This window comes from Tasmannia lanceolata, unplaced genomic scaffold (assembly GCF_043159265.1).
Source record: "Tasmannia lanceolata isolate RefF3 unplaced genomic scaffold, GAP_Taslan_0.1 ptg000002l, whole genome shotgun sequence".
Taxonomy (NCBI): Eukaryota; Viridiplantae; Streptophyta; class Magnoliopsida; order Canellales; family Winteraceae; genus Tasmannia; species Tasmannia lanceolata.
This window is the reverse complement of record NW_027518679.1, coordinates 28,976,203-29,100,070: the sequence shown is the minus strand read 5'-3', so window position 1 is coordinate 29,100,070 and position 123,868 is coordinate 28,976,203. Positions and strand designations below refer to the sequence as shown.

The 123,868-nt window shown below is 37.8% G+C and overlaps 6 protein-coding genes and 1 pseudogene across 8 annotated transcripts; 5 read left to right on the top strand and 2 right to left on the bottom strand.

The window, feature by feature from the left end:
- The first annotated feature begins 11,802 nt into the window (after window positions 1-11,802).
- On the top strand, window positions 11,803-13,925 carry LOC143856467 (uncharacterized). The gene is made up of 2 exons (XM_077366725.1): window positions 11,803-12,514; window positions 13,622-13,925. Exons 1-2 carry the CDS (start codon window positions 11,872-11,874, stop codon window positions 13,705-13,707), a joined length of 729 nt encoding a protein of 242 aa, XP_077222840.1. The 5' UTR covers window positions 11,803-11,871; the 3' UTR covers window positions 13,708-13,925.
- Window positions 13,926-15,557: 1,632 nt separating this feature from the next.
- Window positions 15,558-32,442, bottom strand: LOC143856388 (pectin acetylesterase 12-like). Its single transcript, XM_077366618.1, has 12 exons — window positions 32,106-32,442; window positions 28,829-28,911; window positions 28,598-28,727; window positions 28,375-28,448; window positions 25,003-25,089; window positions 24,797-24,921; window positions 24,653-24,713; window positions 22,872-22,925; window positions 22,697-22,774; window positions 22,472-22,577; window positions 21,293-21,438; window positions 15,558-15,968 (listed from the first exon to the last, which is right to left on the bottom strand). Exons 1-12 carry the CDS (start codon window positions 32,272-32,274, stop codon window positions 15,861-15,863), a joined length of 1,221 nt encoding a protein of 406 aa, XP_077222733.1. The 5' UTR covers window positions 32,275-32,442; the 3' UTR covers window positions 15,558-15,860.
- An 11,312-nt stretch (window positions 32,443-43,754) lies between these two features.
- Window positions 43,755-48,948, bottom strand: LOC143890342 (protein NRT1/ PTR FAMILY 4.5-like). Its single transcript, XM_077394990.1, has 5 exons — window positions 48,864-48,948; window positions 46,914-47,131; window positions 46,342-46,767; window positions 45,045-45,166; window positions 43,755-44,966 (listed from the first exon to the last, which is right to left on the bottom strand). Exons 1-5 carry the CDS (start codon window positions 48,946-48,948, stop codon window positions 43,910-43,912), a joined length of 1,908 nt encoding a protein of 635 aa, XP_077251105.1. The 3' UTR covers window positions 43,755-43,909.
- Window positions 48,949-54,732: 5,784 nt separating this feature from the next.
- Window positions 54,733-58,146, top strand: LOC143883734 (Pentatricopeptide repeat (PPR) superfamily protein). The gene is made up of 2 exons (XM_077387056.1): window positions 54,733-55,151; window positions 55,598-58,146. Exons 1-2 carry the CDS (start codon window positions 54,742-54,744, stop codon window positions 56,940-56,942), a joined length of 1,755 nt encoding a protein of 584 aa, XP_077243171.1. The 5' UTR covers window positions 54,733-54,741; the 3' UTR covers window positions 56,943-58,146.
- Window positions 58,147-61,847: 3,701 nt separating this feature from the next.
- LOC143856250 (uncharacterized) lies at window positions 61,848-98,642 on the top strand. Of its 2 annotated transcripts, none has more exons than XM_077366523.1 (4): window positions 61,848-63,112; window positions 94,182-94,397; window positions 96,523-96,690; window positions 98,303-98,642. In XM_077366523.1, exons 2-4 carry the CDS (start codon window positions 94,362-94,364, stop codon window positions 98,498-98,500), a joined length of 402 nt encoding a protein of 133 aa, XP_077222638.1. In that variant the 5' UTR covers window positions 61,848-63,112; window positions 94,182-94,361; the 3' UTR covers window positions 98,501-98,642. The 2 variants fall into 2 exon arrangements, with proteins under 2 accessions (XP_077222638.1, XP_077222565.1); XM_077366450.1 differs by having other exon boundaries at window positions 94,094-94,397.
- An 11,810-nt stretch (window positions 98,643-110,452) lies between these two features.
- LOC143890331 (cytochrome P450 709B1-like) lies at window positions 110,453-111,869 on the top strand (annotated as a pseudogene).
- A 6,592-nt stretch (window positions 111,870-118,461) lies between these two features.
- On the top strand, window positions 118,462-121,597 carry LOC143883717 (cytochrome P450 709B1-like). Of its 2 annotated transcripts, XM_077387047.1 has the most exons (6): window positions 118,462-118,763; window position 118,905; window positions 119,250-119,464; window positions 120,035-120,285; window positions 120,413-120,788; window positions 120,947-121,597. In XM_077387047.1, exons 1-6 carry the CDS (start codon window positions 118,485-118,487, stop codon window positions 121,376-121,378), a joined length of 1,554 nt encoding a protein of 517 aa, XP_077243162.1. In that variant the 5' UTR covers window positions 118,462-118,484; the 3' UTR covers window positions 121,379-121,597. The 2 variants fall into 2 exon arrangements, with proteins under 2 accessions (XP_077243162.1, XP_077243155.1); XM_077387040.1 differs by lacking the exon at window position 118,905 and having other exon boundaries at window positions 118,601-118,758; window positions 119,242-119,464.
- Window positions 121,598-123,868: the final 2,271 nt, after the last annotated feature.

The following is a 123,868-nucleotide window of genomic DNA, read 5'->3' as shown; positions in this document are numbered from 1 at the left end:
AGCAACCATTAGACTTCCCATTCTCCTACATGCCAGTTAGGGCTGATTTGTTTCCATTATTCTACATGCCAATTAGATGGATTTATTTATATTTTGTTCCATGCCAGTAAGGACAGATTTATTTATATTTCCATGCATGGCAAAATAAGGAATATGTCCATTCCATGTACAGCTAAATAAGGTCATTTAGGATTCGGTTTACATTTTAGGTTGCCTTTAATATAAAGGTGTCAATTTTAGATGTTTCTTTTTTCTTATATGAGATTCTTTTTTTAGAATTCCTCCTAATCTATAGAAGGGGGTGGATGAGACATGTAATGGGACTTCTGATTTTGATTATGAAATTAATGAATTGAAGAGAAACATCCATTCTTGGAGTTTTCTTCTTTTTCTCTCTATTTTGCTATCGTAGGACAACGATTTCTAATTCTTGTGATTTATTTTCGCACTTCCGCTGTATCGGATTGCATTAGTTTTCCACTAGTATTTTTTCCTTGTGGGTCAAGTTCCTAGAATATTGTATGTTGTTGCTAGAGTTTGTCGTTGGTAGAGTCGGTTTTCCACTGGTTTGTTTTTTCGCTCTGGGTTATGATATTTAGAACTCTGAATGTGTCATAGACACAAAAATTTCAAAATGATAAACATCTCAAAGAAAGAGCAGTGAGCCATGTGATGAAGCGTGTGAAGGTAAAAATAATCTGGATATGGACCAAAAATAGATGTATATATAAACTCAAGTAATGGAAGAACAACTCCGCCGCCACCGACGCCCTCCATGGCAACCTATTTCTCTCCGTACCATACAGAAAGCGATAAGCATCCCCAGCCGGATTTTCTTTCGATGAGAGAGACCCTTCTAGTGTGAAAAAAAACACATAGGCCTATTCTCAATATATCCAATCTCTTTATCCCAATAGTTCACAGAATGTCAAAAAAATTTCATATGTTATATTCTCGAAGCACAACCCAATGAAACATTTAGAAATATCATTTTCTATACCTTGCCAGTAATGCCTGCATATTCTTTTCCTCCCATTCCTAATAAGTCCATACTTCACAACTTCAGCAATCCCTGAGGCTAATTCCCTGTCTGGCAATGTATTTAACTTGTCTGTGTCAATATTGTGATTGATAGAACGCACCAATCATGTTTTTACCTAGTGGGTGGTTTATTTCTGTTTTCCCCCCAACAGAAGAATCCACCTGAAGCAAACATATGCTATGTTACATGTGTAATGATTTCAAAGAAGAAAGAACATCAAAAGAAAAATCCAATGTACACAGAATGTGAGCCATCGCGGGCCAGCTGTTGCATGAGAGAGTAGCCACATTGGCTCACTTTTTGTCTTTATTCATTTCTTTATCCTAGGTGCCTGCTGGGTCCACACAATGCCTTGCGATGGTCCCTGGCAAATCCCATCTTAATTTACTATTATTAAGCTATATTGTATTAGTACTTCCTCTTTTCGAAGGGTCAGATTACTTCTATTGCATGTGCCTAAAGAATTCTTGACCATATGAGTCCTGTATAATCTAATTCTGGGTAGAGCTTTAGAATTGTAAGAAAGGAAATCTCACGACCTCTGAGTTCCTCAATAAGCTTAAGAGGCTTTTTTATTAGTTTACTGCCATATAACAACCCTTGGATGAACCATTCAAAAAAAAAAAAAAATCCTTCCATGAAAAAGACAAGGTTTCGTCTACTCCCACTGTCCTTGGTGTTGTGTATGTTATGCTTAATACTTCTGGATTTGCTAGGGACCATCATAGAAAGGCATTTCAAGGCTGGCTGTTGCTTGTGAAAGCAACCACCACAGATGAACTAAATGAATAAGCCAAAATCTTCTGAAAAATGAGTCTGTGTGGCTGCTCTCACACGCAACAACCCAGCCACGAAATGCCTTTCTGCGATGGTCCCTAGCAAATCCCAATACTCCTATTCTCGCACGCTTATTCCCTCCTTTGAATTCTGGGAGTCATCTCAACTACCAAGGCCTCTGCCAAACCTCCCTTGCCTCAACATTCTTCCACGTAGAATTTCGAGACATGATCGATATGTAGCTAGCTCTTCTAGTCATGGACTTAGAAGAGGCCAGGGTCATAGTCATGGTTGTAGTCGATGCTATCAATATTATCATCCACAATGTAACTAACCATTATTTTGGACCTGCATTTGGGATCTATAATGCTCAAATTGGGCAAGATAGTCCTCAACACAATCCATTTATTACACCACATGTTTCTGTTTATCATAGACAATACTATATGTTGTGCAGATGTGACAGTGATACAATACCCTAAAGGACTAATACGCGCTGCGGACACACAGGGTTGAGATGGGCGTGCAGGGAGCAGCGTTCCCTTACCGGGGTATCTGGAGCAGCACCCCGGAATGAAATTTTAATTTTTAGTTTTACCTTAAAGGGTATTTCAGTAATTTTTTTGATGTAGTGGCATTGATACATATAAGTCACATATTAGGACTCTTCTCCGGACCTAGGCACACTACCGAACCACATAAATCTTGTGTTCTTGCTTTGTGTGATTGTCTTTCTCGCATTTTTTTTCTTGACGTTTGCTGCACATCTTGTTTGATCCTATTTGAGAAGGTAGTTCTCAGTTTTTATCAATCCTCATCCTCCCGAGGTTCACGACTTACTACTATGTTGGGCGTCAGAGCCATTTTTTTTAATTGTTTATTTCGCTTCAATGCCATGGTGCCATCCATATTCTCCTATGGCTCTTACACATCACAAGAAGACGTTTCTAATATCATACCATCCAATGCTTCATCAGGTGATTCAATGTGGTTCCATCTAACTATATGTCTGATGACTCAAGTTATTTATCTTCCTTAAGTTCATCTAGAATTATCATGGGTGGCGTTTCTTCTTCTTATCACCCCTTTCAGTGTTGTGGCTCCACTTCTATTTATTCTTTATCAAGACAGTTGCATATTTTTATATTTATCTAATCTATGATATTTAGAATAAATTTATTATATGTATCACGAATTACTTCTAAATTATGTTGTTCCTATATTTTTAATCCATCATTTCTGCTTAGGCCTAAGACTACGAACATGGAAGTTCCTTATTCGTTGAGGGAACATTTATCTTCTATTTGCATCATCAACATTGTCCATTTCATAGAGGCAGGTCTTCTATGTTCATGTTGCTTAGATGATGTATAGGCATATCATTGGAGAAGGTCTTTCTATGCCATTTCACTTTGGCACAACAAAATACTCATAGATCAAAGCCTTCCACACTACGGCTATGTGATTATCCTGCTTCCATCATCGATCCTTCTTCGGTAGTTACCTTTCCCTCTACAAGCACTACCCAGATTATCCTGTGCTTCGGACGCAGTAGTGTATCTTCTAAGTTCATGTTCACTCATTTACTAGCAAGAAAATGTCTCTTAATTAGCATAAGTGATACAAATGCTGCTCCTCACCACCACTCCAAGTTTTAATCTCACACCACATTTCATTTGAAGAATCTAAATTTTATGATTCTGTTAACACCGGGCGTGAATTAAACAGGAAGACTGCTCTGTAATGGACTTGCATATTATATGTTTTGGCTTTTGTAAAAATCAAGAGAATGTTTGATTATAGTAATTAAAGAGGAATCCAAGATGGTTCAGAGACGATTAGTGATAATAAGGTTTTGGGCCAAAAACACCTTACCATTTGTGTTCACGTTAGAGGGGGTATGGTAATGGGTTAATTAACAATGTATACCTTGGCCCGGTGTAGTCCCAATGGGGCAAAAACAAGAGTCCGTAATGGGTGGACTTTAGGATTTCATGTATTATTATGTATAAATGATTGATCCCTACTCTCACACACAATGTTCCTGATTTTCCCGTGCTGATACTCCCCATTGGAATCAACATAAGGTGACTCTGAAAGTGAAGAGAGTAGAAGACTACACTAAACTGTTCTTCGTTTTGCAACAAAGTGGTATCATCTTGGGATCGAACGTTGCGTTTCTGCTAACGATCAAAAGCCATGGACGGGGGTATTTATGCCTAATCACTTCTTGCATTTAATTTGTTCAGTCACATGCTTATGGTTTGATCACACAATCTTCCTTTTACATACTAGATCTAGTTCATGTTCATTAAACATTGGTGGTGTTAGGTATCCATTTGAGAGGCTTCACTAAACAAAGCAAAGGAAAAATACTACCCTACTCACTAAAACAGTGAAGACAGCTAAGTCATCTGCATTTTTTTAGTGATAAGTAGATTAAAACTTGGAAGAAATTACACATTTGAGGCTGTCACAAAGCCATAAGATAAAAACTGCTGATGGGTGCTACTAGGTGAACAAATTAAGGCATACACTCGGCAGCATGGTGGACAGGTATGTGAAAACTACGAATCACTCCAAAAGCTTAAGCTGTTGGAGATGCTGTTATAATATATCTTTTATTCTTTAACACTCCCCCTCACGTGTGGCCCCTCTTTTTAGGTTTGGCCTACACGTGGCACATGTGGATTGGACCCTCTTTTTGGGGTTTGGCCATTGCATTTGGATTTTCACTATCAAGGAGGATTGAACCGAGATGACCTTAGCTCTGATACCATGTGAAAACTACCAATCACTCCAAAACCTTAAGCTGTTAGAGAAGGTGTTATTAAATCTTTTATACTTTTAACAAGGTATAATGCCAAACAACTAGTCAAGCACTACAACTAGATATAATCCTAACTGGTAGACAAGATTTTCTTATCATGTTAGGAGGTTTGCTTGTGAGCGGTCGAAATGGGGAGGATAGAATTCAAATTAGCAACTCCACTTCATTTCAGAAAATCCAATTATTAGCCGTATTTGTTTAGTGATTTAAAGAAAAGGACAAAGCGGGTTGGTGGCAAAAGAAAACCATTCCCCATTTTTTTTTCATTTTGGATTCTCCTAGATGAAAAAAAAAGAAGCCAAAATTAAAAAAAAAGTGCAAAAAAGATGTTGAGAAGGGTTAAAGAAGGTACAATTAGCCACTTGGGGCATGGATGTGAGGCACAATTTTGGAAAGACAAGGAGGGAAGCTTAAATATTTTGACTAAGAGGCAAGGGTGGCATGATAATTTAGGTGGGCATGGCCTAGTTTGAGACACCCTTACCAAGTGCTACTTCCACAAGAAACAAAGAGTGGGGTGAATTAACTTTGAAGCATGAAAACAAAGAGAAAGAAGGAAACATGAATAGAAAGGAAGCAAAGAGGAGCATACGTACTCATCCACACCATCTCCAAACCTTGTCATCCATCTCAATAAATACAAAACCTGTGGGACCCACTCAACACAGATTTCTTAGACTCAACTTCCTTCACATCCTCTACATGGCCCACCACCTCATGCCATTTGTCAAATTCTCTCATATCATCCTTTATCATTAGCCACTAAAAATATTGGCAAAGAATACATTAAGAAAGAAGAAAGAAAAACCTCAATGAAATAGATGGTCAAGCTACACCAGAACAGAAAATATAAGTAAAGAACAAAACAAGAACATTAAGGAGACCTCCACCAAATAATAGATGGTCAAGCTACACCAAAACAAATAAGAGAAAGAACAAAAGAAAAACATTAAGGAGGAAGACGATGAAACAACTGAAAAGACACCCTGCTTAAATTTTGCTTTAACTTAAGCAATAATAACATTATATCAAATCACATGTTACACGTATCACGCGTTCACCGACCATAACATAGATGATATATTATATTTCTCCACACATAACATAGATATTATTTTGTATTGTATTGGGTATATGTTTTTTAAGGTAAGCAGAATTGAACCTATGATTGTTTAATTTTTTAGGGTACTGATATTGGCAGTACTATGTTTTGATAATTGCACTAACTCAGCTTGTTTATCTCTCCTTTTTGAGTTTTTATATGGTGTAAGTCCTTACGGTCACGTATTTTACGGACAACACTATAGGATGATCCAAACCGTCCATGTGATGGGCCAAAACGTAAATAGGTTGTGCCCAAAAAATCATTTTTATAGGATGATCGCAACCCTCCGATCTATAGAGGAACCACATAGTATGGAAACCTCTAGATATCGGAGATCTAGGATCATTATATGTAAATGATTTTTGGGGAACAACCTATTTAGGTCGTGTTCCATCGCATGGACTGTTTGGATCATCCTATAGTGTGGACCGTACAGTACTTTTTGAAAAATAAGGGACTATAAGGGCTTACACTATATAAAATTTCCTTCTTTTTAATTGGCTTTGTGAGCTTTCTGGAAAGTGTAGTTGCCCATTTTGAGGGGATTGTAGGAGTTTTAAATGCTTGAGATCTTCCAAAGATCTCCCAAAAGCATGTTTGGTTGCCATTTATAACTTTGACCACTAGACAACTTCTAGACATCATTATTACATTTTATCCTAGGTGGCGCATATGTCACCTCCACACCCCCCCCCCCCCCCCCCAAGATCTCAAGAAGTTCTTCTCTTATTATCTTTGCTCTCTTTCTCTCTCTGCCACGCTCCATTTTGGTAATGGCACCCGTACATCTTCCACTAATCTTCTCATGTATTGCCACGCAACCAAACACACCCTGTCAATCTTCCACTATATATATATATATATATATATATATATAGAGGAAAAGGATTGTACGCTCGACCGTACCTAAAGTTAGGTACGGTAGAGTGCCAAATCACATGGGTCCCCCATTTTTGGTGGGCATCTAAACCATTCATTTGCAAGGCCCCATCATAGATAGGATGCATACCAAAAATCAGCACCATTGAATCATCCTAACCCCTCCAAAACTGGAGGCCAAAATGGGCAGATTTGTGGACAAACACTGTCTGTCCATTTTGGCCTCCACAAATGGATGGGTTAGGATGATCCTATGGAGCTGATTTTTGGTATGCACCCTATCTATGATGGGGCCTTGCAAATGAATGGTTTAGATGCCCACCAAAAATGTGGGACCCATGTGATTTGGCACTCTACCGTACCTAACTTTAGGTACGGTCGAGCGTACAATCATATACCTCATATATATATATATATATATATATATGAGTCATTTTCAATGGCAGATTAGATATTTAGAGTAGATCTGCAAGGGTAATTTTGTCTTTTCACTATATGTGGAATGACCAGTACAACGGTCCACAGACGGTGCTTTCTTTTTAGCTTATTGACGACACGTGTTCAACTCGCAATCAAAGCTTTCGCCACGTAGCAGAGTCCGATCAACAGCACGTGAACTTTACTGAAAACAATCAACGGTGGAAAAGCGGTTGAATTTTTTAATAAACTGATAATGCAAAAGGGTTGATGGAAGTTTATTTTATTGTGATTAATACAGTTTGGAATGAAGCAAAGTAAGTGGGCCCCATTTGGATAACTGGATAAGGGATCCAAATGTAACGTGGCAGTTCTGAATTCTCAAGATTTGCCACGTGTATTTATGGAAAGGGATGGTGTGGGCCCATTTACCTTGAGCTGTCAATATCGGTGATGGTCTTTGCCTTTTTTTTTTTTGTTTCTTTTTGGGAGATAGTAAATTCGCACCCCCGATAAGATGATTCGCCCCACTTTTAACTTAAATTGGGGTAGACTTTTACTCTTTTTAACGTGTACCAGTGGCGCGAATCATCCTACTGTGTGTGCGAATTTATTATTACCCCTTTCTTTTTTGGCATTTGCTTTTTGTAAGAGTGGCAAACATTTTCTCCGCGTGATGACGTGGACATCTGGCACTGTGGCTAGTTTGGAGGTTGGGGTAATTGTTAGCTGATGTAAGTGCTCGCATTACCATTTTTTAATAATAGCACTCCACTCTTTTAATAAAGTGTGAGTGCCATTATAAAAGGAGGAGGTGGGATATCATTTCATTTAGAAGAGAGATTATCTTATGGGTGGCCGTAAAAACCCCATAATTTTCAATAAGTACGGTACGGACCCACTTCATAGGATGATCCAAACCGTCCATCTGTTGGGCTACAACAAAAATAGGTTGTGCCCCTACAATCATTTCCATAGGAAGACCCTAACCTTCCGATCTGAACCTTGGATTGGAGAGAATGGAAGAAAGGTTCAATGTAGACGAACCCAACTACTGTTAGGGTTAGACTTAGTCAATCTGAGCCGGGATGATCCTTTCACTTTGTTCATGAAAATTTTCTAAATGATTCATTAGCCGACCCCAACTAGTTTGAGACAAAGGCTTAGTTGAGTTGAGTTGATTTGTGTATCCTTACCCTCCGATCTATAGAGGGACTGCACATTATGAAAACTTTTATTGATTGGAGGGTTAGAATCATCTAATGGGGACGATTTTTTGGGGCATAACCTATTTTCGTTGTCGCCCAACAAATAGACGGTTTGGATCGTCCTATGGAGTAGGGCTGTAGCGTATTTTTTAAAAAAACTACGGGTTTATACAGCCACCCATCATATAATTTCTCCATTTCGAAAATGAGAAATGATATTTCCACATTCCCTTTTCCAGCATTTCCACTCCCTTTTGTTTGTGTTTCATTAGGCTCTGTTTGGATTGCTAGAAAAATATTTCTAATGGAAATTTTTTTGTGGGAAAATTTGTTCTTTCTATGATTTAGAGGGAAATAATATGATTCTGGTTAATTTAAAGAGATATTATCACTAATTGAAGTTCCCTCAAAGTAATAATTTGATATGGTGTATTAAACTTATCTTTTTACATGTATAAAAAGGTAGGAAATTTTAAAAAAAATTTCCTTTCCAAACTTTTCCAGAAAAATCCTGCAATCCAAACATGACTAGAAAAATTGTTGGGGAAAATAAGGACCTTATAAGAAGGTTTAATATTGTAAGAGCATGAAAAGTAGATTAGGCTTCAGGCTCACATTAGCAGGATCTGGACCCTTCATTTTGTAGGCCATATTACATGATCAAAAGTAAAAGTTTTCAATCAATTGCTTGTAATTGATGGGAAAGGAAATATAAGCAAAATTTCAAGTTAAAATACTTGGGTTGTTAAAATAATTCGATCATCATCTTCTATTGGTTACACAAAATCAAGGGGACCCACTGTTTCAAAGGTTGTGATTGATCGAAATTGGGCCCACCTATCTGTCATTCATTCCATAACTAGGTTTTAGAGTTTTTACATGGTGTCGGCAAGTAGATGCAAGCATAGAAACAAAATAGTGGGTTTTTCAAAGAAGCCTAATACTTGACTTTATTTGCAAAGTGAGTCTTCTAGTTTGACAATATGCAAATAGGGTCATCACTTTTTATCAAATCAGGTCTTCCCATCGATTTGTAGCCAAAATACTCATGATAGATTTTTTTTTTTTTTTTTACTCATTAAAAGACCAAAATGTCCTAGTGAAAAGGTTAAAACTAACATGATAAAAAATAAAGTGAAAAATACAGTTACACCCCTCAAGTTTCCGACATTTTCAACTATATTCCTGATTTTTAAAAGTCACCAACTACACCCCGTGAGGTTTTAATTTATATTAGGTAGACCCCCTTTTTTGAATAGGGGTGCAACTTGGGTCTGGCTCAACCCGTTCAACCCGATTTTGGCTCGGGTTGGGTTGGCATTTTCTCGGGTTGGGTTAGGGTTGAGGCCTTAGCAACCCGACCCAACCCGCACCCGACCTCCGCCTTCTAATTTTATCAAGATTTTCTCAGGATTATGTTTTTGTTTGTTGTATTTTTCTGTTTGGCCGTAGAAGATCCGATCCCAACCCAACTCAAACCAGAACCCAACCTGATCCAACCCGACCCGAGTTGCACCCCTACTTTTGAAATACTAACAATGCTAATGAAGACCCCATACCCCGCTCCAAAACCCATACCCGAATTCAAACACTACAAAAAACACAGTGGGCCCACATTGTTTGGATGATCCAAAGCATTTATTTGATGGGCCCTGACATAGATAGGGTGTGCTAAAAAAATCAGTTCCATAAGCTCATCTTAACCCTTCGATCTGTGGACGGACTGTCTACTGAGGTGGTTTACCTTATACAAATTGAAACCTCAAGGGGTGTAGTTGGTGACTTTTAAAAGTTTGGGTTAGAGTTGAAAATATCAGAAAGTTGAAGGGAGTAACTGTATTTTTCCCAAAAATTAAAAAAAAAACCCATGAGGCTTGATAATGTGTTGTGGTAGGGTGGGTCCCACCAACTCAATTTAGGCCCACTTCATAGCAATTCCCATATAAATTATATTCCCACCCCATTGATAAAACTTATAATTTATCGTCATGGGTATTTTGGCCTTATGAGTAAAAAAAATCTACCATGGGTATTTTGGTCAAATTGTTGGCATGACCTCATTTGAAAAACTCACTAAAACATGAAGACTCTATTTGCAAATTGTCAAACTAGAAGACTATCTTTGCAGATAAAGCAAAGTAGAAGACTGCTTTTGCAAAAACAACAAGAACCAACATGCCCCATATCAAAATTCGTAGTGGCACTCGCTACCATACTTCTCCCCACAAAAAAATACAATACGAGTTCCAACAAATGCCTTCTTTCTAATAAATACAAGTCTCTCTTTGTCTTTCTAGCTGATATTTACACCACCCTTTTTTTCGGTAAATCCACCCTTCCACTCACATGACTTTATCAAGATCTAGACCCCTTCATTTATCAGCGTTTCAGATAACCCCAATATTTTATCAATGGCTTGTAAAGGAGCAAAAATGATAGAAATTAAGAGCTTCAATATCATCCCTAGAATGGAAACTTAACAGACTAAGTTCTACTTTCTGAAAAGAAGCCATTCCTGAAAAAATCAAAGCAAAGATATTGGGAGAAAAGTAAAAGAATAGACACAAAACAGCTTTTAGGGGACTACATATCTGTTTAAGTGAAGATCAGTTACTATTTTCTCAGTGGGTTTATTGCATTTTGCCATAAAAAAGGCTATAAATGAAAGGGATGCATACCCAAAGTCTTTGATGACTACAGCCATTGAGACTAATGGTTTTAAAGACAAGGCTGTCCGGATTAAAGTTAGTGAGCAAATTCAGGGTCCCACTCAGTGACATAGTATGTGCAATCGAGGCCATTGATCTTAATAGACCATCATGAGGGTGACCCACATGCTGATGTGTTAAAGGGTTTGGTTGCCAATATTGCATTGAAATTCCCAGAGCCTACCCTAAATGTTTCATGGTTAATCATTGGATGTGTGTTGACCTGGCACCCTTGTCTCCTCCCTATGAAATCCAAGCCAAAACCCGGAAAAGTAGAATTTTGCTTGGATTTATAGGGAATGATGCTATCTTTTAAACTCTCTTCCCTCTTTCTCTTCTCTTCCTACATTGGTAATGACACCCCTGTCCACTACTCTACAGGTTTAATAGATTGACATCATATACTACTTAATTACCACTATTCTACAAGGTAAGTTCCAGGTAAATCCAATGCTTGTCACTACTTAACGCCGCTAATTTTGATCAAATCTTATCACATACAAAGAACACAATCTGGCTCAAGAAGTGTCTGTTAAGAAAGAGCCAAACCACTTTCTCTTTTTTAGCATTTTTTCTAACCATTAGGAAAGCAAATAACCACCTACTAAATTAGACGGTGGCAGGTAAAGACACCCTTAAAATTAGTGACAACACCAGTTTCAGTTTGTCCTATTAATAAAGGGTAAAAACAAATTTCATTCATCAAACTGAAATAGTGAAAAATGCCTTGTATTTACATAATATGTCAATAGCAATGTCTAATTAGATCAATGAAATGAGAGGGTATTTAGGTAATTTTGTCCCTTCCAGTGCTTATATATATCTTCGTCTTTAACCCCTTTCAACTTCCTCATCACAAATACTCTAAGATTCAGACCTCCCCTTATTTCTCTTCTTCTTATCTCATGGCTTCTGATGATACCATGTCCATCCATTCATCCATACATGAAGATGATGATTATTTGGATGATGATGGTCATCCACATCATAGCTACACCGTGTCTAGGCTATCCATGTGCAGTATGAACACCAATCATTCCTCATATGATGGTGATGGTGATGGTGATGGTGATGGTGATGATGATGATGATGATGAAGATGAACATGATATGATGATACCCATGTCATGTTTGTCGGTCGACGACGAAAAAGAGCGGAAAGAGGAGTTTTCCGGCAGCCGGAAAATGGGGTGGTTTTCTCTACCGACGACGCCAAGCCGGAGAATTGGAAGTGGGTTTGGTGGGGCCCACTTGGAGATGAAAGAGTATGGGAGTGAGAATGAAGGGAAAGGTTGTGATGGGTGGAGGAGATTGAAGGAGAGAAGGTTAGAGAAAGCTTGGGAGATTAGGAAATATAAGGCTTTGGATGATGAAAGTGAGAGTAATAAGAGCTTATGTATGGACATGGAGGAAGTTAAAGGGTGTATGGATCTTGGGTTTGAGTTGCAACACTTATGGACGGTTGAGATTCCAAGCAGGATGGGATCCACAATTGAGACCGATAGTGGGGGTAACTCTCCAATTGCCAATTGGAGAATCTCTAGCCCTGGTCAGTCTCCCTGTAATTCCTTGATTTTCTTAGGATTTCTTTCTTTCTTTCTACAATTTAGAGGGAAATGATATGATTATGGTTAATTTAGTGGGATATTATCATAAATTAGTTCCCTCTAAGTAATTATGTAAGAGGGTTGGTTCAAGACATCTTTTTGTGTGTATGTGTGTGTGTAAATAGGTAAGAAAATTTAGAAATATTTTTGCTTTTCAAACTTTTCCAGAAAATTCTTTGAATCCAAACAGGTTCTTAATTTCAGCAAATGAGAAATGATTTCCCTGAAATTTTAGACATTACTTGTGGATTTATTTGAAGACAAAGGCTTAGTTGAGTTGGGTTGAGTTGAGTTTTACTTGTGGATTTATTTCTAGGGTTTTTGAGATACAAGGGCTACATAGTCTATTAGGAAGACAACCCAAAACCTGTAATTCCTTGATTTTCTTTCAATCTTTCATACCAGTTTGGATTGCTAGAAAAATATGTCTGATGGATAAAAATTTCTTGGGAATATTTTTTCTTATTACAATTTAGAGGGAAATGATATGATTCTGGTTAATTTAGTGGGATATTATCATGAATTATCTCCCTCTACCTCTAAGTAATGATGGAATAGGGTTGGTTCTAAGTCATCTTTTATTATTGTGTCTAAAAAAGTAAGAAAATTTAGAGATATTTTTCCTTTCCAAACTTTTCCAGGAAATTCTTGGAATCCAAACAGGCTCTAAATGGGGGAAAATAGTCCTTTTTAAATGGAAGAATTCTCTATAAAGAAACATCTTCTTTTGGAGTGGCCTGCATTGATTGAGACCTTGCCTCTGAACACACATTTAACAAAAAAGATGGGTGGTTAGGATCATGGTTTCAAATTTCAGTTTCAGAATGCGTTTCGGTCCTCACCAAAACCGAAATTTCGGCCGAAATCCAACAAAATCAATTAAAATATTAAATAATGAACAAAATTGTGATTCCCGGTGTACTCGATTTCGATCTCGGTCGCTACCAAAACCCGAAATTTTGGTCGAAATTTAAAACCATGGTTAGGATTGTACCATCTTGGTAATCCAAGGGAGACCCACTTAACAGAGTATTGTTTTGTTAATGCAGGTGATGACCCGAGAGATGTTAAGGCGAGACTCAAAGTATGGGCACAAGCAGTGGCACTGGCCTCTACTTCTCGCTTTAATGGCTGACTGTTTTTATGTTACTTTTTTTTATACTTCAGTTTTGATTTTTTGTGGGTGGGTCTTTTCTTTCTAATTTTCATCTCTGTATATCCCCCTTTTTTTGTTGTTGTTGTTGTAAATGAGCTTCCTATGCTACCTTATTACTGTAAGTATTGTGATGGAAAATAGAGGATAACTAACTGGTGGAATGAAATTGGAATCTCATGCATGAACTTTGTATTTGATTTGGATGTCTTGTATTCTAGCATTGTACAAGACCCTAACAGATTAATGTGTGAGACAGACTGCCACATTAGCGAAATTTTATTTTATGTTTTTTCACTAAACCGAAATAGTGAAAATCTTGCCCCTTGGAAGTAGGCATTGCCGAACCACGAAATATCCTGTGTTTCTTGTGTGATTGTGTTCCTTGCTTCATTTCTTGATGTTTTTTGCCGCACATCGTGTTTGATCATGTTGAGAAGGTATTTTTCAGTTTCTTCTACCGATTTTTTTTTTTTTTTTGGCTAGTTATTGGAGTTTAGCTAGGACTGTCCACCGATCCAAGATTGGATCCGTTCCACTTGTTTCTTACTCGCGATCCATTCAAATCCCTTATCAGTTGGATTGGATTCATAGGGTCACTACCCATTTCAAATCAGACTGTCCATCGAAGTGTTCTAGTAGGTCCTATGTACATTGTGCACTGCTAAAATCCTCAAAAAAGAGTGTTCTAATAGGTTCTACTTACATTGGACACTACTAAAATTCTCAAAAAAGGGTGAGTAGTGAGTAACTCTGTCTTCACCTTCATGTTTGAGGGATCCAATCTCCTAGACTCTGTTCATTGGAGCTCGAAAGAAGGATCCACTTCTCATCTCCCACGACCCATCTATTAGATTTTTCTTATTCTTCATATTTTCGCGTATAAATCTCTAATTTGAAAGATCCATAGAGAATGTTTGGATTGTCAAAATCTGAAATCAGCATCTTATTTGAAATCTCTATAAACAGAATGAAATCTCATAATGAAAATTTAACTAGAAAAATCTAAAAAATATTTCATTTCAATCGGAGCGGAATAATAATACCACCTCTTGGAGTGGGAAACCGATTCTTTGCATTTTTTTTTTTCCCCCCATTAAATCCCCCTGGTGTAAAAAACGCAGTCCGAAGAACTTGAAATTATAATGATTTCCACCCATTTGATTAGTCAAGGCAGAATTGATTTAATAATTTTTTTCCAATACTCTCCTACTACCTTTCCTATCAGGCCCTGTTCGTTCTAGATTTTGAGAAGTGATTTATCATGATTTTGTAACAAATCTGAATAGTGTTATTAAATTAAAGGATATAGTAGACCCATAATAAACTGAAATAATCTCCACATCTAGACGTTAGTGTAATTCAAAAAATGATAGAAGATGTAGGGCCTGTTTGTATTCCAACAAAATCAGATTGGATTTTGTTGCAAATAAAATTATTTTACATTAATCCTATGTGACAGTAAGACCTCTAAATCTTTCTATTCTTTTTTGAGGTAAATAACACAGATTGGATTTACCATGACTTTGTAACTAGTATGCATCTATGTGACAAATATCTGTCATTTTAAAAATAAAATGATTTTATCATGACATTCTGATAAAGCGACAAAATCCCAAAATAGTCCTGAGATTTAAAAAAATAAAAAATAGAGACATTTTAATTTTCATGTGAAACTACACAATATTTTCATTTTATTTTTTTTCTTAAATTCCATATTTTTTTATATAAATCCAAAAAAAATTTATATATCTTGAAATTTTCCCTTGCCTAGAAATTCCCGAGAACGATATTTGTGACTTAGGTATGGATATAGTGTTATTGGATTAAAGTACATAACAATCCCACTAATATTTCTTAAATTCATATAAGTAATAGTTCATCACACAATGTGCATGCTTACAAACGATAACTTCCATAAACCCTTCATGGAATGGAAGAATTATATCAAGAGATGAAGAAGAATTGGCCTGTAAATCGCACGTGCAGGACACTGTAATAACTTACAAAGAAGCTTTCTGGGTGTCAATTGCCCTTTCATGTAGTTTCCAGCTTTATTAACTGATTCAGCTTATCCCTGAATATAGGAATTCATGCAATGAAAAATATAGGAGATTGAATAAATAATAAACATATCACTTGAAGACCAGATTGTGACAGGTTCTGTCACAAGGGTATGCACAGTCGATTAGCTTCACTTCCCATCGATCAAAGAACCAATTTCCAACAGACTGCGCGATCCCCTGTATTTGCCAACCAATTCATAGATGGAATCAAAATAATGAAAGCATTTTAGTTTCAAAGAAGAAAAAGGAAGCAAAAATGAAAGAAACCCAGAACAGTAATGTGCTGAGAATAGAACATGACCCAAAGATGAAGTTTCTTCTTTTGGTAGAAAGATCACTACAATACAAAATCTGTAACGCTGTCTAACCACATTTGCAGAATGTATTTATTATATGATAGTGAAAACTTTTCTAAAAGTTCTGGTAGAGAGAACTGCCAATTTTAAAGGTGTTGTACATCATCCTTTTGGGAGCTACTACTGTGATGCAAACAAAGCACAGAATCCACTTTGTTTTTTTTCACTACTGTAAAATGCAGCAGTTAAAATCACCTGTTTTGTCTATTCTATGGAGAAGTGGAATATGATGCCTACCATTCAAAAAAAAAAAAAAAAGTGGAATATGATGCCTGTAACAAAAAATTGCCACTGGCATTCTTATGACCAAGTTTTGTCCATGATTGGGAGGTGTGGGTTGTGAAGCTTGTTACAGACAATCACCCGTTTTGTGATTTTTCTTATTGGTGAGTTAGGATACCATTTCAATTGTTTTAGTATGATTATTTAATATTTTATAAGTTCTTATTTCTTACATAGTATTGTAATTTTCCAGTTCACGTTTGAATTCTGATATATAGCTTGTTATATATGACTTCTATAGCAACTTAATGAAAAGTGACAAATTAATGAAAGATAAGAACTTAGCTGCGCAAAACCTTTGGATTATTCTACATCCAAATATCACTATGCAAATTTTAGTTAATCCTGTTTGTCATTTTATTAAGGTCACAGTAGTCTTTGCCTATTTTTTAAACTACTGTTAAGCTATAGCTCAATTGGCTCAATCGAGTATTCAACTACATTTTATTAATAATTTGGAAAAAATTATTAATTTCTATTTTATTAATAATTTAGAAATTAGCTGATTTGGTGATGCGTCTAAAAAAATATCGATTGAGTTTAAAGGATATCTTGGTGGAATCAGGGTCGCAGGAGGGAAAGATAAGACTTAGAAGTAGGTCCAAGAATAAGAGTGACACCTCCGGTATTTCCTGCCACTAAGTGAAGGACTGATATGAAGGCAAATCGTTACAATTTTCACACCAGCTGTTCAAATCAATAGTGCAAGGTTAAATAGTTAATCTCTGTGGAACTGATCAGAAGTACCTATCGTTGCCTGTTGTCACCTTGTCTCATAAGAAACTATCAAAACTGCTCTGTAATTTACTGTAATTTGTTCGGAAGCAAAAAATTTCACTCGAAAGCTGTTGTTTAAAACTAAAAAAAGGAAAAAAACATTTAAAACGGTCTTAGCAAGCTGAGGGTGAAAAGTAAGGAGCTTATCCAGTGGACCCACCGGTCCCACAAACACCCAAATAAAGTTTCGCAGTTTTCTTGGGAAGGAAGTGGAAAACAGGATGAAACACCTGCGCAAATAATGTCACTGATTGACTTCAGCAGAGGACCCACCTGCAGTCCATCTCCGACCAAATTCAGAAAACATGTCATTTCTTATTTTGGGCATTTCAGTTGTTTTTCAGGATTGCTTAAAGATTATAGGGGGGGTGATGTAGTACATTCCGCTCTCGTAAAGCACCGAAGGCCCAAGGGAAGAATCTGGGTGTGAGAGAGAAGGGAGGACATATCAAAGCAAGTGCAAGAGGAAAGAAATCTCTTTCTCACGAAATTGGGGCCTGCAGCTTATTTCAATTTCTTTACTTAAATTGGGGCCCACTTTCTTTTATGTCGATTAGTTAAGTTAATTTGATATGGCCCAAATGTCATATATTAGTGTTTTTTACTTCACAAGTCATAGGTGGAGGACTCACTTCATCATGCTTAAGTATTTCCTTTATGCTTAAGTGTTATTTTCGTAGGGTTAGGGGTTTCGAAAGGGCATCAAGGTGGAAAGAGTATATATATTCATTAGGCAACAAGGGGAGTTGAAGACGACAAGAATAATTTATTCAACAACCAGAAGAAGAATATGACAGAGAGATCAGGGAGCTATTTGCACACTTTGGGTCTTCTTTTACCCAATTTATGCATAACCGAGAACTGAAGCAAACTCTTGATGTATAAGAACAAGTTGAGGTTAACGTTGGAGAGTTTGAAAAAGTAAATCCTCGGGATCATGCCCCATCTTCCATGCTAGAACCACGCACATTAAGATCTGCTATCACTTCATTACAGAGAAAGTAGAGAATGATGAAGTGTTTCCATTACATGTGTTCAGCTAAGTTCATCTAGCCAATGGGACCACCTGGATTACCTTATCAGGAAGAATTGAACTTTGTCTCCGTGGGCTTGGTTCTCGATCCTAGTGAACGGTTCCTCTAAAGGATTCTTCAAGCCAACCCGAGGTTTAAGGAAGGGTGATCTCTCTCTCTCTCTCTCTCTCTCTCTCTCTCTCTCTCTCTCTCTCTCTCATATTTGTTATAGTAGCAGAGACCCTTTGTAGGATGATTGATAAGGGAAAATCTCAAGGGCTAATAGAAGGTTTCATGATAGACGATCAACGTTTGGGCGCCTCTCATCTTCAGTTCATTGACAATACATTGGTTTTCAGTGCCCCAGCATTGGAGAAAGTGATTAAGCTCAAGGCCATTCTCCGATGTTAAGAAATTGTGATAGGTCAAAGGTCAAATTCCTGCAAATCAAGAATCCTCATGGGTATTCATATATCGGATGAATAGACCGATGGGCTGGATGGTTTACTGGGATGTAGAGTGGATCTGTTCCCAACATTGTATCCAGGTCTTCCTTTGGAAGTGGGATGACTGACAAAGAGATGCCTTAAGAAGAGGGCATGAGATCCGATGGTACAGCAAGTGGAAAAAAGACTAGATATATGGAAGCCGACTTTGGGTCCTTTAGGAGGAAGAATTGCTCTCATAAAAGCAGTACTTTAGGAGGAAGAATTGCTCTCATAAAAGCAGTACTAGAAAACATACCTATCTACTAGCTGTTGATTTTAAAATGCCCCAAGAGTGTGGTAAAAAGAATTGAACAAATCTAAAGGGTATTTCTACAGTGCAGGAGGTTCAAAAGACAAAGGTAAAATGCATCTCGTGAGTTGGGAAGAGGTGTGCAAGCCGACTTCACCTGGGGACCTAGGGATCAAGAGATTAAAAAGTGTAAACAATGCTCTCTACTTGGAACATGGCTATGGAGGTTTGGAGAGGAAAGTCATCAATTATGGACTAAGGTTATTGAAGGTAAGTATGTGGTGCTTCCTGGGCATCAGATATCTCATGATAGACTCATATATAGTAGTTTGACAGTTTGGAGAGAGATCCTGAGGCAAAAACAGAAGTTTATGGAAGGGATTGTATTCAAAGTCTACAAGGAAGAAAAGATCAAGTTTTGGCATGACAAGTGGTGCCAAGAGGTCCCACTCATGGACATGCTCTCAGATTTGTTTGCAGTGGTCGCAAACAAGGATGTATTTGTTAAGGATTGTTTTGAGTGTACAGAGAACATGATATCATGGAAAATAAATTTCAGAAGGAACTTTGACAGAGAACCGGATAGGGTAGCTAGATAAGTGGAGGTGTTGGAGGCCTGCTACATCAATAAGGCTAGTGAGGACAAAAGTGTTTGGATTTGGAGGTCCTCGGGGGTATTCAGTGTCAAATCATTTTATCATCAAATGACACCTTGCCTCACTAGAGTGTGGAGCATCCTAGCTCCGTCCAGAGTTTGCATCTTGGATGGACAACTTTCCTCAACTAAATTCTTATAGTGGACCATTTGTGTAACCGGTATATGTTGATCATTGATCACTGCACATCATGCGTGGAGGCAGGAGTCAGTGGATCATATGTTCAAATGAAGCGGAGATCAGGGAGATCCATATGTTCAAATGAAGCGGAGATCAGAGCGATTCTCCAGAGGATCAGGATAATTGATAGCAGCCTCTTTGATTGCATGATAGCAGAGGGAGATTCCCTCAATATCATCAGGTGGTTGAAGGGAAGTCATCCTCATCAATGGAGATTTTCTAACTGGATATACGAGACTCAGGAGTAGTTTGGGACAAAGGTTTAGTTTAGTTTAGTTTAGTTGAGTTGATATACGAGATTCAGGAGTTAGTATTGACCATCTCTCAGCATGTTAGGTCAGCTAATTCAGAAGCCGACACATTAGGTAGGGAAGACGTAGCTAGAGCGCGCCTACAGCTTTTTTATTTTCTTCCACCTTGAGGGCTATGTTTTACTGATCCCTTTCTTTTCATTTGTCATTTCCTTGTATTGACCATCTCGGTAGCAAGGATTCCCCTTTCTTCTTTCTTAATAAAACCCTGTACCATTAAAAAAAACGATCAACTTGCCAATGTATTTACCAAAGGACCCACATAGATCAACATTATAACTTATCAACAAGCTGAGAATGTTCATGTAGGTTATTTTAGACATTTCATAAAATTGTATTTACAAGTCATTGTGATACTCATCTTCGAATTTAATAAAGACTTCCTCCTTCAAATGAATTTGTCTCTCCTCTTTTTCTCTTCTCTTCTCTTCTTAACATGATAGTATAATAACTGATTTGACACTGATGGCCATTCTTTAAAAAAAAATAAAAAATTATTTGATACTGATGATACCATCATTATGATAGCAGAAGCCCCATCCTGTTGTCAATATGGTAACGGGATATTGAACAAAAACTGATATGACCAAATTCAAGAAAATATTGCATTTCTTGTTTTGAATATTTTAGTTGAGTTTTCATTTGATTTTGAGGATATCTTAAAGGGGAGTTAGTAAGGGGGTCATTTCATGTAACTTTCTGTCTAAGTTTATTGTGTTCAGAGTAATGGTTTTCTTTCATTACAGAATTCTTGTAGCTGTGTTCCAATAAGGAAAATATAACAAATAGCTACAATGAGTTTAAATAGAGAAAGACTTTATATGGAGTTGTATGTATGAACTTTTAGATATTTTGAGGAATGTGAAAATAGAAGTTTGGGTCATATTTTTCTCTACTTATTTCTTCTCATTTCACCAAAAAGCTAACCCATTTCCAATTTCTTTTATTTCAGTTCCTCTTAACCTTCCCTCCAAATCAAGATTTCTATCCTTTAGTATTTTACTGTTCATCCTTGCTCTATTCAAACAGAGTTGATATTATTGTTCAGTGAATTTATTCTATTTTCTGCTATATTTATGTTGGGGGTTCCTTTCGCTATTAAAGTTGCAACAAATACCTGGAAATCATACAAAAAAGAACACGATGGCGCTTATTTTAAAAACCAAATACAATTAACTAAGAGCGTACCTTGTTTCCAATAAGGGGGGCATTATCTGAAAACCATGTGTCCTGCCTCTCTGTTTGGCAATGTGCGAAACATGAATTTATAAATAAACCATTTTCCCTTTTCATGGAGAAACCTTTTACAGCATTAAGCATTTGATTCCTGAAGCCTGTTTGACCAAAAAAAGATAAACTTGTTCAAATTACATTCTGACGCCAATAACTTCATAAATAACTACGTCACAAATATCGGCGAGAAATTCAATTTCTTGCGAGAAAAAAACAATTTTTTTTATTAAACCATAAAAATCATATTTTAATGATTTTTATCGTGAGAAATTGAATTTGCTTGCGAGAAATTGAATTTCTCAATTTCTCGTGATTTTATCACAAATTTATCATGAATTATCACGATAAATTGGGGAGATGACTTTAAAAAATATCTTGATCTTCTCATTCACTCTAAAAATGTTCATTATTCGGTTGTAACCGAATAACTGAACCGAACCGAACCGAACCGAATTGGTTTGGTCGGTTTGGTTTCGGTTATTTTTTTTGGAAATTTGGTTATTCGGTTTCGGTTATCTCCAAAAAAACTTCGGTTAACCGAATAACCGAAATTATGATAAAAACCATTATTTTTTCAAAAAAAAAGTGCTATATGGGCACTCCATAGGATGATCAAAACCGTCCATTTGATTGATCACAACTTAATTAGGTTGTGCTCAAAAAATCATTTCGATAGTATGATCCTAGCCCTCCGATCCAAACCGAGATTTTGCTCTTTTTTCCTCTTTTTCTCCCACTATTCGGTTATAACCGAATAACCGAATTTTTAATCAGTTCGGTTCGGTTCGGTTCGGTTTTTAGAAATTTCAGTTTGGTTTCGGTTATCGAAATTTGATAACCGAAATTATTTCGGTTATCAAATTTTGCTCTATTCGGTTTGGTTATAACCGAACGAACACCCCTACTCAAACATACTAAAACCTTCAACCTAACCCTAATTCCAAATTAAAAAGTGTATATATTTGATATTTATATTTTTAAATTAATTTATTTTTACCATTTTTCCCAGTATCACGAGAAAATAATTAAAATGTTTAAAATATCCCGAGATTTCCCTTGCCGAGAAATTCCCGCGAACAAAATTTGAGACATAGAAGATAAGTCAGAGCCCAAACACAATAAACAGACAAATACCTTGAAGAAAATTGATCTGTGCTCCACTGCAATCCGCATGATTTAACTTACATGCCTGCCAATATCCATGAGGATCAGCCGATGGTGGAGCTAAACTAGCTTGGAGCTGGAAGAGGGAAAAGAGAAATTTAATCCATTAGAGTGATAACAGGTTGTTAATTCAGTTAGTGGTGTGGATTGAAAAAAGATGAGTGTATTATTAGTTGACTCGGAAACAATTTTTACCTGCCACGCGTCATATGCAGCATTCAAAAGAAAAAGTGGGGTCTTAACATTAGCCAACACGTTCTGTGGAAAAAAGCACTGTAGAAAATAGAACTCATAGTTTAGTTTAGTTTCTTTTTATTTCCTTCTGATCATGAATTTTGGTGATAAAATATGAAAGAGCAAAAAGAGTTACCAAAGCCGGATTCATACGGGACGTACAAGTACGTGGCAAGTTCTTTTGAACTCCCTGTGATAACCATATGAATTTCATGAGGATGAAAATCATGGAAGGAGAATAAACAAAAGAGGTAAAAATCCTTGCAAATCATAAGTATTGGGCATCATAAGAGACAAAAGAACTTGCGCAATATGATAAACTTACAAATAAGAGAAAAAATAGGGTAAGACTGAGGAAAGAACAATTTTACCTTTCAAAAACCTCTCCTAAATTTTTTTGCCTTCATTAAGGAAACCTTTTAACTTGAAAATTCCAATGGGAAAAAAAAGCAAACCAATTAACTGCTAACTCTTTGAGAAATATCGCATTGGGAAGAGTTTTGTGTAGAAGAACAAAGTCACAAGGAAATTTGACAAAAAAATCCATAGGGCTATGCCAAGAAAATTCCACATAAAGCAATAAAATCCACACAAAAGAAAAATTAACTCTGAAAGAATAATGAAAAGTTCATGACAAAAGAAGTGGGATAGATATTTCATAGCAAAATAAAACAAACCTACAGATGATTACATATTTTATAGAAATAACAAAATAAAACAAAACTACAACTGATTACATATTTATCTTTTACAAGATATACTTTTCAGGAATGTTAGGAAATAAAATAATTCAACAAAGTACTATGCAATCTGGGAATTTTAAAACTATAATGAGAAAACATCAATTGAACCGCAGGTTTTACTTCTAAAAATTTCATAGGATAAAATATGAAAGAAAGTACTAAAAAGAAAATTCTTAGAAAAGAAATAACTTATTTTAAAAATTGTAATCCCCAAAAATAAGAAAAATACTAAAAAGAAATTCCACGACAGCGTATTTAACAAGAAGAGGACACCTCACAAAAAAACTATTGCATGGAAACTACACAAAACAACAAGTCAATAACAACTGGTAGGGAATTTTTAGGTAATTTTCAAAATTTAACGGGCTATTGATATTCACTCTACCATGTTTTGAACCTTTAATTAGTGGGGTGAACTTACTTTTGTCAGTGTATTAAAAATATACTGACAAAGTGAGTTCACCCCATTATCATAAAATGGTAGTGCAAATCTCAGTAGCCTGTACCAACAATAATGTATTAGTAGAAATTCACAAAATAGGCTCAAAACTTTAAAAGACTGTAGCGTAAATCACTGAATTTTAGTCCCCAAAATATTTCACAATGAAGACAAACCAAAGGGCTAAAATTTTCACATCTTGAATTTCCCCTAAAAGAAAACATAACTCTAAGCAAGTTAGTCATTTAAAACATTTACAAAATGTAAGTTACCAGGTTTTCCTTCTATTGATGGTAAAAATGACAAATGAGATTTCTCTGTTGGAAAAATGATGAGAACTTCTAGAAGAATTAAGATCTTTTCCAGCTTCTTCCTCAGATTTTCTAAAGATCGTTTGAGGGCCAATAATCTTTTATTTTATTTTGGTATTTATAAAATGAATTATGAATGTCTCTTTGAGATCTTTTTAAGACAAAGTCTTTCCTAAACTCTGCACTCTTTGTAACTATTTTACAAAGAGATCCAAAGTTTGAAAGCTTCCATTATTTACAGAACACTTCCCCTTTTTGGTAGATCCAAAATGAGTAATATTTTCTTGTTATCTTCCTAATAGGCTACCAAAAATAATTATCTAATCAGGCATGAGAAGACTAATTGAATGGATATCACTACAAAAATTTAAATTTGATATAATTACCTGAAAGCTGCCTACACCACTAAAGAAGCTATAATTACCTGAAATCTAACTAAACCACTATAAAGAGTTCTTAGGGTGCGCCCTCCAGATACATCAATCCTACAATTCCATGCAGAATCAAATAAAAAAAGACACATGTAATGATTATATTTGCCATGAGTAATTCATAGAGAGGATCATACGCATCGAGGAATAATCCGGCATCACTGAGGCACTTGACTTTAGTATTCCTAGGGAAAAGTTCTCGAAACTCGTCACAATGTAGTATAGCTGCTAAACCTCCAGCAGAGCATCCAGAAAGAAGAGCCTGCAATACCAACCACATATCATCACTACAATATCAAATGTGGTGACAAAAAAAAAATCTGCACATGGAGAAAGGAAAAACCTGATTGGCATAATGCATTCCCTTCGACATCAGATCTTGCATGGCAGCTGACCAAATACGTTGTCCTCGGAAAATAAGTTGTGCAGCCTAGAAACAGAATCACTATGTTACCGTGAATCGGCATATACATATCAAATGACGTCACCATCTAAAGCTTTAGCAAATCATTGCTTTTAAAAAGAAGGTGAAAATCCAAAGTGTTAACTATTAGCTCCATTTGATGAAATAAATATTATTAGTGGTGAATATTGTGATTATTTTTCCAACATGAATTCACACACCAATGCTGCTTATTAAAACGTATATACACAGAACAATAAGACTCATTTACTGATGAAATCCCAGTTATACCAATAGGCCCAAATCTCACCACATGTTGGGTTATTACCAAAGTTACTAAGCTTGCACACCTCGAACAAAATTTTGCACATATGCAATGTAGGAAAGATAAATGAATTCCCTATGTGACTATGCCCGAAAAAGGAGCATTGTCTATATCAATGGAAAAACTCACCTAGAACTCGTACGTGTTACACGCAAAATCAGTACACCCCAATCACTTCGTAGACTACCTTATATCATATAGTTTGTCAATGTAATTCAATTATTTCTTTCCATTTCAATTAGATTACAGAATCAGATCTATGAAGAAGCTAATGGTGACATGAATGGAATAAAGCCTTGAAGATTACACAAGACTGGAGCTTGAGAACTTGCTCCTATAAGAGAGCATATAATCACTTTGGGGTGCAAATCAGATCAAGTACGATACTGATGGAGGTGTACAGTACAAGGCTTAGTTAGAGGGCAAAAGGATGATATGTTCAATCATGTAGTGATATCAAGCACCATTTGTAAATCAGAAAATGTACTTTTAAGAATATTATGTTTCATGGCCTCAACAAAGCTGTCATCATGGATCATCCATCAGGATTCTAACGACTTAAAACACCATTACAATGTAACAAAACTGAAGAAAGAATTTTAGGAAAACACAATAGTAAGAAAAGAAAGTAAGAAGTTTGATAAACTACACTTAATTTGTCAAAAGGATTGGCTGAGTGTAAGGCGTATAATGGTGATGCAAGTAAAACGACCAGGAGTCCACCAAAAAGTAGAAAATTTGCTAGAGAGATGAAGAATCACACAGACAATGCTCGAGAGAGAGAATGAATTTTATCAACATACGTAGGTAAAACCTAAAACCCAAATAGGAAATTTTGTAACTATTCATTAACCTCTGGAAAAGTATAACAGAATTTCATATGTAAAGGCCACAAACACCTCTTAACCCTAGTTTCATCCTAACCATTGTATCATGGTTGATTCAATCATTGGATCAACCTAAATAAATCTTAAATTCAATTTTCGAGGCATAGTTTTTAACTGCTTTCTTGAAAACACTATAGAAGTTTTCATTGCATAGGGCCCACCTAAACCTACATAAACTTTGCTCAAAAATTTAATAAGATCACAATAAATCATCATAAATTGTCAAAACTAAGGTTTCCAAATGTCGCAAAAAGAGCTATGTAGGGCCCATTATTGATATTAGCATGAATGCATAATGTTATTGTTCCATTCCAACCTACTTTTGGATCTTGGTCAAATCTTCTTCTGCTCTTGAATCATATTTGCTGAATTATGTGATTATTCATGAACTTTTCTTGAATCGGTTTCCCTTAGGTTGGAGAAAAGTTGCACTTGAGTTTGCATCTTTTAGTGTCAACATCTTATGATAGTTCAACTTTTACAAGTTCTTTTCGAAACCATGGACCTTAATTGCAGAGTTGTTATTCCATGTTTCATGATAATCAATCATCTTCAAAAAAAATTAACTGATGACTTTGAGAGTCGCTCAAGGATGCATCGACCAAGCATAACTATTAGTTAATAATGTTGAATTTTCCTTCTGGCATTACTTTGCTGCCCAGCAATAATTTAAAAATAAAATCTCTTGTTCACTTCTTTCCAACCATATGAAATGTCTCATTATTCTTGAGAAGAAGCTCAAAATTTTCAAATCTTATATATCAATTTTTGAGATCGTATCAAACTCCACTACTCTTGAAAAATCAAAATTCATGAAAGCCATGAAATTACCTATCTCAAGTAACACATAAACTTAGAAAGGAGTGTTGAACGAACTTCATCCTTACTATCTTTTTCTTTTTTTGAAAAGTAGCAGATACTACACTTGATCATACATCCTTACTATCTAATACTCAATTCCCTATTCATTGTTATCTTCTATGATCTTTTGCAAATTAAGATAAAAAACTTCCTCTTTCCAAAGCTTGGGTTTAAAATCTTCATAGGCAAAAGAGTTACTGTTTCCCTATCCTTCACAAAAAATGTATTTTTCCCCTATGAATTATATCCTGGTCATATCGCCATGGTCTCTCAAGCAATATGTGACATGCATCCATTGATACTACATCACACCACACTTCCTATTTGTACTAAGGTCGAATAGAAAATAAAGCAATACCACGAGTAGTAACAAGTACTTCATCTTCAAGATGTTTTTCTTCTTTGAATTGTAATTTGTCCGTCATATCCTTTGAAATAATATTTTCACTAGAGTACTAAAATTAATAACTATCCACATTTTGTTGCATATGCCCACCAAAAACTACTTAAACTTCGCCAAAGAAATAAATAAAGGTCACTATAAATCATCGTAAATTATCATAACTACAGCTGCATTTGGATACCGTTATCCAATGCTTTTGCGCTCTTTCTATGCAGGAAACGAAAAATAAACAAAACAATCCGCTTTCGTCATACCCGACCCACTCCTCCAGTTTCGCTGATTTCCCATTCTAGAAACTAACAAGATATCACTATACCTAAAATCAAAGAGGAAATCTATGAAATTTTCTTGCTTAAAGTGCATGGGCTTTCTTGATTATTCAATGCATAGCTTGCATTAGAATTAGAACAATTAAACCACAATATAGTTCAGTTCCATTCATATATGAAAAACATGGAGGCTAAGTCATGATTAACTTGCAAGAGAAGATTTTTTGAATTTTCAATGGTATCTAAAATAACAAGTATACAGGGTTGGGCCACAGCTTTGAAATGAATAATTCAAAATATATCCTCAGCTCTCATTGTCTGCTCCAGGCAGCAGGCCATGCTAACAGTAAGAGTTGGGAAAGAGACAGGTCAGCCTTAACTTTATATACACAATAAATGAAGGCATCCCTTTGAAAATAAAAGAAATTGCAATTGAAACCCAACCATATTGAGACTGAGATTGTGTTCAATACGGATTTGTGAAATATCATCATTTTTACTCATGCTTACTTGTGGTTGAAGACAAAAATAAAAAAATAAAAAAAATAGCGGAATACTCCTACGAACCTCATTCTGACCTTCACCACTAAAAGATGCACCATCACAGTAGCGGAGCTTGACTCTATTCCAATTGAAAAAATCTGCGAACATTATAACCCCATCTAAAATTAGCATTAAGTTCAAAATTATCACCCAAAACTCACTCATTCCAAAACAAGAATAGAGTTACATTTAATTTTATATAAAAAAGAGAAAAAGCAAGGATTGAGATTTAATGATTTGAGGAAACCTGGATTTTCTTCAGGTTTATTGCTCAGTATTCCAGTAAAGGGTATCTGCTTTTCCATGTAAGTTGAGGAACCACGACGAGTCTTCTTGCGGTAAACACAAGTTCTGATGTCATTACACCAACCTCCTCCCTATCACATCACACGTAATATCCACAAGCTTTCAAACTTTCCATGAGATATAACAAAAACTCATTAGATTTTACGATCTATCGAATTTGAAGTTATCTCACCTCTAATTGGATGAGCCAGCTGTTCGCCCCTGACCCATACCCTCTGTGTAAGTGGTATCCAGGTAGTGTTCCATCCAAACAGACTGCCAGAATTGAAAGATACAAAAGCAAGGGCTTATGATCACATCTCCTAAAGAAGCTCAAATGTAATTCTCTAATATCATACAGAAGTACAACATTAGACCACTGTAAACTATATAAACTCAACCAGCAAGATTCACAACACGGGAAAAGGCAGTTAATGCAGTTAATGCAGTCAATGAGAAATATTGAAAAATAAAAAGTAATATGTGCCTTTGCCCGTGGAGTGTAATGTCAAGGTACCAAATAATACAACTCATGGAAACAATACAAACACAAATTCTAGCGTGACCGGCTAATATTTCGGCAACTCTTATCAGTGTAAAATGTGTCATTATTTCACATATTGTTCACAGAATTTAACATCCAATGCAGACAGCTTCTTTACCGAACATCTTGGAAACTTAATGAATACAGCACCCAAATTCAGCCACTCAGCATTATCCAAATCCATCGCTCTGAACAGTCTCTGATGTTGGTTTAAATTTTTACAATTGGGTAGTGTGATCAATTTGAGGTTCTTCTAACTAACAGCTCTGTCTCATAATGTGAAACAACCACTTACTCCAAAAGCTTAAGCTGTTGGAGATGGCGTTATTTAATCTTTTATACTTTAACACTCCCCTTCACGTGTCACACCTCTTTTTTAGGGTTGGCCTTCACGTGGCATCTCTTTTGGGTTGGCCATTACATGTGGATTTTTAATATGAAGGATTTTTGAACCCAAGACCTTTGTTCTGATACCATGTGAAAAAACCAATTACTCCAAAAGCTTAAGATTTTGGAGTTATTGGTTGTTTCACAGTATACATCGCATCAAGAAAAGAAAAGACAAAGCAAACTAAGAAAGGCAAGAACTTGCAGGAAACAACAAACATGTCATTAGAACCGATGAAGTCAAAATAATCGTGTACTTTCTTAGAAACGCATATTATTTACTGGTAGCTGAAAACAGAGAGAATAAAATCTAGGCATGGAGGGAAACAAAAAGCAATTAATAGAGAACAAAACCAACCAACGTAGAAGGAATTAAAGGGAACACATCTGTTAAGAAAAAGAAAAAAATGATGAGGAATTGCAGAAAATAATGAACTTCTTTGAATGAGCAATTCAGTATGACCCCTATGACTGTTTTGCAAATGAGGGTACAATGAACTGTAAAAATGTGAACATGGAAAGAAACAGAAAAGAGTGCATCCAATAACATAAAAAACAAATGCACTATCAGAAGATCGTGGGACAAGATTCGATTATGCAAAATCTATCAGAGCAGGGTGAACCCCAAATCGATGCCTACTCTACCAGGTTTCCAAAAGTTCAACTTTGATGGATCCGGCTTGGGGAATCTTGGACTGGGTTATGTCAGAGGCCTTCTTCAAGAGCACAATGGGATTACGAGATGGGCTTACTCGGGACCACTGGGGAGACTGACGCTACTATAGCGGAGTTACAAGCCCTCCTAGTAGGCATCCATTTGCTGGAGGCAAGTGATTTGGACCATGTCATTGTTGAAGGAGACTTCAATGAACACTATTAATTCGCTGAATCAAGGTAAGGACTAGGGACTACCCCATGGAGATGCACAGATTATATTGATGAAGACCTGGACGAAATGTCAGTACGTTTGGAGGTCAGCAAATAATGAAACTTATCGGTTGGCTCAGTGAGGATCCAATAGGCCTGTGTGTGTGTGTGTGTTCTATCTTGTTACGTGCCTAGATGGGTCCCACTTAGGGTAGAATAACTTAGTTTATATTTTGTGGAATTTTCTCTCTAGTTGTTTGGTATGGATAGGAGTCTTAGAAATAAGGGTTATCTAGACTGACTTAGATAGGAATTTTAGAGAAAGCGGTCCTGTAGCTTTTCAATAAATAACATTCACCAAGGAATTATTCATCTTCGAAGTGAAGACTAAAATAGGGTGGTGGTAGAAGGGGATTCACTCAACGTCATCAGGTGGCTAAGAGACCCAAATTCGGTCCCTTGGAGGTTTGCTGTTGTTTTTGATGAGATACAAGATAGGATTGGATCTTATTCCATAGCCTTTATCCCCATAAGGTGGTCAGCAAATGGAGATGCTGATAAGCTCGATAGAGAGGGTGTACAAAGGGAGAGTGTGGAGCTATTTGACTTTCTTCTTCCATAGCTGTTGTAACCTTTGCTTTTATTAGCTTTTCTCATTTTCCAATTTCTCTTTATAACTCTCGGGATCTCCTCGGTCTCCTTTTTTCAATGAATCCAATTTCACCATTCAGAAAAAAAAACATGTAATTAGTGTTTTTCAAAGGAATGAAGAAATTTATCTTGAAATTTGTGTCTTTGCACAAGGAGGAGGACTGACCCTTCCCTCGAGGTGGGTCAAGAGGCCGATCTTCCCTCTATGAAGATCAATCACATGGCGAACTGATTTGGGTTCGTAATAATTGGTCTCGGAGCAGCACGATCCTGCGGCCTAGGTAGAAGCAAATCAGAGGAACAATGGATCATTGGAAGAGACAAGGAGAGAGATCAAAAGGCATCTACCTTCACTAAATACTAGTTGTGATCGAATGGCATCAGCATTCGACCAAAAGCTAGAGGAACCTCCACCTCTGAAAAAGTCGAGCGAAGAGTCTAATTTGTGCAGCAAGAGCAGTGTCGAGAAGGCTTCCATGAAGAAAAAAAAGAAGAAACAAAATAAGGAAAGAAAAAGAGAGAGAAAGAAATCTGATAGAAGAAAAAGAGAAAAAGTCACAAAACAAAGGCATCAATGATTATCAGCGTTATCAATTCCAACAAGGTTGTCGCCGAAAAATCTATCCTTTTGCTCAAATTGGTCAATGCCATAGAAAAGATCCTCACTCACATGATCATGCTGCTACCACCAGAAAAGATCCTATTTTGAGCAGAGTTTTTTGCTTCCTGATTTTTAGCCACTTCACAAGCCCTACCCCTCCCTCACCACTTACAGACACTAGTTTATCATGAAAAAAAAAATGCAAGGTAGCCAAACATGCCCTTAGATACCACCAGAAACAATGTCTAATAATAGTTAATACAGTAGCAAGCTATGCCATGGAAATAAAAAACACAAATTTAAACAAAAAAGTACAAATAATAAAACCCCAATGTAGAAAAGTTCAAATATGTATAAATATGATGAATCTATACAAAATAATAATAATAATAAACTCAGAAAAATTTGCCTTCAATATACCTGCTCCTTTTGCACCAGCTCCATGAATAAGAGTCAGACCCACCATCAAAGGATTGCTAGAAACTCCATAGCTCACCAAGGGTAAAACCTCAGTCACATTCAAATCTTCAAAACAGTCTACCCATCTGCTTAAACCAACAACAAAAACAAAAACCCACAAAAATTTCATGGCTATCTTCCTCTCACCTCTTTTCCTCACCAGATTCTATTATTTATAAAGAGAAAACAATGGGGTAAAACCAAAAGACATAAGAGAGAGAGGGCTTGGAATGTAGCAAAGATTTGCAAATCTTAATAAAATTCCAAAACACTTGTTTTTAGATACCCTTTAGATAAATAGAAATGATTATTTAAAGTAATTTATAAAAAAGTGAAGCTAAGAAGAACAAAGCAAAGAGTGGCTGTGGGGAGAGATGTTTTGTAGAGAGGACTGTTGTCGTGTATCGAGATTTTTTTTTATTCCCAAAACGTTTTTTTCTTTTTAATGGGACTGAAACGTTTCTGAGGACACTTACAGCTGTCTTCACAACTGCCCATTTGCAGAATTTCGCTTTCAACTGCTTTAAATTAGGAAATCTGAAAGAGCTTTTCAACTTGTTCTCATTAAAGGGGGAAAATCTACATCTTCAATAAGTTGCTGTTTTATTGTATATTAGAGACTTCACTTTTCTGCTTTCTTTTTATTCTATTTAGATGGGAACGTTTGGCAACCATAAAAAAAATATTTCATGGAACGTTTGTTTACTTAGGTCACGTTTGATTACCATGGATTTTTTTTTCCCTATATTAGCTTATCTGATGGTTGGGGTGCAACTTGGGTCGGACTCAAGCCGAGCCCGATGGGTTCAACCCAATTTTGGCTTGGGTTGGGTTGGGTTGGCATTTCCTTAGGTGAGGTTTGGTTAGGGTTGAGGCCTTGGCAACCTGACCCAGCCCGAGCCCGACCTCTATCTTCTAATTTTATATTGATTTTCTCTGGGTTATTGTATTTTTCGATTTTGGCCCAAGGTGAACCCAACTCAACTTGACCTAATTTCAGGTTAGATGGGTTGGGTTAGGGTTGAGGGAATGATATCTCGGGTTGGGGTTAGGGTTGGCCTCAACCCGATCCAACCCGAGCTGAGTTGCACACTTGCACCCCTACCTAATGGCGAGGGATAGTGGGAAAGGAGAGATAGATAGTGATGTTGCCCAAATCATAGAGTATAAATTCTAGGAAAACAGGTCCATCCAAAAACTGTACAACGGTTAGAGAGGGCCAAGGCCAAAGGCACTCAAGTGGGTCCAAAGGAGTAGCCTTAGATTGCATGTCTGCCTTCTTTCATTCGTTGGATCACCTTCCATTCCCATGCATGACTATATATGGAAAACTTGGCATAGAATTTATCTTTAGGCATGATTTGCTTTTGACTTAATTGCTGCTTTTATTAGCTCTTTTTTAGGCTTGTTTTTAGTATGAATTGCTTTAATTAATTGTTGTAGTAGAATTTTGGCTTTTATTAGCTCTTTCTTTTAGGCTTGTCTTTCAATTTCAAATTATTTGATGCAGGAATAGATTTTCCTATTTAGATGCTCTCCTTATTTATGTTATTGCTATCTTATATTAGCTTTTCTTGTTTTCTATTCTGCTTTCCATATTTTGCTTTCCCTAATTTCTATATAATGTAGATGCCATATGGCTTTTGAGGGAGGAATAATCAAATTAAGTGCAATTTGCATCTTGGAGGTCGAGTTTACTCGAATTAACTCATTGGAGGCCTGAGTTTCCTCGAATTAACTCATTATTTTCCCTTTCCCTTTCACATCATCTTCTTCCCTAATTTCCCTTTTGATAGAACGGTGTTCTATCACTGTATCATGTATCACAGAAATGAGAAATGAGATAAGGGAACAATTCTCTCTCCCGGCCCTCTCTACCCTTCTGTCACCTTGGGTAAACGTATTTTTAAACATGCTTGATCAAAGGTGTGGAATCATCTGATCAGAGTGGGACCAAGGGCGATAGCTAGGCTGGCAACATTTTCATCCCAAAAGATTTAAGTCATGTAAAGATTAGTTGGTACATTAATTTTGGTTTCCTCAAACAAGTGCGACTAAAAACCTCTATTTTCCTAATTTTCTCTCAAAGTCTAGGCCTTCACAGTTGGGGGAAAGAATAATTTTTTTTAAATAAAGGCTTTGATAGTGTTCCCAAAAGAAAAAAAAACTACCAAAAAACCTTCTCAACTAAAATCCTTGTAGGGCATGTTTGGCAACCACAATTTTTTTTATGATGAATTTAGTTTCTCAAGCGGTGAGAGAGGCGTAGAGGCAATTGAGAGAAGGAGAGATTTGAGAGCGCACGCATCAGTAGAGGGTGAGAAGTGGCTAACAAACAAGGAAAAATCAATCATATTTTGAGTGGAGTCTTTTGTTTCATTGTTTTTCAGGCTTTCTCACCCTCTACTCATTTATGCCCTCTCAAATCACTCCTCCCACCTACCCGGCCCCTCTCTCACCACTTGAGAAACTAAATTTATTAGGAAAAAAAATCATGGTTACCAAATGTGACCTTAACCTTTATAATTGAAATCCTAAGGGCAACTGGCGCATTGGGGGGGGGGGGGGGGGGGAGTTGTGTTGAATTGGGTTTATAAAAACTTTTCAAACAGCTTACTTTTCAAGAACAAATCGTACCCTTGTTGATTCAGTTGAAATGAAAAGAGCAAAGGGAAGATGTTACCGTTCACCAATGAAGAGTTGAGAAGTAGAGGAAGAGTAAAGCAAGAGAACACACGGCGATTTATAGTGGTTCGGTCCCTTAACCTCAATGGCCTACTCCCCTCCCTAAGTTTTGTACAATCTCCACTAATGTCCAACACCATACTAAGCCTGGATCGGAGGGCCTCTTACAATCTTCAAGAGAACAAACCCTTCTCACTACAATTTTGAACAAGAAATGAGAAAACACCCTTAGCCTCTTAATATGCTTGAAGTACAATGTAGCTCTCAAATTCTCTCCAAGTAGTAAATACAATTGATCCAAAAGAGATCTTCTTCTCAAATTGAATACACAAATCAATGCTCTTTGAAGAAATTAGTTGGAAAAGCTTGAAAACCTTAAATGCAAGAGTAATGGTGTTTTCCAATCTTTCAAAAAGTTGATAATGCACTAATATGTATATCCTTCAGCAAGATATAGCCGTTGAATGGTATTTTGGGTTTAATTAGATACAAAATATATGCAAAAATAAAACTAGCTGTTATAGCCCGTAACGACTATAATTTTTGAAGGCCCCGTCAACCGAACCCTCTCGATCGACTGCCTGAAGCTTGCTGTTTATTGTTTTTATTTTGATCACAATAGCCGCCTGGTCGATCGGCAATGTCTCGGTCGACCGGCCATGTCTGAACTGTTGGGTATATGATATAACCCATATATGTTCTAATATAAGCCCAATAAGATAATGGACCGGTGTAGTGGGCCTACATGGGCTAGAGTCCATTAACCAGTCATTAACCCTAGTGTATCTCTATATATAGGGGCTGGAGGCAACAAACTTGGTATTCTAAACTAGATACCTTGGGTGTAATACTTCAAGCAATCTCTTGCTTGACCTAATTACTCTAACAATCTTGAAGCATTACAATTATTTGCTTGTATGTAGATGACATGTTGATTCTTGGTTCCGATCTCTCCGTAGTGAGTAACGTGACACTAACCTTGGGTAAAGAATTCGACATGAAAGATCTGGGTGTTGTTGACACCATTCTTGGTATGAAAGTAAGTTTTGATAGGCAAATGATTTCCCTCTACTTTTGATATGGGGATACAGTGAGTGCAAACCGATTGAGACACCATTTGATTATACCAAGAAGTTGATCTCTAATGAAGGAGACAATGTGACTCAGTTAGATTATTCTAGCCTGATTGGTAGTTTCATGTATGCTATGAGTTGCACTAGGGCAAACATAGCCTTTACAGTTGGCATGCTGAGTCGTTTCACTAGTAATCTTGGCCATGAGCACTGGGATGCCTTTATGAGGCTGATGAGATACCTTAAGGGTACTCAAGATTATGCTCTTTGTTATGGTAGCTATCCTCCTATCTTGTAAGGATATTTTGATGCATCATGGGGCTCAGAATTAGGAGACAGTAAATCTACCGGTGGTTATGTATTTACACTGGGTGGAGCCGCTGTTGCATGGAGTCAAAGAGACAGACTTGTATTGCTCTGTCATATATGGAATCATAACTTTATGCTCTAGCTTCTGCAGGAAATGAAGCAGAGTGGATAAGAGATCTGATCCTAGACATTCCATTGACCCATTTCAAGATTAATTCTTTAATTATGTTATGTGATAATCAAGCTACAATTACGATTGTAAAGAACTCACTCTTTAATGGTAAGATGAGACATGTTAGGCTGAAATATGCCACGCTGAATTATCTTATAGAATAAGGAATTATCACTTTGGTTGATGTGCGATCGAAGGATAATATGGCCGATGCTCTCACGAATGGACTGACCAAAGATTGAATATTCAAAACTATAGGGGAGATGGGGTTAAAGTCTGTATAGACAGGACTTAACCTACATCCATGTTATTTTGAATCTTCGAATCTCCCTTTTGGCCAAGATAGGCACTTGATATGTTTCGATGATGTTTACAGTTGTTGTGTGTTATTCCACATTTGATGACATGTCCTTTTTGGGAAAGGTTGTGTACATTCCAAACTTGATGATACAACTTAACTCAAATATGGATTAGATGACTGTAACATTCCAAAAAGAAACATGAAATGGTTTTTTGTAAAAGAAACTATTTGGTCTTGTTCTTTATTGAAACTTGATAATTAGGAATAACTCTTTCCAAAAGAAACTATTAAGGTCTTGTTCTTAAATGAAACTTGGCATTGATGTTTATTGATATTTATTTTTCAGCCATTATGAAATTGTACTAAGTTCTTCTGGTAGAACTAGATACTTTTGTATTTTACACAAATGATTGGATTCATTTTCATGAAATCCATATCTGGTAATTTATAGGAATTAGCGAAAATGGAGAAGCTTGCCTCGATCTGAATTTTGATGAGAATGACTTACTTGATGAGTGAATCCTTATAGAGCAGTGGGGACTATTATTTTCTTTTCAGTTGAAAAATAGTTCACTTATGAAACTACTTTTGTTTGGGTTTAAATTGTTTCTAAAACTCTTGGTTAGTCTTAAAAGTATTATTGTTTTCAGTTGGATTACAAATCTTTTTTGATATGGTGATATGTATGATTCAATATTTTGTTTGAACATCACATTATCTATCTATTGGATTGTGCTATATGTAGAACATAGGAGGAGATTGTTGGGTATATGATATAACCTATATATGTTCTAATATAAGCCCAATAAGATAATGAACTGGTGTAGTGGGCCTACATGAGCTAGAGTCCATTAACCAGTCATTAACCTTAGTGTATCTCAATATATAGGGGTTGGAGGCAACAAACTTAGTATTCTAAACTAGATACCCTGGGTGTAATGCTTCAAGCAATCTCTTGCTTGACCTAATTACTCTAACATGAACGACCCCCCTGTTGGAAATTTCATTTTAATTGTTTAAAACCTGGGCAGAGATTTGGGCCTTGGTCTATGCATTTATCCCATATAATAAAACATGTTGTTTGACCACTTTTGCCAATCTTTGAATGCATCTTGAGTTCAAAATGGTTTTGAAAAAGTATGATTAAAAAACTTTGAAATATGCAAAATCATTAGAAATGTGCAAATCATTGAAAAGAGGTCTCCAATAGATTCAATCTATTGATAAAAGAAAATGTCTTCCCTTGATTGCATTGGCTTCACTTGTCTTCTCTTGAATATTGGCTTGTGCTTATGAACTCCTTGGCTTGACTTGTACTTGTGACTCCACTAACTCTTGAATGACTTCACTTTGGTTCATGAGTGTATCACCGACATGAATATATCTCCAAGCATTGGACTCTTGGGCTATGGGTACTCATGCAAGTTGTGATGTCCAATTGAATTACCTAACCAAAACACATCACTTTCAAAGTACATTAGTATACTTAATCAATTTGGGTTTGAGGATCATCAAAACATAAACATGGTTGAACCCTTGGGGCAATAAGAATAACTAAAAATTACTTTTGATCCATCAAAACATTCTCATATGTTGCATTAACCTTTTATTTTGATTCACCCCTTTTAAATATTTTAGTGAAATTAATAATTTTTAATTAGAAGATGCTCAGTATAAGTATTAAGCAAGAGGAATGCCTTCCACACAATATTATGTGAATGATATTTGATCTTTCATCTCCCCCATGCATCAAGTGGTCCTGCTGCCACCGCATATGAATGATCATAAACATCATATGATGTTGATGCGGTGACCCTAATCATTGTTCCATGGCTTTCAATGTCCATTGTGCGTCCCCGCCTGATGGCTACTCTAGATTGATCTAGACATGCAAATTTAAACCATTAGATTCTTAAAACACCCCTTTCTAAATGAAGGGTTAGGATTGTCCGATTGGGACATGTTTGGCAACCATGAATTTTTTTTTCATGGAATATTAGCTCACAAAATGTTGAGAGAGTTCCGGGGAAAGTGGGAGACATAGAGAATTGAGAGTGCACGAGTGAAGCGAAGATGCAAAGTGGCTAGCTGAAAAATAAGGCAAACAAAAACTCTATTTTGAGTAGAGTTTTTCTTTTACGTATTTTTAAGTGACTTCTCACCCTCTCCTCGCTCATGCCCTCTTAACCCGCCTTTTTTTTTTGTCCCTCTTTCACCACTTGATAAACTAATATTCCATGGAAAAAACTTCATGGTTGCCGAACATGGCCTTGGTGTGAGGCTTGTCTTGATGATAAGGTCTAACAGGGGCACATTACATCAGTAGCCTTGATAAACATACATCATGTGAGTAAGTAGGCTTTTGAATTCTCAAAATTGTAGATTAAATAAGTATTTTTGAAATAAATTAGCTAGAAAAATTTGTTGATTTTTTCAATAAGATTAGAAAATTAACTGCTATTGATGTTTTTGGTAAATGAACACGTGAAGCCCAAAAATACAGTGGGGCCCATATTATTTGGTTGGCCAGAACCATTCATCTGTTGGGCCCTGATGAACATAGGGCGTGTCCAGAAAATTTTCTCCGTAGGATGAAAGATCCAAATCAAGGACTATAAAATGAACGGCACGATCAATTTAGGTGAGACCCACTGTATTACAATAAGCTCACATTGAGCAAAAAATGAAAAAGAAGAGGAAGAAAAAGATGGATATGAGTTTACGTGAAAAATCCTGGAATAGTTCTCTCCTTTTTCCATCAATCGACTGACAGAGAGGCCCGGAATGAAATCCACAAGCCTCTTGTAATCCGTCAAGATCTTCCATATTGTTTCGAGGCTCACACCGATCCCGGTATGAGACCGGATCCTCCTCGAATTCGTCCCAATCTTCTCCATCTCGACCTTCAATAACGCTGTCTCTGGAATCAGTTTCCGATTCTGGAGCGCATGGGAAACACCCATGTCATGATCTCAACATTTAAATTATCATCTAAAACTTAGGAGTCACATGATAACTCATCTAGCCGAGTCAGCATCGAAACAGTGAATTCTTGATCTTTGACATGAAAGATTCATATTAAAAACTCGAAAACTTCGGCTCAACTTGAAAGTGAGTCGAGTCAACTCGACCGAGTCCGTAAAAAAATCAATGGGATATTTCCTATATACTTTCATTTGAAAATTACCTATCAAGTTTTCCCATAACTCATCTTGGTTTTTTCCGAGTCGAGTTGACTCGGCCGAGTTTAAACTTGAGTCATCATGTTTAGCACTTTGGAAATTTTATTCAAATAAATGGCCTATGTTTTTAGTTTCTCTTTTCTTTTGGACTATTGAAGGCTGAAAGACAGCTTTGTGTCACCTTCAATGGAATTATTGTTTTATAAGTAGGGTATAAAGGAAACCAAACAATGCAAGCATACACATATTCCACATTTAAATGAATATAAAAGGAAGGGGGGAAATGATATTTGCACCCCCTTAAAGTGGAGCAAAAGAGAATGAAATTGCTATCATTTTCAGGAGAAAAAACAAGTAAAAGAGGGTGGAAATATCATTCCCAAGGATGACATAGGTTATATATTAGCAAAATCGCATGTGCGTTGTTTCTCTGCCGACAAAGAGCTTTGGGTTGTTTGAGAATGAGAAATTATATCGAGGTCGGCCGTGCAAGCACGTGCAGACCCAAATTACTGTGGGGCTCACATTGTTTGGGCGATCCAAACAATTCATTTATCTTCTCTTCAGTGTTCTGACACTTTCCATGTGGATTTCTTCCTACTTATGTAAGTGGGACCTACCTAGAAAACAAATGAACGGTTTGGATCAGCCTAAGATGCGGGCCCAACTGTACTTTTCAAAAAATAATACTGGACTTCACGTGCACACAGCAGGTAAATTCTAGAGAAATTATATGACTGGTGGCTGTGCAAACACGTGATTTTTAAAAAGTTCGGTACGGCCCACTCCATATGATGATCCAAACCGTCCATTTGTTGTGCCACAACGTAAATAGGTTGTGCCCCAAAAATCATTTCCATAGGATGATCCTAACCCTCCAATCTATAGAAGATTCCGTAAGAGCCGGTTTGGATGCAGAGAAGATTTTGATTTGGATTTCTCACAATTGCTGCCCTTTTTGGGTTGTGATTTGGATCCGGATCAAATCATCGGATTTCAAAATCAGTGACTGTCAGTGGGAAAAAAAAAAAAAACAGATTTTCTAATATGCTGTGGAAATAAGTAATTGGAAATCTACAGATTTGGCAGTTTCCCTCACCCTCTTTACTCCTCAACCTCTCTCCTCCAGTAGGAAGTACCCCCTTCCCTCTCTGTCTTCCTCAACATGAGCTGGCGGATCTATTCATTTTGTATTTCAAAACTCAATTCCAAATCCAAATACAAAATATGAAGTATCCAGACGGGCCCTAAATGATTTTTCGGGCAGTACCCTATGTAAATGATTTTTGGGGCACAACCTATTTACGTTGTGGCCCAACAAATAGACGGTTTGGATCATCGTACGGAGTGGGCCATACCGTACCTTTTAAAATCACGTGTTTGCATGGCCACTCATCATATAATTTCTCGTGAGTTCTCCCCTTTCATAAAATAAATTAAAATAGACACTAGAGATAAATCTCCCAACAATGCTGCTAATCATTTCTCTAAATCCTCTCTTTCACGTGCATGAAGGCATCATTAACACACAAATTATTACATGCCCAAATTCTAGTTAATTAAAGTATAGACCCACGTGAGAACCATCAAATTGAAATGGCATAAAATATTAAACCAGACGGTCCAATGATCCTAACCGTCGGATTAGTAGACTATTACTAATTGAATGTGGATTGCTGCCTAATTTTCCAATCTAATCATCCATTTTAGGAAACTCATCGGATGGTTAGAATCAGCCGATCCGGGTCCATGAGTGTGTGTAACAATTGTGATAGTGATGATCGGGACCATGATAAAACAATAGTCCCCACTTGCATTACACCAGAAAGGGGTGGCCTAGGGAAGAAAAGGGGGCAAATACATCAAAAAATTGTGTTGTTTTGGGACATCTTGATTGATTTCTTGAGAAGTTTATCATGGTTTTTCTATTAAGAGAAAAATTGACAAAAAATAAGAAAAACGAAAAAATAATTTTCATGTGTCTTCATTCCACTCTCTTTTGAGCTGGAATCCTAAATAAGAAAGAAATATGTCATTCTCAATCGTAAATCATGCTATCAGTGTTCTTCCGACATCAATGATAGTGCAAGGAATGGAAGACTTCTGGTGGTGGCCAGTGCGATAATGCCACCGGAAAGGGAACCTTTTCAAGCTTTGAGATATGTGTAAAAATAATGTGTTATGATCAATGGAATGACCCCATCAAGGAGAGCTCTAGAAAGGAGGAAATGTATCCCAACTCATTTATAAGAGCTGTGGTTGTGAAACAATTGATTACTCCAAAAGCTTAAGCTGGTACAGATGGTGTTATTTAATCATCTTTACTTCAACAGCCCCTCATATGTGGCCCCTCTATTTTGCGTTCGCCGTACATGTGGATTTTTAATATCAAGGAGTTATTGGGTTTTGAACCCTGATCTACTGTGAGTTTTAATGTCTAGGAGTTATTAGGTTTAGAACCCTGGATTTGCCGTGAGCATGGTTTTAAATTTCGACAGAAATCTGAAGTTTCGGTCAAGACCAAAACCGAAACATTCCAAAACTGAAATTTGTGAAACATATCAAGTTTAGGCCAAAATTTCGGAAATTTCATCAATTTTGGTGAAATTTGAAAAAAAATCCTTTCCCAAATTTCAGCCGAAATTACCGAAACTTTGGCCCAAAAAATTGACATTTCGTGTGTTTTGCCAAATTTCGGCCAAAATTTCAGTTTCGGCTAGGTCCAAAATTTATGCCGAAACTGAAATTTCAAACCATGGCCGTGAGTCGATACCTCTATACTATGTGAAACAACCAATTACTCCAAAAGTTTAAGCTGTTAGAGTTGGTGTTATCGAATCATTTATACTTCAACAGCGCTTAGAGTAAGGAAGAGATTCTGTGTTAAGAGTATATCATATCGAGATTTTATGTGATGAGTGGGCGTGCATGCACTGTCAGGGGCAGCCACCCTTGATATTTGATCCAACGGCAGCCCACTTTTTCGACTTTTGAAGAGACTGCTGTTAGGTCAAATATCAAGGGCTGCTGCCCCTTACACTTGCATGGACGCCCACTCATCATATAATTTCTCATATCATATCTAATAGATTTGACCATTGGATCTAAGGTGTTCGATTTAGTGATAGGGTACACAGTTTAGACTATAATTAGGGAGATGATTTTCCTTTTTAATGTGAATTTTTTCACCCCTCAGGATAATGCGCCCCACTTTTAATGTGAATTGTCGGCGGACTTTCACTCTTTTTGACGTCAAATCACTTTAAAAGGGGGGCTCATTATCCTAAAGGGGGTTGAAAAAATTATTGCCCTTTTTTTTTTCTTCTTTCATGTTTCTATTTTTTTTGTTTTTGTTCTCTGTGTTGCCCCTTCTCGGGTGCTCCCTTTTCATTTAATACAAATCGCTATTTCAAAAAAAAATAAAATTTATCGCCCTTACTTCTACTATTGGCATCCTTATCTCTTACCATGTGTATCCTTTAAGTGCTTTAGATAAGCACTGTTTATTGTTTATCAAAATCAACCAAGATTAGTAAAATCATCTAACTTTACATGGTATATCAGAGCAATCAATCTTGACCTAACACTGACCACAGCATCGGCAGTTTTATTCTCCAGACGGCTGACCGAGCCTGCTAGCTTTTTAAGCTAAAATAAAGAAGATTTTTTTTACCAACTCTCCCACCACTAATTATAAAACAACATCCTTTTTAACTAACTCTCCTACTACTTTTTAAGCTAAAATAAAAATGACTACAAGAATGTCTAAAAATAAGAATCAAAGGTAGAATATAAATGAAAATCACATAACAATAACATTGAATCCAATGTTTGACAAACATAAACAAGAGATAATTACCTACTAATGGATAGTGGTCATGGGTTTAATTGAGTCCCTTAGGCTTCAATTAACCAGCATTCCCCTACCATATTTTATCAAAAAAGAAAAAAGAATAAAGAAAACAAAAGACAAACAGAAACCCATCATCTAGTTCTTTAATCTCATGCATAGAACCAATGGCTGATTTTAAAAAGAAACCCTATCACCTCACTTCAAGTTCTTGAGACTCAGTGAGTTGTTTCTCCATTGGATCTTTATCGCCGTTTTCCTCTTTCATGTCACCTTTGGAATCAAGAGAGTGACTGATATTTTGGTCAAAAATAGCCTCTTCATTGGTTTCTTCCTTATGAAGAGGCGATCCATTCAAAGCCTTGGTTTCTTCCTTATGAGGAGGAGATCCATTCAAAGCCTTGGTTTCTTTCTTATGAGGAGGTGATCCATCCAAATCCTTTTCTTCTTTCTCAGGAACTTCTACCTTGTATTTGTACCATGAGGCCCAATAGAGATAGTTTGCAAAGTTGATGCAACTGAGGACAGCCAAGAACCAATAAAAGAGGTTCAAATTGTTCTGGTTTAGGTCTGCTCCATGTAACCACCCTTGTTTACTCTTAGTCAATTTACTGGTTACTGAGTTTATGAGTTCCACAAAGATACTACTTAGATAGCACCCAAATGAAAGTGATAGCCAAGAGAAGGAAGTGGAGAGGGATTTCATTCCGGCGGGCGCCTCGCTGTAGAAGAATTCCATTAGTCCGACGAGAGTAAACATGTCGGCGATTCCGAATATACCATATTGGAATGAGAGCCAAAAGAGACTAATTTGTTTTCCATCATGGTTAAAGGCATTCCTCCTCTTAGCTTCTATGATTCCTGCCACACCCATGGAAATGGATGAGAGAACGAGCCCCACACCGACCCGTTGGAGTTGTGTTATACCAGTGGGGTGGTGTGTGAATTTTCTAATGAAAGGGACGAAAATAAATTCGTAGATGGGTATGAGAATGGCCATGAATAGGAGGGGAATTACTGGGATAGATGAAGGGGGAACCTTGAATTTGCCAAGGTGGAGATTCATGGCATTGCCTTGCTGGATTGAGAATGTTTGTAATTGGGCTAAGCATGTGTTCATTATTATAGTACTTGCGATGATGGGCATCATTCTTGTTAGGATTTTCACTTCTTCAACTTGGGTGACAGTGCACAATTTCCATGGATTTGGTGCTAAGCCTTCTTGCTTAATGGCAGCTTTGTCAAATAATCTGGTAGAAAAATAAATTGTTTAGTCTAATTGCTCTTGAAATCTATAGCCACTCTAATGTTAAGGGAAAACATATCACCTAAATTGGTTTGTGCGAGAAAGTTTTTCTTCTTCAAAATCTTCTTTATCATAAATTTCATACAATTCTTCAGAGTTCTCTGGTATTGGCAAACTGTGATTCCGGATTGTTGCCACTAAAACCTGCAAAAACATAAAAAATAGATGCTTTATAAGTCATATATGCATATGTGCATACACCATTTCATTTTCAAAAGCTTTGATCCAAACTATTACATCCACAATTGATCCAATAGTTTTAGGTGTAATATAAGAAATATATGAATAGTGCAATATGTAAATAGAGATTATGGTAGCATATTAATGCCCTCATATTCCAATTTAGATGGCTTTATAATCTGACTGACAATAAATATGGTGACATTGATTTGATATTGTTTTTCTTTTCAAATTTATATGTGTGTATGTATGTATGTATGTATGTATGCATGCATGCATGTATCATACAAATATGTTATTTGCAAAAAAAAGATTTCATAAATTGTTTTTGGAGGCCCATCACATTTGAAATGCAATATGTAAAAGTTGTTGGCCCTATGACAAGATGGTCCATAGGGGCACTTACATGATTGTTGTATGTAGGAGGAATAAACTTATTAATTTTTCAAGAATTTGGAGTTGCCTAATACTTGATAAGTGATTTGTATGGTCAAATTCCCCACATCCAACATGTGAAATTAAACCCTAGATATCCTACACGCCATTAATATTTTTAACCCTGTGTACATATATCATGTGGAGAATGATTTTTTCATGTTTTGAGGGTCATCTTAAGAAAAATTTGTGGAAGAGCTTACGGAGGAGTTTTTGAGAGCAAGATGTGAATCGAATGGATTAGTGCATCATGTTTTGAGGGTCATCTTAAGAAAATGTGTGGAAGAGCTTAGAGAGGATTTTTCGAGAGCAAGATGTAAATCTTGTATTTTTAATTAATCATAATAATAACTATATAAGAATTATCAGATTTGATCTATGAGATTATATTTAAATGGATTAAGTAAAATAAAATTTAAATTATCCAAAAAATGTTACAGATTAGTCTCTTACGTACTGCGATAATTATTCATCCTTCATATAATATAAATAATTTTTTTAGTCCTAATCAAGGGCTAATATAGTTGCCTTTTTCCATTTCAAAAAAAATATAGTTGCCTTTTCAACATATTTTTCTTAGTTTTGTGCATCTGCTCTAATAATCCTCGGCACATCTTCTTTATTTCGGTTCTCTAATTCAAGATACTCTTTTTGATTATCACGGTCAAGGTTTTGTCTTTCATAAGAGAGGGAGAGATATGTACCTGTATAACCCTAGTGAGGGGACTGTAACCTGGGACTCGATCGCGATAAAACGGCTTCCCAAGGATGAGTATGCAGTAACCCACAATGGTAGACAGCATAGAAATCAAGAAGCCCAAGGCCCAACCTTTGTTGATGCTAACCCACACGATTATCGTCACACCGATCATCGCCCCGAAGGTTATACTAAGTAACATATAGTTAAAATAGCTTGCTTGATGTTTCTTTTCCTTTGGATCCTTCCCGTTAAATTGATCGGCGCCAAGCGCCGGGAGACATCCTTTCACCCCACCTGAACCCAGTGCTAATAAGTATAGGGACCCATAGAACATAATTGCCTTACCACCTTTTACACAATCCGGACCGGGTACACAAAATGAGGGCCGTAGACTTGGAAAGTGAGCTTGAATTGTGAGCATCATCAAACCCTAACAATAGAAAAAAAAATTCTCTTGTAAGAATTAATGAACTTTGTTATAATAGGCTTTTGAAGATTTAATCATTCTTGGTTTATTTGCTTCCAACTTTAACTAGCATACATGTGATAAGAAAGGTAGGTTAGTGGTGAATTTACCAATACTTCGATGACTCCAAAAATCAGACTTGTATTGAATCTGCTCAAGTATGTATCTGAGATGAAACCTCCAAGGATTGTAAGCAAGAAAGTTGTACCCATGAAGTTTGTAAGAGTGGTGGCAGCAGTAGACAAATCTAAGAACATTTTATATAAGAAATACAAAACCATGCTTGCCATGTTTGCCACGAAACCCATGCTCTCCAGTGATTGCATGACTGTTGTAAAGAAAAAGATTAGAAGAGAAAAAGAAGAAGCAGATCAGTAATCATATCAATTATCTTTAAGTATCTATAGTGATATATTTTCAGCATTGAGGCAAATCTTCAACAGACCCATAAATCTGTCTCTCAACATCCTTTAATTTCTTCTCAGACAAATGAAATTTCCTTGCCTCATGAACTAAGGAATTCTGTATTTTCTTCATTAGTCTCTTTTGTGCTAGAGTTTGGTACTAGTACTCTGTATCTTTCATGAACTAATGGAGGAACTTTTTATTTTCTTCATCAGTTGTTTTTTTCTTCTTGAGTTTGGTACTCTTTATCCTCATAGTTACATAATTATCCAAATAATAAAATTTTGTTGAAATCCTAACTTTTATGCCCCATAGATTGGAGGGTTAAGATCAACCTATGGAAATGATTTTTGAGGCACAATCTATTTAGGCTGTGGCCCATCTAATGGACGGTTTGGATCATCCTATGGTGCATGCCATACTGTACCTTTTAATAAACTGAGGAGTGCGATCATCAAAATATGGCCTGGCCTCTCTCTCTCTGCCGATCACTTGATTTCTCCATCATGATCTCTCTCTCTCTTTATTCACTTCATCATTGGATCTAGATTTTCTCCTCTCTTTATTCGCTCCATGTATGTATCTAGATTTATTCTTCTTTTTTTCTGATGATTCATTAATATCTTCTTCGTATCTTTTTCCCCTTTTTGACTTTAATCTGTATGTTTGGTCTGTCTTTTTTATTTCTTTTGAGGTACAGACAATTCTTTCTCTGAAATTTATATTTATACGAGTCATGTTTCCAATGAAAAAAAATAAAATTCATCAGAGGGTCAAAACTAATGACCTTATTCATTTCTATGAATAAGTAGTTGTTTATTTTTAACGTGATGATTCTGTTTGATGGGTCAAGGAATTCTTTCATGGGTTTAGTTCCATAGAAATTCTAAATTCTTCATAGGTTCTTAGTGCCATTTACCTATTTCTCTTTCGGCCTTTAGTTTGAGATTTTAGTGAAGTTCTGTATATTGGCACCCTTCATCAGGTATTCTTGAGAATATTTTGGAATATTGCCTCACATACTGGCAATTGGTCTAATATTGCGAATATATCTGGACATTCAAACCTTGGTTAGAGCTTCATTCATTTAGATCCCCATCTCCTTTTGTTTTGTTCCAGATATTGACTATTATTTAGAGGTAAAAAGAGCCTTTGGTATTTTGTACATTGGATAATTTGAACTCTAATTTCTACATTGGTAAAAAGAGCCTTTGCATTTATCTTTATTCGGGGTAAGTTAGAGGACACCATTTTCAATCTCCTTTTTTTGGAGATTTGTAGATTTAAAAATTATGATTTAATGATCTTTATTTCTTTGGCTGCCCGTGCATCTCACGGGGTTTTCTACTAGTGTGTGTGTATATGTTGTCAATATAAAAACATAGAGATTTTATATGGTGAATGTGCATGTAGATTGGTACTGATGGTACCGCCCTTGATATTTGATCCAACAACAGAGTAGTTTTTAAGGTGCTGCTGTTGGATCAAATATCAAGGGTGCTACTTCTGCCGTACCCCCAATACCGATCTAAGTGGGCATACATCATATAAATTCTCTAAAATCACATGCATTTTGGCCAAGTTTTCCCAAATATTTTCCTATTTTTCGGAACCATTGTGTCATGTCCCGGTCTGAACTTTGTAACTATGCTTACCGAAAATAAACGAGCAAGCTCTAAATCCACCTCGCCGTTGGTTCCATATGGAGTGGGCTTTGAAGCCTGCTTCAGAAGCTTCCATGTCGCCCCCCTGAGAGTATAACAAAGAAGGCAAAAATTATTATGGGTTTTTGAAGAAAAGAGAATTCATGGGTTCTGGCCATGATAGATTGAGAATTACCATGGTTGAGAAGTTTTTGGAGAGAGAGAGAGAGAACAGTGTGTGTGAAGAGGGTGGTGGGGAACATAAAGTAGGCAGGAGAGGTGATTGAAACATAGAGAAGGCTTAGTGTACACCGTCTGAGTACATGAGATATAACGCCATATCTTGTCTTAGTATGAGTGCATTAAATAACAAGGAAATAGTTACTAAGCATCTCATGTTCAATTTCCTGGAATTCCATGCTTAAGATAAAGACATCCCCAGTATATGCTCCCGGAAAAATGATATATCCACCCTATTTTACTTGTCTTTTTTCTAAAAGTGACTTTATTTCCAGAGAACACACAAACAAAAGGAGGTGGAAATGTTGGGTGTGGAGCATGGTTTTAAATTTTGGTTTCGGTACCTGTTTCGGACCCCACTGAAATCGAAATTTCGGCCGAAATCTGGTGAAACCAAAACAACACTATTTTATTCAGTATAAAATTTCTGCCAATCGGTAATTTCGGTCGAAATTTCCGTAAGATATTAATTTAATTTTAAAAACAGGTTTTTGGGTGAAATTTCGGGGACAAACGAAATTTCGGACCAATTAAAATACCATTTCGGGTATTATTGATTTTGGTGTCGGTCTCCACTGAAATCCGAAATTTCGGATTTCGGTCGAAATTTAAAACCATGTTGTGGAGACATTATTTCCTTATGGTCAGGCTTACACTGAAACTCGAACGAGTTGAGTGTGAGCCTGCTTGACTCAATAGAAAATCGAGTCGAGTTATCGAACTACTTATGCCATGTTTGGCAACCATGAAAAATCATTATAATATTTGTGGCCCAACTGTGTGGGGCTTAGAAGGAAGGAGAGGGAGAGAATTGAGTCGGCTGGAGTAGAGATACCATAGAAAAATCCCAAAAAGGTAGTGAAGAAAATCTCTATTTATACTTAGTTTTTTGTTTTCCTAGTTTTAAGGAGCTTTTGATGCTCCCCTCACTCCCACTGGTCCTACAAATATTCCACCATAGTTTTTCATGGTTGCCATGCATGGCCTTAATGTGTAATTTTTTTAACAAGAAAGAACATGAATTAGAGTTGTTATATGGTGCATCTGCATATTTTTCATACAAGTAAGCATTAGGTGCTTTCAGCTTTCATTTTAGGCTTGAGATTGGTTGACCTATTTGGTTGACAAGCCATTTATGCAATGGGAAATATCATAGTTTTCTCCTTTTCTTCCCCAGGTCATTCCCTTTTAGTGCAAAAAGTCTAAGTCATAAATATAGTAAAGGTGTGGCCAGGGAAGAAATATCACTTCTCTTATGCAATAATCGAAATCATTTTTTTTTAGGCCATTCTATGGATGGGCTACACCCCAAAATTCACCTTCATTGGATGATTCTAACCCTCCAATGTGTATTCATTAAGGAGGGTGAGAATTAAAAAACAATGGTCTAGAGTCATCAGGAAAGCCTCCATAAATTGAGCACGCATCATATAACAATTCATGAATTATATACAATTTTAAGAAAAATATAAGCATTTTAAGCGACCACGGTTAGTTGAATTGACTCAGCTCTCTTCTGAGTTGACTCGAGTTTTTTAGTTTTCAAACTATTTTAATTTGATATTGGATGTGTTCCATCCAGAGTCCGGACATGCACACGGCTAAGGACAACTACAACTATAGATGGTTAACAAGGAATCAGAGAGTATAGGAATCCCACTGGGTTAACTGTTTTCCATGGGGTTAAAACCCCTCAATAAGTTCTAATCTTAAATAAACCCTTGGGATTTGTTACCCTGCTTTTGTTTATAGGTACCCTATCCGTTGGAGATGTTATCGATAGTTGTGCAGTTTGGGTAGGGTCAGGTGAGCTTTTGCTAAAAAATGAATTGGAATCAACCCGAACCTGACCCAATTTTATGATAAAAGCTCAACAAAAATTCTCAAATATTGACCCAAGTTGCACCTCTAGTTATCCACGTGAATGGAGGATAACAAGCCTATCCAAGGATATAATAAACCCCGGTTTTCTGTCCTCGTGGAGAATAACTCCCAATGGGAATAAGTGCTCTCTCTCTCTCTCACACACACACACACACCCTTACAACAAGGATATCATAAGAAATGACCACTAGTTATTGATTTGTTATAAGGTGTTGGCTACCTTGTATCATTAACCAAGTATAATAGGATTTTCTTTCTCCTTCCAATTATTGGGTATTGGGTATCTCCAAAACACAATGTTCTCTTAACTTGTCTATAAAGAAACAACTCAATACAACACATCTAGACAGAGATTGTGGGTGTTCCAATAAATTGCTTTGAAATCTTTTGAAGAGTTAAAAATTTTGTATGACGGATGAAGCAAGGCTCTCTTTCTAGCTATACTCCATTTTGTATATCGCACTAGATTCTTTTTATCGTATTAAGGACTTCGGTTTTTAAAAGGATTTGGAATTTCTATCCTTGTCCCGGATGCAAACTGCTCCTTACAGGCATCCAATTAAAGGAATGGAGCTTGATCCGAAGAGAAACCCCTTTGTCTTATAAGACCACTCTATTTTTGATAATTTTATACTTTTGATAGTGACAACTATATATGAGCAAGTTATTTGTCCTTGCCCATGAGTTGTCACGACGCACAAAGGCTAATGTTTATGCTCATGCTTGGTGGTGGGACATGGAGTGATCTCTCATATTCATGAGGGATGGGAATCAAATTGCTCACATCTCTTTTTATAAATCTGCTTAAAACATGAAAATTCTAATGTTTTCCTAAGTATTCGAAAGATCTCATAATCACGAATATACATCATTTATTTACTAGTATGTGTCATGAAAACAAACTAATTATGTGGAATTAAAGCTTTTGAGTGTAATGTTTTTCACTCACGCGCGGTCCATTCCAATCAACATATATAAAACTCGCGTAAAACAAATTTTTACTGCCCAGCTAATTGCATTAGCGTTCCAATTGTACCCAATTAAATGTCAGCTTAATTTTATGTAGTAAAGCTATTTCCAACAAGCTACTGATTTACTGAATCTCGTTATTCCGAATATACATCGAGAATAGTATTGGGAGGAGATGAAGGAGATGTTGGTGGAGCGGTGGGAACAATAGTGAGAGGCGTTTGTGTACTGATGAGAGGGGAAGTTGTGGCAGACGACCACAGTGAAGAGTTAACACCTTCAAGATAATTAGTGACATGAATGGGTAAAACATGAGTGGTGAAAGGGTGCATGGGAACATATAGAAAATGACATTAAGAGAAGTGTAAATAGTCTTGGTAGCAATGTCATAAAAATTTCAGCCCTTCTGGTCATAAGCGTAACCAACAAGAATACCTTGTATAGCACGAGCATCAAATAGTAAGCAAATTAGAGACACCCTAAAATAAGACGAAAATAAGATGATGAGAATAGAGAGCCTAAGTAGTACTTGAGTGAGGTGAATGGGTGTGAGTAATTCATTACTGTGATAGCTAGCTAGCAGTTAAGACACATTCTCCCAAAATAGATAATGAAAGATTTTGATTTGCAAATGTAGGGGGCGTGCGACTTGCAAGCATGGTTTAAAATTTCGATTTCGGTACCGGTTTCGGACTTCCGAAAAACCAAAATTTCGGTCGAAATTTGGTAATAATTTTAAAAGATTCCGAAATTTCAGACTGAAATTTTGGAACATATTTAAAAGAAAAAAAGATCTCAATTTCTCGAAATTTAAAACCATGCTTGTAAGAGATGCAAATATTTTCGTTCAACAACTTTGCTCTGACTGATGGATCTTTGCAACACAGTTACATTAGTAGCCTACACTATTTAATTTGGAAGAAGGAAATCATATTCTCAAAAGAAACTTACTTCTATTGTCACTTTGAATTTTTTGAACTTCACAAAATAAGTGGGGATTTGCTAGGGACTATCATAGAAAGGCATTTCACTGTTAGCTGTTGCATGAGAGAGCAGCCACACAAGCTCACTTTGCAGCAGATTTGTCTTATTCATTTAACTAAAAATAATAAGTGTCTTAGGGCATGTTTGGCTGCGATGAATTATTTTTTCCCCTGGAATATTAGCATACCCAATGGTAAAGGACGTTGGGGACTACAGGGACTGATTTTAGCAAGAAAAGCCCGAAAAATCAGGAAACAAAAAACTCTTCAAAATATGATAGACACATTTTCCTGATTTTACCCACTTCTCACCCCATCTCAGTCGTTCCCTTTCAAATCTCTTTCCTTCTCTCACCTGCCCCAACCCCTCACTCACCACTTGGAGACACTGATTTATCATGGAAAAAAAATAATCCTGGTGATCAGTGTTGGGGGTTCCACATGAAAGCAAAGATTCCACATCAGAAAGGTTGAGAGGACGTGGATGGGCTTATATAAGGATTCGGGCACCCTCCCTTTGACAGGTACCTTTTGAGGGTGAGTTCTACCCGGATCCCAACAAGTGGTATAAAAGCTGGGGGATGGAAACATCCCTTGGGGAAGATCTCAGTAATCCCGGCATGCCTCTGAGGACAGAAAAATCCATCGGGGAAGATCTTGTAGTTCCCACGTTGCACCCATGTAGAGGGGCGAGATTGTTCACGTTGCTTCCATGTGGAGGGGGAGATTGCTCGGGGTTCCACGTGAAAGCAAAGATCTCACATCGGAAAGGTTGATAGGATGTGGATGGGCATATAAGGATTCGGGCACCCTCCCCTTAACGGCTAGCTTTTGATGTTGAGTTCTACCCGGGTCCCAAGTTCCAACAAGTGGTATCAAGTTTCTAGAAATCGGGAAAAGATCGATCCAATTTTCAGTGGACTTTTTTGTTTTCGGATTTTTAGCCACATCTATCACCTGAGATACTAGTTTCCTGAATTATGTTTCTTGAGTTTTAGCAACTTCATCCTCATCTCCACTTGGAGACACTGGTTTATCATGAAAGAAAAATCATGGTAGACAAATGTGCCCTTAGTGAGACTAATCATTAGGGGTTTCCTAGGGACTTTTGCATAGAGGCACAGCCACACATGCTCACACATATCTTGTCTTATTCATTTAATTTTTGGGCATCGCATATAATCTACCTCTAGCCCTCTCTTACTTTGGGTAAACAAATATTTCATGAATATATTTCTTGGTTGCCAAACATGTCCTTATGTCCTTATGAGGAGGAGTTGAATGGTTTTCATAAATACAACCAAAGATACTACAAACCAGAGATTTTATATGGTGTAAGCCCTTATAGTCCCTTATTAAAAAAAAAAAAGGTATTGTACTGGCTACACCATAGGATGATCCAAACCATCCATATGCTGGGCCATAACGTAAATATGTTGTGCCCAAAAAATGCCATCAAAATCATCTCTGAACAAGGTTCTACCCCCATGCCAAATGTGTCCGAAAAAGAAGAACATAGCAAACGTAACATGTCCAAAAGTGAACCGACACCTTGGACAGCTAGGAAATATGGAAACGTCTATTGATCGGAGGGCTTGATCATCCTATAGAAATGATCCGTAATATCGACGGTTTGGATCATCCTATAGCGTGGTCCGTACAGTACTTTTTGAAAAATAAGGGGCTCTGAGGGTTTACACCTTATAAAATCTAAAACACAGACTTTTCAAAAAGTACTGTATGGATCAGAAAATCTGATACAAAACGTGCCAAATTACCAAAGACACTATCAGCTTCTCCTAGAATTACATACCATGCAAATGTCCAAAATCCACACCCTCCTTTCTCTCTTGCAAGGTTGCAACAGCATGGAAAGGTTTAAAAAAATCCACACTCAAATCCTTATCAACGGCTATCAAGAAAACCCATCTCTCTCCCACAAGCTCATCACCTTCTGTGCAATCTCCGTAGCTGGAAGTCTCACTTACGCTTCCCTTCTCTTCAACCAAATGAAAAACCCACAAACCTCAGCTTATAATTCAATGATCAGAGGCTACTCTCAGGGCTTTTTTCCTTTGAATGCCATATTCATATACAATAGAATGGTTAAGGAAGGCCATTCTCGTGTAAATAGTTTCACTTTCTCGTTCCTCCTTAAGGCCTGTGAGAAAGCTAAGGAGGAGAAAAAGTGTAGAGAAGCTCATGGGTCGATAATCCGAAATGGGTAATGTGAAACAATCAATTAGTCCAAAAGCTTAAACTGTTAGAGTTGGTGTTATTTAGTCATGGGTTTTGCTAAGGAAGGACACTTTGTCAAGGTGCATTGGAAACATAATTTTACACATGTTTTTTCGAGATTTTTTGCAAATGTTTTTAGGCTTTTTCATTGGAAATATGTGTAAAGTTATGTTTCCTAACACTTTAGTCATTTATACTTCAACACCCCCTCTGAGATGTTACACCTCTTTGTTGGCTTAGTGCACACATGGCACATGTGGCCCCTCTTTTGGGTTGGCCATATATATGGATTTTTTTTAATATCAAGGAGCTATTGGGTTTTGAACCCAAGACTTGCTGTGAGGCGGTAGCTCATACCATGTGAAACAAACAATTACTCCAAAACCTTAAGCTGTTAGAGTTGGTGTTATTTAATCATTTATACTTGAACAGGTACATGTCGAGTGTCATGGTGTGTACGAATCTTGTGAGAGCTTATTCGGGAAATGGGTCGATGGAAACTGCGAGAAGGGTGTTCGATGAAATGGCTGTGAGAGATTTGGTTGCATGGAATGCGATGATTTCTTGCTACTCTCAAGCAGGCTTGCACGACGAGGCACTGAAGATATATGATTGGATGAGGATTTTAGATGTGGGTCTGGATGAATTCACTGTCGTTGGCTTGCTTTCGTCGTGCGCCCATGTGGGGGGATTGGATATTGGTGTTTGGATGCATAGATTTGCTGATAAAAATGGCTTCTCCCACAATGTGTTTGTGGGCAATGCTCTTATAGATATGTATGCAAAGTGTGGGGTTTTGGATGGGGCTTGTCTGGTTTTTGATAAGATGGAGAGGAGAGATGTTTTTACGTGGAATTCGATGATCATGGGATTAGGTGTTCATGGTCGTGGCGATCAAGCAATTAGATTTTTCAGGCGGATGTTAATGGCTGGAATTCGGCCGAACTCCATCACTTTCCTTGGTTTGCTCTGTGGGTGTAGCCATCAAGGCCTAATTGAGGAAGGTGTTGAGTATTTTCGCATGATGAGCTCCGAATTTGATCTTAAGCCCGGCGTTAAGCATTATGGGTGTATGGTGGATCTGTTTGGGCGTGCTGGTAAACTTGAAGATGCTCTTGGAATTATAGAAAATTCGAATTCTAGTGATGATCCAGTCCTATGGAGGACCTTGCTAAGTGCCTGTAAGATACATGGAAATGTCGAAATGGGTGAAGTTGCTATGAGAAATCTAGTTCGCATTGAGGGTGGTAATGCAGGGGACTGTGTTCTTCTCTCTAGGATATATGCTGAATTAGGAGATGGACAAGGTGTGTCAAGGATGAGAAAAATGATAAAGTATAAGGGAATCAAAACTACACCAGGTTGGAGCTGGATTGAGGTGGATGGCAATATTCGTAAATTCATTGTTGGTGATAAATCACACTGTGATTCAAAAGAAATTTACCTGAAATTAAAGGAAATGATCCATCAAGCGGCACTGATTGGTTACAAGGAAGAGAAATCTCTTATGTCATTACTTGAGTCAACCGAAGAATGGTCAGAATCGTCTGGAACCTCTGATCATTATCATAGTGAGAAGCTAGCAATTGCTTTTGGCTTGGCGAGAACGCCAAAAGGGACACGGCTTCGGATTGTGAAGAATTTGAGGGTCTGTAGAGATTGTCATTCTCTGACAAAGTTTGTCTCGAAAGCATTTGATCGGGAGATAGTTGTGAGGGATCGAGTTCGATTCCATCACTTCAAGGACGGATCATGTTCTTGCAAGGATTATTGGTGAAATTGGCATTAGTGATAATTCCTTTCGTCTTTTCTTTTTATGAAGGCATCAGAAGTTTGAAATTTGAGTATGAGAAGGTGGTTTTTCATACAATAGCCACAGAGAACATATTTCCCTACTATCTCAACTCGGACTCTGAACTGAAATTTGAAGTGATCATGCTCTCAGATGCACATTCCATACTCTCAGCAATGAAATTCAGCTTGGCTTTGATGGATTCTGGTTTTTTGAGTGAGTAAGAAGATTTATTGAAAAAGAGAAGAAAAAAATACAAGCAAATTACAAGAGGGCAGTGGTTGGCCGTGTAAATGATATTCCTTTGGACTCCTCTCTTCACAAGAGAGTCTGCTAGCCAAAGAAGGAACATTTGAAGAGTCCCCATCAATTTATTCACTTCCCATCTTCTTGGAAAAGATAAGAAGCTCATAAGAAGAGCTCAAACTTCTGCTTCATTTGAGTCTGTTACTCCAATGGGATCAGAATCAGAAAAGACAATCTCCCCTAGAGAATCCCAAAAAATTACCTCCAATGTTGGATTCCCAAGAAAACAATGGTCAAAGACTAATGTGATGAGGCTAATTGGAGGAGGTTTCCATTTCTTTTTTCTCCTCTTTGTGCTTAGTAGTTATGATGATCACTTCTCATTTAGTTATTGGAAGGTGTACTTTGAACTCCTTCATTACCAGTGACCAATTTAAAACTGTTCATATCATGTTGGATTGTTGTGTCTTGTTTCTCTAACATGGTTTCCAGGTTGGACTAGAAAATGGTTGTAAGTTTTGGTATTGTAAGAGATTTGGAATCCTAGTTTATCTAGAAATGTGCCTCTTATCTCATCTATAAATACATACGTGAGATGAGAGAAATAAAATAACACAACACAACACAAGGGAATCTTGAAAATGATCATGAGAAGGTTGAGAAGCAAGAAAAAGGTGCAAGAGGCTTTCCATGTGAAGTGTTTGCGAAGAAAGTGAAGACTGGATTTTTTAACAAGAAGCGGATTTTTTTCCACAATTAAGAGAGGTAAGAGTATACAATTTTGTGAGTATTGTTATCAAGTCTTTTTTTTTCTTTTTATCTCAGTTATTTCTACTTCTAATCCTTGTAATTTCTCATATATTCGAAATCGGTTCTCTCCCCGTGGACAGCTTTTGTGCCAAATCATGTATATCTTATATGCTTGTGTTTCATCTCTCTATTGTTTTGCCACCATTTAGATTGTATTTGACCTTAAATTTTCTCAAAAAATTGCTATCATAGTTGTATTGATTGAATCGGCTAAGGATGAAAAGGCTTTGAAAGCATGGGTGGTGGATTCTATTTGGATTTGAAGTTTCACGACAAGCTTGCGGGGTGATCTAGGAGATTGCAAAAGGTTCAAAATTCAAATACAAAGTTTGAGATTGAAATATCTGATAAAAATGATAGCTTTACTCTTTGGCTGAAAAGGGTGAAGGACATTCTAGTTCACCATGTGTTGGTGATGCGGATTGTAGGCCCAATAAGATGTATATTTGCCTATTAGGACCTTTCATGATTTATTTCCATGTTATTTAGTTTCTAGGATTTTTATTTCCATGGTATTTAGTGATGTAGGACCGGGAAGAGAAACAAAAGAACGAGGAGAAGAAGAGAAGGAGAATAGGGGAAGAAGAGAATAGGAGGAAGAAGAGATCTTTAGAGGGGGAAAATCTGTATTCAATCTTTATTTTTCAAAACTGAGAATCTCTACTACATAAGGCCTATATATAGGCAATGGAAGAATTCCATAGAAATATATAAAAGCCCTAAAAATGAAAAAAATGAAAAAAAAATCCTATAAACTAAATAGCATGGAAATAAAATCCTAGAAAGTAAATACCATGCAAATAAATCCCAATGGGCAAATATCCCTCTTAGTGGGCATACAATCTGCATAAGTATCATAGGAATCTGAATCAAAAGAGTCGACCTGTTTGATCAAAATGTTCCCCAAGAGGTTGCCAATGAAAATTCTCAAGAAAGGAATGGCATTTGATCCGTTAGAAATATAACACTCACCTTGCCACTTTGTTACAGAATATCTCAAAAATCTTCCAATCAACATGACCATCTTACGATACATACTTAGCCCTGTTCGTTTTACATTTTGAGGATTGATTTTGAGTCCAAAATTGATTATTGGACTCATAATTGCGTTTGATTTTGAGTCCCATAATCAGTTTTGAACTCAAAATTGATTCTCAAAATCCAAAACTAACAGGGCCTTAGTATACCTAACCATGATTCTCAATAGAACTTGATTTGTTTTATCCTTGAAGGAGAAAGGGATTCATGGATGATCTACAAACACATACCTGTCAGATCCTCAACTTACTACTTGCAAGAACACTAATCAGCATATAAAAAAAAGATATCTTGAAAGGCATGAAAGTAATTTAACAAATGTGTTCTTTCAGCACTACATGACTCAAAAGAGATAGGATAATACACATTCTTATCTCAAGGGAACAGAGAAAAACATAATTATTATGTCTTCCATGAATTCTACAAGCTAATAGCCATGTCTTTTGGCAGCCATGGAAGCGCGAGTCGAATATTATGAAATAAACCAAACAAAACAAGATGGGTCGAAGATCAGATGGGTCGAACATGAGAAAGCCAAACATGACATTACACTTATCCAGACTTGGTGTCTACTTCACAGGAATGAAATAATGCAGATAAACAATGTTATTATTCTTGCTCAGCTCAGTGGTGAATGGAATTTCAGTGGAAATGCTATTTCTGCACTCATCAAGGTTTTTTAGATTTCTATTTTGCTCCTTTGAGATATGAAAATACACAATATATAAAACTCCATTTCTGAATCCAAAATATCATGACATGATTCATTTGTTAATGGAAATACTATTTCTGTACTGAAAAAGGTTTTCTAGATATCCATTTTGATAGTTAAAATGTAGAAACTAACAACCGACAATGTCAAAAGCTACCCTTTTAAAACCAAAAGCCCGTTGAACACCGTGGTGTGTTCCAAAAGATTCCCGCCTTCCTGCATCTTCAGCCCTTACAACTGTCGCTTCAGATACAACTAGTTGGCGAAGCTTTTTGACATGTAAAGCTTTTCCAACTTCTCCCATAACTTAGGTGCTTCTTCTTCTTCCATAATGTTATCCGCCAGAAATTGAGTCGAAGGTGGTCAACAGACATAGTCGAATTGTGCTGACTGCCTTCGACTCAATGTCTTCCAACCCGGCATTGATTATCTTCTCCGACTTCCCATCCTTTCCCTTCAATTCCTTTTCCTAGGGCTGGTTATTCGGTTATAACCGAACCGAAATACCCATTTTTTGTTAACCGAAATAATTTCGGTTAGTGAAAATCACTAACCGAAACAGTAATCGAATTTTGTCTGGACCTAAAGTAACCGAACCGTAATAATTTTCCGATTAGTTCAGTTATAACCGAACAACCAACAGAGTTTGATTTTGGGAGTTTTTATATGAAAAAAAATGAAAAATGAAGCCATGATATTTTGATCCAACAGAAGAAGCTCCATAATATCAAATTTTCAACAGCACCTCCATGACCATCATATCCATTTTGAATTTTTGATCAAACAAGGAGGAGTGAGTGAGCTGCTGTTGGATGATCGGTCTCCAAAATTACGGTTTCTGATTTTTTATTACTGGAAAAATAAAAAATGGGCTCCACATCCAACATCAGCTCCTCAATGGCTCAATCTGAAACCCAAAATTAGGGTTTCAGATTCCCTTAAGATGTTGATGCCCTATCTTAAGAACCATCATTCTATGAAAAAAAAAATCAAATAAAACCCCCTTCTATTTTCTTTATGAAATGGCAAAAATGTAAAATAAAATCAGATTCCTGTAGACACCCCATTTTGACCTGACCCCCAAATTCCCAAATTTGAATAAAATCCCCAAAGTCGAGTAAAATCCTAAAATCAAGTGAGATTTCGAAGCCAATTTCTAATGTCCAAAGCCGAGCTCTTAAATTGGAAAACCTAAAGTTGAACCCCGAGTATTCCAAGATTGAGCCATAATTCCGAGCCGGCCTCTTCAATCATCTTTTCAAAATTTACAAAAGATCCCAAAGTTTTGGCAATGACTCCCCTGTTCGAGTTCCCGAATTCTGAGGCTTAATTGTACAACCTTATTTTGATATTTCCACTAACCCACCTTGTCTGCTTGAGCACAGAGTGTTACCCAAAATATTGTTAGTGTTCCCCAGAATCCCCTCGCAAAATTACACAAGAAATGGGCGAGAAATGAACAAAAAAGATAAGCCGAGTTGGTGCCATTATCAAAACTGGCTGTGCTCATATAATTTTCCTTTTTTGATACAAAAGGAGGGGTGCATTATAGAGGCTAGAGAGTGCCCGTGTCAACCCACAGGTCAATCAGTGTAGAGAAAGCAAAACAAGTTAGTGCAACTATCAAGGCATGGTAGTGTTGATGCTATCTCTCTTTATTGCAGAAGGGAGGGTGAACTAGCATAGCAAGGGTGCCCATTGATGAGAAGAAAAGACAAGTTGAGTTTGTGTGATTATCAAAGCAAGGTAAGGTAATATCATTTGCAAATGGAAGGGGGGTTGATTTAAAGAAGGGAGGTGTGCCAATATCAATACCTTCTATTAGAAGAGAATGATATGTTTGCCCTTTCTCCCTACCTAGACCACCCCGGTAGAGTGGAAGAGTAGTGATCAATACCCTTGAGAGGGCTGTCCAAAGAAAAGAGAGGAATTGAATACATCATTTTAGGGGTCCTTTGCTAACTTGGACCACCACCCCTTTGTATAAAAAGAGTGCGCACAGAATACACTAAATGGGGCTGTCCAGGGAAAGAAATAGGGGTGTGAGTTTATCATTCCTCTTTTAATTCCACTTGAATTAGGGCATTAGGGGAGATCCCTATTTTTTCGTTGGAGAGGGGGGTGCAAACAGAGAGAAAGAGAGCTGAGAGAGAAAGGTAGAGAGGTGGAGACCGAATCACCATCTCTGACCACCTTGTTGCCGCCGGCCGAACCACTATTTCTTCTTCTCCGACCACCATCTTCATTAATTCCAACCGGACTAATAGCAAATCTCCATTTTCTGTTGAAACCTACATCTGCTCCCCATGGCTGACATCTCCATCACTTCCCCGGCAAGCTCCATTATATCTGGCCCCATTTCCACCTCTATTCCATCCCTTTTACCTCATCAGACCTTCTTCTCCATCTCCACTGAAACAAACCCATGTTGTTTAAGCCCTAAACCCCTAGCAACAACCCGATTTCCCCCCCAAACCAGTCCCAAATCCATTTCATTTTTTACACCCATTTGCAGCCACCACTAAATCCAACCACCGGAATCCGGCATCGCCACCATCAAAACCTTCTTACCCATCTCCATCTTCAAACCCTTCAACATCTCCTACCTTCAAGACCTATCCCAAACCCATTTGATTTTTCCTATTCCAAGTTGCAAAGAGAGATGAAGGTTTGGGGGTCGTCTTCTCCGGCTAGCTCGCCGGAGCTCCGGCCATCAACCACCAAGATGTAACCCCTCATCATCTTCAACCTTCCCTCCATTTTCGCCCACCGTCACTTTCCAAAACCCATTCCCAACAAATCAGACCTTATCCCTAACCCATACATAAACCCATTTCCTCTGTTCTTTTAGATCCTAAATCTATTCCCCTTCTGTTGACATTCACTGATTTGAAACCCATTTTTCTTGGTTCCCATCCCTTGGTTTCATTTTTATAGCTCATTTACCTTCTCCCTTAAACCCCATTTAATTAGACCCCATTTTACCTCCATCTCTACATCGGACCACTCCTCCCATTTTCGTCACCATTGCAGCCCCACTTCCTCATTCATCATCACCCCAACAGCAGCCCCTAAGCCCATTTTCAACCCCTGTCAATACTCACAGAAACATCATTCACCATTAACCTTGCTTCTCAAAACCCCACCACCACCAATTTCATTGGCTTGGGTGAAAATTAGGATAGAGGAGATCAATTGGGGTTGATTTGTAGAGGAGGAGAAGAAGAAGGATTCGCGAGTTGTCCCTTTCTGAGCTTCATCACCTCGACTTCACTAAATAGCAACTCCGGCGAAGAGGTGACCTTGGTTCCAATTCTCTTTGTTGGTAAAGAAGCTCACTGAATTTCAGGTAATGTTTCGCTTCTCTGCTGCTTAAATTTGATTAGAATGAAAAATCTTTTAATCGAGCATGATGGATGTGAATTAGTTGTCTTTATTCGTTAGGTCTGTGGTTATTTTGAGAGTTGTGTGGTTTGAATTGGAATTCCTTTTTTGAATGGAATCAGAAGTGTTAATCAGTGCTTGGTTTAGAAGTTATCTATGAGCTTAAATTTCTGTAAGGCAATAGTAGAAATGCTAGATCTGTGGCTACTTGGAAATTACATGTGTCTTATATAAAATTCTTGTTTTAAATGGGAGTAGTAGTGTTAGATTTTTGACTATCTGGAATTGTATTTGCGGAATATGAAATGGTGGTCTCAATTGAGGGTGGAAAGAATGGTCTGTGTTGTTTTCTTTTATTCCAATAGTTCTACCCAGCCCATAGTGTTAAAGTGAACATCCTATTACTTTGACTGGTTTGTGATGTTGGAGATGTGGGTTTTAGTTTATGTTTGATTAACATGTTTGCTGCTGTAGACACCCCATTTTGACCGAACCCTAAACCATTGTTTTTGTTAAAAAAATCCTTTAAATAGGTGAATTTAATGTCCCAAAATCAGTCCTAGCATAGGTCAGGGTCCCATTTAGGTCCCTCTAAAATTTCAGAAAAATCCGTCGCGGTTTGCATAGCAAACGAGAGGGGTAGGTAGTGTTGTGTGAATTTAAGTTGCAGAAGGGGTGTGCATTATCCTGACCAGGAGGTGGTCTGGTGGGAATAAAACGTGGGTAATTTGCTGCAGGAGGGTGTCCCTAGGTAACTAGAGAAGCACGAATTTATTTATTTTTTTATCTCATTAAAAATTTTACTTGGGAACCACCCAACCCATCCAAAATCAAATGAAAATATACTAAAGGAGGTGTCCATTGGAAACTTTAGGGGGAAGAAAATTAATGCAAAAATCTATAAAAGAGGATCTTAGCTTCATTTGGAATGCGATCTAAGGTTTTTTGGAAGACCCTAGCGGAGCCATTTCGGAGAGGATTTTCCCCAATTCCAAACCCTAACTGCATCTTCTCCTGTGAGATCTCGCCGGAGGTTTGACCGCCGGAGTTCTTCCAAAACCTCCACCATTATATCCTCTTCACTCCTATACACATCAAAACCATAGATCTATGCCCTAGGATCCTTGATCTACATCCTAAACCTTAAATCCAAAACCCGAACTTTTCATCTTTTTCGGTTACTTCGCCGGAATCCGGCGATTATCCATGAAATCTGGTGGATCTCTATTATTTCTGGTCGATTGCTCCATGACTTCATCATCGATTATCACGATTTCATCTTCTTACCTGTTATTCACTCAAATCCCCTTTGTCTCGATCCTTAAGTCTCAAGTAAAAATTAGAGAGAGACAGATCTCTATGAAGTTGAGAACAAAGAGAGCTAAGATCAGAGATATCTAAAGGAAACTATAAAAAAATGAGAAGAAGAAATCCACAGAGCCTTGTGATCAGGATCCAAAATTCTCTAAAGCATTCGGTTTGTTGAAGTTCTTTTGAAAAGAAAATCTTCGATTTTGATTTCTGAACATGAACCTGTTGCTTGTTTGAAACAATTTGAGGCGAAATGGAATTCTTCATAGTACGTTAGAATCATCAGGAGCAAGGCGTTTAGCATCTTTGATTAAATTTGGTTACTTAGATAAGTGAAGATGACAGATCGTTTCCAAGCTGCGGCCTTCTGGTTTTTACTGAAAAGCTGGATTACAAAGATGCAACCATTTTTTCCAGGTAAGTATTTCTTATAACTTTTTTTAAAAATGATGCTGTAGTTTCCATATTATAAGCTAGAGGCTTGCTACTTTAATTTAATATGCTAAGATTGTCTCGAGTAAGTTTACAATCAGCTCACTGAGTTGAGGTCATTCAAGAATTAGTGTAGAATGTTATTGTATAAATTCACTCTAACATCTAATAGGGCATATGTTGTCTGAGGGGTCTAAGCGGTTCATTTCCTAGCCACAGGGCAAGAAAGAATATGCTCAGGTAAGTTTTCTCTAAAGATAATTTTGTCATTATGATTTCTTGGAGTCTAAAATTGTACAACCATATAAAGAAGTGCATTGAACCATCTTGTCCGTTGTGGGCTTTATCACATATATTATATGAGCTCAACAATTTAGATTTTCAAGCAAAAAGAAGATATGGAAATGCTGATAGCAGCCCTAACTCCTTTTCACATTTCAGCCCCTGTTATTACCCCAATTCAGTCCCATTTTTAAGCACGAATAGGCCCTCGTTTTGTGCAGATTCCGTCCACCAAATCTGTCCCATTTTCTTCATAAGTTTAACCCGCAACTCTGCCCTGTTTTTGGCACAGTTCAGTTCAATGATTCAGCCCTATTTTGGCATGATTTAATTCATTAATGCAGCCTCCGCTTCATTTGATAGTAGCAGCCCTTCATCTCATTTGATAGCAGCAGCCCTTATACCCTTGATTTTGAAAGTCTAAACCTTGATAATGGCGATGCTCATAGCAGCCCTACGCTATTTTCTTTCAAATTTTTGCTTATGAGTTGGTGATGTTTCTATTAATTCTAGATGAATTTTGTGAGAATCTTTTTTTTAGGAGTGGTAAGGACCCTGGATTATTAATGTTGGCATTGTTTCTTATAATGGCACAAGTTTAGCTTATCTAATCGTTTGTCCCTAACAATTTTTAACCAAAAATCGTTTGAACATTGGGTTAAAATGCATGCCTCAACATGTGGCTATGATATTAGCATCATCCCTGTTTCCATGTTTGCTTGAGTGTCATTTTGTTCATACAATGAAAGTGGATGTTTCTTTTATTTTACACTTTGTATGCTTAGAAAATACCGTTAAATGCTTGCTGTCCGCCCTTTGTTTTCTATTTTCGGATTTCTAAAGCTTGAAATCACCAAAAACAAACTTCTCAATCTTGTAGATCTCGTCGAGCCGGTCAGTTCGACATATGGCGGCCCAAATTTGGCCAAAAGATGAGAGAGTTATGCCCGTTTAAAATTTTCAGTCCACAACGCTGTTTTTCTAAGTTTTTTTTGGAAATTATCGTGTTGAGTAACTTTTAGGCTGCTTCTGCTCGGAATTGTTCGAAACTGTCAACTGGAAAAGTGTTCTCTATAATATTTCCTAAAACTGTCTTATTGAGAAAATGTTTCCATAAAGGCTTTTTAATATGTCAAAAACGACTTGCAAGCTTCAGTTTTTCTGAAACAACTGTCATTTCTGCAACAGCAGCTTGTTGGCCATTTTTAGGCTATTCCAGGTCTGTTTCGTCCAAATCCATACAAAGAAAAAATGTTCTTCACAAGATTTTCTATTACTTTGTCCTTGAGCGAATTTTTCCAGAAGCGATGTTTTGAGTGTCAAAACTGAGCCCGAACATTCAGTTAAAACACTAATATGTCTTTTAATGGCGATGGATCGGAAGAGGCCATTTTCCAGCCACTTCTGGCCAGATCCAAACAAAGTGGTCAACTGAGAGAATGTTTCTTATGCTGAGATCTACAATTTTGATTAGTAGAGTTTTTGATGGTTTTGATGTTTGAAGGGTCCAAAAGTCAGTGTAAAGTTGCATTTTTCACACTATATGTCATAATTGTGCTATTTCTTGAAAATCATGGACAATATGAGCTCTATTCAGTTTTAATGATTGTTTGGGATGTTTTGAGCTTGGTAGCAAGTTTCAAATCATATATTGAATCATTCCCATGATTTGTTTGGCATTTTTGACCATTTTTGGTAAAAATTACATGTTGGGTGGAAATTTCACCTTTTCTTTTTTTTTTTTAGATTGTTTTGAGCCTATATTGATTCTAATGCTTGTATTGGGATATGATGAGCATGCTAGCAAGTCACAAATCATATATTGATCAATTTTCATGATTTACTTTATATTTTAAAGCCTTATTTGCGAAAATTGCATGTTGTGCAGAGTGATTTCAATGTTTTTTTTTTTTTTTTTGGAGTGGAACCCGTGCTATATGTCAACCTAGACATCTAAACTTCTAGAATCACTTCTAAATCATGTCTAGACTTTCTAAATTCCATTGAGTCTCATTTTAAGGGGACACACTTTGTCTCATTATGATGTTTTCCTCTTTTTAGGAGACATGCTCTGTCTCAATAGAAGAGTTTTCTTTTTAAGAGACCACCTTGGTCTCATCAGAGGGTTAACCCATAGGAGACATGCCCAGTCTCATTTACACCTCCTCATAGAGTGTTAGATGTGCTTTGACTTACTTGTATTTTTTTTTTTTTTTTTTATTTTTTATTTTTTAGTATTGATTTGTTCAGGAGTCTATTTCGTAGACTGTTGGTTTGTCCTATAGCTTAAGAGTTAGTCCTTTAGAGTCGTTGTCTTCTTCTTTGTTATTAGAGCATTGCTTATTTGGGATCTTAGATCATTTTCAATGTTCTTGAGACGTTTGTGTACTTGTTTGTGGATTGTTGCATCTTGTTTTGAGATACTAGTTTGTTGGTTTGGGGTTTCCCCTTTACCCTAAGGGTTTTACCCTAGGGTGTTGCATTGTGTGTTCCCTTTGGCCTTTGACCAAAAGGGTGAAAGTGTTTGAAATTTTAAAATCCATAAACATTGAAATCATTTACAATAGAGGAGCATTGGAAAAGCTTTAAAATCCAAAAACATTAGAAATTTGAAACTAAAAAACATTTGAAGACTTTAAAAATATCAAAAACATTAAAAAACCTTAAATCAGCTAAAGTGTTGAGTTTTATAGCGTATTAGGAGAGTTCGTTTCGAACTACGTTGGCTTGATCCTCTTTCAAGAGGTACGTAGTGCAGCTTGGGATCCACATCCCAGGTCCAGCCAAACCTTTAAAAGTAAATTTGTCAAACCTTTCAAAAATATGAAAACTTCTTCAAAACCTTTTCAAAAGATCTTCCCCTAGGGTTAGGAGTTTGTCCTAGATATTTGGGGTGTTTTAGAGTTAGGGGGCTGTCTTGATTTGTATTGATATGGTGTATCCTGTCGTGTGAGTGTCCTTAGAGTTAGGAGGCCTCGAGTCGATCGGTTAGACATTTAGTCGAACCGATGGCTAGACTAGGAAGCATATAGTCGGCCCGTGGTTTTCTTTAGGATGCACAGCTTAGTTACACATAGGATGTAGGGCCCACCCGCATTAGTTTAAGGCTAACCAACTTGCATTAGTTAGGGCATATAGAGAGTCCTAAAAATTACAATTCACCTGAATTTAAACAATCATTCAAAAAGCTTTAAAAATCAATCGAGTCTAGTGGATCGAGTCTAGGATAGCGGTTCTAGATGGTTAGGCATCGCAGTTTAGAATAAGTCATTCGAACTACGTTGACTCCGATTCTTCCCGAGGCCGGGATACGTAGAGCAGCTGGGATGGACGGCCATCTTGGTCCGAGTCAAGTCGCATTAGAGTTAGGACTTGTCTTGTCCTGTCATATATAGGTTTGACTTGTGTTTTATGTTTTGATGTGTTTTCTTACTTTCTTGTACTGATACTATACCTTTAGCTGTAGCTTGCATGTGTATGTCTACCAGAACTTAGACACCCCTTAGACATGTCACTCATAACTTAGCTTTGCTTAGGTGACACATTTTTCATTTCATTTTGTATGCTTATTTCTTTATCCTCAGGAAATGCATGCTTAGGTAGACGATTCCTGAGGATTGTTCCCATTTCACATGATTTTTGCCCGAAACTCTTTAAATTTAATAATAAATGGCATAAGAGACCAAGTGCTTGCACTCGGACGAATTGGGGGTGCTCTCAGACCTTCTCCATTCGTAATCAGGCACGAACCCATATATATTTCTGGTTATCCATGGTATACAGAGCATATTTTTGTTTAAAGGATCCATGGCCGTATACCGTGGATGGCGACTCTGAGTTTGTTTAGGTACGTTTCGAATCCGGACTTGTTCCCGAATCGAAAGGTATCTCTCTTATATCGCCACTCGTGCTATGCTATGAGGGTGGCATCCGTTTCGAGAGTTCCTTGGTAGAGCTCTCCTTCATCGTGGATGATCCAGATGGTGTTAGGGACCCGTTCCCTCGCCGCCTCTCCCGGATCGGGGTCCACAGTTGCTCCAATAATATGTGGTAATGTTCACATTAGTATGTGTGTGAATGCGTGTATTTGTGTGTGCGTGTACGTGTGTATGTGTGCCCTTGTATGAGTGTGTATATGTGTATGTGTGTGTATGTGTCTCTATTTTCCTAGGTATAGTGATCCTTAGTTCTGAATTTTTCATTTTTTAACCTTAAATGCTCAAAACTTTTAAAAACAAACATCTCAATCTTGTAGATCTGGCCGAGCCGGTCAGTTCGACATACGGTGGCCTAAATTTGGCCAAAAGATGAAAGAGTAATGCTCTTTTAAGTTTCAGTCATTCAAAGTGTTAATTTTCATAGTTTTTAAAAATTTATCTCGTCGAGTAACTTTTGGGCCGCTTCTGGCCTAATTTGATCTGAGCCGTAGAAGACAAAGTTGTTCGTTATGAGATTTCTTAAAACTTTGTCAATGTGTGTATTTTTCCAGAAATAATGTTGTAGACACCCCCATTTTGCTCCGCCTTAATCAACAAAGGAGTTAGTGTTTTTCTATCGGTCTTTTCCACTATCTTCCCTTTCTGTGTTCATTTCGTGCATTTTCTCGTTCTATTCGGTCATTTCCGCCATGTTTTGCATTTTTCCACCAGGTGTTGAGAAGGGTTATTAACAAGAATCTAAACAAGAGAGAATTTGAACTTATTTGGTGGGCCCGCATCAAACATTTTGATTAAATTTGGATCAAGTCAGTGTACCCTGCATCGTTGATTTTTGAACTTATTTTGATCCAATGAATAAGATCGTTTTTTATGGAGGACTTATATATGCTTTGGTCATATATGCAATGGGGTTCGCCGAGGGTCGGTTTGGATTATTCCGTGAAAAAATGATTTGGGGGAGCACAACCCGTTTATGTCGTGGCTAATAAAGCGGATCGTTCAGATCATTTTATGGAGGAAATGTGCAAGGCATGCCAAATTCAAGTAGTAACTCATCATTTGGACGGTTCAAGATTGTCCAATAGAGGGGATTTAGAGGTACAACTTGGTTGTGCCGCGGCCCCATCAATTTGATAGCTCGAATCAGTCCATGGAAATGTTCTAAAGAGCACAACCAATCTACAATGTGGTCTACCTATTGGATGGCTAGGATCATCTCAAGGAAATAATTAGGAAGGCGCGGCCAATTCGGACCATGGCACATTCAAATTTAAACGGTACGGATCACCCTATAGAAATGATTTAGGAGTGCGCTACTAAATCGCATTAAACCATAAATTGGACAGTTAGGATCATCCCATCGGGTTGATTCGGGTATAATTTATTTATATTGTGAAGGCCTCTAACAAATGAACGGATAGGATCTTCCATATGTGACGTTGGATAAGGTCTGTTGTACGATAATACGAGGGGTAAATTCGTTATTTCCTTGAGAAGAATGGAAGGGCATTGTGAAGAAAGATTAAGGCTCACATAAGAGGAAGGACGAGGTTGTCATTTTGGGCTTCTAAATTGAAATCCAAACACTGGTGGGAAACTTGCTTATTTGTTAGATTTTTCTCTTAAAAATATGGAAGCATCCTATTCGGTGGTCTACAAAGCATAAAAAAAGAAGATAGCATATTGTTGCTTAAAGACAAAAGGGATATACTTCTTTAATGTTGAAGAACAATTATGGAATGTTTCCAAGACTCCCTATTTCGGTGTTATTAAAATAACCAAGGAAGGTTTGGTAAGAAAAACTTTTGATTGTGCAAAAGATTTCTATGAAAAGGAAAGTGCTGTGACTATCTCTCTCTCATTCTCACAAAGTGCAACCAAATATCCTCTTTGCCAAAAGAAGGGTCGATTATGCTAAAAAGGGTGAGAATTGTGGTGTGCAACATTGGAGTTTTTCTCATGTAATAGAAGGTTTCTCAAGAGATGAAGGATTTCAATAGTAGAATGCCATTCAAGAGGGGTAAGAAGTTAGAAACTTGCCCAAACCATTCAAGACATAAGCTATTAAAAAAAAAGAGAGACAATTCTCGTGCTTTTTTCCTTGGTGAGTCAGAGTGCAACTTTATCTCTCTATTTCTCCTCCTCTCTATGCGTTGATCAAATCCCCTACTTTTTCGTCAATTTCTCTCCTTCGGTTGGAATCAAGCGCATCGGATTTCTCTCATCCCTACAATATAACGATCAAGTTTTCCATCAGCAAGTAGGTCCCTTTATTTTAAATTCTAGTTCATGTTTCTAAGCTATATGGCATGGTTTAACTTTTTAGTTTTTAAGACTCAAATGCATGTTGCTGTTTCGAGTTCCAAATTGCATGTTATGGTTTAGCTAAATTTCATGTTTAATCCAAAGATTAACTAGGAATTAAAAGTTTTGAATTTCATTAGGATGATTTGATTAAACCTGTAGAACGTTTAGGGAATTCCGGATTCATTGGTCCTTTTAGGAATCTCGAATTTTCTTTGGGAAAAATTAATTAAACATTTTAAACCGGAAAACATAAAATTTCTATTTCATTTAAAATCCAGTCCCAAACACCCTCTTTGGAAAAGAAAATCCAATCCCAAACACCCTCTTTGGAAAGGAAAATCCAGTCCCAAACACCCTCTTTGGAAAGGAAAATCCAGTCCCAAACACCCTGTTTCGAAAGTAAAATCCAGTCCCAAACACCCTGTTTGGAAAGCAAAATCCAGTCCCGAACACCCTGTTTGGAAAGTAAAATCCAGTCCCAAACACCTTGTTTGGAGAGCAAAATCAATTCCCAAACAGCCCGTTTGGAATCCAAAATCCATTCCCAAACAGCTCATTAGAATGAAATAATCACAGCCCATTAATCATTAAAAGACAAAAAGTAATAAGACAAAACGTGGTAGTGCCAATATCATTCTAGTCATAGCGCAAGCTGTTTGTCTTTAAATAGATTTTTCAACCTCTAAACAGTAGAATCGTAGAAAATGGTCAACTACAAAGTTGTAGATATTTTCGTGCCGTTTCCAACGAGTATTCTTACTTGATCAGAGGACGAGCGGTTAAAAAGTTATGGCTAAAATGATTGCAGCACACCTTTAGGCATTTCTAGTTTAATGTGGCTGTCCTTTTGCTTGCAGCACAATTTCGAACTACTAAGCCGCAAATTCACAGAAAATGGTAAACTACAAAGTTGAAGCCCTTTGAAATATCTTTCCAATGCATATTTGTATGTTAAATTTGGCTGAGTGGTTAAAGAGTTATGACAGTTTTAGTGGGCTGCATTTGCTAAATCTTTAAATGGTTAAGGTTTTGTCGAATTTGTGCAATTGTCAAAACATGGTTGTGTTAATATCATTCTCTAAAGCAAAATTAAAACACACTAATTTAAAATACACCCAACCTAAAAGTCACAAATCTAAGATTTACCTATTTAAAAACCACTAATCTAAATCCGTTAAAAGTCATTAACCAAAAGACCATTAAAAGTTGCAAGTGAAACTAAAGCCTTATAAATAAACAACCTAAAAGAAACTAAACACATATAAAAACTCCCAAATAATTAAAAGCTTCAAGAAAACTCTAAAAGACTCAGCCAACCCAAAAAGAACTCAAAATTCCTGAGAGCTTTGGATTCGAAATCCCTTAGTTGCCCTTAGAAACCTTAGAAATCATTGATTTTCTTTGTAAATTCGCTATACTGCGATAGTTTAACCGCTGAGATCGCATTCATAATCGTATACTATTTGTGATTGATTCTATATAATTTGAACGTGTAAATTATAGTATGTTGTTGGCTCCGAGGTCCACTGTCCACGAAAATCCTGAGAAACATGCTAGGCAATAATATACTATAATTTACGTGTTAAATTATACAAGGGTTGAGAGCACGATGCCCTTCCATGGATGCAACTCAAGGCCAAACTTGCCAGAATTAGAGCCATTGGTATTCCTTAGATCTTAGGAATCGAAAGCTTTTAAAGAATTGCAAATCATCAATTCCAGCGAGTTGATGTCTTTGGAACCGTTGGATTACGGTTTCCATCGTAGGAACCCTCAGGGCCCCTTTAGGAACACTTACATCACGTCGTGTCCTATATTTTAGGGTGTCCTAGAGTTAAGAGTCCAGCCTCATCACGGCCGTTTGCTATGGATAGCAACCGTGCCATAGATCTAGTTACACTAGTTACCCCACTTTTCCCATAGGACTGGCCTAGTTACCTAGGATGTAGGTTAACCTACATTAGTCTAAGGGACGTCTTGCACTTAGCTAGGGCCATATAGCATCTTAGATGAAGTCCTAGGATGATAAAAGCTATTCTACTTGAACTAAATAATCTCTTTTAAACTGTTGAAACAGTCCATCCAATCTAGATCGGTGTCCTAGATGAGTTAGGCATAAGTAGCTTAGTTCAGGTGCACCGAACTACGATCGACTCTAATTCTAGTGAGGCTGGGATACGTACGCAACTTGGATACTTGAGTGGCATACCAAGCCCGAGTCGGCTCCACACATAAATGGTGGAGTTTTGTATATTACTTTTTCTAAATTTCTAACTAAATTAATTAAAATATATAAGATTTCCCCCAAATTAGAATTTTAGGAGAACTTTCACCTAGATTGAATTCAAACAAATTAAGAAAATCAAGATACTGTAGACACCCCATTTTGACCGAACCCTAAACCCTTGCTTTTGTTAAAAAATCATTTAAATAGGTGAATATGATGTCCCAAAATCAGTCCTAGCATAGGTCAGGGTCCCATTTAGGTCCCTCTAAAATTTCAGAAAAATCCGTCTCGGTTTGCATAGCAAACGAGAGGGGTAGGAAGTGTTGTATGAATTTAGAGTCGCAGAAGGGGTGTGCATTATCCTGACCAGGAGGTGACCTGGTGGGAATAAAGCGTGGGTAATTTGCTGCAGGAGGGTGTCCCTGGGTAACCAGAGAAGCACAAAATTTTTTTATTATCTCATTAAATTTTTTACATGGGCCACCCTTTGCTCTATCAAAACGAAGTCAAAAATATATAAAGGGAGTTGTCCAAGCAAGTAGAGGGGGTAAAAATTAAATGTTTTTTTTATAAATAAGAGGTTTGGGTCTCATTCACGGTGGATTCAAAATTTTTTTTTTAGCAAAGTTTTTAGAGAGAGAAGCTGCGAGAATACTAGAGAGAGAAGCTAGATCTGATCGTCTTCTCCGGCAAAATCGCCGGAAAATCTGAGTTTTCCGATCGGATTTACCCTCCGATCCCCTTATTTTCCTCCCTTATTATTAGTTGCTCTTATTTTTCTTTTTCTTCCATTATTTCAGCTATAAACCCTATTTTACCTTATACTTCATCCGATCTTTATTTTCTCAGTCATCATCAAGCTCTTGATCTAGCAGATTCTTCTTCTTAGCATTTCAGAAACCATAGATCCGAATTCCGTTATCAAAAATTCAAGCCAAAAACCCTAAGATCCGGAGGAAAATTCTTTTCTCTAAACACTTTCTCCAATTATTTCCCCTAACTTCACCTTCCATCTCGTTTTAGATGGAATTTCTTTGGAACTCAAGATCCGAGCCATATACCTTAGTCTGGAAGACTTTGAGCGCTGGTAGTCTTTATAATCATGAAAATATTTCTGAGATCCTAAGTTCTACTATTCAGATCTGAAGAATAAGAGCATATAATTAGAAAGAGCAAGAAAAGAAGACGAAATTAGTAGTTCTAGTAGCAGATAAGGTGTGATCCATCTCTAAAATTGGTAGTTCTTCTCAAACGGCAAATCAGGTAGGCTTTTTATATTATCTCTTGAATAAAGTATATCTGTTTGATTTCTTGTGTGGAGATGATTTTTACTTCCTGAAGAATAGATAATCTGTTGTTATGAAGAGAAGATTTACTTGATTTTGTGCAGTAAGATGATATGGATTTTCTAAGGAGTAAATATCTGATGCTCGAACTTATTCTATTTTATGTGTGGAGATGATTTTTACTTCCTTGATGAGTGATGATCAGATTTTTGGTTCTTCTATTGATATATTTGTGGGCAGTTGAAATTCACTCCCAACCCATGAATCAAGTACAATGCATATTAAGGGTTGAAATTCATTGCCAATTCCTGTGTTTAGGACATTAATTGTGGGCTGATTTGATGCATCCAGACCTCATATCGGAGTTTCGTGTTTCCGATAGAGTTACCATCATGTTGTGTTTATTACATGTACTGATGTGGCCTGCCTTTCAAAGATTAAACCAGCCACTGTCTTTGAGCTTATACTCAATGTTGGAATCTAGCTGTAAGTACATGTGGTGATGGTAAATGTGTATCCTATTTTCATATATGATTCTTTAATGCTGAGGTAATATACCTGTTCATGGAGAATAGAGAAATAAGGTTTCATCTTAAAATTCAGTTCATGCATAAATCTGCCCTGTTTTGGCACAGGTTTGGTCAATTTTCTGTACAGATTTCACCTATAAATCTGTCCTCTGTTTGAGCACAATTTTCCCCTATTTTAGCCTCTTTGCTTGGACACATTTTTTCACCCATTGTTGCCCCTGCTAAACATAGTGCACGCACACAATTTTGTCCATCAACTTCAGCCCCTGGTTGAGCACAGATTTCACCCATGATTCAGCCTCATTTTAGCCCTCTGTTTCAGCACAGATCCAGCCCCATTTCTGCCCATGTTTTAGTACAGTACCAGTTTATGTTGCCGCCCAGTGTCGCACGCAGATTCATCCATATTGCAGCCTTCTCACCACCTTGTTGCTACCCTTTGTTTTAGCACAATTATGTCCATAAGTCAGCCTTGTTTTATGCATTTTTAAGAGCGAATCTGTCCATGATCAACCCCTGTTTTGGCTTATTTTTGTCCATGCATTCAGCCCTTATTTTGGTGCACATTATGTCCACATTTCAACACAATTGATGCATAAAATCTGTCTTCTGTTTGGCACAATTCTGTCCACCAATTCAGCCCTCATTTTGTTGGCTGAGCATGATGATGTCCATGGCAGCCCCACCTTGTTTTGGCATGCGCAGCCCCACATTGTTTTAATATGTGCTGCCCCGCCTTGTTTAGCATGTGCAGTCGCCGCCTTGTTTTGGCATGTGCTGCCCCGCCTTGTTTAGCATGTGCAGCCCCCACCTTGTTTTAACATGTGCAGCCCCCGCCTTGTTGTAACAAGTTTAGCCCTCATTTCAGCCCTATTTTACATAGGTTCAGCCCCCGTTTTAGCCCCTACTTTGGAATATCTGTATAACCACATTCATTTTGATGATTCGTGCCCTCCTCTTTCCCTTCCATTCTTTTGATTGTCATGTGAGAATGAAAGAGATGTTTGAGTTTCAACTAATGGAAGCCCTTGTACACCTTGATGTTGTTTCTCATCATTATGTTTTAAATACAATTTGATCAATGTTTTTCACTCAAATATATGTTCACTATTTCGTTTTTATGGAATCAGTAGCTCATGGAAGCCTTGGATGATATGTTTTTATAAAAAAAAAAAAAAAAAAAAAAAAAAAAACTGTATATGCTTGCTGTCCTGTTTTGAATTTGCTCATTTTCAACCTCAAATGCTGAAAACTTTTAAAAACAAACATCATCAATCTTGTAGATCTCGTCGAGCCGGTCAGTTCGACATATGGCGGCCCAAATTCGGCCAAAAGACGAGAGAGTTATGCCCGTTTAAAGTTTTCAGTCCATAATGATGTTTTTTAAGTTTTTTACAAATTATCGTGTCGAGTAAATTTTTGGCTGCTACTGCTCGGAATTGTTCGAAACTGTCAACTGGAAAAGTGTTTGCTATAATATTTCCTAAAACTGTCTTCTTTAGCAAATTTTTCCATAAAGGATTTTTAATATGTCAGAAACTACTAACAAGCTTCAGTTTTTCTGAAAAAACTGTCATTTCTGCAACAGCAGCTTGTTGGCAATTTTTAGGCTATTCTAAGTCTGTTTCGTCCAAAGCCATACAAAGAAAAAATGTTCTTCACAAGATTTTCTAATACTTTGTCCTTGAGTGAATTTTTCCAGAAGCGATGTTTTAAGTGTCAAAACTGAGCCCGAACTTTCAGTTAAAACACTAATATGTCTTTTAATGGCGATGGATCGGAAGAGGCCATTTTCCGGCCACTTCTGGCCAGATCCAAACAAAGTGGTCAACTGAGAGAATGTTTCTTATGCTGAGATCTACAATTTTGATTAGTAGAGTTTTTGATGGTTTTGATGTTTGAGAGGTCCAAAAGTCAGTGCAAAGTTGTATTTTTCACACTATATGTCATAATTGTGCTATTTCTTGAAAATCATGGACAATATGAGCTCTATTCAATTTTAATGATTGTTTGGGATGTTTTGAGCTTGGTAGCAAGTTACAAATCATATATTGAATCATTCCCATGATTTGTTTGGCATTTTTGACCATTTTTTGTGAAAATTACATATTGGGTGGAAATTTCACCTTTTCTTTTTTTTTAAAGATTGTTTTGAGCCTATATTTATTCTAATGCTTGCATTGGGATATGATGAGCATGCTAGCAAATCAAAAATCATATATTGAATCATTCCCATGATTTGTTTGGCATTTTTGACCATTTTTTGTGAAAATTACATGTTGGGTGAAAATTTCACCTTTTCTTTTTTTTTAGATTGTTTTGAGCCTATATTGATTCTAATGCTTGTATTGGGATATGATGAGCATGCTAGCAAGTCGCAAATCATATATTGATCAATTTTCATGATTTACTTTATATTTTAGAGCCTTATTTGCGAAAATTGCATGTTGTGCAGAGTGCTTTCAATGTTTTTTTTTATCCTAAGTGAGTGGAACTCGTGCTATATGTCAACCTAGACATCTAAACTTCTAGGATCACTTCCAAATCATGTCCAGACCTTTCAAATTCCATGAGTCTCATTTTAGGGGACATACTTTGTCTCATTAGAATTTTTCTTTTTTTTGGAGACAAGTCTTGTCTCATTTAGAGAGATTTCCCTTTAGAAGGCTTACCTAGCCTCATGTTAGAGCCCTCTTTTCTAGAGCGAGTCTTTGACTCATTTGACCTCCCTTATAGAACAATAGAGAGTCTTGGACTCATTTACTTCCCATTTAGAGTTGGTTATCCTATATGTTAGGAGTTTGCCCCGTAGCCTTTTGGTTCGTCTGTTAGATAGGAGTTTATCCTTTAAGATTCTTTTACCTGCTAGGGATCTTAGATCATTTTCATTGTTCTTGGGACACCAGTTATTTGTTGTGGATCGTCTCTTTGAGGCGTTAGTTGCTTGTTCGGGATTTTCCCCTTTGGATTTAGGGCTTTGCCCTAGTTTGTGGTTGTGCTTGCGTGTTCCCTTTAAGATTGAAAGCATTTAAAGGTCCAGAGCATTGGAAGAGCTTTAAAATCCAAAAACATTATAAATTTGAAACTCAAAAACATTTGAAAACTTTAAAATTATCAAAAACATTTGAAAAACATTAAAAACCTTAAATCTTTTGGATTATTAAGTTTTAATTAGGAGAGTTCGTTTCGAACTACGTTAGCTTGATCCTCTTCCACGAGGTACGTAGTGCAGCTTGGGATTTACATCCCAAGTCCAGCCAAATTTTGTAAAATAAATCTTTCAAACCTTTAAAAAAAATACAAAAATCTTTTATACAACATGTTTTCGAAAAGCTCTTCTTCTAGAGTTAAGAGTTTCTCCTAGATAGAAAGTTTTAGAGTTAGGAGTTTCTTTTGATAGGTTGTTTGGTTGTTTGTTTGTTGTGTGTTTGTTTTAGAGTTAGGGGTTTGTCCTAGAGTTATAGGAGCGCCTGCATCCGATCAGCTGGCGATCCACATCGCCGACTGATGACTAGAATAGGATGCGTTAGTCAACCGTTTGTTTTTCTTAGGAAATACAGCCTAGTTACACATAGGTTGTAGGAACCACCTGCATTAGCTTAGGGCTAACCTGCATTTATTTAGGGCATATAGGGTGTCCTAAAATCTACAATTCACTGAAATCTAAATAATCGCTCAAGAAGTTTTAATAACTAGTCTGGTCTTTTAGATCGAGTCTAGGATAGAGGTCTAGGTGTCTTAGGCATCATAGCTTAGAATAGGTGCGAAGAACTACGTTGCCTTGATTCTCGTGGAGGCGGGGATACGTAGGCTTCTTTGGATGAATATCAGATCATCTAAAGACTCGGGCTGAAGCATTAGAGTCTTAGGTTTTGTTGATAGTATTTTAGGGCTTGTGTTTGCATTTTGTTGATGATTTTCGCGTAAGATCATGGCAGCGTGTGTGCATTTCCTTGCTTACTTACGTACTTAGCTGTAACCTTTACCTGCTTATATGTTTTACCTAGTTGCTTAGTTGTAGTTCTTACCTGCTTAGCTGTAGTTTTTACCTGCTTAGCTGTAGTTCTCGCATGTTTAGCTGTAATTCTTTATTTTTTTAGGTTACTGATTATTATCCTTTACTATGGTCTACTGATGTTTGCTCATTGCGCAGGTTTATCTTCTTAGCTGTAACACTTTACGGTATTTCTGTATTTTCTATCTGTCATTTACTGCTTTCTAGATGAGATGTGTTAGGATTTTATATTAGGCGCTATGTATTCGCCCCATTGTAGATAGGCGCTATGTGCACGCCGTAGGTTTTTATTTATGCATTTTCTATCTGTCATTTACTGCTTTCTAGATGAGATGTGTTAGGATTTTATATTAGGCGCTATGTATTCGCCCAATTGTAGATAGGCGCTATGTGCACGCCGTAGGTTTTTATTTATCCATTTTCTATCTGTCATTTACTGCTTTCTAGATGAGATGTGTTAGGATTTTATATTAGGCGCTATGTATTCGCCCAATTGTAGATAGGCGCTATGTATTCGCCCAATTGTAGATAGGCGCTATGTGCACGCCGTAGGTTTTTATTACTGCAATTGCTATCTGTTATTTACTGCTTTCTAGATGATATGTGTTAGGATTTTATATTAGGCACTATGTATTCGCCCCATTGTAGATAGGCGCTATGTGCACGCCGTAGGTTTTTATTTCTTTATTTGCCTGGTATTTTGTTCCTTATTTCATTTACTATTCATGATTAACTGCTAATTTTAGATTTCCTTTCCTGTACAGACCTATACCTTTAGCTGTAGCTTGTATGTGCGAGTCCACCAGAACTTAGACACCCATTAGGTATGTCACTCATAACATAACTTTGCTTAGGTGACACATTGTTTTCATTTTATTTTGTGTATGTTTATTTCTTTTTCCTCAGGAAATGCATGCTTAGGTAGACGATTCCTGAGAATTGTTCATATTTCATATGATTTTCGCCCGAAACTCTTTAAATTTAATAATAAATGGCATAAGAGACCAAGTGCTTGCACTCGGACGAATTGGGGGTGCTCTCAGACCTTCTCCATTCGTAATCAGGCACGAACCCATATATATTTCTGGTTATCCATGGTATACAGAGCATATTTTTGTTTAAAGGATCCATGGCCGTATACCATGAATGGCGACTCTGAGTTTGTTTAGGTACGTTTCGAATCCGGACTTGTTCCCGAATCGAAAGGTATCTCTTATATATCGCCACTCGTGCTATGCTATGAGGGTGGCATCCGTTTCGAGAGTTCCTTGGTAGAGCTCTCATTCACATGGATGATCCAGAGGGTGCTAGGGATTCGTTCCCTCGCCTATCTCGGATCGGGGTCCACAGATACGCATTTAGGAATTACATTGAAATTAGATCTTAGGATGTATGTCACGTAGTTCGCACATTAATATAGAGTTAAATGAGCCATTTAAAAGAAATTCGAAAGAGTTAACTTTTGGAATTGAAGACCGATTATCGAGCAGGAATGGTGCATGTGGTGGTAACTCCCCATACCTTCCATTCTCGTAACCAGGTAACGAGTCTAGATTTCTGGTCAATTATGGGTCCTAGATCCCTCATCTAGGTGGCGACTTTGACACCCTCTTTTGTGTGGAATTCGGATTACCTTAGTGATCCCAAGTTCACGAAAAAAATGAATTAAATCACACATTGCTAGGCTCGGCGGCTTACCCCTGCCCTTATGAGTACTGGGTTGCACGTTTGTTTGCACCCTATGGCTTGGTTGCTGCCTGCTTGGTTGGGTAATTAAAATCAATAATAAAAAGCACACGCCATTCGCGTGGGTACGAGAGACCAAGAGAGAGGGAGGTGGGTCGCGTCTCACCCCTCTAGCGGGATCGGGTCCCACAAATGTTTGGTGTGTCAAAAATCATTTTTAAAATTTCAGTTTTTGGGAAAAATTGTGTTTGCTGCAACAGCAGATTGTCGGCTATATCTGGGGCTCTTTTGGCATGATTTGGCCGGAGCCGTAGAAGACAAAGTTGTTCCTTGAATAATTTTCTAAAACTTTGTCCTGAAGCAAAATCTCCATAAACGATGTTTTGAGTGTCAAAATTGAGGAACAAAAGAAAACCAAATGCAAATGGAAGAGAGAGAGAGAGAGAGAGAGAGAGAGAGAGAGAGAGAGAGTTGAAGAAATCACAAAACATACACTGAAATATTTGTGAATCAATATAAAAAAGAGTGGTGATTATATATATCAGATTCTTATAAATAATAAAATAAAAAATAACAAGAAAGGGGTCGAGAGCATCTATGGGCTCGATTAAAGTAGGAATGTAATGGAAGGAAAAAAAATGAAGGAGGTGTGGGGCAGAAGAAATGAACTTACGTTGATAATTCAAGAGTTGCAAAATCATTTCGCCCATACCAAAATAGATTTGGTTAAAGAAAAATGTATACCTCGTCCTTAATTTCTGCATGTTTTGCTGTCCAAGTAATTCCAATCAGAAAAATGTGCCAAACGAAAGAGATAAATGCCCGAGGAGAAGTAGATGTGAAAAGAAAAAGAAATGAACTTCCAGCAAAAAAAAAAAAGGAAAGAAAATGAACACTCCAGCAAAAGTTACCAGAAGAAAGGTTTTGGCTCAGGGAGAGAAGACGGGAAGAGGTTTTCGCCTGAAAAACAGGAGAGGATTTGGCTGAAAATGACGCGTGGGTTATCTATGGTGACACATGCGGGATGAAATTTTGTTTGAGGGACAGGCGGTGGGAGAAGCTAATCCAACTCGGGCGGAGTTAACAAGGGGCCAAAATTCGTCTCATTCCGACGCGTGGGTTCTCTGCTGGTTTTGGGGGAACATATTCTAAAGCGTAGGCAAGATACAGATGGTATTATCAAGGGTCAAACCGAAAACTGAGACTGATTACCTGCCCTTTATAATTCCTGAGATTAATTTCAACGCCAGACTCGAGCAAGAGAGAGGCTATCTAAACATAAATAACAGAATACCTATTAACCAATAAAATAGCTTTAAGAAAGCTAATAAGAAACATGAATTCAAAAATTAGCCGAGTTTAATTGATTCAAAAGGGGAAAGCAATTGGTATGAATGAATTGACATGGATTACCTCATGGTGGCCTTGAGCTGCAGAGTAATGGAGTAGGGAATTACTAACGTCAAATGTCGAATACTTGGCTAGGTGAGGATTATATTATAGAGCTTTGGCTTCCTGAAGATCCCCATCTCTTGCGGCGGATACCAGGCGCTCCCCAGATGCAGAGCATCCAAAGAATTGCCCATAATGCTTAGAAATCCCATGATCTCTATATTGTGCAAAAAGGGGGGAATAAAAGATGAAATAAATGAAAACCCTAGTTTCTAAACTGCAGAAATTCCTTACTCATCACCCAAATAACAACAACCCAGATTACCTCTCCTACATACATCCAAATGAATTTACCCATCTTGCTCAGAAATCTCATGATCTTCATAATTTATAAGAAAATTAAAAGAGAAAAGAGAAAGGACAACCCTCATCAAAATCTCCCAATGTACAACCAGAGTTCAAAAGGGAGAGAAGAAAAAAAAACCTAGTTTCAATTTTACTTCCACCGCGGAATGGTGCGGACTCCTTGCTACTTTCCTCCTTCCTATCCATATTATGAGTTATGACTCTAAAAGTGTATATTTGACTAAAATGCCTATTGTGTCCTGCTGCCTTCTCAAAACGCTTTACCTGTAAATCCTTTCCTGTGAGGGTATTTGGGACAGTAAATGCCCCCTTACTCTTAAAGCCTGAAGTTTGAAAAAATCGTCAGCTGGTTTGACCCTTGATAATACCATCTGTATCTTGCCTACGCTTTAGAATATGTTCCCTCTATACCCTATTGTTACAGGGTATGTTGGTCATTTCACTTGATTTGTTTTTTGCCACCACCTGTCCCCCAAACCCAGCAGAGAACCCACGCGTCGGAATGAGACGAATTTTGGCCCCTTGTTAACTCCGCCCGAGTTGGATTAGCTTCTCCCACCACCTGTCCCTCAAACAAAATTTCATCTCGCATGTGTCACCATAGATAACCCACGCGTCATTTTCAGCCAAATCCTCTCCTGTTTTTCAGGCAAAAACCTCTTCCCGTCTTCTCTTCCTGAGCCAAAACCTTTCTTCTGGTAACTTTTGCTGGAGTGTTCATTTTCTTTCATTTTTTTTTGCTGGAAGTTCATTTCTTTTTGTTTTCACATCTACTTCTCCTCGGGCATTTATCTCTTTCGTTTGGCACATTTTTCTGATTGGGATTACTTGGACAACAAAACATGCAGAAATTAAGGACGAGGTATACATTTTTCTTTAACCAAATCTATTTTGGTATGGGCGAAATGATTTTGCAACTCTTGAATTATCAACGTAAGTTCATTTCTTTTGCCCCACACCTTCTTCATTTTTTTTCCTTCCATTACATTCCTACTTTAATTTTTGGCATTTTTACCCATTTTGGTGAAAATTGCATGTTGGGTGGAAATTTCAAATTTTTTTTTTTTTTAAGATTGTTTTGAGCCTATATTGATTCTAATGCTTATATTGTGATATGATGAGCATGCTAGCAAGTCACATATCATATATTAATCAATTTTCATGATTTGTTTTGTATTTTACAACCTTGTGAAAATTGTATGTTGTGTAGAGTGCTTTCAATATTTTTTTATACTAAATGAATGGAACCCGTGCTACATGTCAACCTAGACATCTAAACTTCTAGAATCACTTCCAAATCATGTCTAGACCTTCCAAATTCCATGAGTCTCATTTTAGGGGACACATTTTGTCTCATTATGATGTTTTCCTTTTTAAGAGACATGTTGTCTCAATAGAAGAGTTTTCTTTTTAGGAGACCACCTTGGTCTCATCAGAGGGTTAACCCATAGGAGACTACCTCAAGTTTCATAAGTTTCACCCATACTTTAGAAGACTAACTAAGTCTCCCCTATTCCTATTTATCATTGCAAGGGCAATGAAAGAGTTATCTACAACCCCCATTAGGAGGCATACTCTGTCTCATTGAGGTAGTTCTCTTTTGGAGACAAGCCTCATTTAGGACCTACCCTTAGGGAGGTTACCTTAGTTTCGTAGGGAGTTTTCTCGTAAGAGGCATGCCTTGCCTCATTTATAGAGTCCCTGTTTGGAGACAAGCCTTGTCTTGTATAGAGAGTTTTTCCTTTAGGAGGCTTACCGAGCCTCATGTTAGAGCAACCCCTTCTTCTATAGCGAGTCTTTGACTTATTTGCCCCATCTTTCGGTAGGGTTATTAAAGAGTCCCTGACTCATTTGCGCCCCTTCTTTAGTATTGTTAGTAAGGAGTCTATTCTTTACTATTGTTGTCACCCCTCTTTATTAGAGACTAACTCAGTCTTATTATAGCGTTGCTTACTTGGGATCTTAGATTGTTTTCTCTGTTCTTGGGACGCTAGTTTACTTGTTGTGGATCGTCTCTTGGAGACACTAGTTGCTTGTTCGTGCTTTCCCCTTTAGATTTAGGGCTTTGCCCTAATTTATGGTTGTGCTTGCGTGTTCCCTTTAAGAGTGAAAACATTTAAAGGTCAAAAAATATTGAAGAATTTTTAAAATCCAAAAATATTGAAATCATTTAAAATCACAAAAATATTGGAATATTTGAAAACTCAAAAATATCAGAAATTTAGAACATAAAAAATATTTGAAAGCTTTAAAACCATCTAGAGTGTTGAGTGTCTTTAGGAGCGTAGTTTAGGAAAGTTTGTTCCGAACTACGTTGGCTTGATACTTTTTCACGAGGTACGTAGTGCAGCTTGGGATCTTTATCCCAAGTCCAGTCAAACTTTGTAAATAGACTTTGTAAATCTTTAAAAAATCATTCAAACAACTTTTAAAACTTTATTTTCAAAAAGATCTTCCTCTAGAGTTAGGAGTTTGTCCTAGATAGAGAGTTTTGGAGTTAGGAGTTTCTCCTTAATATGTTGTTTGATTGTTGTGGTTGTTGTGTGTTTGTGTTAGAGTTAGGAGTTTGTTACACCTCCGTCCGGTCAGTTGGCGATTTACATTGCCGACTGATGACTAGGTCTAGAATGCATTAGTGATCCCATTGTTTTCCTTAGGACACACAGCCTAGTTACACATAGATTGTAAGAACCACCTGCATTAGCTTAGGGGTAACCTGCATTTAGTTAGGGCATATAGGGTGTCCTAAAAATCCACAATCCACTGGAATTTAGATAATCGCAAGAAGCTTTAATAACTAGTCTGGTCTCTTAGGTCGAGTCTAGGATAGAGGTCTAGATGTCTTAGGCATCATAGCTTAGAATAGGTGCGAAGAACTAGGTTTCTTTGATTCTCCTAGAGGTGGGGATACGTAGGCAGCTTTGGATGAATACCAGACCATCCAAAGAATCGGGCGAAATCGTTTAGAGTTTAGGATTTGTTGTGTTGCGTCGTGTGTGGTATCGAGTCATATTGTATGTTTTATTGTGTTTTCTTACTTTATTGTACAGATCTTATACCTTTAGCTGTAGCATGCATGTGTTTGCCCACCAGAACTTAGACACCAATTAGGCATGTCACTCATAGCCTAGCTGTGATTAGGCGACCCTTATTCTATTTATTTTGTGCATGCTTATTATTTTATCCCCGGGTCATGTATGTTTAGGCAGACGCCCACTCGGGTATATTTGTTCCTATTTTACATGATTTTCACCCAAGACTCTTCAATGTTAATAATAAATGGCATAAGAGACCAAGTGCTTGCACTCGGACGAATTGGGGGTGCTCTTCAGACCTTCTCCGTTCGTAATTAGGCACAAGCCCATATATATTTCTGGTTATCCATGGTATACAGAGCATATTTATTTTTGGGGTTCTATGGCCTATCCATGGATGACGACTCTGAGTTTGTTTTAGGTACGTCTTGGTTTGAGGATTTATCCTTGGATCAAGAGGTATCTCATTTATCGCCACTCGTGCTATGCTATGAGGGTGGCATCTGTTTCGAGAGTTCCTTGGTAGAGCTCCCCTTCACACGTGGATGATCCAGAGGCCGCTGGGGGCTCGTCCCCCACCTCTTTCTCGGATTGGGGTCCACAATTCCCTTCTTCATAGTTCATACAAATAAAACCCCCTTCAACTTACATCACCAGATTGTTGTGCCTGAAAGTTTCTATGACTTTACCTGAAAGTGAAAGTTTCTATTCCCTTCTTCAGACAAATAAAATCCCTTTGAAGGTTTGATGGATCGCCGGATTCTCGCAAGGTTTAATGGATCCCGGAGTCGAGAGGCGGAAACGGCAGAGTCGGAGAGGCGGTGAGTTGGTGACGGTGAGTAGAGACAGACTAGAGAAGAAAACCTCAAAACTGAAAACCCTACACTCTCACGGTCTCACTCTCTATTCTCTAATCTCTTATTCTCGATTTTAGATTTTCAAGTCTTTCATTTACAAACAAAATTTCATCGTTTTTTTGCTCGATACAACACCCATAAACTGCATAAAGTGAATCTGTGAATAAGTGGGGGCTGTCCCGGGTAAAAAAATGGGGTTAAAAGTTAAAACATATTTGTTACATAGTTTAATAGTTAATGACGTATCAGGTTCGTTCGGTTAACCCGAATTATTTTCACAACTAACCGGTACCGAAACCGAAAACCGAATTCCAATCTTTCCCAACACCGAATCTGAACCGAACAAGGGAAAAACCAAACCGAACCGACCAAAATATTTTGGTTCGGTTCGGTTATTCGGTTAAATCCGAATAATGCACACCCCTACCTTTTCCAATCCTTGTTGAACTAGAATGTTCTTCACCCTCATTGCAATAGGGTGAAATTGCCCTTTCCGTCAAATTTGTCCATGTTGAACTAGGTAGAAATTGATTTTATCACCATCTTAGACTACCCGGTACTTCTCGATGTAGCGCTCCACCTCGAAAAAGAATCTTCCAGACAATCTTTCTACCTTCAAAGATCACTTTAACCACGATCCAACCACAACGCCCACAATCACTCCACCCAACCTTGATAATCGCTCCAAGCACAACTCTGATACTACTTGTTGAGAAAATCTGTTCGACAAATCCTACCCGATCGTGCACAAATTAAACGGAAAAGTAAGATAAACGCAAGGCACACGATGAATTCCAAGATTTAACATGGTTCGACCAAGCCTACGTCCACGGGTGAGAAACACAATCTTCCATTATGAGAAAAAAAAACAATATACAAAGATTACAATGGATTAAACCCAAAACCCACAAACCCGCAACCCTTTCGTTGCTTCTCTCAACCAAGACCGTACACAAGAGTAACTCAAGAGTAAATCCTGAGAAGAAACCCCGAAAGGAACCTAAGAAACCCTCTTTCCCTCACTTTCTCTCTCCCTTCCTTTCTCTCTCCCTTCCTTTCTCTCTCTCTCTCTCTAGCTTTGTGGCAGCCGACACACCTCACGCCCAAGCTCTTCTCCTGCCGTACTCCTTTTTTCTCGTTGAACGGGTATTTGTACTTAGGTTCGTTTGTCAAAAACCTAAAAAGTAAGGTTTCTATTTTGCTTTCCCACCACACCACACCACGGTGGGGAGGCAACTTTGCCAAAGACATGGCTAATGTTGTGTTCGCTGATTGTAAATTTGTAATACCTTTCACATTTTAATAAACCCGTAGGGTCCCTGTCCCTGCCAAACCCCTGCTTACCTACACAAAAAAAATAAATTATGTCAGACCTACAAATAAAAATCTAATTAATGCTCATAAATTTTACATATGAATAAAAGAGATTGTGAAGTTCAGCATACCAACTAGGTAGGTTTGAGGCATAGTCTTCTTAAATAATATTAATCATTTAGTTTTTGTTTGTTACCCCGGTACCCCGTACATTGCACATGTTGCCATGAGGTGTCTGGTCCCTTGAAAACGAAAGGCCGTGAATTGGCTAATGTGAACCTGCCTAGAGACTCCTTAATAAATTTGTAGGCCCTCTTGATCTTTTTGGGTAAGTTACTTTCATTAAATCTGCAATCTCATGGTTGCAGAACAAAGCCTTGACCCTCTTAATCCCTATCTTACTTATATAACAGAAAAATATAAAAAATAAAAACTATGTAAGAAATGATGAGTAAATATCCACCCCCCCTCCTCTAGATTTTTTTTTTTTTTTCATTTTAATACTTTAACCCTTCAACCTGTGGCTTGTGAAACAAATGATCAAGGAAAAAAACAAAAACAATCCCTCAAAAGTTTCTAAGATCCAATGGTTTTGATGTGGATATTTTTATGATAAGATCCGACGATTGTAGAACTTGACAAATGAATGGTTTAGATTACCAAACTGCTGGACCTATTTTTTTTTTTTTTTTCTGCCATATGTTTTTCCTTGGTAAATATTCTGGGAAACTGTATAATTTCTCTCATAATTGATAAGGGCCCAGGCGAACCGCCTTAATATATTGCATAAGAAAACCATAGAGTGAGACATTATTAACTTTGCCTCTTCAGAGGACAGACCCTAATAACTTGATAGCTAGGCAACGACATTGGGGGTGGATTTTGCTTCGTGGTCCTCCCTCGACAAGGCCTAGCAAATAAATGGTTTCAATAATTGAGCAACGACCCAAGCTTCTATTATTGACAGCTCATATTTTTCCTCGTGGCTCTGTTTCTTTCGACGTATGATGGGCTTGAAAACGAATTTTTACACTTACAAATGAGCATAAAATTGGAAAGAGTTATATCCACCCTGTTGGAAAGTTGCGTTATTTCCCACCTACCGTAAGTGGCTTGGGTGGAAAGGCGGTAAAGGCAAAATTAGAAACCCTGTTTTAGGTTTTGGAAAAAGCCTACATCTAAAAGAGAGTTGGAATTCTCTCTTGTGAGTGTGAGAACAACAACTTGAGGAGAGAAGTAAGAGAGAGAAGAAGAAGAAAGTGGGTTTTTTCTTGGGTCTCTCTTGGTTCACTCTCTTGTACGGTCTTGGGTTGAGAAGCAAGGAACGGGTTGTGGGTTTGAGATTGATCCATTATAATCGTTGTATTTTGTTTTTCTCATAGTGGAAGATTGTGTTTCTCTCTCATGGACTAGGCTTGGCCGAACCACCTAAAATCTTGTTGTTCATCTTGTGGCTTGCTTGGTTTATTTTACTTTTCCGTTAAATTTGTGCACGGTCGGATTGTTTTGCCCTGCGGATTTTCTCAACATGTGGTATCAGAGTTGTGGTTTGAGCGATCGTTGAGGTCGGGTAGAGTGATCGTGGGTGTTTTGGCTGGATCGTAGTTAGAGCGATCGTTGGGAGTACAAAGATTATCCAAGAAAGATTCTCGTTCGAGGTGGAGCGCTGCACCGTGAAGTGCGGAGTACAAGAGATGGCGGTAAAATGAAGTTCTACTCAGTTCAACATCGACAGATTTGACGGAAATGACAGTTTCACTCTATAACAGAAGAGGGTGAGAGACATCCTAGTTCAACAGGGCTTGGGTAAAGCGTTGAAGGGAAATGATGGACAGCTAGAGAAGATGATGGATGCCGAATGTGAAGACATTGAGTCGAAGGCGATCAGCAAGATTCGACTATGTTTGGCAGATAGTGTTCTGTTTAACGTTATGTAAGAAGAAGATGCGCTTAAATTATGGGAGAAGTTAGAAAAGCTTTATATGTCAAAAAGCTTGGCCAACCAGTTGTATTTGAAGCGGCAATTATACGGGCTGAAGATGCAAGAAGGCGGGGATCTTCTGAAAAACATTACGGTGTTCAACGAGATTATGGATCTGCTCCAGTAGGTTGACGAAAAGTTTAAGGAAGAAGACAAGGCCCTTTTGATTCTTACTTCGCTTTCTGATTCGTATGACAACTTGGTGACGACTTTATTGTATGGTAATGATACGATAAAGTTAGAGGAAGTCACGGCATCACTCTTATCAAATGAGATGTGAAAGAAACTTGTTCTTGGTGCAAGTGAAGAGCACGGGTTGGTTGTTTATGGTGGGAAGGTCGTCTGACAAAGGATCTGGAAAAGGCAGGTTAAGATCCAAGGTCGGCGGAAAGGGTGTGCAATGTTACAATTGCAAGGAATATGACCACATCAAGCGAGATTGTCCAAAGCGAGCTGACCGGCGGACAATTGTGCTATGAATACTGTGGTGGCAGTAACGGATGAACATAGCAAAGAGTTTGGAGACGTTCTCATAGTCTCTACAGGTAATCACACTTCTCCTCATGATGAGTGAATTTTAGATTTAGGATACTCTGTTCATGTATGCTCCAGGAGGGAATATTTTGATACGTTCCAGGAGACAAAGGAGGGTGAAGGCATGATTTACAACACTCAAATGTTGAAGGGGAGAATTGTGAACGTGTCTAACATCACCGAGTCATAAGAGTCCTTTTATACTTGTTTTGATATATTTTTCATACTCCATCATTCCTCCTTAGTGAAATCCAATAGTACTTTTCTTCAAGATTAGCCAAAGAAAGTTTACAGGGTTATGGGAAGCCAGACCCGCCCAACCCGAGTTGCAACCCGAGTAAATATGTTGGGAATGTCCAGGCAATTTCGAACAGGCATTGCCCCTCTTTTTCACGAGGGGAAGTTATTGAAAAGTGTGGATTGTTGAGAGTCATCGTGGACTCAATCCACGGCACCGGAGGGGACGGGCCGGTGCAGAGCGACACCACGTGATGCGGGCCCACATGGGCTAGTAAAAAAATGGGATGTAGAATCCTAGTTTGATTAGGGGATTTGTTTGCGTTAGATTAGTTTCTGATTTGAGTGGTTGTTTTAGATCAGGATCGGTGATTTTGTGGTTGACTTTGATTAGAGTTTTAATTAGAATATGCTTTTCTTGTTTCTCTGTTTATAAAAGGCAATCCGTGCCTAAAACGTGAAGTGTATTGGGAACAGAGATGAGTCACAGATGTTACATGTAGAGAAGAGATCGAGAGTTTAACAAAAAGCAGAGAGACATTATTTTTGCGGGCTATGTACTTGAGTTTATTTCTTGTCTTGGTATTTTGTTTTTTATGTGGTTTTTCTTCCTGCTGTGATCTCTTTAACAACAAGGGTATCCAAGCTTTTGTGTCTCTGATCCTTGTTGCTTTCTCTGGGAGAAATTATATGGTGGCCGACCGTCAAATCTGCCCTTGATTTTTGATCTGGTGTTTTGACCAGATGAAAAATCAAGGGCTAGGTGGCTTATTACTTTGACGGTCGGGCATCATATAAAAACTCTCTACATGGATTGTTATGTAATTTTGCTTTACCATCTATATCATATGATTTATTCCTATGGTTCTTGAATGAGTAGTTTTTTATGAAAATATTCTGACTCGATTTTAAAAGTTGAAAATACATTTTTATTAAAAAGTGTCTGAAGAAAGGGACTCCTTTCATGATTAACTTGGAGTCAATGAGTTGGGTTGCTTCATTTGTGACTATAAAAGAGACTGTTGTTTCATTGCCTTCTCCCCTAGACCATTACTAGGGGTGTAAACGGATCGAAATCGGAGCGGATATGGCTATATCCGAATTCGATTACAATATACACTATCCGAATTCGGATTCGACGGATATTTAATATTTATTACCGAATTCGTATCCGCCGGATATTGTTCGAATTCGGATATTATCCGTATCCCTTTATCCGGTAAATTTGAACATTTTATTGCAGCACTTTATATTTTTTCTCTTTCTTACTCGAATGAATTTTCCAAACCCTAAAACTAGACCTCTACATTCTTTTCACAAAATTAACTCTCAAACCCTAAAATATATGAGATCCTCTTCTTCCTTTTAAAACAAAGGCAGAGAGAGAGACGGAGGCGGTGGGGATGGATGATAGTGTTGGTAGTGGTCTTTGGGTTTTTTCTTTTTTTTGTATATGATGAAATGAGTTTGGGCTATTTTGATGGAATGGGTTTGGGCTATTTTTGTTTTTTTTTTCCTAAAAAGAAAATTCACTTTTCTTTTAGAAACAAAAGATAGTCTGTCATTACTAAAAATAAATATTAATGATATTATTAATAATAAATAAAAAGGATTTACTTCTCGGATTCGGATGTTAAACGGATCGGATATACCATTTACTAGATTCGCATCCGCTAAGAGCCGGATATCTCATAAACGGATTCGGATAATATCCGCTTGAAACGGATTCGGATTATATTCACTTTAAACGGATTCGGATGCGGACGGTAATCGAATTTCCGAATATCCATTTACACCCCTAACCATTACTTATTTCATTGATTGTACTATGAGTGAATAAAAGACAATGTGAATTAAATAAATGACACAAATGCTGCCATGTGGTGGCACTTTTCCTTGAAAAAAAGAGGTTGCGAAATTCCCTAGACACTCACTTTGTAATGAATTAGTAGGTCCTCTTCATCCCAATCTTTTTTTTGGTAGGTAAGCTGGATTAATGCTAAACCTAGTATCTCAAGATTAAGAACAGACCCTTCACCAATTGAGCTAGAGGCTCACCCTTCTTAATCCTTATCTTGCTTATAAAAGGAAAATACAAAGGAAAACACTTCCAAAAAGGGACTTGGTTGGGAAAATAAGACAATAGTGAAATTGACCTATGATTTGTCATTTGGTCATTTCCATAGCGATTTTTTTGCATTTCGTTGGGATTCAATTTTTCAGTAATACAAACCATAGATGAACTTTAACCCTTCAACTTGTGGCTTATAAAATAAATGATCAAGGGGGAAAAAAAAAGCAATATATACCACAGAAGTTTCTAAAAGCTAATGGTTTTGATGTGGAAATTTTCTCCCAAAATTTACGATAATACTATGAGAAGCACTAGCTAGCTATGTGGAGCCCAAGCCATTTATTAGAAGCCATAGAGCAAAATCTACCCCCATTAAACGATCCTAACCCTTCAAATAGTGGCCACCTAAATGGACTTAAAAATCAACGGCAACTTACATTAATCTAGAAACACTACAAATTGGTGTGAATTGCCCAATGGGGGAAGAGTTTGCTTCATGGTCTTGTTAAAGTATAAAAGATAAAATAACGCCTTTCTCCAACAGCTTATGCTATTGGAGAAGTTGCTAAGTTATCATGGTATCGGAGCCAAAGGTCTCGAGTTCAAACCTCTCGGATAGCAAAAATCCACATGTGATGGTCAGCCCAAAGTGGGACCACATGTGCCATGTGTTTGCCAAGTGGGCCACACGTGCGGGGGAGTGTTAAAGTATAAAAGATAAAATAACGCCTTTCTCCAACAGCTTAAGCTATTGGAGAAGTTGGTAAGTTATCAGGTCTATCCTTGATAAGGTCTTGGAAATAAACGGTTTCAATAATTGAGTAACGACCCAAGCTTATATTTTTGGCTGCTTATATTTCTCCCGGAAAAAATGACCATCCATTATCCTAATATAAGAATCTCATTAAATAAGGGGCCCGATACATACCATTAGATTATTTGTGCATATCATATTGAAGGGAGACGACCCATTGGTGGGGAAGAGGCACATGTATGGAATTTAATACATTGTAGCAGTTTTGGGAACTGTAGCAGTCTTTGAAAAAAATTTAAAATGAAAAAAATGGAAAGGGTGTTTTTATCAAAAGATAGGGGTTCAAAACATCAAGGTTTTTCACGTATTTAAAGACCATGCAATGCAGTGGTGACTTTCAATATCGTGTATCTCCACTTAAAACTCCTCTAATGGCCACCATGGATCATGACATGGGAGTTTCCATTGCGCTCCAGAATCGGAAACCGATTCCGGAGACATCGTCATTGAAGGTGGAGATAGAGAAGGTAGGGAGGAATTCGAGGAGGATCCGGTCTCATATTGGGATAGGTGCGAGCCTTGAAACGATCTGGAAGATCTTGACGGATTACGAGAGGCTTGTCGATTTCATTCCGGGTCTCGCCGTCAGTCGATTGATGGAAAAGGGAGAGAACTACTCCAGGATTTGTCAGGTAAACTCCTTTTCATTTTCTTCTTCATCTTCTTTGGTTTTTTTTCTATTACACTTCTATTTGATTCTGAATGATTAGTCAATGAGATCCTTAAACTAGAATAGATTCTTAAAATCCAGGTTTTAACAATCTTGGATTATAAAATCCATGTTTCCAAATGGCCCACGCAAATGATGCAAACCTAATGTCCATAATCTATGTCTCTTATCTATACGTAATAGACCATCCATATTCAATTATAAAAATTTAATACTATATCATTTAACTTCATTTTTGTATTGTAAGAGATCCAAAAATATGACATATCAATTGGGCAGCGCAGATCAATCAAAGGTAGGACCCATCATGCCATAGCGGCTGAAGAAACATTCCTATGAGATGTGCATGAGAAGCCTAACCCGGGCTCACCGGAATGACATTAGCATTATCCAATCCCCTAATTTGACCTGAAACTTAATGAATTGATCACACTACTAATAAATCACACTTATTAGGTGAACCCAACTGCCCGCTTGGGACGGATGCCAATGGAAATTTTTTTCATGGCAGCTAAACATGGCCTAAGCTTTAGATACAAAGGAATTTCCCGATCATGGCTACTCAGAATAGAGCTGAATTTTCTTATCTACTAGCAAAAGGGACGTGACGATGCATCTTTTGATGTGGAAAAACATCCGGTCCATGAAAACTTAATACTTGTATATTTTTTATATTATTTGCTAGGGACCATCACAGAAGGCATTTAGTGGAGCATCTGTTACATGCTGTGCAGTTAGTTGCAATCATGGTTTTAAATTTCCAATAGACACATATATGTGTCGACTTTTGTGAGTGCTGAAGTCTAAAAGTAAGTTCATAAATTTCCAAGTTTGATTTCTTACATGCACCTACATATCGAAAAAACCTTGTCATATATTTTTAAAATATGAAAATGCATTCCATTAATAAGGTAAGTTGAAAAAAGTAAAATAAATTTCACGATCATCAGCTTTCAAAATATGTGAAACATCTTTGTTTAGAATGAACCTTATTGTTTTAGATGTGTGATAGTACGTAAAACTACGTGTTTGATTTTGTGGTTATCTTGCTTATGTGATAGTTTTTAACTCCAAGTTTGTGCTTATTCTGAAAATTTCTAAAGTTTCATTTTAAAATTTCATTTTTACATTGACCCACATAGATTTTTATGATTTTTATAAGATTTACGACAACTTTTATAAACTTTTACGAATTACTTCGACTTCCATGGGGACTGATGTCTGAACCAAAACGAATGTTTGAATGCCTTATTGCAATCACTAAATAAGTAAGACATTTAGGGGCTGTTTGGATACACGGATTTTAGAATCTGGGATTTCTTCAAAATTGTAGATGAGAGACAAGAGAAGTGGACCAGCTGTCGTTTTCTGATTTCTCGCCCTTCTTTCTGTCAGAAAGAGGGTAGCAGATCATCCCATATTTCCCGGTTTTGAAAATCTCAGGATGTGGGAGAGATTTCTAAAACCTCGATTTCTTACTTAAAATCCAAGAAACGCTGTCAAGACAGCATGCAGCAGCTTGATCATGAACCCTCTTTTACACATTTTTCAAACTAAAACCTGGATTCTAAAATCCAAGTATCCAAACAGCTCCTTAGGCTGTGATCTCACATGGGCTGACTAAAATAAAGGACAATATCATGTAGATGGCTTGTAGTGGACCCGCAGCAAGAGTCTCATGTGCTTCTTATAGCATCGTCTCTATGTCATTTAGCTTTCTATATCTATTTTGGATGCAGTCAACAATTTCACATTTTGCTAAAAAATGAATTGGATTCAAAATAGATTCCATTCGATTATATCTCTAATAACTTGTGCAAATTGGGTCTAGTTGGACTAGGAACCTGGCTATTTGGATTATGATAAAAAAATTCTTGGGAAAAATATCCTTAGAAAATGAGTTATCCTTTGGCTAGCTTTGGCTAGCTCGCATTCCATGAAAATTGTTTCATACTCAGAAACATTTTCATTTTATCAAAGAAATTTTCAAACCTACTAGACCCAGCTGGGTTTTCTTTCCTTGTGCCAAGGCTTGGTTCACACTTTAGACTTTGGAAATAATTTTGTTGTTTTTTTCTTTCAAACAGGTTGGGGAACAGAGATTGCCATTTGGGTTGAAATATAATGCCAGAGCTATTTTCGATTGTTATGAGAAAGACCTTGAACCTCTTTCTTCTGGACGAAAGCGAGATCTTGAATTTGAGATGGTTGAAGGAGACTTCCAAACCTTTAAAGGCAAATGGTCTATAGTGCAGGTAAAATCCTACTTTATATATCTCTTATTTGTCATAGTAACTTGTGAACTAATTCATTTGACGAAGAGGAGAAAAGTAGCGGGAGAAGGCTGGCTACTGATCACTCGTGCGAAAGCCATCAAAAAATTTCTCCCTAGATCTTCTAACCATGTGACTTATCATGTAGGTTGTCACTCATAGACTATGATCTGATAGAGTGATTTACGATCGATACACCAAAAGGGTTTTGTACATACACCACTAGGGTGTTTGTAGCGATACATCTATTAGATCTCAGGCTGGATGAAGATGGATGACTGAGATCAAAGCTGGATACCCATGAGAGCTTAGGGAAGAGAGGAGACGAAGGGATTAGAGATTCCTTTTCTGTTTCTCTCTCATAGAATGAATCTCATAACATGTACTTGTAGAAAATTTAGAAGCTCTAATCCTAATTACACTCATACTCAAATTATTAGGAATTCTAACCACTCCCAAAATCTCAACACGTTGAGGCATTATGGTAATTATAAGTATGCCATCAGTGAACAAATATCATTAAAATTAACATATTCAGAATAATGTCATTATCTCTTAAATTTTAAATATCAATCTACTTTCCAATCAAACCGGTGGCACAAACTAAACCCTAATAAACTCCCGATCAAGCACCACTCTTCGATCTGCTAAGACCGAAACAGGTGAGACCTCCGGAATCGAGCATCATCGCAATGCCGAGAGCTCTGTATCAAATCTCCATCTAACATGTAGGACAACATACCAACTCCATATAGCCCGTCCTAGAACCACATGATAGGCTTATTGAAGTGAATCAGCTCCAATCCAATGCCTCCATCCACTCCAGCACACAATTATTAATTTATCGAGTAAACAATTGTTTCACAAACTTTCTTTTCCAAAATAAGTATATTTAACTAAATAAATATATTTAACTAAGTAAATAAATTTAGAAAACAGTTTGTAAATCTCCAATAAAACACTCAACACCACTGGCAGATAAGAAAACATAAGTGTGGACCATCCACTACCCAACCAGTCAAATCAAGAACACTGATTGATAATCAAATCTACAAAAGGGCGTAATATAATATCACAGGCACAAAATCTTTCCCAAGCACATGTTTCATTATGTATCAGTCTAGCTGCTTTCCCAGCACTACCCAACCAGTCGAATCAATCACAATGATGGGTAAGCATGCCAGAGTTGCAATCACCGAACTTCAACTTGTAACGAGGCGAAGGGTTACTGAGGGCACATGGGTCAGCTACAACACAACTCACATAGTAACAAGAATAAAGATCAATCTTGTAAATGTAGGTAATGGTCTACAGCACATGTAGTGTGACAGACATGTTCTACAGTAACAACTCGCACAGTAACAAGAATAGAGATCAATCCCACTGTACAGGATAAGTCCTATTCGACTTGGGTCACACCTCCACACGTATGACCACTCTTTTTTTTTGGGTTGGCCATACATGTGGCACACGTGGCCCCCTCTTTGGGTTGGCCGTACACGTCGATTTTTAATATAAAGAGTTGTTGGCTGACATTTTGATCATTATGGCTGACATTTTAAATTATGGATTAAAGCATCAGCCTTTAATGTAGGTTGATGAAGAAAAAAGCAAAGGTGGTGGCTCTTATGAAGCCCAAGACTCTCCTACTGTTCTTTCGTACACCATTGATGTGGTACCGAAGCGATGGCTACCAATCAGTCTTCTGGAAGGAAGACTCAAGAACGAGATCGAGAAGAGCCTTCTTTGCATCCGAGAAGAAGCCAATAGAACTTTCTCCTCTCCTAACTAAATGATCAAGCTGCTTATCTAGTGTTTTATTTTATATTTGGTTTGGTAAGCTGGATTGAATCTCTGACCTCAAGTTTGGAGAATAAAGCCTTATCTAGTTTTTATGCAATACATAATCGATGATTTAAGATTTTATGGTTTTAGATATCTTTGTGGAGTTTTTTATATGGTGTGAGTTCAGATGCAAAACGAAATACAGCTGACCTACCTCATTGGGGAAAAGAATTCATGGAAAATGATAAGAGGAGGCAGTAAGTCGGGTTAAGTGGGACCCGCTAAAAAGATCATCAATGGCCTGAAAAATTCTTCTTAAGGAATACTATCCATCCATCCATCAATCTAATTTGGAACTCTCCCACTATAAGCGCTCACTATGGAGGCAAAAGACCAATCTTTACGTGACTACGCACCAGTAATCACCCTCCAACTGGTTAAGGTTGGGATACCAATTCATAGCTATGCTAGTCACCGTGCACGAAGCACCAACCAGTCCACTCAAACCCAATCATCAGTCACCGTGCACAAGGAACCAACCGGCCCACTCAGACCCAATCATAAACGTTCCATAGAGTAATAACGATCATACAACGCAGATCAAACATCTAGAAATTTTGCATGCAATGAAATCCAACATCTTTAAAAATATAAAATAACTTGTGGATTTTTGTGCAAATAAGACATGCAAACAACGGCGGACTTGATCCGATTTTCATGTATTTAATTATGCTAAAGATATGCTTTAAATAACCAAATGATATCAGTTCCAAATACATCACTTTAGTTCCTAAACATGGCTTTTAAAACAGATTTTATATGTAGGAAGTACAAGCAATATCTAGTTTAGAAGGTTTGTAAACTTTTAGAATATAATTTTCAAGTGTAGTCCCGCCACAAAGGTGCTGTCCGATTTTCAAACACGTTTTTGGACATACTAGACACTCAACAGAAAAATATTCATATAATATTCATATGAATTCCAAAGATTATGAAACCAGAGCCATTTGAAAGAAGACTCAAAAATCTATAATTTTATAAAGCACGTCAAAACTTAGATCAGATAATAAGACCTTCATTTTTAAGTCGTAACAGAGCTCGGACCCAAATTTCAGGTAGATTAGACGCACTGTATGAGAATATTCATAAAATAATCATCTGAAATCCAAAATTATGAAACCATAGCCATTTGAAAGAAGACTCGAAAATTTATAATTTCAAAGAACATATCAAAACTTAAATCAGATCATAAAACCTTCGGTTTTTAAGATGTAACAAAGATAAGACCCAGATTTTAGGCAGATTAATATAAACTAACATTAGGTCTTTCGAAAACCCATGATTTCTCCTAATCTAATGACGATCCAAGAATAAATCTTTTTTTCTTTATTTATTTAATCATAGCTATAGATTTGAAGTAGATTGTTAAGATCAAAACAAGAAAATTAATTTAATTCACATACCTTTTGAGGAAGAACAATTTTTCTCTCTTCCAAACTCCACGTTCCAAAGCTTTCTTCTTTAGGGTAGAGTCTTGCATGTTTTGGGTTCTACATGAGTTTACGGATTTCCTTTGAGAGTCCCACAATTCCTTAATTTCGTGTATCCTAATCTTATTAGACTAGAAAACTTTCTTTCTATTGGGTTTCTTATTAAAAGACCTACTTAAATTGGACTCTTTATCTAATTTTAACTTGGGACAAAAATGCCCCCACGCTTGGACGTGTTTTGCTAAAAAAAAATATTTGGGGCATTTCAGGTTGAATGTGATTGACAGTCGATCCAACCCGATGCACCTACCAAATTCATAACATTAGTATGTGGGTTTGTTTCCCTATCTAGTTAATTAGAAAGGGATGAAGAAATCTAGGCTCAGAATGGAGCATTTAGCTTGCGGTCCGTTTCTGTTTGATATGTTACTTCTATTGTCTTTTATTGTGGGGCTTTCTTAGAAACAACAGACTTACTTCACCTTGTATTTTGCATCCTTATTTGTTTTGTTTTGTAATTCAAGAAATAAATTCTACCAGAAATTACTGATATATGAACTTTAGACACATAGAAGTTTGAATTTTACGTCGCAAAACTAGTGGTCATTGGATCACTGTATTTATTTTACATCTCGTTTTACTGCATTGAATGGATCAACGGAAAAGAAAAACATTACGGTGGAAAAGTTTACCAAAGTTTTGCTTAGAAAATTGTTTTACGAGAGTTTTACTGTGATTGGAATGGACCCTAAGGATGACATATTAAGCAATTAGGATGTTAAGTTTAGGGACATGATATATTCGGACACCCCCCCCCCCCCCCCCCCCCCCTCTCTCTCTCCCCTAATTGGGACAACCCCTAAGTGTAAAAGCCTAGACAGAAATACACGAGAGGCGGGGGGGTGGTGGTGCTTGTTTAAAACCCTCGAAGAAACTAAGGCTCTGTTCCCTTGTTTTCTGCGGAAAGGAAAAGGAAAGGGAAGGGAAGGAAATTGACGTCGAAAAATGGAAAAGATAGGCAAAAAACCTGTGAGATGGGTGTTCTGACAGAAAATACAGAAAGACGTGTTCTGTTGCACATAAACTCGACAGAAACCTACCAGACATCATGCAAAACATAAATTGTGATAGTCCTAACATGCAAAATAGGGCCCACATAGTAGCTACACCACAAATGTGGCCAAAATAAGTGGGTACAACATATGGTTTAGATTCAAATGCTAATTATTAACAATGCAAATATAGATTCAGATGCAAATATAGATTCAAATATGTGAAAGTCCCCAATATAGATCCAATGAGTATTGGGGTCCATAAGAGAACTTTGAAGAGTTTCCACAGCCTTGAGATCAGCAACACTACCAAAACCACTTGAAATATGCCAACAAAACCCATCTCTAGAGAGAGTGAGAGATGTTCTCAATTGTTAGATCGATTATATGAAGTATTGCTAGTATTTATAGGAAGGTTTTCATGCTTGGCTCTCTATGTAAGGACATTAGTGATGTTTGAATGACAAATTTTTGGCCCACAGACAAAAAGAGAGATATAGAAAGAGAGGGTGAGAGAAAGCATCATTCCTAAGTTGTCAAACCAATCTCTTCCAATGTTACTCATCTGGAAGGACAGAATTCTCAATAATATGTTTCTAGAAGATTGGTAGTACATGCAGGCAAGATAACACATAGTTGGACCCATAGTTAGCAAAACTTCATCTTAAACGAGATTTTTCCAAAGGAAAACACTTCAAAACAGGATCCCATTTAGAAAATAGAGAAGATGATTGAAATTGACCTAAGATTTTGTCAATTTCAAATTGATTTTTTGCTTCTGTGGGGATTCATACCCTCCTTGTCTTATTACCCACGTGTCACTAGAGACCTCTTGTCTTTTCCTCCTGACTGGGTTCCCGTTTTGTCACCCATCTAGAAGGCCGGAATCTCAATAAAATGTTTCAGGAATTCCTAGCGTCCATCGCAAAGGTCTTTTCGGGCTGGTCTGTTGCACTTCAGACCAGCCACCTCGTGAAAGGAGACAACAGCTGTTTGTCTCCATTCACGTCTCCATTCACGAGGTGGCTGGTTTGAAGTGCAACAAACTGGCCACGAAAAGCCTTTTGCGATGGACCTTAGCAAATCCCAAATGTTTTTTCCAAAGGAAAACACTTCTAAAACAGGATCCCGTTTAGAAAATAAGAAAATGATGAAATTGACCAATGATTTGGTCAATTTCAAATTGATTTTTCGCTTTTGTGGGAATTTGCCCCCCTTCTTTGTTTTCTTGCCCACGTGTCATGAGAAAGGCTCTCGTATTTTTTGCCAAAAGAGATTACCATTTTGCTAGCAACCTTCTTTTTTTTTTTAAAAAAAAAAAAAAAAAAAAAAAACACGTTTTGATTGTTCGCCGTGTACCAACTTTCCAATTTTAGCTGTACAGTATTTTGTAAATGATAAAATTTTAAGGGAAGTGATATATCAGCCCCTTTTGATTACCGGGGACAACTCCAGTGCCAGTGTACATGGCAATCAGGCCCCTGAATTCTTCTGACATCAAGTACTTCAGCCCCACTTTAGTCATCGATACACTAGCTCTGGGTGTCCCCAGTAATTGAAAGGGGTGGATATATCACTTCCCGATTTTAAACATATTAAATGCATTTTTTTTGTTCTTGTTTATTTGACCATTGTTTACTAAATGTTTTTGAACCAATAGCGTATTCAACTCGAATTTTTCTATCCTGGCTTTTTCTGTACATGATTAGCCAACTTTGGTTGGACCCAGAATATTGGGTGATCTAAGCCATTCAATTGTTGGCGTAGATACGGGTGCAATTTGGGTCAGGCTGAGTTGAGATTCTCTAAAAAATTGATTTGGAACCAACCCAAATCGGACCCCATTTTATTGTAAAAGCTCAATCAAAATTCCCAAAAATCGAACCGAGTTGCACCCCTACTGATAGAGAAGTTCACGTGACGGTGGGTCCACATCAGGGTCTCATGTCTGAACGAAACTTATGTCTCCCTAGTACTTCCACACCGCGTTCTCTCTTCTAGAAAAAAGGAGGGAGGGAGAGAGAGACAGAGAGAGAGGGAGAGGGAGAGAGCATGTGCGGACCTCATAGGATCAGACAAGTGGCTTGTACATGTGGTCATGGTTGTTTTAGGACTATAAAAACTTGTGTGGATAAGGGATGTGTAGCCTCTTCTAGAACTAAAACACTATATTAGTGAGATTCAATCTTTCTCTACATGCATACAGGAAATGACATATCTGGGCCACCCCTTGTAGTGCAAAAAGAGTAGTCCCTGGGAAGGAAAGGGGGCAAATATATCACTTTCCAAGCACCTACTGCTAAGTTAGATATAAGAAGTGGAACATGTTACTAAAACAAGCACATGGTCCTAAGGTAGTTATAGTACATTGTTCTGTCCATGGTAAACCAAGGGAGAGTAGGGAATGTGAAGTATATAAATATACAAGAATTAAAAAAATCTAAGATAGATTTGAAATAATGATTCATTAGATAATCAAATCTTATCAGAGTTTTAACATGCAATTACATAGTGAATAGTCAAAAGATCAACAGATGTCGGGACTCTATTAGTAAATCCAGCGTTAGGGGTAAAATCCACTTCTCCCTTAGATTAATGATACGTGACAATGAACCTAAATGAGGAAACCAAACTCGCCCTCTAAAGGTAAGATGCGAGAAGGATTCTCTATTTCTCCAACTTAGCAACGTCCTCATGAAGGAAAGAACTTCATAGGGAAAGTCCCCTATGAGCATGGCAACTCTCCAAAGGACAGTCAACCCATATAAAAGTCAGTTCCCATGAGGAAACCGGGTGTTTATCTCCAAACGAAATCGCCCAATAAGGAAAGACTCCTAATCGAAGCAAATCTCCTAAACTTTTGTGAAGTCCACTTCTATAAAAGCACCCTCAAGCTCAAAGGTACACATCTCCAGTATCCTGAATTACTAGAAAGAGGCACTCTCGAGTTCACCTGTTGCTTGTTTTCTCTCCTGTTGTGCCGATTTCTGACTTGAGTGCCAGAGTGGTCTCCCGGAGTCACAACTTAAAGACCCCTAACGTGTTTTCTGTGAGAGCAGATCAATCATAGGTTGGAGCTGAACCAGCCACTGATCATGGGTACCAAATTTCTGCACCATCAGATTGGCGCTAACCGTTGGAATATTCTTCTAAATTTGGAAGATGAAGAACACCACAAACCCTCAACAAAGCGATAGGGTCACTTGAAGCAGTGTCAACCCAGGCTCTACCTCAAACCAAGATCCTGCGTTGAGATGAAATTAGCTTCCTCGCATAGAAGAATCCCTGGTGTCTACTATGCCCCCTCTGACTAGTCCCACGATGGACCAGTTCAATGGTTTGACTCAATAAGTAGCGGATATGTCAGGTAAACTACAAGTACTTGTTTGTAACCTGTCCCCTCAGCCGGTTGTCACGATGGCCAATGCTAAATCCTCCTCCCCCACCCCCACCCCCGAGTTACTAATGTCCAAGCCAACCCCATCGACGACGAGAAGGGTGAATCACCCTCTGGAAGTAAACAACCCTTTTTGCTTCACCACAAAAAGCCTTCCAAGAGCCTTGGAGAAAACCCCTCTTTTTTGCCCTAAACCTTCTCCTCAACCTTGAGTAGTTGAACCTTACTTTTGCTTCACCACAAAAACCCTTCAAGAGCCCCTAAGTGAAAACCCCTCTTGCCTTGCCCTAGCTTTCTCCTCAAGAATAACCTTGCTTTGCTCCACCACAAAAGCTATCCTAGAGCCCCCAAGAGAAAACCCTCTTGCCTTGCCCTAGCTTTCTCCTCAAGAAGAAGAACCTTGCTTTTGTTTCACCACAAAAGCCCACATAGAGCCCTAGAGAAAACCCTCTTGTCTTGCCCTAGCCTTTTCTCCCCTTCTCTCTACATTTTCCCTTCTTCTTCAAAACCTCTCGGTCATATACAAATCATATATATAGAGAGAGACAGACACATCCCACTTAAAAGGGCCAAGTGGGACCCACTCCAAGAATGAAATACAACTGATGATTTTGTATCACTAACTCAATAGAGAGAGAGAGGGGGCAAGACTCAAATGAAATATGATGTGGAATTTAGGACATGGCATTTATAGTTTCTAAAGCAATCTGTGGTTTTTAAAAAAGTATCAAACTTCTCCAATGGAAGGAATTACATTTCGCGACTTTATTTATGAAGATTTATAACAATGGATAGCAAAAGATATGTAACGGCTTTCAAGATAGCATTATTTTTCAAAAATTATCTTGAAGTGGTCATGGCCAAAATAGTTTCAATTTTTGTAGATAGCTCAATCCAGCCATACCAAGGCAACTCAGGCAAATGAAGAATTCAGAGCGAGGGAGTAGCAAATTGTAACATGGAAGCTTAATTTTAGGCATAACTTCTTTGATAGAGAGATTGCTCAGACACCTCTTGTCGACTCTCTTGACTCCTGCTATGTTATTAAGAATACGGAGTGATGGAGACCATTCTAAGGCCCATATTTTAAGTTTTAAGTATTTTTCAGGTATATTTAACTTTCTTAGGTTATAGGAGGTAGGCATGCAATTCGGGTTGGGTTCAACCCGGAAAAAAGTTAGGTCAGGTCGGGTTCAGGTTCTGGTTGAGTTTTCCCAACCCGGGTTGAGCTCGGGTCAGGTTCAGGTTGAGGGCTTGGGCAACCCGACCCGAGTGAAACCTGCCATTTTTTATTTTTGTAAGCTTAAAATGTCTGGTTGGTTCAGGTTGATTCGGGTCGGTTCGGGTTAAGGTTGATAAAAACGGGTTCATCAGGTCGGGTCGGGTTGAACCTCATTGTTTTGGAACTTGGGTCAGGTCGGGTTCGGGTTGAGTAAATGGTTCCTCTGGTCGAGTTTGAGTTGGCCTCAACCCGACCCAACCCGACCTGAGTTGCACCCCTATTAGGAGGGGTACCACGGGTCTTTTCCCAACAATATCACCTATGCAGTGTTCTTTTGATTTCTTTTTTCGCTTATTTTCCCTGTAGACCTCACCTTTTTCTGCATAAATGCATTTTTTGAGTGTTTTCTTTTTTTCCTCGCCGTCCTCCACAGATCGTCATCGTGCTAGCCATCTCCAGGTACGGTCTCTCTCTCTCTCTCTCTCTCTCTCTCTCTCTCTCTCTGACCTCCATTCTCTGTGTAGAAACCCTGTTTCTGGGTTCCATTTGACTCTTCCCCCCCCTCTCTCTCTCTGTTGAGTTAGTGATACAAAATCATCAGTTGTATTTCATTCTTGGAGTGGGTCCCACTTGGCCCTTTTAAGTGGGTTGTGTCTCTCTCTCTCTCTCTATATATATGATTTGTATATGAACGAGAGGTTTCGAAGAAGAAGGGAAAATGTAGAGAGAAGGGGAGAAAAGGCTAGGGCAAGACAAGAGGGTTTTCTCTAGGGCTCTATGTGGGCTTTTGTGGTGAAACAAAAGCAAGGTTCTTCTTCTTGAGGAGAAAGCTAGGGCAAGGCAAGAGGGTTTTCTCTTGGGGGCTCTAGGATAGCTTTTGTGGTGGAGCAAAAGCAAGGTTATTCTTGAGGAGAAAGCTAGGGCAAGGCAAGAGGGGTTTTCACTTGGGGGCTCTAGAAGGGTTTTTGTGGTGAAGCAAAAGTAAGGTTCATCTACTCAAGGTTGAGGAGAAGGTTTAGGGCAAAAAAGAGGGGTTTTCTCCAAGGCTCTTGGAAGGCTTTTTTGTGGTGAAGCAAAAAGGGTTGTTTACTTCCAGAGGGTGATTCACCCTTCTCGTCGTCGATGGGGTTGGCTTGGACATTAGTAACTCGAGGGTGGGGGTTGGGGGAGGAGGATTTAGCATTGGCCATCGTGACAACCGGCTGAGGGGACAGGTTACAAACAAGTACTTGTAGTTTACCTGACATATCCGCTACTTATTGAGTCAAACCATTGAACTGGTCCATCGTGGGAATAGTCAGAGGGGGCATAGTAGACACCATGGATTCTTCTATGCGGGGAAGCTAATTTCATCTCAACGTAGGATCTTGGTTTGAGGTAGAGCCTGGGTTGACATTGCTTCAAGTGACCCTATCACTTTGTTGAGGGTTTGTGGTATTCTTCATCTTTCAAATTTAGAAGAATATTCCAACGGTCAACACCAATCTGATGATGCAGAAATTTGGTACCCATGATCAGTGGCTGGTTGAGCTCCAACCTGTGATTGATCTGCTCTCATAGAAAACACGTTTGGGGTCTTTGAGTTGTGACTCCGGGAGACCACTCCGGCGCTCAAGTCAGAAATCGGCACAACATGAGAGAAAAGAAGCAACAGGTGAACTCGAGAGTGCCTCTTTCTAGTAATTCAGGATACTGGAGATGTGTACCTTTGAGCTTGGGGGTGTTTTTATAGAGGAGGACTTCACATTAGTTTAGGAGACTTGCTTTGAGTAGGAGTCTTTCCTTATTGGGCGATTTCGTTTGGGATAAACACCCGGTTTCCTCACGGGAACTGACTTTTATATGGGTTCACTATCCTTTGGAGAGTTGACATCCTCATAGGGGACTTTCCCTATGAAGTTCTTTCCTTCATGAGGATGTTGCTAAGTTGGAGAAATAGAGAATCCTTCTCGCATCTTACCTTTAGAGCACGAGTTTGGTTTCCTCATTTAGGTTCATTGCCACGTATCATTAATCTAAGGGAGAAGCGGATTTTACCCCTAACGCTGGATTTACTAATAGAGTACTCGACATCTGTTGATCTTTTGACTATTCACTATGTAATTGCATGTTTAAACTCTGATAAGATATGATTATCTAATCAATCATTATTTCAAATCTATGTTAGATTTTTTATTTCTTGTATATTTATATACTTCACATTCCCTACTCTCCCTTGGTTTACCATGGACAGAACAATGTACTATAACTACCTTAGGACCTTGTGCTTGTTTTAGTAACATGTCCCACTTGTTATATCTAACGTAGCAGTATGTGCTTGGAAAATGACATATTTGCCCCCTTTTCTTCCTAGGGACTACTCTTTTTGCACTACAAGGGGTGGCCCAGATATCTCATTTCCTGTATGCATGTACAGAAGATTGAATCTCATTAATATAGTGTTTTAGTTCTAGAAGTGGCTACACATCTCTTATCCACACAAGTTTTTATAGTCCGAAAACAACCATGACCACTTGTACAAGCCACTTGTCGGATCCTTAGAGGTCCGTGTATGATCTCTCTCTTCCTTTTTCTAGAAGAGAGAACGCGGTGTGGAAGTACTAGGGAGACATAAGCTTCATTCACACATGAGACCCTGATGTGTAGGGGTGCAACTCGGTTCGATTTTTGGGAATTTGGATTGAGCTGTTACAATAAAATGGGGTCCAGTTTGGGTTTGGTTCCAAATCAATTTTTTTGAGAATCTCAACTCAGCCTGACCCAAATTGCACCCGTATTAATAACAGAGACGAGAATTTTTTCATTCATCAGTGAGGATAGAGAGTTTCACACTTTGCGGATATGGGTTTAAAGGTCATAAACCGAATCATGTAAATCTCTGTCTTAACTTTTAACTTATTTTTTTGGGGCGATGATATTTTCACACCCCTGCAGTATGCATGCGCCCCTCTTGTAACGTGATTTGACCTCAAAAAGTGTTATAGTTTCCCACTGTTCACGTCAAATCATGTTATAAGAGAGGTGCATGCGTACTGGGGGGTGAAAATATCATCCCCTTCTTTTTTTTATCTCTAAATTGCGTCATTCCTTACTACGCGCTAATTACACGGTTGGGCCCGGACTTACAAGGTCCATACCTAGAAAATCTTAGCTATAGGATGATCTTAACCCTATGATCTTTGAAGGTTAAAATGGATGACTCATGGAAACATTTGCAGGATAGAGGGTCAGAAACATCCTATAGAGAAGATTTTGGGGGCAGGACTATCTACACCAACAAACGAATGACTTAGATCACCCAATAATGTGGGTCCAACCAAAGTTGGCAAATCATGTACAAGCCACTTGTCTGATCCTTAGAGGTCCTAACCCTCTATAGATCGGAGGGTTAGGATCAACCTATTGAAATGATTTTTGGGGCACAACCTATTTAGGCTGTGGGCCATCTAATGGACGGTTTGGATCATCCCACGGTGCCGGCCATACCCCCCTCATCAAAATCCAGTGATAACATTTTTCAAAATAGAGAATTTATATGATGGGTGGCCGTGAAAACACGTGAAGTCCAAAAAAACTAGGTACGGCCCACTTTTTTTTATGATCGAAACCGTTCATCTCTTTGGGCACAACGTAAATAGGTTGTGCCCAAAAAATCATTTCCATAGGATGATCCTAACCCTCCGATCTGTAGAAGATTCCATAAATGATTTTTGGAAATCTTCATATTCAGATCAGTTCAGATCGGAGGGCTAGGATCATCCTATGGAAATTATTTTTGGGGTACAACCTATTTACGTTGTGCCCAAACAGTTGAACGGTTTGGATCATCAAAAAAAGTGGGCCGTACCTACTTTTTTGGACTTCACATGTTTTCACGGCCACCCATCATATAAATTCTCTTCAAAATTGTCGTATGAAATGAAGTTTCGCTTAGAAACATTTGGGATTTGCTAAGGTCCATCGCAAAAGGCTTTTCGCGGCAAGTCTGTTGCACTTCAGGCCAGCCAACTCGTGAAATGGAGACAACAGCTTTTGTCTCCATTCACGAGGTGGCTGGTCTGACGTAGACAGACCAGCTGCGAAAAGCCCATTGAGATGGACGCTAGCAATTCCTGAAACATTTTATTGAGATTCCGGCCTTCTAGATGGGTGACAAAACGGGAACCCAGTAAGGAGGAAAAGACAAGAGGTCTCTAGTGACACGTGGGAAATAACACAAGGAGGGCATGAATCCCCACAGAAGCAAAAAATCACTTTGAAATTGACAAAATCTTAGGTCAATTTCAATCATCTTCTCTATTTTCTAAATGGGATCCCGTTTTGAAGTGTTTTCCTTTGGAAAAATCTCGTTTAAGATGAAGTTTTATTAACTATAGGTCCAACTATGTGTTATTTTGCCTGCATGTACTACCAATCTTCTAGAAACATATTATTGAGAATTCCGTCCTTCCAGATGAGTAACTTAGGGATGATGCTTTCTCTCACTGTCTCTTTCTATATCACTCTTTTTGTCTGTGGGCCAAAAATTTGTCCTTACAGGAACAGAGGTGTGGTATTAAAACTAAAGCCCAGAGGTGATATAAAAAACTTAACCCTTTTCATGACTATCATTAAAACACTAGTGAATTTCCTTGAGGAGTTGGGCTTGTATTTACAATTTTTTATGGCTTGATTGATAAGCATGAATTAATTGATTAAAAATGATTTTGAAATGGGAAATGATAATTCATCTGACCTTTGATCGGATGGTAATAAGAAGTGAGACCCACTTCCTCCGCGGCTTTTCATTTGATAGGTAATGACTAAGAGAATGGCATCATGCACTTTATCGATGATTGATCGTTGGCAGGATCTGGTGATTCAAGACAAGGGACAATGTAAAGAAATAGAGATGAATATCGAATTTCAAGAGCTTACGGTAGACATAATCTGTCATACTGCCTTTGGTAGTAGTTTCAATGAAGGAAGGGAAGTCTTTGAGGTTCAAAAAGAGCTTCAAAAATTGGCCAGTGACTCTAGTACTGATATCATCATCCCTGGTAGCCACTAATTATCTCACTCCCTTGCCCTTTTGAAATATTTGAAATCCATGTGGTAAATAAAATGCGTAGATTCAATTTTATACTAGAGAAGAGCTTTTACATGATAATATCTGAGACATTTTTTAATTGCAGGTATCTTCCTACTAGGTGGAACCTTCACATATGGAAACTCAATAGAAGAATAATGAGGAATACACTTGCACATATAATAGAGAGTAGGCTAAATTCCAAGGACGAAAACTATGGGAATGATCTACTTGGGTTGATGATGGGAATGTCAACAACTGGCTCTAATAGGAAGAAAGGGAACCCAATTATGGGAATGATCTACTTGGGTTGATAATGGGAATGTCAACAACTGGCTCTAATAGGAAGAATGGGGACCCAAAGCTAAACATGAAAGAAATCATGGATGAGTGCAAGACATTCTTCTTTGCAGGGCATGATACCACATCTAATCTACTAACTTGGACTATGTTCTTGTTAAGCTTATACCAAGAATGGCAGGAGAGACTCAGAGAAGAGGTATTGAGGGAATGTGGAATGGAAATTCCGATGCAGATAAGCTCAACAAATTAAAATTGGTAAGATGATTTTTTATTTTTTCTATTTTTCACTGACATAAAGCACAAACTGATAGGAACAAAGGGGTGGAAAACAAAATCAATACAGCTTAAAAATTACAGACTTACAATAGTTCTGTTTATTTTATACTAAGCACAATGTTGATAAATTTTGTAGGTGAACATGGTAATTATGGAGGCCCTGAGGCTCTATGGTCCCGCGATTTATATGACCAGAAAGGCTTCCAGTGATATGATGTTGGGAAACTTGATGATCCCAAAGGGCACAGTCATAACAATTCCGTTGCAAATAATTCACACAAACAAGAAATATTGGGGTGAGGATGCAAATGAATTCAAGCCATTGAGATTCACGGATGGGGTCTCAAGAGCAGCGAAACATCCGAATGCTCTAATGCCATTCTCTCTAGGTCCAAGTACCTGTAATGGGCAGAATTTTGCATTGTTAGAAGCAAAGATGGTGCTAGCCATGATCCTTCAGAGGTTCTCCTTCACACTCTCCCCACAGTATAAACATGCGCCAGCAGAGAAACTTACCCTTCAGCCAGAGTTTGGTCTTCCTATTCATCTAAAATCTTTGGATGTATAAAACAAAAACAGACTCTTCAGTCTTAAGTTGCATTTATAGTATATGTACTGCTTTCATTCTTTTCTACATGTCTTCAGTTATGCAAAGGGCCTTACCGTTGGCCCAAGGGCTGTCCAGTTAAATGGAACTGAAATGTGGTGTCCTCTCTAATAAACCCTTTTGTCAATGTCATTCCAATAAATTTTGCTTGTTTAATGGATGAAAACTCTTCAGATCGTTGGCCCAAGGGCTATCCTGTTAAATGGAACTGAAATGTGGTCTCCTCTCTAATAAACCCTTTTGTCAATGTCATTCCAATAAATTTTGCTTGTTTAATGGATGAAAACTCTTCAGATCGTGTCATGGAATAGCCTTTAGCTCCATGTGAAGAAATACGCTGTGGATTTTGGGACATGGTATTTATAGTTCCTAACGCAATTTGTGGTTTCCTTTTACAAAAATGTTTCAAACTTCCTCAATGGAAGGAATTACATTTTCGCAGCTTTATTTATGAAAACTTATAATAATTGATAGACAAAGATATGCAATGGCTTTCAAGATGGCATTATTTTTCAAAAATGATCTTGAAGTGGTCATTGCCAAATAGTTTGAAATTTTTAGCAAATCCTAGATGGCTCATGTTAACTTACCAACTTCTCCAAAAGCTTAAGCTGTTGGAGAAAGGCGTTATTTATCTTTTATACTTTAACACTCTCCCGCACGTGTGGCCCACTTGGCAAACACGTGACACATGTGGTCCCACTTTGGGCTGACCATCGCATGTGGATTTTTGCTATCCGGGAGGTTTGAACCTGGGACCTTTGGCTCTGATACCATGTTAACTTACCAACTTCTCCAAAATCGTAAGCCGTTTGAGAAAAGGCGTTATTTATCTTTTGAACTTTAAGAGCTCAATCCAGCCATACCAAGGCTACTCAGGCAAAAGAAGAATTCAAAGCAAGGAAGTAGGACTCACCTTCCATACCACTAAGAACAAGACGCAAGCTAATAGTCTGATATCATTTCTTGGTTAAAGCATTTGAAATGTTTGTAATCATCTATGAAGCACGGGTACGGGTACGGGGTGCGGGTACGACACGACACGGGTACGTGGGTACGTGATTTTCCAAAAAAATCGGGTGCGGGTACTTTCGGGTACGCTGAATATAATAATATTTTTTAATATTTTATTATATATTTACATAAATTAAAAAATAATAATTGGAGAGCAATCAAATAACAATAACATCACCAAAATAAAAAATTCTAATATCGCTCTTCATTTCATAAGTGATTAAGTTCTATATTTCAAAACATGAGGCATCAATACGTCATTCATTTGAAAAAAAGTTTGTCGCCAGTGTGTTGACCAGTGCCTGAAAAGATGAGTAATTTTTAGAGGCCAAATTATGAGATTTTTTATAACGGACTTTTGGGATTTAATAATGTTTGGACATGATAGATTTTATGATTTTTTAAAATTTGAAAAATACCCTACCGTTTGGAATTTAAGAAAGTTAAAATTTTGACCCAACCCTTTTTCTGCGAATTTTGTACTAGAACAGGGGAGTTGACTTTTTTTCCTTTTAGATTTGGGTATTGAAACTATTTTTAATAAATCCACATTGGGGGTATTCCGTTATTTACATGTAAATCTTAAGTAAATGGACAATAAAATAGTAAAGACATTTACTTGTAAATACTAAGTACATGAAAGGAGAGAGGACAAGAAGGAAGGGTTTACAAACCAGATTAGAGAAGCAGGACGTGTCGGGTACGCGTGGGTGCGCACCCCCAACGCACCCGACACGCACCCAGTACAAGAAGAATGTTTTTTTATTTTTTTTAATTATGGGGGTGCGTACCCAGGGCGTACCCGCACCCCATACGTGTCGGGTATGGGTACGGGAGGCCCTGGAGAGTACCCGTGCTTCCTAGGTAATCATCAATCAAATTGGTTCATTTCTGATATTATGGGCATGTTTCACTGCATCGAAACAGACGCTTAGGGGTGGGAACGTTGTACAAACTATCCTTCTCTTAAGATATTAAAGAGGGAAGGATACGAGGCAGAGGAAGATAAGATGTGAAGAAGTGGAGACAATGCAAGTAAACAAGATCGGGAATGCATCTATTATTAATGGTTTGGGATTTAGTTGTAGCTTTCACCTTATCAGAAAATTGAAGTACAGAAACACGAAGACGAAAGGAAGAAGAGGAAGAGAGGAGGAGCTTGAAAGGCTGAACCGCAAGAGGAAGAGGAGAAGGAGCTTGAAAGGCTGAACCGCCAAGTTTCTCATGCCCCAATAGATAAGAAATTTTTTAATCATTTTCTATAAAGAAAATCCAAAGTTCCGAAACTTGCATTTGAAGTACATCAAGTGGAAGATTTTGTTGTGAAAACCCCTCTAAAATAGCGATCTCCAATTTTAATGGCGAACCAAAATGAAGTAGACAAACGCAAACAATCACAAGAAGACATAAAAGATTTACGTGGTTCGACAATGCCTACATCCACGGCGAGACGACGAGAAACTCCACTATAAGAACAAGAGATTACAAGAGAAGATTGAAAAAATAATGGCTGATACTTGTTGCATCTCTCTATTTTTAATGGTGGGTTGAGAGTATTAGGGATGACTTAGATGAAGCAAATAGAATGAACTTAGGTCTGCTTGAGGGAGACCTAAAACCTCCATTAAACATAGAAAAGTGATGGAAAACGCCCCCTTCTTCACTAAACGAAAATTCAACATTTAGAAAGACTACCTTGGTCAAACAAGTAATAAATCTCTAAAACTTAGCAACTAATATCAATAAAATCTCCTAGTCACATCTCCTATAAAATATCAAGATAACAACCAAAACTCTTCAATTTCTATCAACTCTCATTGTCTATTATTGAAACTTATTCAACTCTTAAAAACTTGCAAGATAACTCAATAAAGTCTCCTAATCATGTCTCCTATAAAATATCATGATAGCAACCAAAACTATTCAATTTCTATCTACTGTTATCGTCTATTATTGAAACTTATTCAACTCCTAAAAACTTGCAAGATAACTCCTGAATAAATGGTGGTACTGACATAGAATTTTAGCGCAGCGGATCAAGCATGGAAACACAGCCGAAGCTCACGATCCGAAAATTGCTCGAGAATTCACTAGGGAAGAAGAAAGATGAAGAAAAACCCTAGAATCCACTATGAAGAAGAGAGAGAACAAGAAGAGATAAAGGGTGAAATTTTATTCCAATATTCTTGATTGATTCTAACTCACATTTACAACCTCTTATTTAAAAGAAATGCAATCCATGTGAGAGAGATCTAGAATCCTATCACAATAAGAAAGCAGCTATAATTAGAAGCGTAATCTTGCCAACTAAAAACCCATATTAATTCTAGTAAAAAAATAGAAAGAAAGTTACTAATCTACCACTAATATCCTACATCAGTCCCTCCCACTTGAAAGAACCTCGCCCTCGAGTTTAGACAAAATGAAGAGAACAAGCTTAAATTTAAGCCCGGTGTAGAATAGATCTGTAAAGATGAACTGGTCGCTTCGACCTCGAATTGAAATCCTTTGCATCGAATTAGATATTTCCATTTGCTTGCTAATCCGGCATGTGTGGACAGAAGGTTGGACTTCACTCGACTAGAAACCAAGCCCTCAATAAACTCTTTAATCCTGGGTAGTTTAGGTAGAAAAAGGACTCATTAAGGATTATAAAGGATTTTTGTTTGAAAGTGGTAGTCACAGGGTTTGCAAATTAAAGATATCTATATATGAACTAAAACAGAACTCCCGTGGTGGTACCTTAAGTTTCCTGATGTAATTGTACATATCTTAAAGTCAGCGCTAGTGGGTTTATCTTTTGGTCCTATAAGTAGATGATATTTGCTGGCTACTAATAATTTAGGAATGTTATATGAAGTGAAACAGGTCCTAACTCAAACTTCGATGTGAAGGATAAGGGTGAAGCCTCATATGTCAATGGCATTGAAATTAAGAAAATAGATCTCAAGATATCTTGGGACTATCTCAGAAGGCCTATGTTAACAAAGTTTTGAAAAGGCTTTGGATACAGAACTGTTCACCAAATATAGCATGTATCCTTAAAGGTTATAAACTCAGTGAGTCACAATTCCTAAAGTATGAGTTTGAAAGATAACAGATGAGAAATATTCTCTATGCTTCGGCGGTTGGCAATTTCCGAACATCGGTTATGCTGAAGGGTTGCTAGGGACTTACTAAAGGAATCTAGGGATGGATCATTGGACCACTGCAAAGAAGGTTTTACAGTACTTTCAGGGTATATAGGATTACAAGCTCACATACAGACGGTTAGATAACTCAGAAGTGATCAGATATTCAAAATCGGACTTTGCCGGGTGTCATGATACTAGGAAGTCAATATTAGGGTATATCTTCCTATTAATGGAGGTGCCATTTCATTGAAAGGCATGGAGCAATGGCTCAACACTTCTTCTTTTACGGAGGCAAAGTTCATTGCGTGCTATGAGGTAACTATGCTGGGATTATGGTTGCAGAATTTTGTCGTAGGGCTTATGATTGTGGATTATATCTTCAAGTCATTAGTAATTTACGGTCATAATTCTTCCAAGGTATTCTTTTCTAACATGGATTTCCTTAAAGTTATGGAGAATTTTCTTAATCGAGTGGCTACTAAGAACATTTCTACTAAACAGTTGACAGTGCATCCCATGACTAAAGGGCTTTCGCCTAAGTTGTATACGGAACATGTGGATCATATGGGTCTTGTAGTAATTAGTGATTAATTACATTTTGTCACTTTTAGCTGCAACATAAAGCGGATGATTCCGTTTACATGTTTTATAGAGATACAATGCATAAAGTGTGTACGCATTAAGGTTTGATAAAACAGACTGTCCCTAATGACAGATAAAGGTGGACATGGCCATTCACGAGCCTATTAAATAAAGTTTCAAACCACGCATAAAGTGTACATTAGTGTGAATCGGTGTATGTGGTACATAGAAGGTAACATTTCCTGTTGGAGGTGTATGCCACTATGATTCGTACATTTGAGATACACTATAAGGGTGTACAATAAAGATAAAGTTAAAGATATTTTGGATTGAATATTTTCTAAAACTATGGCCATAAAATTTTCAAAATAAGTATTTAAGACTCTAGGTTGCTTTGTGAATATATACCAATGTGGACCAAGTGGGGGAATGTTGGCATTTTTGGTGTGGCCCACATTGGGACCCACACAGGAAAAACATTTTGGATTCTTCTAGAGGGCTTATCCACTAAAGTTGTGTTTACAAAGGGAGTCTATAGATAAGTCCCAAAGTGATTTTAATTAGTAAAAGACTAAGTGTTTGAGGTGTGGTGGGAAGCAAAAAACATACAGTCCCAAATCCTACAAATATCTGTTGTACTTTATGGAAGAACATGCGTAGTTTATAACTGAAGTTTCCATTTAAAGAGGGTCCCTAATCTGAGAGGAAAATTGTTCCTACGATTCCAACGATCGAGCCCTAAGGTCTTCTACAGATTATAAGAAAACTCTTTCAATGTTCGTGGCACATTGAAGCTTGTGGTTTCAACTGTCGGTTCAAGGGAATTCATAGTCATAAGATATAATCGCCGTGGCCAGAGGTAAGTTCTGCATTAATTACATAGTAATTTATGGTTTAACACAATGTACTCTAACCTTATGACCATGTACTTGTTTTAGTATCATGGCTCACTTATTATATTTACCTTAGTAGCATGTGCATGGAAAGTGATACATCCACCCCCATTTCTAGCCAGGTACTACTCTTTTTACACTACAAGGGATGGTCCAATGAAGAAAAGGGCGTGGATATGTCATTTCCGTATGTGCATGTAGTGAATGAATGAATCTCACTAATATAGTGTTCTAGTTCTAGAAGAGCACGTAAACCCAAACATCCCTTGTCCACACAAGTTTTTTTAGTACTAAAACAACCATGACCACATGTACAAGACTACAAGCCAATTGTCTAATCCTTAGAGCCCCGCCCCGCCCCTCCCCTCCCCGCGTATGGTGTCTCTTTATCTCTCTCTTTCTTTTTTCTAGAAGAGAGAACGTGGCATGGTAGACATAGGTTTCATTCACACATGAGGCCCTGATGTGGACCCACCCTCACTGGAACTTCTCTATCACTTGACCACTAGAAAGACAAGATTTTTTTATTTGGAATAAAGATGAGAGCTCTCCAGTGACAAGCGGGCAAGAAGATACAGGGCATGAAATTCCACATTGCAAAAATCAATTTGAATTTGACCAAATCATGGTCAATTTCACCATTTTCTTTATTTTCTAAACGGGTTCTTTTTCCCTTGAAAAAATGTGGACCCACTCTCACAGGAACTATGTATTTTTTTTTGCCTGCATGTACTACCAATCTTCTAGAAATATATTATTGAGATTCCGTCCTTCTAGATGTATGACTGTCTCTTTTTATCTCTCAATTTTTGTCTGTGGGCCAAAAATTTGTCATTCAAACATCACTACCGTCCTTACATAGAGAGCCAAGCAATAAATCCTTGCCTATAAATACTAGCAATACTTCATATAATTCATCAAACAATTGAGAACATCTCTCACACTCTCTAGAGATGGGTTATGTTGACATATTTCAAGTGGTTTTTGTAGTGTTGCTGATCTCAAGGCTGTGGAAACTCTTCAAAGTTCTCTTATGGAGGCCTTATTCCTTCACAAAATCATTTGCGAAGCAAGGAGTAAGAGGACCCCATTGCTCATTCATGTCAGGTTCTTTAGAGGAAATCAAGAGCTTGAAGAAGAAAGCAGAGAAGATGGTAATGGATACTCATTGTCATGACATCACACCTAGGGTCTCACCTCACTACACCAAATGGTCCTCACAATATGGTATGGTCATACTCTCTTCTCTTCTCTTTTATTCTCTTATCTTGTTACAAAATGGTTGGTTTTACGCCTATCAAAAACGAATGGTGGGCATCATCTCTCTCTGTTTTTTCCCCTCTTTTTGTACATGAAAAAAATGGTGAAACTAGTGTTTAAAAATGCGGATGCTTTCCAAACCCAATCATAATAGATTTGGTGTCAAAGACTTTTGACTGACTTTGTAAGGCAAAACACGGACCAAGATAAAGAACGCGGCCAAGGTAAATGGGGTTAAGTTCTTAGAAAGGCGTATCAAAATAAAAAAATCGAAATTCAAAATATATACCTTTGTTGGGGCCATGAGTGTGTCAACGGGCCAGTCAATCTGTATTTGAAAAGTTGGCTAAGGCCAAGCTCATTGACCATTTGCCAAAAGCCAGCTATTTGGGTTAGATAAATGAATATGATTATTCTTTGAGATTGACTGTAGTTTAATTTACCATGCAGGAGAGAAGTTTTTTACTTTTTTGGGACAGAACCAAGGATCTGCATAACTGAACCTGATCTAGCCAAAGAAATACTGTCAAACAAGTTTGGTTTTTTCACCAAACCTAAGCCAAGGCCTTCAATATCAGCCCTGATGGGGAAGGGATTGGTTATGGTTGAGGGATCGGAATGGGTTAAGCATAGAAGGGCTGTCAACCCTGCTTTCAACATAGACAAGCTAAAGGTGAGATGCCTATTTCCCTTCTAAAGTTTTTTTCCTCGTGAGCCTATTTCCCTTCTAAAGTTTTTTCTCTCGTGACTGTTAAAATACTTGTACGTTTCATCAATATGTTAAGCTCAATGTCAGATTGGTACCCAGTTTTTGCCTTATAAGACCTGTAAAGTCTATTAAGATCTTAAGCTCAAGAGAACATAGGTACCAATTTTCTTTGGTCTTATAGTCACTCTTTCTGCACCATTTTCACGATGGTTGAATCACTTGTCTGTTGCCTTAGATGTTGGGTTTTTCATTTTCAATATATTTCCCTTTCTATGACATTTTTTTATGTTTAACATCTTGAAGTTGAAACAGACAAAAAATAGATTGCATTAGTATTAACTTGTGTATTGAATTTAACCTCAATGTCAGATATCCATCTTCTTTTTTCACAAAATTTCCTCTTTAAATCTGTTTCATGACTCTTAGAAAACATCGACTGGGATGTAGTTGTGGTATTAAAACTAAAGCTCAGAGTCAGAGATGATATAAAAAACCAAGTTTAATCCTCCATGGCCATTGCTTTTCATTTGATAGGTGATGACTAAGAGAATGGCATCATGCACTTTATCGATGCTTGATCGGTGGCAAGATTTGGTGATTCAAGACAAGGGACAATGTAAAGAAATAGAGATGAATATCGAGTTTCAGGAGCTGACTGCAGACATAATCTGTCATACTGCCTTTGGTAGTAGTTTCAATGAAGGAAGGGAAGTCTTTGAGGTGCAAAAAGAGCTTCAACAATTGGCCACATATTCTAGTACTGATATCATCATCCCTGGTAGCCAGTAATTACCTCCGTCCCTTACTCTTTTTAAATATTTCAAATCCGCGTGGTAAACAGAATCCGTAGATTCAATTTTATACTAGAGAAGAACTTTACATGATAATATCTAAGATATTTTTTAATTGCAGGTATCTTCCTACTAGGTGGAACCTTCATATATGGAAACTCAATAGAAGAATGAGGAATACACTTGCACATATAATAGAGAGTAGGCTAAATTCCAAGGACGGAAACTATGGGAATGATCTACTTGGGTTGATGATGGGAATGACAGAGACCGGCTCTGATAGGCAGAAAGGGGACCCGAAGCTAAACATGAAGGAAATCATGGATGAGTGCAAGACATTCTTCTTTGCAGGGCATGATACCACAGCTAATTTACTAACTTGGACTATGTTCTTGTTAAGCTTATACCCGGAATGGCAAGAGAGACTTAGAGAGGAGGTATTGAGGGAATGTGGGATGGAAATTCCAGATGCAGATAAGCTCAACAAACTAAAATTGGTAAGATGATTTTAGATTTTTTCTATTTTTCCACATACATCAAGCACAAACGGATAAGAACAAAGGGATGGAAAACAATATCAATACACTTTACAAATTACAGACTTACATTAGTTTTGTTTATTTTATACTAAGCATAATGTTGATAAATTTTGTAGGTGAACATGGTAATTATGGAAACCCTGAGGCTCTATGGTCCGGCGATTTATATGACCAGAAAGGCATCTAGTGATATGATGTTGGGAAACTTGATGATCCCAAAGGGCACAGTTATAACAATTCCGTTGCAAATAATCCACACCAACAAGAAATATTGGGGTGAGGATGCAAATGAATTCAAGCCATTGAGATTCACAGATGGGGTCTCAAAAGCAGCAAAACATCCTAATGCTCTAATGCCATTCTCTCTTGGTCCAAGAACCTGCATTGGGCAGAATTTCGCAATGTTGGAAGCAAAGATGGTGCTAGCCATGACCCTTCAGAGGTTCTCCTTCACCCTCTCCCCACAGTATAAACACGCGCCAGCAGAGAAACTCACTCTTCAGCCAGAGTTTGGCCTTCCTATTCATCTTAGACCTTTGGGTGTATAAAACAGGAACAAACTCTTCAGTTTTAAGTTGCATTCGTAGTATATGTACTTTTTCATCCTTTTCTACATGTCATTAGTTATCTAAAAGGTCTTACCAGCTGGCTTGGCTATCCTGTTAAATGGAATTGAAATGTGGTCTGCTCTATAATGAAGCAATTTCATAGTGTATTCAAATAAATTTTGCTTGTTTAATGGATGAAAACTATTAGAGAATCATGTACTGGAATAGCCTTTAGCTCCATGTGTTGAAATATGCTGTGGATTTTAGGACATGGTATTTATAGTTTCTAAAGCATTCTGTGGTTTTTAAAAAAGTATCAAACTTCTCCAATGGAAGGAATTACATTTCGCGACTTTATTTATGAAGATTTATAACAATGGATAGCAAAAGATATGTAACGGCTTTCAAGATAGCATTATTTTTCAAAAATTATCTTGAAGTGGTCATGGCCAAAATAGTTTCAATTTTTCTAGATAGCTCAATCTAGCCATACCAAGGCTACTCAGGCAAATGAAGAATTCAGAGCGAGGGCGTAGCAAATTGTAACATGGAAGCTTAATTTTAGGCATAACTTCTTTGATAGAGAGATTGCTCAGACACCTCTTGTCGACTCTCTTGAGTCCTGCTATGTTATTAAGAATACGGAGTGATGGAGACCATTCTAAGGCCCATATTTTAAGTTTTAAGTATTTTTCAGGTATATTTAACTTTCTTAGGTTATAGGAGGTAGGCGTGCAATTCGGGTTGGGTTCAACCCGGAAAAAAGTTAGGTCAGGTCGGGTTCGGGTTCTGGTTGAGTTTTCCCAACCCGGGTTGAGTTCGGGTCAGGTTCAGGTTGAGGGCTTGGGCAACCCGACCCGAGTGAAACCCGCCATTCTTTATTTTAGTAAGCTTAAAATGTCTAGTTGGTTCAGGTTGATTCGGGTCGGTTTGGGTTAAGGTTGATAAAAACGGGTTCATCAGGTCGGGTCGGGTTGAACCTCATTGGGTTGGAACTTGGGTCAGGTCGGGTTCGGGTTGAGTAAATGGTTCCTCTGGTCGGGTTTGAGTTGCCCTCAACCCGACCTGAGTTGCACGCCTAATAGGAGGGGTACCACGGGTCTTTTCCCAACAATATCACCTAGGCAGTGTTCTTTTGTCGCTTATTTTCCGCGTAGACCTCACCTTTTTCGGCATAAATGCATTTTTTGGGTGTTTTCTTGTTTTCCTCGCCGTCCTCCTCAGATCGTCATCGTGCTAGCCATCTCCAGGTACGGTCTCTCTCTCTCTCTCTCTCTCTCTCTCTCTGACCTCCATTCTCTGTGTATGGGTTTCATTTGACTCTTCCCCCCTCTCTCTCTCTGTTGAGTTAGTGATACAAAATCATCAGTTGTATTTCATTCTTGGAGTGGGTCCCACTTGGCCCTTTTAAGTGGGATGTGTCTATCTCTCTCTATATATATGATTTGTATATGAACGAGAGGTTTTGAAGAAGAAGGGAAAATGTAGAGAGAAGGGGAGAAAAGGCTAGGGCAAGACAAGAGGGTTTTCTCTATGGCTCTATGTGGGCTTTTGTGGTGAAACAAAAGCAAGGTTCTTCTTCTTGAGGAGAAAGCTAGGGCAAGGCAAGAAGGTTTTCTCTTGGGGGCTCTAGGATAGCTTTTGTGGTGGAGCAAAAGCAAGGTTATTCTTGAGGAGAAAGCTAGGGCAAGGCAAGAGGGGTTTTCACTTAGGGGCTCTTGAAGGGTTTTTGTGGTGAAGCAAAAGTAAGGTTCATCTACTCAAGGTTGAGGAGAAGGTTTAGGGCAAAAAAGAGGGGTTTTCTCCAAGGCTCTTGGAAGGCTTTTTTGTGGTGAAGCAAAAAGGGTTGTTTACTTCCAGAGGGTGATTCACCCTTCTCGTCGTCGATGGGGTTGGCTTGGACATTAGTAACTCGGGGGTGGGGGTGGGGGAGGAGGATTTAGCATTGGCCATCGTGACAACCGGCTGAGGGGACAGGTTATAAACAAGTACTTGTAGTTTACCTGACATATCCGCTACTTATTGAGTCAAACCATTGAACTGGTCCATTGTGGGACTAGTCAGAGGGGGCATAGTAGACACCAGGGATTCTTCTATGCGAGGAAGCTAATTTCATCTCAACGCAGGATCTTGGTTTGAGGTAGAGCCTGGGTTGACACTGCTTCAAGTGACCCTATCGCTTTGTTGAGGGTTTGTGGTATTCTTCATCTTTCAAATTTAGAAGAATATTCCAACGGTTAGCGCCAATCTGATGATGCAGAAATTTGGTACCCATGATCAGTGGCTGGTTCAGCTCCAACCTGTGATTGATCTGCTCTCACAGAAAACACGTTAGGGGTCTTTAAGTTGTGACTCCGGAGGACCACTCCGGCCCTCAAGTCAGAAATCGGCACAACAGGAGAGAAAACAAGCAACAGGTGAACTCGAGAGTGCCTCTTTCTAGTAATTCAGGATAATGGAGATGTGTACCTTTGAGCTTGAGGGTGCTTT

Coding starts and splice junctions, on each gene's coding strand:
- LOC143856467 (XM_077366725.1), top strand. CDS start 11,872: ATGGCTTCTGATGATACCATGTCCATCCATTCATCCATACATGAAGAT. Junction 12,515..13,621: donor TTGGAGAATCTCTAGCCCTG/GTCAGTCTCCCT, acceptor TTGTTAATGCAG/GTGATGACCCGAGAGATGTT.
- LOC143856388 (XM_077366618.1), bottom strand. CDS start 32,274: ATGAAATTTTTGTGGGTTTTTGTTTTTGTTGTTGGTTTAAGCAGATGG. Junction 22,578..22,696: donor CTGCATATGACGCGTGGCAG/GTAAAAATTGTT, acceptor TCCCTCTTCCAG/CTCCAAGCTAGTTTAGCTCC. Junction 21,439..22,471: donor ACAGATCAATTTTCTTCAAG/GTATTTGTCTGT, acceptor TTGGTCAAACAG/GCTTCAGGAATCAAATGCTT.
- LOC143890342 (XM_077394990.1), bottom strand. CDS start 48,948: ATGGAAGCTTCTGAAGCAGGCTTCAAAGCCCACTCCATATGGAACCAA. Junction 47,132..48,863: donor AGCTTGCTCGTTTATTTTCG/GTAAGCATAGTT, acceptor TCTTTACAACAG/TCATGCAATCACTGGAGAGC. Junction 45,167..46,341: donor CCCTCACTAGGGTTATACAG/GTACATATCTCT, acceptor ATGTTTTTGCAG/GTTTTAGTGGCAACAATCCG.
- LOC143883734 (XM_077387056.1), top strand. CDS start 54,742: ATGCAAATGTCCAAAATCCACACCCTCCTTTCTCTCTTGCAAGGTTGC. Junction 55,152..55,597: donor GGGTCGATAATCCGAAATGG/GTAATGTGAAAC, acceptor ATACTTGAACAG/GTACATGTCGAGTGTCATGG.
- LOC143856250 (XM_077366450.1), top strand. CDS start 94,137: ATGGCCACCATGGATCATGACATGGGAGTTTCCATTGCGCTCCAGAAT. Junction 94,398..96,522: donor ACTACTCCAGGATTTGTCAG/GTAAACTCCTTT, acceptor TCTTTCAAACAG/GTTGGGGAACAGAGATTGCC. Junction 96,691..98,302: donor GCAAATGGTCTATAGTGCAG/GTAAAATCCTAC, acceptor CCTTTAATGTAG/GTTGATGAAGAAAAAAGCAA.
- LOC143883717 (XM_077387047.1), top strand. CDS start 118,485: ATGGGTTATGTTGACATATTTCAAGTGGTTTTTGTAGTGTTGCTGATC. Junction 120,286..120,412: donor ATCATCATCCCTGGTAGCCA/GTAATTACCTCC, acceptor TTTTAATTGCAG/GTATCTTCCTACTAGGTGGA. Junction 120,789..120,946: donor AGCTCAACAAACTAAAATTG/GTAAGATGATTT, acceptor TAAATTTTGTAG/GTGAACATGGTAATTATGGA.